Genomic DNA, 141,172 nt, shown 5'->3' with positions numbered 1-141,172 from the left:
TGAAAAAACAGAGCTATACTCACCCTTTCCAAAGAGGAGGTCTGCACAGGACTAACCCCACAGTGCAGTGGCTGTGGCCCTCTGTTAGCACCACTGCCTGCAGGTCCAGGTGAGCTCACTTGAAGGAGATGCTCAGGTAATTTTCAGCCATTTATCAGCCCCTTGGTTTAGGCAGCAATTAGGGCTGGGCAGCACAGGAGAGTGAAAGTTACTCCAATGTGCATAGGCTGTGATTATTCCTGAGGCTCTGCCATCTGCAGAGAAATCCTCCTCTCCCCTTCTGGGCTCCTCTCCTTTCTCTGCTGCTCGAGGGGAGCAGCCAAGGATTGAGGAGCTGACCTTGAGTCCTGCCCCCGTGAATTTCCCAGTGTTTACCACGGGAAATGAACACACAAACATTTAGCAACAACAACGCTAACTCCTTGTCTTCTTTGGAAGGGGAACACTTTGGTGCATTCCAGAAAATTCTGCCTATTCCTACAGCCCCACCATCCATTTTCCTGTCACAGACCTGCGTGGCAAGGCTTTGGCTGGGCAGGGGCTGTGGGTGTCAGCAGCTGTCACGCACCAAGAGCTGCCTTGGACTCTGCTCTGGTCCTGTGCCTGCCTGGAGATGGGTGAGGGATGGTTCAGGATCCCTGCTCTGCTCCTCTCCAGCACTCAGAGAAATATCTCTTATTATTCTGCACCACCAAGTGGCCACATGGAGCAGAGATTGCAGAGCACCTTTGCATCCGGGCTTGCCACATCTACCTCCTTGGGTCTGGTGAGGGTGTGGAAGCTCACATTGCCCTGAACTGGCAAATAGTGAAAAAACCACAGAATATCAAGCCTCATATCTTGAAAGAAGAAAGTTCCCCTTTATTTTCTGACATCTCCTAAGGTGTTCCTAAAGTTGTGTTGTCAAAACTGCTTCAGTTCTTATTCAGTCACATTTTACGGATTTCAAATTTAGTGGTGCATGGTTCTGTAAATACGAGGCAAATATTTCTGAATATCAATGAAGTGCTTGTGTCAGAAGTAGGAAGAAAGCTCATACCTTCGTTCTTTAGAGATTAATCCCTCTATCTTTAAAAGCTGGGGAAAAAAAGAAAAGAAATACGGCATTTAATGCAGAAAGATGCATTACATGGTCTAAATAGGAGCTATTTTCCCATTCTTTTGTACCTTATGCTCCTTGTGCTCCATTGAGCTCTCATTTAGTCATTTTCGAGGTACAAAGAGTGAGGTCTGTTGCTGATCAACATTACTTGTCCAAAATCCCCACATGACAGAGCAGCTGATCCCACTGTATGACATAACACATCACATTTAATATATGATATTGATTTTTGACAAGGCAGGGTGTGGTCCCTCATTCTGGTCTGGGAATATCATTCCATGTATTGGGAGATTTCTTTTTTCAAAATGTTCATGAGTTGGGTCACTGTTTGAGGATCTTAAATAATAATTTCATAAATAGTATTTCCTTAAGTAAAATCTGATTTCAGAGTGTCTCACAGGCTCATCAGTCTCTCAGTGGAAATCTTTGCTGCCTGGATTTCCATGGGCCATATGGAGAGGTGTTCAATTCACCAGGAATCAGGACCCCAGCTTGGGGCTTTAAGCCTTTATGTATTTCAGTGGGAGACAGGCTTTTAACTTTCCTAAACATCTCAACTGGTCCTTTGGGTTTTGAGTGTTTAGGCCCCTAAGTATTTTTCAGTGCCCAGCCCTGTAATCATATTCAGACAGTGTAATTCCACCTGTGTCCCTGCCTCTGGAAATTCACAGTTCCCTGCCTCACAGTTCACTTTGGTTCTGTGCACTGAGCCTTGGAGACCTTCAACAAAAAGTCTCTTACTTGGATGCATTTGGGGATGGACACAGGCCATACACACAGAGCCTTAATCATTATGTTTCTTTTTTCAAAAGAAATTGAAATTTCTTTTTCTAAGAATTTAGAGTGGAATTTTTCTACATAGTGGAGTTTTCCTTTATAAGCCCTGAAGTCATAGTAAGAAGCATTGGTCCTGACCTGTGTGTTGTGCTCCCTGTGACCAAGGAACTGAGAAGCAAGAGTGGGATGGGAGCACCAGGAGGCTCAGAGGGGTTTTGTGTGTGTGCCTCACCTCTCCTGATGCCAGGCAGGGCAGTACAGGGGGAACCTGCCAGGGACAACAGCAGATGTTGAAAAACTAAACACGAACGCCAGGAATGTGAGCATGCTTCTGGTTGTTTAAATAAGGACAAATTAAGAAGGAAGAATAAAGAGAAAAGGCATTTGTCTGGAGTGCAGCAATGCCTGGAGACTTCTGCCATGATGAGAGTGACTTTGTGCTGTGCGGGCTGAGAAGGATTAGCAAACAATGGAGCCAAGGGGACTCACACACCAAACCAGTAAATCAGTCAAATATGAGCGTCTGCATTTCACAGCTGATGCTGAGAAACAGCAAAAGATGAAGCAACTTGTCCATGACTTGATGTCAGGTTTGTCCAGAGCTCTGTGCACCTCTGGAAGCAGTACCAGGCTCAGGGTAAAGGACCTGACAGTTTTAACCTTTGGAATGACAGCAGTCAAGGGGGCAACACAACTGTGGGATCCCAGATTGTGAATAACCACTTGCAAATGGCCTCTGACTGCAAAAAACCACAAGGTTTCAGTGCTGCAGACTGGCTTATATTCTGATTGGAACCCCCTTATTGCTGAGATTTATAAAGTTAGAGGGTTTTGAGAAAATGGCTAAAAAGGACAGGCTCCATCTCCGTTTGTTTGTAAATATCAGCCAACAGCACCTTATTTCTGTCAAGGTGGCTGCAGGAGCATCCAACACTCATGTACAGAGCTGTGGATCAGCCACTGGCACTGCCATGGGAGCTGGAAGCTTTGCAGTGGATCAAAGGCATGGAATTACAGCACACATCCATTCAGTCTTCCCTCATACTGTGCTGCTGGGTTATTTCTTGTTTGCAGCTCAGGACACACTGAAGGTCTTTCCTCAAAACCATCACCAGCTCAAGCAGGCAACGCCGGGTGCTTTGCTCACCTCCTCTGCTTCATCCACAGGGTCCATATGTCATTCCTGAGATTAAACCCCTTGGAGCCCATGAGCAGTTTGCCAATTATTTCCAAGGCAATGAGGATTTTCTCCTTTGTTCACCCTGTGCCGGCTGGGCTGACGATGTTCAATTAGAAGCTGCTCTTTGTTCTAGCACAGTCAGGAGGATTCCTGCCAATGATTTGAATGAGCATTGGATAAAGCTTATGGCTAAATCCAGTCCTTATGCAAAAATCCATGGATTTCTACTGAATTGCTTTTCTCCCAGTGAAATTAGTGGGAGCTGTATGAGAACATCTAAGGGAAGATTTAGTTCCTGTTTGTAACAATATGTTACCCCCTGATACTGGGCCTGTTTTGAAATGTTTATTGTTAAATCCGTGTATTTTTGGTTATATCTCATTAAGAACATAATACAGCCTTGGAAAGTACATTCTGAAAGGGTATTACAACCGGATTGGGATTACTGTTTGTGAGAGACTTTTAACTAGGGGGAAATTTCAAATTCAATTTACAGTAATGTCAAACCACAATTAATATATAGGCAATGATAAGGGGAACATGCAGAAGTACACATTGATAGCACTACATCAACAAATAAACTTTTGGAGCTAGTAATTAGGTACACAAGATTATTATATGTTTAATTGACTAAAGCGACAATTTGGAATTACATCTAGTCACATTTAATTGGATTTGGAATCTCTAGAGGAAAGGAAAGAGAGGAGAAGAGAAGAGAAAAGAGAGAGCAGTGTAGAGAGGCAGCCATAAAAGCAAACTGATTTTCTAAAGTCTGTTAAGACTCTGCATTAATATCCTTTGCACAATACTTTTTTAATATCCTTCAGCCTAGAAAGAGAAATGCAATGATTGTCACAGGCAGTGGGAGTACTAAAGCACACTCAATTAGGTTATTACTTTTAGTTTGGGGTGGGTTTTAAGCTATAGTTTAATCAAAGATGAGCTATGTCTGAGTTTGCCATAGACGAGTGGTATTCCAATGCTGCCAAGATACAGAGTACTGCACACATTAATGCTGTCCTAGAAAGAATGTACTTAAATGTACATGATTTTTCATCCCAAAATACTTTAAAGAAAAAAAAAAGAAAAGCCAGACTAAGATATTGTATAGTACTCATTAAATATTTCCTCAGAGCAAAATACTGAAAAGTTATTAAAATAAACTGTCGCTTTTTGGCAGACGGTTTAAAAAATTTACCAGCGTTTGTCTTAAGGCTGGACAAAGACTGAGAGTTATGTGTAATCTTTTGGTAAAAAAACTCATGTTGCACTCTTCTAACATCACCTGCATTAAATATTGCTATAAGCATCCTTCCCTCCCTGCACACTCATTTATTCTGCTTTTGTCACGAGGAGGGCCCTGATTGCTGACTATACATTCATCACAACGGGAGGCACCGTGTGTGCAACAAGCCACCCCATCCATCTGTATTGGCAGCTAAAAATTGATAGCCCAATGAGGAAGGAGGTGCTTATCTCACTATTAAGATCAAAATGAAGGATTGCTGCTTAAAAGACTGCCGACAAAGGTAGCTCTTGGGCATATCAATCAACAGGACACGATACAGCACCACCGTGTCTATAACAAAGTAGATTTTCTTGGACTAATTTTAAGGGCAAAACTCAAGGTTGTTAACCCTTGACTCATACTTCAATTTTATGGAGTGCCATAAAATTTAATTCCAGATACTGTATAGCCCCCTAAGCTCTTTTTTTGTGAAGTCTTCCTACCTTAGTGACACTTTCCTCTCGCAATTTGCATGGTACTAATCCTCTGACACCTTTCCAAACTCCTCAACTGGAAGGGGAGCAAAAAAATGGCTGTAACAAATGGTCTCAGAGGAACCTGCAGTGCTCTGTGAAGGATGAGTAGGCAAGACCCCACTCCACCAAGATTACTGATGTGAGGAGTAGACCATTGACTTTAATGCGACTCGTGTCTTAAAATGGCTGTTCAGCCCCATCAGCACAAATTCAAGTTGAAGGGTACTTCCTTCTACTTGAGTTTCCACTCCTCCTGAGGAGCAAATTTTGTGGTAATATTTTTTATTTTGAAAGACTCATTTCTACAGGTGTTTGGCACCACTAGTGAAGACCCAGCCTCCATCCACAGAGGGAATGCAGCATTTGGGCCTCAGGTGGTGGAAAACCCTCCTGCCTCCCAAAATGGACCTGGTCCTTATGCTCTCCTTTTCCATACAAAGAATTTAAGGATTCTAGGAACAAAATTGCAGGGTTTGATTCTGATCCCATTTATTTTGGCTTATTCTGTGAGAACACCTGTTACATATCTACTTCATGTGAAGTGGTGCAAAATATGTCTGACATAAGCCAGAGTAATAAAGATCAGAATGTGATTTTTTAAAATCTTCCCTCACATGGCAAATTCTTCCTTTTTTAACCTATTATTAGTTACATTCTTATTGGTAAAAATGGAATAAATCTGAGTCTCAGGAGCTGCTGAATTTCAGTACTGCTGTGAGTGCAAAGTGCATCTCATTCCGAGAATTACCCACTGGGCTAGTGTTTGCAGTGCCTGTGAACTTTTGTATATACTTTCCAGCAGAGAATTTCTTCTGTACAGAACAGTTTGATTTTTTTTTCCCACTGGTTCAGACTCATTTAAAATCCTGAGTTCACAAACACATTTCGTGAAGGGGTCATTTCTTCAAATGGAATGTCTTTTTTTGTCTCTTTACAGCGGTATCCATTGACTTCCCTTCTTGATGTCATGGATATGAAGCTTCAAAGAATAACCCTTTAAAGGAGAAGCTGTCATAGCTGTTCTCTCCCCCAGGGGTTCAGGCCATCCTGCTATGCAGCAGGGCTGGAAAAGTGGTGTGAAGGACAAGATACACCCCAGTGCCTCCGTGCAGAGTCTAAACCAGAAGCTGTGGTTGGGCTAAGGTGGGATTTAACCAGAAGTAAAGGAGGAGCTGAACTGCTTCCAGCCATTACCACCATCTGCTAAACAGAAAGGGCCTAAAGGGCAGTGGTAGGACTCTGGCTCATGAACACTTTCCTCCAGAGGTCACTGCTCATTTCTCCTCCTGGCAGAAAGCTCCTGTGTGGGCCTGGCCAGGCCCCTGAGGCACCAGAGGCACCACCTTGGTGTTCGTGCCCCACTCCCGCTCCTTGCCTTCCTCCCAAGCCACTGCCATCGCCGACTGCAGAAGCTTTGAAATGTCAGCAGAGATCAAACCATTTGTTTGATCCCCTGCTGCACTGGGTTTTTTGCTCTGAGATTTTTGTGCCTTTTGTGCGCGTGGGCTCCATGAGGGATTCACCGGGATGCTGACACACGCAGGAGAGGCAGCTGGGGGCCCAGTGCTGCTCCCACTCAGCAAACAGCTCCTGCAGACACATCCCCAGCACCAGCAGCAGCATTTCCCCTCCCAGCAGCAACCTTTCCCCTCTCAGTGCACTGAGCTCTGTGCTCTCAGCACTGGGGCTGACTCCAATGTCATCAGAGCACACAGCAGCAATTATCAGGATGATGCAGCATGTGACACCACACTGGGACTTTCCACCACAGAGAGACTGAGCAGAGGTAGCATAATCTTTTTTTTTTTTTATTAATATTCTCTCTATTTCATGGTGTAAAAGCTGAAAATAACTTGTCACAACTATACATGCTCATGTGCCTTTGTAACCAAAGCAACAGCTATTGATGCACACGCTTCGTGCTAACTACTCCTCTGCCCCAGCACTGGCTCACAACCATGAGCAACATTTTCCAAGGAAAAGGGAATAGATGGGGGACAGAATGGTTTATTTTTTCCTTCTGTGAAGAAAGATTTGTAGATTAAATACGTCACTCTTTGCTTTGATCAGTGGGTCAGGTATAAAACCTTCTGGCATGGCATTGACTACTTTTGTTTCTTCATATCATGATTCTTTTAACTGCTGGAAAAGTCTTCTACTTCTGTCATGGCTTCAAAATATTGTACAGACCATTTGAATCCTTCAGTTGACAACTTTACTGCAAAAAATTCAAGACCTTAATTCCCAACTGCAAAGCTCTTTAATATTTATCCCACTTCTAAATCACTGTGTTTTCTCTCCTGATCTATTCCTTGTGCTCAGAGCAGTCTTTATCTTGTATCTTCTCTGGTTTTCCTCTCCTGATACGGGGTTTATCCTTTCCTTTGAACTTCTCCTATCCCTGTCATCAACTGCCAGGAGTCCTCTTTCTTTAAACCATTCCTAAAACATTCAAATTTCTCCTTTCGTTATCAACTTTTATATATTTCTTCTTCTTTGGCACTAACCTGTTCCATGTGACTGCATAGCTCCTCTTAGGCACATTGCAAGGTTTGTTCTGCTAAATTTTTAAGGCCACATGGACTCATACTAATGAATTATCTGACTTTTTGCATAAAAACCCCACAGAATTGCACCCCTGCTTTCCTGCATTGGTGCCACAAAAGGAAAGCAGAGCCTGGTTTTGAGAGGGTTACCCAATGCCCATTTTAACAATTTAGGAACAGAATATTTACCATTGACCACCTAATAGATTATTTGTTTCAGATTTTTTACCCTGTGTTGCCCCAATTTATGAACTGGGACCTTACTCATTCGATTCAAATTTCCATCAACTTATATTATGCATTAATTTCTGAAAGCTTAAAGATCCTTTAGCACATCCTACCTTCTCCCTGTATATGTACCTATGGATCATGATCAAGGCAACTTTAAATATTCTTTCTGATTAGCTTTTTTATTAGCTTTCTTTGATTGTCCCCTTAAAAGTAAATCATCTATTTCTGGATCTTCTGTACAGTGATATGTAATACCCAATGCCCTGTGTTGGGTTTGAATATTAATACCCAACTTCCATTCTACTCTAAGACAAAGGTATAATGCCAATGAGTGGTGGAAAAGTAATTTGAAACGGATAATATTATTCAGTAAGTTGGGCCTTTTTCTCTGTTCAAATATTTTATTCTGTGGATTGAAAAATATACTTTCCAAGTTGACATATCATCAAATGAATGGGTTTCTTTTCATAACCCACTAGAGATATGCACTGGATGATTTGTCTATTGGCTGTTAGATTAAAAATAGATTAATTAAATAGAGTTCACCGCAATAAATAATAATGGAAAAACTAAATGTATTATAGCAAATATCCTCAGAGAGGTAGCAGCAAGACAAAGTTTAAACTTATTTATTACTATAGTCATGTAAGCTCCCCAGCAATTCCTGTCTGCAATGCAATTTCTCAGCTGGTAACAACAAAACAAACAGTAGGCTTGTGATGTTTCATCCCACAGAAAGAATCCCTCTCCAGACTGTCCAGTTTTACTCACACCTTGGCAAACAATCCCACTGGCTAAAAACTGTGCAATATAAGCTGGATGCTTCATTCTGTGGATGAAAATATACCACACCCATACGTTCTGACAATGTCAAAAAAGCCCAGTGTTGTCAAACAGGGTTGAAACCTTGAAAGTCACAGCCTGACCAACATCTGGCACTCCCATTTTAGTGTAAATTATTACCTCATTTATAAATATCTCAGTCTTAACTCATTAGCACATAAAAATCTAATTGTTTTCATTATTCCATTGTGAGAACCATGTGGCCTATTTTATGCTAAAAGCTGAGCTCTAGCATCCACTGTGCACTTAGATCCAAAGTCAATCCCACCTAGCCAAAGCCTTACACTAAATGCCATTGCATCAGCCAGGCATATGCTGCAGAAACTAACAGAACCCCAGGAAAGCATTTCAAAGCTTGTGTGCTGATATCTGCATGCTTCCATAGCCATCTGCACTCAAAAAACTTCATTCCAGGATGTAGCCAGCAAGTATTTGCTGTAGCTCAAGTGGAGGCCTTTAATTTGCATTGGAGTAAACTGGGCTTTTAGTTTTAATTCCCGTTCAACCCCAGTGTTCTGGGCAAGACTGCAACCACCACAGAGCTGCTCTTAGCACGCAGAAAATGCAAGTTGAATATTTCTGTCAGCTAAAATCAGCCCACAGAGAAAGCTTCCAGCAGCACGTGGAGGTCTGGGTACCTTCAGAGCTTTGCTTTGCACTCTGGTCACTGTTGTGAACACCAGGTGCTTCCACCCCAAAATCCTGGGCTGCTGCAAGCAGCCAAAAAAGCACCCAAAAAAGCAAAAAAGGCAAATAAAAAAGCAAAAAAGCGCCCAAAAAAAAGCAAATAAAGCCCAGCCCTGAAGGCAGCCAAGCACCTGTCAGCTCCTGTAGAGCTCAGCCTCATTCACACCTTCAGGGTGAACATCCCAGGCAAGGAAGTGTAGAGGGAAAAGCTCCTGGTAGCCAGAGCCTCCTATGCAGCCCCAGCTGGTGCCCAGGCCTGCCAGCAGCGCTGGGTGCTCACACCTGACCCTGCCCTGCCATGCAGCAGGAGCTTTCCGAGCTGGCAGCAGCAGCAGCAGGGATGTTTTGGATGTTTTTGCAGTCCTCCTGATGGAATGACTGATAGGAGCTGACAGGCAGCTTCTCTGGGCAGCCTGGCCATCATATCACTGAGAAAACCTATTTCTCATTAGTTCTTGAAGCTATTTTAGCAGCTCATGCTGTGCCACTCTTCACTGCAGCAAAGTCCCTTCTTTAATCAAATCAGGGGGAAAAACCTGTGTAAGGTCAGTGGCTCTTGGGGGCACTGGCAGAATTTGGTGTCTCTCTGGTGTGCCTGGGTCTGTATTGTCCCAGAGGTCTGTGGAGCTTGTTGCTGCTTTAAGAATTCATTTTGAATCTTCTCATGCCAGAAAAGAGAGAACATTTCCCTTATAGCTCCTCACAAACACCAACAGGTAAACCTCCCCCTTCAGTATCCAGGGTCATATTGAAGGCCAACTCTTGCCTTGAAGCACTGAGCTTTCAATTTCCTGGTGGAAAATTTGGACATAATTATATTCCTTTTCCTGGTCATTGGAACAAAAAGATTTGTTTTCCCTTAAGCAGGAAGATCAGTTTGTTCTTAAGAACATCTCACTGGCATCCAGATGATCTCAGTGCAGCTTCTGACCAGTTTGTGGATTCCCATTGCATCATGACTGAAGCAACTTGTTAAAATTAAAATTAATAACATTTTGAAAGGACAGAATGGGCCCCTTCCCATGTGTGGGAATTGCCATTTCAGGGATTCAGACCAGGCTGCCTTTGGAATTTACAGATTGTAAGACATAACTCTCAGCTGCAGGAAATCAGCATCATTCTGCTCTCAGGTACGGTAGTAAAAATATGGAGCAATTGAAAACTGGATTGAGAAGGCAAATAAAATAACATAACAGAGTTTCTATCATATTGATACTGATTTGGGAGCTTTTCACTGCTGTTACTGCTGATATTTCCATTTCAGAAACAATTCTACATGCACAAAACCAAGGAATTTAACAGTTTCCTTGCATCCTTTCTTCTTTAATAATATCTACTTCCACATATTTTTCTCCCTACTTCCACTTTTCTGGTACTAAATCATTAATGATAGAATAAATACTGCTTGAATCATAATGCTAAGAGAAGGTATGAGTTTAAATGTCATAACTATTAGAGCAGATGGATTAATTGTCTCTGATTTGAGGATAGATGGATTTATTTAACACTAGCTAAATGAAATAGGCAACACATACCTTGCTGTAGTTGCTAGATGTTGAAATCCCAATATTAAACAAATTATCAACCCAATTAGGATTGTAATTGTTAACAGGGACCTATAAATCATGTCTTAAGGATGCTCAACAGGAACAACCTGGTCAGCAAAACTCTAGACCATTTTAAAAACCCACAGGGCAGCTCAAAAGTAATGCACATATTTCAAAAGCAGAATTTTCCATTAATTCTAGTTTTTACTGGCTGCAAAGCAGAGCTGTAAGATTTACAAAGGAAAGCTGAAAACCAGTGCAAAACCCCGCCCATTTTGTGCTGTTCTCAGGCCCTCGTTGTTCCCTTGAATTGCAAAGGTCCTTCAGAAGTTGCACATCCATTATCCCCTTCCCTTTCTTTGTGTACCTGCCCCTTTCTCTGGGAAATGAAGCTGCGGGCAGGAATGTGTGCTGCTCCTGGGATCATTACTGGTGATGTGGCTCTGCCTGCACACCTGCTCTGAAGAACTGCAGAGCACACCGTGCAAAAACAGACAGAGCCACTTTTCAGAAACATCTCTATACAACTCGGCTTCTACTAAATTACCAGCCATTCAGGCACACCAAGTAGTTTGCTATTGCAATGACTCAGGCATGATTTCCCACTGACCCTCTGAGCAGTGCTGTCCATTTGACAGGCTAACCACATCAGTCACCATCTCGGGCTGTCTGATTCATCTCCTCACATTTAAGTTCCCAAAAGACATTGAGCTCTGTGCTGGGAAGCACTGACATCTCCTTCAGTTACTTTCTGTATTCTAGCTTCCTTTTCTTCTTTTCTCTCTTTTTTTTCTCCTCCTCAGGCGAAAAGCCCTGAAAACCCCTTACAGAAAATATCCCATCTTTCTCCCAGGAATATTCCCTTGCCAGGCTCACTCCTGTCTCTCCCTGAACCTGCAGATGGATGCAGCATCCAGATGTTGGCCAGGGGATGCTGACTGCATCTCCCTAAATCACTCAGTGGTGCTCAACCTCTGGCTCTGCCTGTCTGAGTTCAGATATCTGAGCCCAGGCTGCCAAAGCTGTTCAGCTGAGCACAGTTTATAATTTATTTCTTTTTCACAAAAACAGTATGCTGTTTGAGCTGTGACCTCCCTAGCAGGAGCCCTGCAGAGCTGTCCCAACACCTGCTGAGGACTTGGGATGGCAAAAGGCTTCTTCCAGAGCAGCCACAGGGAATTGCCTCACTGGAACTGGGGTATTCCTCACTACAAAAATATCTTTTAAAAGGGGACATTGTTAACAAAACTCTGGTTTTGGACACTGGCTTCATGTAGAGGATAATTGGCCTGCTCACAGACACCACAGGCAAGGAGTTTCCAGAGCAGCCTCCAGCCTTCCCATACGCTGCACATTCCAGGATTATTCTTTAATGGCTCTTTGAAAGGATATAAAACATGGATTTCCTTTCTTCCCAAACATAAAGAGATCCTTTATTAGAGCATCAAGCAGGCCTTGAAGCCTTAGGTAACCCATCTGCAGCACCTCTGCCTTTGGGAAGACACGGATCTGCTCCTCAAATCCCCTTTCAAAACACGCTGCATCCAAACCAACTCGCAGAGACTTAAATACCTTAATAACTTAAAACCCCAAATAAGCTGATATTTGATGTGACCTACATTAATGGGGACGCATTACAAGGCAGATAAGCAGAAAGTTCTCTTCTATTGTGCAATACATGATTTATTAATACCATAAACATATTGAGAAAGGGATGTGCTCTGGCATTCTGTCTGCTTATTTTTTCCACACAGAAAAAAATAAAAAATAAAAATTATGTAAGAGGATCATGCTGTTGAGAAGATATTCGTATCACAACAGCCCCAGACTTAGTGGCAGGACTGCCAGAGACTTTTTTATGGTTGGAAAGATATAAAGAAAAGCACATAGGTTGCACTGCAGTGCACCCATAATTCTAACCACCAGCCTAGGAGTGGAAGCAGTTCATAGAAGAGGCTAATGGCTTTACCCTGTCTGATACCATTGCATTAATAAAAATCATCAATAAAAGCATCAGTTCCTGCTGTACTGTAAATGAGACAGGGACTGAGTGTGCACTGCAGCTGCAAGATAAGGCACTAGAAAGATATCTAAATTTTTGGCTAATTCTAGATGTCAAGATAATTGGATTTTCCAAATTAAACCTTTCTGTAGTTAAAGAGGATTAAGGTTAGGAACTGTGGCAGGGAAAGCTACTCTCACTGTTATGAAGACTTTTTCACTACAGTGCCATTTTTCTTCTATGTCTGCTCTAATGCAAAATGGCAAGAGCTTCATAAAAATATTGAAGCAGTTACATCATTTGCCATCAGAAGCTGGCACAGGGAAGGTTCCTTTCTCGTGCATCCACCTATTCATTTTATGAGTTCTTAACAGAATTTTAGTGAGTGTTGAGTCACAGAATTATAGACTGGTTTGGGTTGGAAAGGAACTTAAATCCAATTTCATTCCACCCCCTTCCACTATCCCAGGCTGCTCCAAGCCCTGTCCAACCTGGCCTGGAACAATTGCAGGGATGGGGCAGCCACAGCTCCTCTGGGCAACCTGTGCCAGGACCTCACAACCCTCACAGGGAAAAAAACCTTGGATATTGTACAGCCAAGAGGCTCAGAGAAGAATATGAGAGAGTTCTGGGCCAAATATGGGTTTAAAACCTCGATGAAAACGAAGTTTGCTGTTTAAGAATATCTTATGGCTTTTTATTTTTCACTATAGCAAAGTACATGCCTCAAACCTGTAACTGAGGCATCCCTCAAGCTTGTGCTTCGTGAAGGAATTAATTGGTATTTTAATAGAAGTGCTGACAATATAAATACCCCTTGAGACACTTTGTCTCCATATGGCTTCTCTGCAGAACTTCTCTGATTCCCCACACTTCCAAAACAGGGATATAAACCTCCTGACACAGCAGAGCATGAGTCAGTCCCATAACTACAAAAAGAAATCTTCCACATCACCAGGTTACTCTGCAGTTACTCTTTTAAAGCAACTTTTTGCATCTTTGCTGGAGAAATAGATTCTGTCCACTGCTGAAGTAAAGCACATTCAGTGACCTCGTGGCAGTCACAGCCCTTACATTCATTATTGTACCTTGCTAGAGGAGCTCTTCCTTATATTTTAAGATCACCTCAAGGATTTCATATTTTCTATTTCTTCTGGAATTAAGGGCTGGAGTGTAGCTCCATGTGATGAAACTTGCTGCAAGATATGCAAAAAAAAAAAAAAACAATCATCTTTCTTTATCATTTTGTCAGCTTAGCAGCTGCCCCCACACTCACAAGAGCCTCACACTCCTTCACTCTGAGGCCAGAAAAGCAACATCCTCCTTCTTGCACCTGACAGGACATTGTAGAAAGGCCTGTTCTGATGCAAGGACACCAAAACATGTGAAAACAGGGAAAAAACAGCTGCCCAACCCTCTCTGTAAGGAATTCCTGGAAGTCCACTGAGCCCTTCCAATCCTCTCCTTGGCGTGTCTGTATCTTGAGTGACATGTGCACAGCACAGCAAATGTTCTGGAGGCATCTCTGCTTCCTGGACATGCTGCCAGATACTCATCCACAGTGACAGATTTCAGTACATAAAGGCGTGAGCAGAAAAATCCTCTGGGATTTCCTCATATAAAGTTTTCTCCTCCAAAGTTTTTAATGGGCTGAAGTTTTTTATATCTTTAAAGGCTTTACCCCCATAAAAATCCAAGAAGATAGTAAAACAAATAGTGTCTATGTCCAGAGTCAGTAGCCTGGGGGGAAAATGCTCTTGGGTAATAATAATAAGAATGCCTTCAGTAACAGTATTGACCAGAAATGATCAATCCGTTCTTTTCCTCATTGGCTGACATTTCACCATTATTGCCCTCAGAGCTACTCACTATTTGCTGTGCAGAGCAGCCACAGGTACCAGGCAATGCAGAGATCACAAAGTGTGACCTTGAAGTGTTCTTGAGGATGGTAAACCCAAAAGTGAACTTTGCAGACTGCAGAGCTTGCCTGGTCCAGCCTCACTTCTCCACCTCACTCCCTCACTCCACCTATTTTAAACCTGAAATGTGTGCATACACCCAAACCCACACTCACATGCTCACATCAATCTGGATTAGGAGAGGGCTGCCAGCCTACAGAGAATAAGCAGAATACCCAGCATCTCGCACAAAATTAGGCTGACCTAATTCCATGTCTGTATTTACACGTGAAATTCAGAAAAACTTGGAAAAGTTCTTTTTAATATGTGTATTAGAAAGTTAGATTGGTAGCATTGTTTGCTACATGATCCTCTAAAGGCCCTGAACAACAAGATAAATAAAACCCACAGAAATAAGAAAACTAAAATCACTTTCCTGTCAATCAGTGCAGACTGGTAAGTTAACTACAGGCAGGAAAGGAACAGATCCCCTTGTGTGTCCCCCAGGCTCTTGGCAAGAGGACACACTTGTTATTTTCTGGTCTGATACCTCCAGATCTGTGGCATTAACCATGGATAACACGGTTCTGCCCATGGAAAGCTGGATGTTCTCCTCACCTGGGTGGAATGTTATTATTGCCCCAGGTGGCCATGATACTATTACACACATTTGAGGCTTGTTAATTCTCCAGGGCTAAACTGGCCACTCTAGACTGCTGCCATTCCAATAAACGCAGGATAATGTGCTGGCTAAATATAGAAATCCAAAATATAAACAAATCCCCAGTGGTGCCCTCGAGATCCAGGCAGAGTAATCAGTGTAAGAGCACTCAGGGTGCACGTGTGGCAGCCTATCCTAAAATCTACTCAAACCAACTGTAACAGCACTTCTGCATGCCCCATACCAATCAACAGGATGGGAATAAACTGGCATAAATCCTTATCAGAGCCCTGTTGTCTAAAGCCATTAGAGAGAAGGACATGGAAACTTAACTAATTGGCACTCCCAGCCTCCCATCCTGGGGTGGTGGGAGCAGTCATCAGCTGAAGGGATGACTCATGGAGCCACACTGTGCCTTGGAAAATTTTACACAGGTTGGGGATAGACTGGAGAGCAAAAACGAGGGCTTGTCAATAACACACAGAGCTGGTCCCACAGTGACACCCTCTGTGAATCACCCCAGGGGACATGGGAGAGCCATACCTCCCGTTGAAATGCAGATATTCATTCCTCCCATGCCTGCCTGACCATCCCTCTTAACTCTGTGATGGTGCTGAGATATGGGAGCAGGAATAACGGTTCCTTACAAGGAAAATTAAAACCACAAATGCAATAGTACAGACAAGAAAAGAAACCACTGTCAGAACAGTCCCTGATCCCTGTGGGTCAGGGTGGTGGCACAGTCCCATTCCCACTCCTGCAGTGCCAGCTGTGGTTCTGCTGCAGCAGGGATCCTGCACAAGGGGGGAGTTTTCCTCTGCAGCTCCAGGGCTGCTGCAGATGGGCCTGGGCTCCTCTGGCAGTGCAGGGCAGCACAAAGCTGCTCCTCTGGGAGTGCAGGGAGCACAAAGCTGCTCCTCTGGGAGTGCAGGGCAGCACAAAGCTGCTCCTCTGGCAATGCAGGGCAGCACAAAGCTGCTCCTCTGGGAATGCAGGGCAGCACAAAGCTGCTCCTGTGGGAATGCAGGGAGCACAAAGCTGCTCCTCTGGGAATGCAGGGAGCACAAAGCTGCTCCTCTGGCAATGCAGGGAGCACAAAGCTGCTCCTCTGGGAGTGCAGGGCAGCACAAAGCTGCTCCTCTGGGAGTGCAGGGCAGCACAAAGCTGCTCCTCTGGCAATGCAGGGCAGCACAAAGCTGCTCCTCTGGGAGTGCAGGGCAGCACAAAGCTGCTCCTCTGGGAATGCAGGGCAGCACAAAGCTGCTCCTCTGGGAGCGCAGGGCAGCACAAAGCTGCTCCTCTGGGAGCGCAGGGCAGCACAAAGCTGCTCCTCTGGGAGTGCAGGGCAGCACAAAGCTGCTCCTCTGGGAATGCAGGGCAGCACAAAGCTGCTCCTCTGGCAATGCAGCGGCCAATGGCTGCTGTGCTGTCCCAAAGCTCAGATTGTACCCAGGTAGGAATGCTTGGCTCCTCCCCTGGGTGGAGCATCTCCCCATGGGATGGTGGAATTTGGTCAGCCATGCAGGGACTCACTGGCCATGGACAGAAGGTAATTAATAATTAATGGCCCATGAACAGAAGAGATCTCCTGGAGGGAGGATTGGCTGTGGAAGAGGTAAAGAAGAAACTGCCCAATGAACAGCAGAGAACTGTCCCACCTCTGACAGATGGGAATTGAATACACACAATTTCCAACCTAAGACAGCAGGAGATGCAGCCAAGGCAGGGCTGGACGTGCTCTGACCCAAACCCCAGCCCAGGAGGAGTTGCAGCTCAGCCTCCCTTGCTCTGGTGGATAAAAATGCCAAGCAAGGCTGTTCCCAGGCTGGCAGCTCCTCCTGGCAGCTCCGGCACCACTGGGGCCCACCGAGTGTGAAATCCACCTCTCTGCACCAGCCCAGCACAATGCATCATCTGAGTCATTTCTCAGGGATGAGAAGGTTCATAAGCTCCGTGTTGCCCTCTGCACAGGAGTGAATTTTACTCTTAATGCAAACGGTGCTTAAATGCAATATTTTAAGACTAATATTCCGTATAGGCACAGTGTCTGATTCGTGCCAACACAAGGGGTAATATGAATGCTTAGTGTTTTTTAACCAGCTCCCAAGGACTGAATAAAGCCCTCAGATGAAAGCTGTGACCTTCAAAGAGCATGGAATCACTCTTTCTTTTCATCTAGGAGATAATTTAGCTAATACTTTTCTCCTCATTGAAGACAGAGGCTCGCTGCACTGAAAACTGTTTACAAATGTTCTTTCCCCATTAAATTGATTTTCTGAGTATAGATAGACAGTGTTTTCTGGAACTAATTTAAATTCCTCTCTAATTAATATTCAGGACCAAAATATGTTATCTTTGCATGACTGTGCAATTATTAAAGGGAAAATATCATCAGAGAATGTAGGGTTTTTTTTGGTGGTTTTTTTTTAACTAGCCATTACCCAATGAGAAATATATCATTTCTTTGCCTTTTTTAGGCTGCAGCTCAAGAAGCCTTCAAGAGAGAAGCATCTTTTTTGGTTCTGTACACACCATTTGAGAAAGGAGACAAGGCTGACAAAATAAAGGAGGCAAATAAAAACTTTGCTAAAGAGCACCCTGATTACATGCAGCACCTATTCACAGGTAACAGCAGATGTCTTGAGCACTGTGTGCTCTTTGTTTGTGATTGTGTCTTAAAAGGAGACTGAGAGAGTCTGAAGCTTGAGCTTCAGACATTTCTACACTTCTGGGGGGAAAACTGTCATCTGAGATTTGCTCTGTGATTGTCCATGATTTTAGGTAATCAAATGAATTCTGAGGCAGAGCACAGACTTCACACTGCAAGTCCCCATAAATACATTTCTTACCCATGAAGCGCCACATTTGTGTTACTGAATCTCATTATTGCAACCAATCTTTTGTTCAAAGGCAGGTTTGCAGTGTGCTGTGGTGGCAGGGAGAGCCAAGCTCACTCCCCATGGATTACTGTGACCACTGATGGTCACCCTGCAGCAGAGCCTTCACCTTTCCCTTCTGAGAGCTCTGCTGGGTTGACCAGCACCTCTGAGACACCTCAGCTGCAGGGATGGGAGCAGAGAGCCAGGCTTCCTTCAGCCTGGAGAAGACAAGCAGGACCCAGATTGAGCTTTCTCTTGTTGTCACCTCCCATCCCAGTGAACTCCAGCAGCCTCTCCTGGGCTAAAGAGATGCCCAGGTTCTGGTGACCGTGGCCTTGTTTCAAGAGGAATGGGCATGACATTTTGGCAGGGGGATAAAAGAGATTTCTCCTTGTCATTAACCTGCTGACCTGGAACAGAGCTGTCCCTGATAACGCTTGGCTCTGAGTTGGGGATTGAGAAACATGAAGGGAAAAGTACATTTTCCAGGTCAGATTGCGGAAAGCCTCTACAAAGTTTGCCAGACAAACTGAGTGTAGCTGACCCCTCACTGCCACCTCCAACATAATCATCCAAAAGGCTGAGGGGCTGCCCAATTCCTGCAAACCCCAGGTCAGATAGCCCTAACCCTGCCCAGCTTCCAAACGGAGACAAGCTGCACCTTTGGAAAAAAGAAGAAAATAAAATCTCCTTCTAAAACACAAATAGGAATTAGGAAACCTAGTGTTCACCATTAAACTGTGCAAGTAGGTAACACAAGCATACCTGTTTTGGTCATTCTTGCTTAGCTTTAGAAAACCAGTCCAACTCTAAATCATGTTTTGCAAGTTGCAGGCCACCCATGTATTTCTGGCAGGAGCTTTGGGCTCGTTCAAAGAGAGAAAATGAGGACTTACCTATCATGAAAGTTGTAAAATCCCTGTCCTCCATTTACTTGCTGATGGGACTGTGGAGAATTTCCTGGGACAAAAGTACTGGCATTAAAAGGAGCATAAAATAAAACTCCCTCAATTTACAGCAAGGGTGAGACTTTCAGGAGAACATAAGCAGCAAAAGTGTGCAAGTGTTGCACTGAAACTCAGTTTGTGTTCATAAATCACTGAATGATTCTGAAAGTGTCACCAGCTCCTTTCTTACTCCTCCTTTTCTAATAACAAAAAGGAAGAAGGTAAAAAAGAGGGGGGATAAAAGATCTGAGTCCTATAGATGTTTAGTCAATTCTAAAGCAGACAGACTAGAGCCAGTTCTGCTTTCAGAAAAAATCTATCAGTTAAAAGAATTGCTTCAATTTTTTTTCAGAGTGCAGGTTCTGGGATCACTGAAATTTCTGGGATTCAAATGCTACCAAAGGCAAATAAAAAAAAATGTATATCAGGGCTGTCCTGAGAGCCCTCTCAGGCAGAGCAGATACAGCTCCTTGTCCTTCACTTGATGCTGAGGTAACTCAGAACAGCTTTAGGTGAAGTCAGCCAAGTCTGTAGTGTTTACTCAACTTATCTATTCAGATCTAATAAAAATCTAAAATCTAAAATCATTGTGCCCACCAAAAAAAAAAAAAACACAAGCCACACATTTAGTTCTTTGTCTGTGTGGTACTGAGAACATTCAAACTGCAGGTCTGAATCTCTCATAGGTGAAATTAAAAATAGGAGTTAAATCCTATTCTATCAGTGGGTGTGAAATACCAGGCATCTCACGAACATGTTCTTTTAAATACCCTTCCTATTCTGCAACAAATATCTGTCCAATTTTAGTCCAAGTTCTGCTGGAGTGTAAGGTCTGAATTGGCTTCAAAGTTTTCCTATTGCCAAGGAGAAGGAGCAGATACACATCGAAATCCAAGTGTGCAATGCAGTTTGTCACGAAATTGGGAATCCATCAGCAGCAGAATATGCTGCAAGGGAAATATCAGGTCCACTTGCTTTGATTTATGTCAGGGTAAGTCTGGAGAGCGCTGAGTGGGGTTCTCCATTTGTCACTGTGACCACACAGCCTGGCATCTTAAAAGCAGAGCTCCCTGCAAACAGAGCACTCCTCTGTGAGAAGTGACACTGACATTCAATCTAGGTTTATTTTCTGCAGGGGAAGGGAAGGGAGGGCAGAGCTGGTCCAGCTCCCTACACAAAGGTGCTCTGTGCAAGTGCTCTGAGCATCTGTCCTTGCTGGGGTGGGGGCAGACCCAGCCAGGGACACACAGGGGTGACAGCAGCACTCACAGCTGGACACAGCTGGACACAGCTGGCACGTGCAGATCAGGCAGGACGTGCAGGAAACCTGGGGTTGTGCTGGTGCTGCTGATGGCAGAAGCACAAATCTGTAGGAAATTAAACCTCGGGAACCCAGGGAACAACACACCAGCTCCTTTTGCAGCTAAAAGATCGGGATGATGTGTTCTGAAGGGTGGAGTTCCTAATGCTTTGGATGATCAGCACTGAAAAGTGCATGGATGGGAAGAACATGCTTTATCCTATGCATCAGCAGAACTTAAGCTGTTGATGCAAAAGGTTGCAAAGTCTGGATTTTTCAAAACTCTGTTAGAGCTGGGTGGGTTGGTTTGTTCTCTTTAGTTCTGGAACCCATTTCAGTCCCTTTTTTATTTCCCCCAAAACCAAGTAACTTCTCTTCCAGCCGAAACGTGACACTGGAAATTATCTTCATTTTGCTATTCCAGATCCTCATGGAATCTACCCATGGCCAGAGATGGTTGAATCTCTGCCTGCTGGCCCAGCAGTGCTCACTGACTGTGGGCTTCAGAAACAAAAAAACTGGAAAGGTCTGTAACTAGAAAATTGCCAATATTTTCAGGTGCACCAACTTGCTTAGAGGCTGGGATGGCTCAAGGGTGATCTCCAGAATCCCTTCTGGCTGAGGAGGGTTGGGGAGTTTCTCAGGGCCCTTCTCTCTTTGGCCAGAGATGTCTCCCCATCCTCCTCACTCCTCCAGTTTATCCTCACCTGACCTTCCTCTACAGAAAATGAATATGAAAAAAAACACAGTCTATGGTATTTTCATTTCATTTCCTAGACCAGAAGGCACATTTCAGTCCTACCAAGGAAGAAGAAACAAAACAATGTGGGGGAAGAACTGGGGAATATTGTAATGGATTTTATAAGAAGCACCATTATAAAAACCTCTTTTTGGTGTGTGATATGTGGTGGCAGAATCCTCTGTGTGGGAATGATGCTGTGCTTTTAGGTACTTCATACTGCTCCTCCCATGTCCAGAAACACCCCATGAACTGCACCAGGAGCTGAGATCAAATGGGGCTTAGATATCTTTTAAAAGTAGTCCTAATTATTTAACAGTACCCAGTTTATTTTAAATCATTTAACATGCAATTTTCTCAAATATTTATGGCCTAATGTATCATATCCCTTGTCCACATAACCACCAAAACTATCCACTATATTTAATACCCATAGTATACTACACATTTCACCAGGATCTCCATCAAGAGCTAATAATTCCTGCTTGAAGCATTTCTGATGATTCAGATCTTGATCCCTGTGTAGGGAAGTATGTGAAATAACCTTCAATTCTGCTACAGCCACATGCAATGTATATTAGTTAATTCCACTCCATACTTTCTGCAATAATGTACACAGCTTTTTAGCAGCATGGCTGTTGATTAGCACAAAAGGTCAAAAATCAAATTTGCATGTAGACTAGACTGTTTTAATGCAATTCCTAAATTATTCTCCTGAAAATATGAGGAAGAAGCCTCTCCTCCTGCCCAGATTGTGCATGCTAATGTTAATGCTTTCTCCCCAGCAATAACCGGGTTGGAGTTCTCCGTGCTCAGGGGATCGGAGCCATTTCCTCGTCAGGAGTGTCTTAGCAAATCACAGGATTTATATTCTTAGATTGGAGGTTGACAAAAACTGCTACTTAGCAACCCCTAGCAAGGAGGAAACATTAGCTGGGTATTTGAGGAAGCTCTGTCTCCTTCAGCTCCAGAGAGCAGCTGCTGGAACGGCGCTGAGCGCCTGAACCCACAGGGCTGTGGGAGGGGAAGGTGCTCAGTGCTTCCCCAAAATGGGAGCTCACCGAGTGTCTGCATGGCTGGGAGGCAGGAGAAGGGTCAGACATCCCCAGGGAAGCACAGCTGCTTCTCTGCAGCTCTCTCCTGAAGCCCTGCGCTGTTGGCTTTGGATGACCAAGAGCCTGGGTTATTGATGTGTGGGCCGATAGAAGTGGCGTCTTTGGGAGGGTGAAATATCTGTTACTGCTGTGGGCACTGCACTTCAGGGCACTTCAGGGAGCTACAAGTGCAAACAGACAGTGGGTTGGGTGCTGGCTGCAGAATAAACCCCTGGCCTTTCTAAAAGCCCCAGTGAAACTGCAATTTGAAACGAATAATTGAGTCCACAATTCTCTCTTTGGGTATGACACAGAGCTTTTAGAGGTAAGGTTCTTCTGTCACAGCTGTACATCTCTGAAGAGTATCAGGAAGAGAAGAAACTTTGAAATAGGGTATCTTTTGTATTTTCCAAAATTGTCCTACTCTGTAAGTGAATTTGGAGGAGCAGGACCACATGGTTCAAACAGGACCAAAGAGCAAAAGACAAATGGAATTACACAGAGCCAGAGCTGCTCTGCTGCTGAGGATAGCATCTCTATGGTGCTGACAGACTTGGCCAATTCTGCTTCTTTAAAAGTATTCCAAAATTTTCTTTAAGCTAGAAATATGACTCCATCTTACTTCTGTCACATGCAAACTAAATTAAAAACTTCATCAAGAGAAACTTCAGCTGCAGACTTAAGCTTTACAACTTTAAAAAGATAAAAGACTATCTTTGGTTTTTTTAATAGAACAACCTTCCTTTCTGTCTTCTTTTTCATTTGAAGATGCAAATGTTCAATCCAAATTCTTGTCCTGATCAGATTTTATTTGACAAAAACATTTCAGGGCTAAAAAAGATCTTACTAAGCCATGCAGCACTTATTATTCAAGGCAATTCTGCCACCTCAGTAGTGCAGCCACACAACCTGGAGTTAATTATGTGCTTTATACACACACACACACACACCAGTGTTGGTATGATGTGAAGTCAGAGGTTTAAAAAGCAGAGAATTTTCTCTTGCCCCCCCCTTTCTCAAAAAGAACAGCCAGTTCCATTTAAATCAAGTGGACATTTGGGTATTTTAAAGCAATTTGAGAAAGAATGTCGCAGTCTGCCCCTCATCTGGGAAATGCCATAAACGTCATCCACCCTGGCACAAGCCTTATCTCATTTGCCATAAAAGATGTTTGCTGGTCAGACCTGCAGCTACTCATGCCCCAGCCAAGGCTGCCAGCACTGACAAGCAGTTATTCTATTAAGTGATTTCACTGGGGTAATTTCTGCTGCTTTACACACACCAAGTTTGCCTTTCTCTTGCTGTAGCCCCATGCTGATGGCACATGATGCTACTTAAGAGGAGAAAGTGTGGCCAGAGGGGTTTATTAGACTCCTCATACTATAAAGGTGAGCAAAACTCACCACATGATTCACAGCATGATGCTTGCATTTACAGATCTCACTCTTTTGTTGTCTACTTTTTAAGTGGAGGGAAAGCATTTACTACAGACAGGTTTCAGCACAAACACTTCCTGAAGGATACCAGGGGCATTAAAGAAACATTTTGATGGGTTTTTCCTGCTTGTTACTGCAATGCACTACAGAGCTGCTTGCAAGCCATAACTTCATTGAGATTTTTGAGCTGAAAAACAGTTGAGGGGACTTTATAATAGACAAGAACTCCTGGGGGGCATTCCAGAGTTTTGCAAAGTGGTGCTCTTTAAGCTGATACTCAAATAATGCCCTGAGTGTTGGGTATGACACATCCTGCTTAAAATCCAGGCTGACCAAACTTTGCTTTCCTTTTAATTTTTTTATGTTTTTTTTAGCACTCAGCAATTTAACTTTATTTATAAATAGAAGTGGCAGAAGGGATGACTCCTTTCCTGCATGCAGAGAAAAGGAAAAGGTGGGGGTATCACTCCGAAGTTCTCAATAGATAAAAGGACACATGATTCACTCTCTCACATGCTCTGCAGCTCCTTTCTGCAGGGAAGGCTTTGTTCTGGCTGTTAGTGCTGGGTGTTCAGCAGGAGCCAAGGCAAGCTCCATCCAGCAGAGCCTGATCTGCTTTGTGTGGGGCCTTTTCCATTCCCAAGGTCAGAGCAAGGAGGATGTCACAGGGCTGATCCTCGGGCAGCAGGACCTTATTCTCTCCTTTCTTCCCAGAGAGGAAGGTCTTCAAAGATGCCTCCAGGAATAAACACCTCTTTTAGGTTTTAGTTTAAAGGGAATTTGTGCAGCAAAAAGTTTTCCAGGGAATGCTCCCTCTTGTGAGGCTGCCCATTATGAGTTAAGTCCTCAACAGAAAATCCATCAATTGCTTATTTTTACTTTCTCTTTTCAATTCTCCTTGAAATACTAGTCAATAGGGATGAGATACATCCATAAAGTAACAGCATCATTATTTACCTGTTTGTTATCTGAATATGTTCCTGAATTCTGTTACTGAAGTCTGTGTTCTAGCCAGAATAAAACTCTTACTCTATGTACTGCATGTTGGGCTCCTTGGCTATATTCTAAACAGAATATAGCTACATTCTAAGCAGAATACAGCTCTTACTCTAGGTACTGAATTTTGGGCTCCTTTGCTACCTAATTCCTCTGAGTTACTGCCTCTGAATTTTCCCCTGAGTCTCCATTTAAGTTTGCTGCTTGCTTGACCTTCACTGTGGCTACCTGGGCTGGTTTCATTTTCATCTGATTGCCAGGTCACTTTATTATGTTTTTTACTGCAGCTTAGTAGCCCCTTGAATTCTGCTACAGTTCATGTAATTCTCATCATGCGGATCAGCTCCCTGTGGAAATTTTCTTCCTGCCAGCAGCAGTTATTTACTTTCTCTTTCTGCATTTCTCATTGTCACTGAAACACCACCTCTGACAATGTTCAACCTCCTCTAATCCCTTTAAAAAAACGAAAAAAAGCTCCACTTGTCAGACATTTATTTATTTATTTCCAACCTACTCTAAATTTAAACAGCATTGCTGTGTCCACAGAGTGAGCGCTGGCTCAGATGCCAAATTTGTTTCCTGGAGCTACGTGACCTGCCCTTATATTTTTCTGAAGAGTCAAGCAGAGAAAAAATTGTTTTCTTTTAGCCTTTACTTTCTTAATCACCGGAGAAGCCCCCAACAGACTCAGCATGATGGGAGAAGATTGTTACCTGCTTTCTGAGCTGATGACTCAACACTCTCATTTCTTAGTGCTCGCACAAAAAAGGGTTTGGGCGGATTTCAAGAATAGCAAGGAAAAACCATTTGCTGCATCTCAAATGTCGTGAGACTCTTTGGTGTTGATAAGAGCTCTCTTTCTCCCTCATTAACTGATTGCTTCTCCTTTCTTTAATGCACACAGCTCTGCCTGGGGCTTTCAGAGACCCAGGATTGGCTGGAGAGCGAACTCCATTCTCTTCCTTGCTTCAGCACCATGTTAACTAGATAGGCTCAGAGTTATAATTTCACATATCAGAGAGCACAGAAAACTTTTTCCTTGCTGGGTATCTCTTAGTAATGCTAGGTCAGGTCCCCAGAAAAGGACTCTTCGAGTGATAAATGTAGTTTGTAAGGAGGTTGTGCCAGTCTCCCCTCCTAGAGTTGGGTTAACAGTTCAGGAGAAGATGAGTTTGGAAGGATTCCCCAGCATCCTCAAGTCATGTGCTGTTGTACACCTTTGTTTCACCAAATACCTCACTCACACATCCAGTAAAATCCATCTTAGAACTAGTCAGGCTTTCTGTCCTTTCTGCTCTGAGTGAAACACATTGCAGACCTTCCACCTGAATTATCACAAGCTTAACTATCTTGTTTGTACCTATTTTTACATAATGGTCCTTCTGCTATCATTGTCTTTTATCTCTCCTTTCCTTTTCAGTTGTTTGCTCACTCTGGAATTCAGCCCCGCATTATGTTTATTGAGAAGAATAATAAGCTCTTGGCATTTTCATTAATAGACTAATCAAAGCACACTTCTCTCAAAAGAGGTATCTCCTACCGTGCTGGCTTCTCTGCTCTGTGATGCTTGGGTTTCAATTAACCTCTCCAAACACAGCTGATGGAGCTATCAGCAATCCTCCAGAGAACTGCTGACCAGAGCTCCTTTTCCCTGTGCACTGCCTGATTCTCTCCTTCAGCTAATGGAAATACCAGTCCACTGCCTCAGCTCTTTCTTTTCCAGTTGATCTCACATCTGGAGCTCCCAGATTACAGCTCCATTACTCTGCTGGTCTCCAGCACATGGTCTTTTACTTCACACTGTTTCACAATTATCTTAGGTGTTAGATTAAAAGGTGTAAAATTAACTGTACCAGGATTATTTGTGGGTTTTTTTAAGTTAAAGAAAATGGAGGGTTTTTTCCCATTACTGTTCCTGTAAGAGGTATAGAAAGCAAGATCAGAGTTGTTATTAAATTCTTAGCCTTGATAAAAGAACCACACTTGATAGTTGTTCACACTTGATAGTTGCCCAGTGCAAATTTCTGCAAAACCAAGATCAAGACTAAATGATGAAGATTCTTTGTGAAGAGAGGTTCAATTTAAAAACAGGACAGGAGTTTGTTGAAAAAATAAATGTCATTCCAAACTTTCCTTTCAGTGTGTTCAATTCATGATTGGACCTAGAATCACCTACCTGAAGTGCATGGAAATGGCAGCATCAGGGTGCCACCATATGGAGCTGCCAGAACAAAGTCTGCTAAAAATACTGGAAGTGGTTGTGAAAATGAATGCCAATTCTTGGAATTTCAGGCACTTAAGTGCATTCAAAACCCTGATTAGATGAATGGAAATTTCACTCTGAAGGGCTGAGCATTCAGATATGCAATGGCTCCATCTCGTCAGGAATCTAGGCCAAATTGCTTTTGAAAATCTCAGTAGGGTGCTTATTTGCATTTTTGGCACCAGAACACTTCTGAAAATATGGCGGCAAGGCTGTCATCCATCAAACACTTCAGCAGGTGCTGAGATTTTATGCAAGCACTTGGCTGAGTTTCTGTATTCACACACTTAAAATTTACCATGTGCCTGGCTGCCTGGAGGATCAGAGACCACCTCTGCAGGTTTTGGGCCCTCAAGGTTATATATTTGAAAACTCTGGATTTGCCTAGTCTGCAAACAAACCATAAGCTGACACACTGCACGCTTTCCTCCACCTCTTCACTGAAACTTTCAAAGCAATCCATAGAAGTTAGGTAATATTTAATAGAGGGGATTATGGAAAAGCCATTTCCAAATGAGAAAATTGCACTCAAGTTTGTTATCTGCTGTCCCCCCTTCACATATGTTATGACTGCATATTTATTTTTCTACTACTGCTACTAGAGAGAGAGTGGCAAGAAAATCCATCTTTTTTTGTCCCCCCCCTTCAGTGATTGTCAGCAGCACTATCTTTAAGGTGCTGGATATAATATTGCTTATAAAACAGCACAAATATTGGGGTTGATAAGCCTCCAGGTGCAGGACTTAAAGGACAAAATTTTTTTCCTGTGACTGTCCTCTAACCTTTCCCAGCTTTTGCTGGGATAACAGGACCAGTACAGCTCGTGTCCAGTGTGATGGAGAGGTTCCATTTCACCAACCTCCTTGGCCTCTGGCAGAGGGAGGAGGAGCAGCCCCAGGTGATGAATCAAGCGATGGCTGAGCTTCCCTGCCTGCAGGAAGCCTCTTGGGAGGGTGCAGAACTGCTCAGGTTTTATTTCTAACACCTATTTTGGCCTTTAGAAGAAGGGCTGGGCCAGAGCTCTGCACTGCAATGTGCTCTGTAACTCATTTTCCCAATGTGCAGCCCTGAAGTAGTTTTTAAATCGTCCTCCAGTGCTTTATCAGAGGAGGTGCTGATCACCTGCAAGGATGACTTTTATAGAACCAGCATGACTCATCTGTGGGCATATTTTTAAAACCTCTTCTTTTCCCCCAAACCTCCCCAAATCAGTCTGGGAAAATGATTGCAATTATTCAGATTGTGCTACTTTTAAGTTATCTAACCTCAGAAGCCACCTGCTGCAAAACAGGCCCAATCCAGCTACAGCTGGGCAGAGGAGGGAAGGAAAGGTTTCCTCTCCTGCTTCCATCCATGGCTTGCTCCTTGTCTCTGAATAACCCTGTGTGCCTGCCATGCTTTGCTTTCCCTTTGTGAGAGGAGGGCAGTGATGCCAGCAGGGCTGGGACTGCAGTCATTAAAGGCCTGATAGCACATCAATAAGCTGCAATCAGAAAGCACCATATGATTATTCTTCCTCGAGGCTCTCAGGTTTTGTGAAGGGGGGAAAGAGGGAGCTCAGGTACATGTAAATTTTAAGCATTTCATTCTAGGGGAAAAAAAAAAAAAATCCCTCCACAGCTCTTGCATTTAAATACAGTCCGATTTTGATGATCCAACTAAAAACTCTTGGTTTTCCCAAAGCCAGTCCCTTGCCATTTGTTTGCAGTCCTGCAAAGCTCCTAAGCTGTGCAGAATTAAAGCTTCACAGCAGCTTGCTTTAGGGAAGAGGAGCAGCAGCCTGCAACTGCAGGAGGTGGCTGCCAGGCTTTGAAGTCTGGGCTGGAGATAAGAGGAAACGACACTGCAAAGAAACTGTGTTATTAAAAGACATTCTCCTTTTGATTCAAGTTCTCTGGTATTAAACTTCAGCTGGCCCACATTTCAAGGCTGACTAAAGGGTCTTGAGTTATTGGTACATATTTCAGTGATGGGTTTTTCTCCAGGGCACAATATTTTCAGTACATCGCACGTCGGGCTCAGGCTCTCACTCTCTTGTCTGTATCTTGTCGTGTAGTAATCATAAACCTGACCTCCCTGGAAAGCTTTTTGGAGAGGCTTCAGGCCACCCAAGACAGGTTTTCAGTCTCTTAAGGGTAGAGCTGGGCAGGACAAAGGTCCGTGCTGGGGCATTTAAGTGACAAGCTTTAAATCTTTCAATGAAATACGGATTTTTTGTTTACTGAGCGCAAGGTAAAAATGCTTTTTTACAAGCATAAAGACAGAAGATCTCTACCAGCTACACTGCATTAATTCAGAATTCATCTATTTTTCTTTGTTCTGCCACCCAACTGTAAATATATCTTTATTCCCTGTGTGCAAATGGAGGCTCGTTTGCCTTAAAACTGGAATATTTCAGTAAAGTTAAGGCACCACAGTGTGAAGGCACAAGACTGCAGGCAAGAACTTGCAGAATAACTTCACCAGGGAGTGATTAATGGGCTTTATCTTCCCTGGTGACACCAGCCCACATGGCACAGGCTTCTCCTATGCCAGTAGGGGCTGGTTCCTCTCACATCCCAGCTGCAGCGAGCACAGAGCATCGCTGCCCATGGCTGGGGCTGCACTCCTGAGTCATCCAGGGAAAGGGGCAGAGAGAGATCCTCCCCTCCTCATCCTCCTGTTCCCATCCTCACCTCACTGGGGTCCACAGAGGATGAACCCTCTGCAGGACTGGGCTGCCCTGGTGTGATCCAGCATCTCTCAGGGGCCGCTCCAGAGGCAGCCCTGCCACAGGTATCTTTTATGGAAAATCCTTTCCTTAGGATTTTTCCTCTTGAGAAGCTGAGAGGCCTCAGGAACAAAACATAAGCATTGATTATCTGCTGCTGTAGAATGCAAAAAGTAAATCTTTGATAGGCCCATGTTGGATGTTTCTAATTAATGGCCAATCACAGACAGCTGGCTCAGACAGACAGCTGAGCCACAAACCTTTGTTATCATTCTTTCCTATTCCATCCTTAGCTAACCATCTGAAGAAATCCTTTCTTCTATTCTTTTAGTATAGTTTTAATGTAATATATATCATAAAATAATAAATCAGCCTTCTGAAACATGGAGTGGGATCCTCATCTCTTCCCTCATCCTGGGACCCCTGTGAACACCCTCACACAGCCCCGTGTCCCTGGGGTCAGAGCACAGCACCCACGCTGGCCCCATGGGATTCTCACCCCTCACCAACATTTCTGAGAGAGATCTCGTTTCTTTTCCTTGAAGGAAACTGAGCTGGCCAAGCTCTAATCGAGCATTGGACTAATAAAAATTTAAAATAATTCCTCTGAGGTCATTCCGACTTTACACTGGAAAAACTGAGATAAGACTTTATGGGCAAGGAAGGCAGTTAAGTTGTGTGAGCTAGAAAGGGCTAAAGATGCCAAATGTTTATTATCACATACTGAATAAGTTGTATAAAGTTTAAAAGACACTGAATTTATAATAGTACAACTCACAAGGATCCCAAAGGCATTTCAGTTATAAACTCTTCTGTGTAAATGTCTTCCTGTAACTAAATAAATAAAGTCCTAAGATATGGCACAGAGAACCTCAACTGAGGTCTTTTTAAGTCAGTATTTTTTCACAGACCCTGGGAAAGCAAAGATGCTGTGATTTCAGTTAGCCTGAACAATTAATATAAGCGGAGAAAAAACCCTGAAGAAAATCTTTCCAAGGTTTATGATTTCAGTGTCACCATATTTGTACATCATAAATCAAGATGAAAGGCTGTAAAAAAGAAAAAAAATCTATTTTCATTTAAAATCAAATTAGAACCCTTTTTTTAAAGCCACATTTCTCTTTGGGGGGGAATTTCCATGAAAGATCAGTTTTGGGAGAATTACTATGGTTTGCCAACTGCCCTCTTTTGTAGCCGCACATTTTATCTGCCAGTAGAGCTGGGGAAACACTTTGGGTGATAAAAATTAAACCCACAGCACAGACTGGGCACTTTTCACTGGCATGTACCAATATCAGTGAAACTAATTGGAAAGACTTCTTGTTTTAACTTGTAGAAACAGTGAAATTGGCAGGCTGGTTGGGCTGTCAGAGCAGCCCCTTGGGGTGACAGCCCAATGTCCTGGTCTCTGTCCCAGTGGGTGCTGCCCAGCCAGTTCTCCATGGAATTACTCCATGGAAGCACTGGGAACATCCTCCCCTTCCTGACCAGCCCCTCTGCTGCCTGGTGTGATGCAGGATCTCTGCTCTGCCCATTCTGCCCTTAATGCCCTTTATCTCTGGGCTCTGTCTATTTTGGATTCATAGAAGGATATTATATGTCATAAAATTATGGTGATTGAAAATTTCTGACAGGTTAACTCTTGAAGTCAGAGGCAGAAATTTATAGGATTCTTTTTTCATCAGTGCTGATGCACAACTTAAAAATACGCAAAAGATTTCATAAAAAGTTTGGACCAACAATATTCAACTTAATGGCTGCACAAGGACAGGGGAAACAGGCTGGGATTGAGCAGAACAAATTTCTTTAGAGATTCAAAAGAAGATTCCTGTATCCTTTATCTAGTTCTGGGATACAGATAAATAATTTTAACTTCAATTACCTGAATGTGTAGGGTTACTTGAGGAAATGCAGATCTGCTTCTTGAATCTCAAAGCAGCATTTAAGATGAGCTTAAATGCTGATGTTTTAAATTTTACCACCTATGTTCTCATATTAGACTGCTGCCTGTCTAGGTACAGATGGAAGAGACAATTTCTTGAGGTAAAAGACAACTGCTCCATAAATTCTAATGCTTATATTGTCCAATTCCTTGTAATAAGCAACGGATTTGGGAAAATATTCCAAAAACTGCGGTTTGCATTCTCTTTAAGCAACTAAACATTTTGGAATAGACACACTAGAGCACCACAGTAATGTGACAGGAATTAAACACCAGTTTCTCCCAGTTTGTCCCTAAATAGTGATGCTCATGGCTGCTCACAGGAGTCTGCTCAAGGATCTGAGCCTTGTGTGTTTCTTTTACAGAACTAAGAGTGCTGAAACATTTCCAGGTGTTTGGGGAAGGTGCAGGGTGAGGCAATGCTGTGACTAAGCTGGAAGGGTATTGGAGTGAAGCAGGGCTGCAGCTACCTGGAATTTTAGCCTCCCTTCCAACACTAAGGAGAGATTACCAAGTATTTCCCCTCAGCTTCTTTTTATAGTTTACACTAGAAATTGTCAGCCTTGGTTTTATGCTCTGTTATGCTGAATGATGGGGAGAAGGAAGGGTTTGCCAAAGGAAAAGGATAGTAAAAGCAGGGAAAATGAGCTAGATACTTCCAGCTACAGTAAAAGCATCTCAGCTTTATTGTTGTCCTCTTGTAAGGTTTTACATCCTGCTTTAAATGATGATACATTAGCCTTGGGAGAAAATACTAAAAAGCATTCATGTATGACACAGAATATCTCAGACAGCTAAAGAATAAAATATGGAGCCTTTATTCTTTACAACCCAAGCCTTCCTTTACTAAATATAAACATTTACTGCATTAAAATGTATAGGCTTAAGAACAAATTTTCCAGAGAATTTTTTCCCATTGTGAAGTATTTTATATCCACAGTAATACAGTGTAATGGCTGAAGCAAAGATGAGGTGGCAGTGCTCATTGTGTGAAAGATGAGTAATAAAATCATCAGCGTACAAATGATTTTTTAATTAGGTTTTAATCTGTGTATTTAGAGAAGTTATTTCTGTGTGAATTCCACACTGATAATTTTTATCTCGGTACCACAGCTGCAGTCACTAATGGCTGATGCCATGGACATTCTTGAAGGAAGAAGTGAAGAACATGTGTGGACTAAAATTGAGAGGGTAAAAAGCAGCAGCAAAGGGCAGGAGAGTATACTGCTCCTTGGGGAGTAAAATTCCACCTGAGTCAGATCTATTTGAAAGGTTAAAAAAAATCTGAGTGCTATTTGAAACCTGACTGCACCCCTGAACCCTGCTGGTGCTCAGGCACTGGCCACAAATACATGTTTATTGCTTGATTTAGCCCCTATGGTTGAACTTTGCCCATGCTAATAGTCTCATGGGATTGTCTAACTCATGAAAACAAAAAAGACAAAAAACCCAACCTGAATAGCTTCTTTTTGGCTGATAATTAGAATTCCCTTCTATCTTTGTCACAAGTGGTACTGTGCTAATTGGATGTGGAGGGGAAGTTGTTAGGGAATGAAATTCAGCCCAACAAATTAGGTCTCTTAGTGGAGCTCAGATGAGGCTTTGGTGATGTGAGAGGTAAAAGACATGTGAATGCTTTTCTGGAGTCCCTGCACAGCCACTGGTCATTTAATTCTGAAAGGATTTGTGAAATGCAGGGAGCCTTGTGCTGCCTCTCAGCACAGATGAGTCTGACCCAGCAGAATGAACAATAGGTCGGGTTGGGGTGTGAGAGGAGTGTTTTACATTTTCACAAAGTCTCTCAAGGCAGAGCAAATCACAGCTCTGGGCATTCAGCACCACAGACATCCAGCCCCTTGTGAGGAAAAGGACAGCAACGTGTCACCAGAGAGGGAAAATGTTATTAATGGTTCTTGCAGCTCCCCCAGGTCCCAAAGGGGTGCACTCTCAACGTGCATAGTGGATGCAGAGAATGGAGGGTTTGGATTTCTGGACTTGGAATTGTCCTTCCTTGGGGCTTGGGGTTTGCAGGCAGAGCTCAGGTAAGGCACTGAAACCCCAAACCCTGCCTGCACAGACACTGAAACCCCAAACCCTGCCTGCACAGACACTGAAACCCCAAACCCTGCCAGGACAGACACTGAAAACCCCAAACCCTGCCTGCACAGTCTGTACCCAGGACAGACACTGAAACCCCAAACCCTGCCAGGACAGTCTGTACCCAGGACAGAGATAGAGAACCCCAAACCCTGCCTGCACAGAGTCTGTACCCAGGACAGAGACAGAGAACCCCAAACCCTGCCTGCACAGTCTGTACCCAGGATACTGAAACCCCAAACCCTGCCAGGACAGACACAGAAAACCCCAAACCCTGCCTGCACGGTCTTTACCCAGGACAAACAAGACAGAGATGTCTGAAAGACACCACAGGATGGAGGGTCAAGGTGTTTTCAATGTGATTATATTCCTTCTATTCCTAATTCATCTGAATTGCAATTTCAGAAGGCATCTATCTCTCCTTAGAGAAAGCCTGAGTAGGTGTGTATTGCCTCAGTCAGCTGTCAGATCAGTGGCTTTTAATAAAGTTTTACAGGAACAGAATGTTTTCAGAAACTAGTCAAATCTTAAATGCCCCAAATTATAGACAGACTGGGTTCCATCTCTTTCAAAAGCTTGTGAGGCAAAACAAAGGACAAACATTCCTATTTTTTATTTGACATTGCACCAGGATAGTCTCTAAATTTCTCCCACCTGCCCACAGATCATGAGAACATTTTGCAACACGAATGCTGCTTGACATAAATTATGGATACTTATACAATTACATATATTTTCCTGCCTTACATAATAAACATTGTTAGCTAGATAAGTGTAAATTACATAGCTACAAATAGCCTATTCCCTGTACTTCTCCAATACCTAACCTTCCCATTTTACACAGTAGACTTAAATATCAAAGACAGATTTCCAAAGTTTTCCCCAAAGTCAGCATTTTAACCCACAGCCAGGTGTTTAAATAACCAGCCTGATTTTCACAACTCTGAATGACCACAGGTTGTTGGGAATGGATTGAACAGAAATAGCTAAATATTTATTAAAGGTTCCTCAAAATTTTGTTTATTCCTATATTTTTTTAACAGAGTGACTAATATCTCATTGCTAATTCAGTAAAACAAAGTATTTTCTTTGGTGTATTTGTCTGTAGGTACATACATCCTTTATATATCTCTGGATACTTTTGCTTTCTGTACAATTTTAACAAAAATCAAGCTAACATCTACAAATGGACTGCTATCCCATATTATGCCACATAAATCTGTGCATAACTCAATATTTGGGACTAAAATTTACTGAATGCATTAAAACTTGCTCCCTGCCATTACAAAATTTGGTGCTTCAAAATTCGTTTGCATTCTGAGCATATGTTTGCATTTAATTTCTGACAACTCACATAACTATTTGATTTGAGGCATCTTGTTCCAGGCAGAACTCACTGTTTGTTTCATGATACTAAAATATTTTTCTGCATTATGTCAGAACAAAGAAATGAAAAGCATCATCAACTTTACTTTTTTCAAAAAAAAAATATGCATTTCAGCACATTCAGCATGTTCTTAGGAAAAAATTCTGTTTAAATAGAAGAGACAGGAGAACACAGAGAGCTCAGGGGAGAGGGGTTTGTTGGATTTTTTGGTGGTTTGTGGTTGTTGTTTTTTAAATCAGCTCTAATTAAGAATTTTACATGAGGTTAAAGTTCTCCAACACATTACCAAGGAAGAGGATTAAATCTGATTAAAATTTTCTTTGGTGTGGATTGCCACATCACTTGAGCTAGAACCGTTTCCAAAAGTTCAGAATTTCTCAGCTCCCTCATCCCATGGCACTGATTGTAGGAGCCTACAAAGAGCCTTCACACACATCTAGTTTCAAGGTAGTTATTTGTATTTTTTGCTATTGAATTAATTTACATATATTGGAAAGCAAAAAACAGAACATAAAGGAGTTTGTACAATCAGCTATAAATGCAAAGCTCTGGAAAGCTGACAGCTCTGCTGCCACCAGTGAAGTTTGGCTTTTGCAATAGAAACAGCTGTTGCACCTAATGAAAGCACTCAACACTTTTCTCTAATGCAGCAGGGTTATAGCAGTGCCTATTTTCCAAATGGTTAAAGGGTCTGTCAGAATTGCCATCACAAACCATTGTTTTCAGGGTTTTATATTCCAGAGTCAGCCATAAAAAAATTCATTCAGGCTGAAATCTGACATCAAAGGGCACAAAGCCTGACACCCAAACACTTCCCCTTGTCATAGTGGAGGGTTTATGAAATTAGTTTGGAATTAATCTGAACAATCTTGAATTTACAGGACTGACAAAGCAGCAATAGATCTGTAGCTTCAAGTGGTTTGGGTGCTGCACTGCTCATCCAGTTCACTGACAGATTTACGTTTTTAAGCCAACTAATTTATCAAATGGGCTAATTATTTTGTGAGCTTAAACACCAAGAAATGAAAAATTACTTCATAATTAGCTGGAAAAACACAGAACATCAGAGCATGGAAGGTGCTGGTCTCAGTCCCAGCAGGCTGTGCCTGCAGCCACGAGGGGAGCTGGCCCGGGAAAGCCCAGATTGCCCTGGCAGAGTGAGAAACATCCTGCACAGAGCCTTTATCCACGTCCTGGGTGTCCCTGAGGGGCGCCTCAGAGGCAGGGAAGATGGGTCTGGTCATTCTCCCAACATCCCTATTCTGCAGGATTTTACTGACACTTTTGCTCACAGTCCCCTGGATAAAATTTCACCAGCAGCTGGGGGGAAACACCCTCAAAACCTTTCCAGCAATTAATAGAGGGTCTAAGGCACTGTCTACTTCAGGAATATGGGCATTCCTAAGAAAAATGTACCCACTTCCTTCTTTTTACAGTTGTCAGAAATTCCCAAACTCAACTTGCTTATGGCCAGACCACTGGGCTCACAGAGGATTTGAGGCAATACGCTAAAACTTAGAGCTATTCTTTTGGCTACTGGTTCTGTCCAAAATGTGTTATAAATTGAGCCTTGAAGGTATTTAAATATCACAACTTCAGCACTGCATGAGAATGAACCTCTCTGAAGCCCTCCTTATGGATGAGAATCCCACCTAAAGTTGTCAATAGGAAACATTAAGGAAAAGAGAATCAAACCCCCTTCCTAAAAAGGGCTTAAGTCTTCACCAGTAGACAGGTAGAAATGTATTTTTGCTTGCTGGATTTTAAAGTGTAAATTGTCTTTTTAATTCAAATGATATTTAAATGTATTATTTTAGCAATACTTACTTAGCCCTGTGGTTTAAGCAATGATCTCTGATGCACAAGGCTCAGCAGTAATGAACAGGAAACTCCAAGAGATTTTGAGGGAAATTAGGATGTTTACTGAGCTCTGTCCCACAAAACTCCAGAGAGAATTAAGCAGAGGGGGACACTCTGAAATAGCCAAATCTGGCTGTTCTTGGTGAATTTTTTGGTGACATCTGATGTGCACATCAGTGCTGCGACTGGCAGTAAAGCTTGGCCCTGAATAACTCAAGGAATCAGGACTCTGCATGGTCAATAAAGGACTTTACAGCAGCCACAGGCAGGCAGAGGGGGTTAGAGTATCTCAGATAAATAAAACAGCTCCCCTTTCCTCTACAGAGCCTTTGCCCCTCTGTAAGAGAAAAAAAAAAAAAAAGAAAGAAAGAAAAAAGACATTACTTTCCTATCTCATAACCATAAATTCATTAATAAACCCTCACAATATTGTTACAGTGAGAGGCATTTCATTAAATAAATAGATACTTCAGAGCCTGCCAAGCAGAAAGTTTTGACATCCAAAGAGGGAAGAGCTGTGTGAGTGGAAGTGCCAGGAAGGCTCTGCTTCCTCTACCAGGATAATAATGCAGCTCTACTTCTCCCCTCCATTTAGCCCCTAGGCTTTTGTAGCAGTTTCACAGGATCCTCTTAACATCATTTGAGCAGCCAAAGGAGAGACAGGAGTTGGCAAATAAACACTTTCCTCCACTTCCACATGTGAGACACTTCATAAAACCTTCACAACTGAGTTTACCTCAAGGGCATCACGTACTTTGCAATTTAGATAAGTTATTATGCCCATCATTTGCTGAGCTCAGTGGAATGCCTGTTTCATAAATCTGAAAGCAGAGCAAACATGGGTGAGTGAATAAAAGAACAGATGTAACTTACATAAGGATAAGAATATAACAAAAGCTGCACTAATATATGTGAATATAAAATGAAGTAAAATTAGCCTAACATATCATACAATATTTTAGCCAGACTTTGAGCAGTTGACCTCTGCTCACCACATCTCTGCCTTCTGCCACAACAATGCCTGATGAACTGTGCTCTTCCACTGACATTAATCTCTTAATTGAAAAGCAAGCCACGGGAAAGGGCCCCAGCCTTGCTGGGCTCTCAGTCAGCCCAAGGAGCAAGGAGGGAGATTCAGGGGATGCTGATGGCAGGTGGACATGCTGCTGAATAGGATTTGCTGGCTCCTCCAGCAGCTCTTGATGGATACGGCATTGCAACACCTGATAAAGTCACCCAAGCCCACGCCACGGCCACTGGGAGCTGCACACGGGCTGCAAATTCACTGAGTTCTGGTGAAATTCCTTGGCTCAAGCTTGGCTGCTGTATTGCACTAAATAGTTTATTTAGTTGTTGTTTTGCACTCAAACTCGGCTATTCCCAAATTCAGAGCAGGAAACCAGTTCCTGGTTTATTCCCTTTTTTGGGGCTGTGTGTTTTATGAATGTCTGGATTCACAGTGAAAAGGGAAAGCAAAGGGTGGGAAAGGGTAGGAAAAGGATATATTTTGAAACAGGAGTCTAATGTGCAATGAAGTCAGAAAAGTGCAAATGCAAAAGAAAAACAATGTTAGGGGCACCAGTTCAAGTAGACTAGGAGTGAAGGAAACCTGAAGAGCAGAGAAAAACAGGTAAAAAGTGCAAGAATTTTCCTTGGAGTTGACTGAAGAGTGGCTTCATATCAAGATTACAGGAAACATTGAGGCATTCTGGAAAGGATTAACTCTGAATCAGCAACAGCCTCAAGAAAGAAAAAAAAATAACAGTGGCAGAGGTTCCAACCTCATGCTGAGTGAAGCTTTTAGATCAAGCAGAGGGAGTGGGGATTCTGTTCTCATGAGCAGAAAATGAGATTTGCCCCACACAATCTCAGGTGATATAAAAGAATTGTAGGCAACCAAAGAGTCCCATTAATAAATTCAGCCCCAGCACAGCACAGGACAATTAAAACACAAGAGCATTCACAGAACTTTTTGAGTGAGAGAGAGGTGACAGTGGGATTTCAGCTGTCACCTGAGTTATTATGTATTACTATGTATTATCAATACTCCTGTTCCCAAAATCAATTTCTGCCCCAGTGAGTCTCTGGTTCTTTGTGCCTTGCATGCAAGAGAAGAAAAGAGGCCCCAGCAAGATGCCCACATGGCCTTTGGCTACTCTGGAAATAGCATCCTGCCCATTTCCCACCTCCTGACACCAGTGTCCAATAAAGCTGTGCAGTGGTCAGACACCAAACATCTCTGCCTCATGACAGACCAGCACTGCCATGTAAGAACATCAGCTACTAACTTTGGAGCATACAAAGTTTTATCCAGATCTGAAGGAGACATGGGAAGTTTTACGTTTTCTGCACCACACCAGAAAGAAATGAAATTTCTGTAGATAAAAGCATAGTTTTTTCCAGCTAAATCAATCAGTCTAATTACACATATCATCTGTATCCATAATAGGGCCATGACAGCTCCTCCAGAACACTGCTAATGCTGTCAGGAAGGAGTTTTGTGCTGAGAAGGCCTTTGGTCCATTCCACCAAGCCATCAGGTGTGATAAGTCACCGGAATAATTTTAAATAGCAGCAAATCTGGCAACAAAGCAGTGAGTGTCCTAAAATTGGAATAATGTAGGTGCTTGTGTCTGCCTGGCAGTTAAATCACAGGCAGTTCTGGGCATTGCCAGCCCCAACACGAGGATTTAGGTAAACATTTCCCCAGCTCTTGCTCATGGTGCTGTCAGATATAAACAGCAGCGTGCTCACCTGCTGCCCTCGACCACAGAAGGTCTCAGCCCTATAAACCCTTGTTAGCAGGAATTGCTACTGCTCTGAAAAATGGTGTGAGTCAACAAGGCTGCTGATAGCAAACACTGTGCTGGACAGGGCGTTCACGAGAGCTTGAGAAGTACTAAAGGATTGTCATTAGTTATTAAACATAATTCATTAGCAGCATCAATGTTACTTTTTTCCCTTTCCTCATCAACAAAGACTTTTCCACCATCTGCTTTCAGCACTGGGGCTTTGTGCTGTGCTGAGGAGCTCCAGGCAAACTCTGGTTTCCATGTTTCACTGCGCTCATCCCTGCTCAGAGGGAAGGGACACAGGAGCTGTCTGTCAGAATTCCCCCTTTACAGCAAGGCTGTGCACGCAAACGAGCAGTGGGGAAGGACAGGAAAGGAGCACCAGCAATGGTGGGATGTCGCTTTGATTTTTTTAAGATTTTTCTAAGCTTTCTGATGTTTACATTCTTGTAGCAAACTTTCTCATACACTTTCTGTAAATAACGCATTGCTTTGCATTCTTTTATAGAGGAGGAGAATTTTGATAGACTGTTGGTTTGTCCAGTGTCATTGGAGAGGTGGCACTGTCACCCTCCAATCCACTGCCACTTTTGAAAAACTATAAATGTTAGAGTCAGAAAATAAACTTTCCTTTTTTCTCCACCTTGAGAGCAGCAGTGTGTGCTTGTGTTGTTTTGTGTCTTGTAGTGTCAGAGGGACAGCAGATGGATCCTTGGGATCTGCATCTGAGTGTCACAGACATCTTTCTATGAAAAATCCTTTCCTTAGGATTTTTTCCTCCTGAGAAGCTGAGAGGCCTCAGGAACAAAATGTAAACAATGGTTATCTGCTGCTGTGGAATGCAACAGGTGCATCTGGGATTGGCCCGTGTTGGTTTGTTTCTAATTAATGGCCAATCACAGTCAGCTGGCTCGGACTCTCTGTTCGAGACAGAAGCTTTTGTTATCATTCCTTTCTATTCTATTCTTAGCTAGCCTCTTAATGAAACCTTTTCTTCTATTCTTTTAGTATAGTTTTAATGTAATATATATCATAAAATAATAAATCAAGCCTTCTGAAATATGGAGTCAGATCTCCATCTCTTCCCTGTGAACATGGTCACACATCTGAGCTATGAACACTTCCAGCAGCAGCCCAAGGTGAAAGCTGGGTGCTCAAACAAAGGCAGGGAAGAGGCTTTGCCCTGCCCAGACCTCCTCCCTTGCAAAACAGAACAAATGTGCTTCACTTAGCACACAAACAGTAAAATCAGGAGTTTATTTCCCCCCCAACACCTAGCAACCTCTGTTCTAATTGACTTTAATGGAAGGTATAGAGTGGGATTTAATCTTTATTAAAAGATCAGTAGCTTTTCTCAAGCAGTCCCTCCACACCCTGTGCAGCCATCCCTGCTTACTCACAGACCCTTCAAGCACTGCTCCTTTGGTTAGAGCCACCCCAAGGAGTGCTTTGGCAAGTTCCTATGGGAGACAAAGGAAAACACTGAGGGGTGTTCCACGTTTGAAGGCAGCTCATTTGCCTTCTATTACCTAAAGCTCCCAAGCAATAAAACCAGAGTCTGTATGCCAGCAGATCCTTTTTGCCATTACCTGTTATTTATAGCTCCTGCAGACATCTCCAAAAACACCTGTCTCTTCCTTGAGCACAACTCCTCAGAGCTGCTCTGGGATTTGGGAAGTTTGGATGTGCAGGCCCCACACCACAGAGGAAGCATTCACACGCAGCCATGCGAGACACGCTTTAATGATATAACAATTTACAGGGTCTGCTTGCTGCTTATCCAAGTAAATTTTGTTCTAAACGAAGTTATTTCCCTAGAGGAGGTTTTCCTTATTGGATTCTGCCTCTTTCTCATTTTATTCCAAACTCTTTAGCAGACTCTATAACTGATATTATGCATTTGTACTCAAATAAACTCACGTTGCTCTGTTAAAAGTTGTATGTGCTTTCAAGCCAGCTTGTGAAGAGAGCAGCTTCCCCTTTTTCGGGATGAAAGCTTCCTTTGGACAGTCAGTAACACAGACATCTGTTCCTTGGAAGGGCCCCTCACAGCAAAGGTGGACAAGTTCTGAGACATCTGTGGCCCATCAGGACTTGGACAAAGGCAGTGGGATGATGGATGGTCTCACAGCATTGCCCTGCTCAAGTCAGTGCCTGCCACGGGGTTAGGAACCATCTGTGGGATGATGTCTTATCCCAAGGAGTGCCCAGGAAGAGAGAAGGATGTTCTGGCACTGGGGTGTTTCAGGGCACAACCACGTGCACCCCGGAAATGTCAGATGGAGGCATCACCAGAAATGCAGTGAGTTTTTCAGAAATGGAGAATGAAGCCCTGCTTCGAAGAGGAGGCCGCTCCAGGTGACCTCCAGAGTCCCTTACAGGGAAACCTTGCCACGATTGTAATTCAGCTGCAGCCAGCAAGTGCAGCTCCCACCTCCCTGCACGGCACAAGCAAATCAATCAGGATGGCATCCAGAGAGCAGGGCTCAGCACTCACAGCAGCCAGGCACTCCCCTTTATCCATCACTGGCCAGCAGCTGCAAAAGGGCAGCATCAGAAAGATTTTTATGTGCTCCAAACAAGGCCTGTGTGATCCCTGTCTGGGTGTGAATCTATAGGATGTAATTTTCAAGAACTCCTGCGGGTTTGAATCAAACCCCAAGCCAAAGGACACCACATTTTGTCTCACCTGATAAGACCCTCTGCAGTTCATCCCTCCAGCTAATCCTGTTGCAGTGCCTGCTACCCAAAGAGCCCTGGCATTTCCACTGCAGACAGAAACTGCATTAGACATCTACCAAAACCAGAAGTATTTACAGATTGTGCCCAGCCTTAAAAACCAATGGAAAACCATCTCAGTGAAGAATGAGCTGATCAGCTCAGTATTCATACAGATAATTTTCTCCTCTCAGCAAACTCAGAACTGAGATTCAGAGCAGACTAATTGACTTCTAGTCCATCCAGCTACTCCTGGTGCACTAATTATGCTTTTCACCTTCTCACTCCGTGTCAGAACAGAAACGCCTTGATGCGTGGCACTGAGGAGAGGCAGACACAACCTTGCTCATTCAGCTGATTTTCCCCAAGAATAAAAGAGCAGAAACACCTTTGAGACACGAATTGTCAGTGCTGCAGCTCTGTGCTGATGGCTATGCCAATGCTGGCATGTGTATGCCAAGGGCACACACTTGTCTTGTCCTTCCCATGCTTTCCCCGGCATAAAAATGTTGTGTAATTTCCTTCAGGTGGGCCAGACAGGTTGGCTTTTCTTGTCCTGTTTCACATTTTCACTCAGCCACCAGCCTGGAGATCTGTCTCTCCTAACTCCCCTAAGCCTTGGTGCCCTGGATTACTCATAGTTGTAAACCGAAGGCAGAGAGTTGAAAACACCAACACCACCTATCTGTGCTCTTGCAGAGGCCCAGGTGCTTTAATTTTTAATTCCCTTCCTTTTTGTTCTGCCTCTCCCCAAATCAACAATTTCCAATGTGGACATCTTCCATGCCACATGATTGGTGCAAGAATTTGAAACACAAATAATTTGGGGGTAAAGTAAAATAAATACAATGTTAACATAAAGAGCATAAAATAAATTCTGAGGACCTGGTTCATTTTCAGATTTCTGTCCCCAAAACCCTACATTTCTCTGCTTGCCTTGATCCCAAAGCACCTACAGGATGTGCTGTGGACCAAGCATATAATTAGCTTAAAAGACATCTTTTCTTTTTATTTCTTTATTCCCTTTTTCCATTTGATCATTCTGTTCATTTCCTTTTCCTGCTCCCTCCAGCTGATCACAGAGGCCAGACTAAAGACAGAGAGAAAAATCCAGTGAGACAAACAGGGTCAGGAGCAGCCTGAAATCAGGAGCTAGTGAGGAAGAAATGTGAGGAACTTGAGTGGATGGAGCAGTTGTGTACTAAGGAGCCTCCAGGTGGACCCCAGCTGCAGACATTGATCCAGAGCAGAAATACTCAGAGGGAATACTCAGAATGTCTTGAAATAAAGATGTTAATCCTCTGTAGCAGCAGAGGATTAAAAATGGTTGAAGCCCGGTTTGTTTTCAGAAGCTCTCAGGTCACTAGGCACTCAAGGGAAAGACCATAAAGCCATGGAAGAGCAGATTGGAAAAGTGTGGTTTTGTACATTCAGGAGAGGATTGAAGGGACTTCACTCTGAGGAAGTCAGGCAGCAAGTTCAGCTGCAGGGATCTGAGCACAGCTCTGCAATGGGCTCTGAAACCTCTGCCCACTGCCCAGCACTGCCTTGGCACACCTGGGCACTCCTGGGGACCGAGGCATGACAGGTGAGCACCATAACCCAAACCCTGCAAAGGACTGACCTGGGGAGCACCATAACCCAAACCCTGCAAAGGACTGACCTGGCGAGCACCAGAACCCAAACCCTGCAAAGGACTGACATGGTGAGCACCAGAACCCAAACCCTGCAAAGGACAGACCTGGGGAGCACCAGAACCCAAACCTGCAAAGGACTGACCTGGTGAGCATCAGAACCCAAATTCAAACCCTGCAAAGGACTGACATGGTGAGCACCAGAACCCAAACCTGCAAAGGACTGACCTGGTGAGCATCAGAACCCAAATTCAAACCCTGCAAAGGACTGACATGGTGAGCACCAGAACCCAAACCCTGCAAAGGACTGACCTGGGGAGCACCAGAACCCAAATTCAAACCCTGCAAAGGACTGACCTGGGGAGCACCAGAACCCAAACCCTGCAAAGGACTGACCTGGTGCTATTGATCTCCATGTGGGCTGTGTAGCAGTGATTCCCATGAGCCCACAATGAGCCTCATGTGCATCCCTGCTCACACCAGCAGTGAGTGCTGTGCTGTGAGCCAGGCCCAGCAGAGCTCCTCACCCGGAGTTCAGTGCTGCTTTGGCCCAAAGGCAGCTGCAGGATTCATCCAGAGATCCCTGGGATTCTGTCTCAGCACCAGCCTGTAGCCAGTCTATACCCAGCTCTGCTTGGGAATAAATCTTCTCCAAAATCCATTTTCCTTCCACTGTTGTTCTAACGCTCATCATGTTTGGGCTGGCTACAAACCCGTGTCCTACCTACTCCCACCCACCCACGTGTATTCTTATTTAAACTTCTACTGGGAGGGGGGAAGAAAAAGGAAAGGAAAGGGAAAAGGAAAGGGAAAAGGAAAGGGAAAAGGAAAGGGAAAAGGAAAGGGAAAAGGAAAGGGAAAAGGAAAGGGAAAAGGAAAGGGAAAAGGAAAGGGAAAAGGAAAGGGAAAAGGAAAGGGAAAAGGAAAGGGAAAAGGAAAGGGAAAAGGAAAGGGAAAAGGAAAGGGAAAAGGAAAGGGAAAAGGAAAGGGAAAAGGAAAGGGAAAAGGAAAGGGAAAAGGAAAGGGAAAAGGAAAGGAAAAAGGAAAGGAAAAAGGAAAGGAAAAAGGAAAGGAAAAAGGAAAGGAAAAAGGAAAGGAAAAAGGAAAGGGAAAAGGAAAGGGAAAAGGAAAGGAAAAAGGAAAGGAAAAAGGAAAGGAAAAAGGAAAGGAAAAAGGAAAGGAAAAAGGAAAGGAAAAAGGAAAGGAAAAAGGAAAGGAAGTGAAGCTATTGATTGAAGAAATTTGCATTTCCCAGGGAGAGCCCCAAAGGTGCCTCACCACAGCCAGGCAGCAGAGGAGCAGGCACGGGCAGGTTTTAAATCAAGGCAAAAAGGCAGAACATAATGCTTCCAATTTACTTTCTTAAAATGAAATGTGCAAGGTAAAAAGCCATGAATTAGCACTAGCGAACGCCACAGCCACCAAAAAGATTTTTAAGCCATTCTCCACCGCTGCCCCTCCCTTTATCTTGTCAAGAGACTGTATTTTCATTGTGTTCCCCTGGTAATTTAAATCCTGCTCGGGCTCAGCACACACCGGGTAATTGGGTGTCGGCAAGGGTTTGAATGTCATCACTGCTGTGCAAATAACATCATCAGCTCATCAGCTGTGCCAGTAACATTGCAATTATGTAAGCCACTATTATTTCCACCCCTGATATGCCATAGTAGAACTTATTTTGGGGGCTGGAGCTGACAGGTATTCTATCACTATGAAAAGCACACAGCAGCAGCCGAGCTACAGCTCCAGGTAGGAGCATCATTCCCCTGGGACCTTCTGGTGACAGCACCAGCAGTGCCCGAGCTCATGGATGGTCCTAAAGCTGTAAAGCCTGTTGCTGTTCTGGTGCACCATTGCCCTCACCCCACGCCCTGCCCATCACTAAGGCCCTGTTTTGTTTCCTCTCACTCTTCGTGTTCACCCAAACACAGAAACTACCCCAAAACAGAAGCAGTGACTTTTAGCTGGAGAAGAAAGTTAGGTAGATATTTTCATTTGGTCTGTTGGAGAGGAGTCTTGGGGGCTTAGTGCTTGTTTATAACATGGCTGAGCCCCTGGACTGCAGCCTAGCACTAAGTGGTCAGTCTGTCTGAGCATTCCCATGTGCTTTTGGCCAGAGCAGTGATTTCCTAAGCTCTTATTTCCAGCTTCTTAAAAATGAGGCTGGCATAATGATGCCTTCCTGTAATCCTCCACATGATAATACAGTGAGCACACCCCATCAGAGCCAGACCTGAGGCTCCTCAGAGAGCCCCAACCTCCCTGTGCTCCAATGAATCTTGGATTGGCAACAAGGGAGCAGAAGCCCGGGCAGAAATGCCCAGCAAGGCTCACCAGCACAACAGAAGCTCTTTTCTTTGGCATCATGCTTGGTGCTGAGCACAGCTGGTGCCCTGCTCCATGGAGCAGGCAGAGCTCCTCTCCCAGAGCATTCCTTGTGCCCTCAGCAGCCCAGGGGGCAGGAGCAATGGTCCATGAACATTCCTGCTGGCCTTGACCTCTCTGTCACACAGCCACAGCCCTCAGCAGCACCAAGCACGGCCAGAGCACTGGCACAGCCCCAAGGCCAGGCTGAGGAGCCCTTTGGTCACTGCTCAATGTGAACAACCACCATGGGAATAACTCAACACATGAACAACCAGAATGGGAATAACTCAACATATGAAAAACCAGAATGGGAATAACTCAACACATGAACAACCACAATGGGAATAACTCAACACATGAACAACCACCATGGGAACAACTCAACATATGAAAAACCAGAATGGGAATAACTCAACACATGAACAACCACCATGGGAACAACTCAACACATGAACAACCACCATGGGAACAACTCAACATATGAAAAACCAGAATGGGAATGACTCAACACATGAACACAATGGGAACAACTCAACACATGAACAACCACAATGGGGAACCACACTTGGATTCATTCCCAGTCAGCTGCTCTGGGTTGTGCCTACAGAAACAATGCTCCACTGGTCCTCTGTCAGGATGATGGATTCAGACTTTTTTTTTTTTGTTTTTTAAAATTATTTCAGCTTAAAATGCAATTGGAAGATTGATTCTTTAGATCCTCATGTTATATAGGGTCTGGGTCTAGAAGATAACTCAGTGTGAAGGGAGATGATTCTCATCTTTGCCTTCCAGAAATACTGCATGTTGCCAAAGCTGGAAAAGGGAATGGATAAAGGTAGGGGAGGGGGAGAGACAGACAGAAAACTATGAATGCTTGCTATTTACAGAATATCTGTACACAGTACTATTATTCTTCTTTTTTCTGTTTGGAAGTCACCCCTTCAAGGAAGATGAATACCTGAATATGCTCTTTATTAGGTTAATTACTGTTTTATTTGGGGGGGATACTGAGGTCATTATTCTTTTACTGTATTCTCCAGTGAATTACATTCATGGGAAAACATATTTATTCAGAACTTCATTTTGATTTAATAGAAAAATGGTTCTTGCCACAGCAATGTGGAATACTCATTTTTCTCCATGTGTTGATTTTTGGCATATAAATGCCAGAAGCTTCTGTTCTCTTTCCTTATCAAGAAAAACTTGCCTGAGATTAATTCCCTCATCATCCTTTCCTTTTAAAGTGGCTGTTTTTCAATGCCATTTAAAGGCGGAGTTGTGATAAATTTCTGGTTTCAATGAACAGATTTCAATGAAAGAGTCTATTCCACAGCAGTAAAGTCATTGAATCCAAATAGAAAGAGAGAAAAAAAATAAAATTTTGAAGTTGGGTACTGCTACAGCAGCCAAGTGTATGAGAGGTGCCCTAATGTGTTTTGCTTTCTAATAACAATTAGTTTTGAAATAAACTCATCACAAAAGTTTTTAAGATTTTTTTATAGAGGGAAAGGGACATTCTTCTTTGTAATTATATATTGGACTAATGGAAAACTACTTAAACACAGCAGAAGATAATTTCTTCAGGAACAAAAGCAAGAGAACAGCTGAGATGGAAAACATGAATTTGACTCCAAACCTGTCCATTTCTGACCCTAACATTTAGCCACAGATCCAAAGAGAAGATTTATAGATTTGATAAGCATTGAGTAGATAGGCCAGCAAAAGTCATCTTTCTACTTAATGATCCTTCCCCTTCCTATAGATTATCTTTAGCAAGATTTTATCCTGTACTTCATTAGTCTGAGCTGTCTGTGAAAGGCTTATTTTAAATTGAATTAACTTTAAGTTGTATTAATTAAAATTTAAATTGCATTAATTTTTATTAAATTTCAATTGTATTGCATTTTAAACTGTAAGTAACACCCAGGCACAAAAATTTCCTGCTGTCAGAATATTCTGCATCCAAACAATAAACCCCTGCTGGCTTCTCACCCAAGCAGCATGGAAAACAGAGATCCTAAACCAGCAACAGACCAGAGGTCATCTGAGCAGGTGATGCTTGCCCAGGTGAAGCTGACAGGCTCTGCTAAGGCTGGCAGTGCACTGTGTTTACTCTGTAGGAAAATAACCTCACCTTCATAAAGCCAGCATTCAGTTCACTGCTTTTTCTTATTCAAGGGTGATTTGAAAACAAAAGCATAGAAAGAAGGGGAAAATCCAGCCCCCAGCCCTAAGATTTAATTAAAAATCCAGGACGTCAAAAGGTATTTAGCCATTTAATTCCCATTATATTTATCACAGACAGCAGTCTAAGGTCTACATGTTTTTAGCTGCTAGAGACTGCCTTCCCAGGCTCTCAAAAAAGATTTCTGAAAAATAAGAAACACTGTCAAAAGCTTTGATGGTCCTTTGCTCATTGTTATCAGAATAAAGAAATCTTTTTGAGAAAAATCAGAGCTCCTTAAATATGTAGGACAGAGAAAGGAAGAGTTATTGCCCTTTGGAGATGGCATTATTTCGCCATGGAGTTGGTTTTGTCAGATGAAGTTTTATGACACACAGTGGCAATCATCCATCTTTGATGAGCAGACATGCACTAAATCAGAGAGACTGCTCTCCACGGATCACCGAGTCACAGCACACACTTTGCTAAATCATGACGCTCTTAAATAAATACTCTTAATGTGTTTCAAGCTGAATTCTGCAATATTTAATGAAAATCAGGTATTTTTACCTGGAATGTTGAAAAAAAAAAAACAAAGTGCACAGAAAGCAGGCGATCTTTGGGAAGAAAAAAGCAGCATTGGCAAGAAAAAACAGTTGTGTGATGGTGTTCACAGGGGTCTTAGGATGAGGGAAGAGACAAGCATCTGACTCTACATTTCAGAAGGCTTGACTTATTATTTTATGATATATATTACATTAAAACTATACTAAAATGAATAGAAGAAAAGGTTTCACTAGAAGGCTAGCTAAGCTAAGAATAGAAAGGAATGATAACAAAGGTTTGTGGCTCCGGCTGTGATTGGGATTAATTACAAACAACTCTATGAGACCAATCACAGATGCAACTGTTGCATTCCACAGCAGCAGATAATCAATGTTTACATTTTGTTCCAGAGGCCTCTCAGCTTTCTCTTCTCAGGAGGAAAAATCCTAAGAAAAGGATTTTTCATAAAAAGATGTCTGTGACACTGCTGTGTGTGCAACGTGACCAAGGGGACCCGAGCACAGCGAGAGAAACGCTCCAGTCTCGTGGCAGAGCTCTGTGAGAGACCCAGATCCCAGGCAAGATGTGACATTTCACTTTTCAGATATCAAGTAGGGCAGAAAAACCTGTCCTACACAGCAGATCAATACATCACTTAGAGAGGGAGGCCACAGCCCAAATCAATCTGCAAGGTGTCACAAACATCTCGCCGACACCTGGCTGCTGTGCCCTTTAGCCCCCAGAGAGCCTCGGACAAAAGCAGCTGTCAGGAGATGAGGTCAGCCAGGAAACAACACCAAGCAAACATGAAAGAAGCCTCTTGACATGGAGAAGGGCAATGCTGTTTTCCAAAAATACCCATCTGTAATGCACAGATCCCCAGGCCCCAGTGTGCATAGGATTTTATTCAGGACTATTCAAGTTGTGAAAAAAAAAAAAAAAGGCAATTATTTATTCCATGGACATACTACATTTTGGTTGGACAATGAGGAAGTTGAAGGAGGGGGAAGTAGATAAACTTCCTTTTTAATAAACTGCAGACTGGGTTGTAACACTGCTCTGACCACTTAGCTAGCAATTTCTATGGGGTGAAGACATAAACCACAGTTTCTCTCATTCAGGAAATATTATTACAAGCTGGATTTGATTCCTCATCCTCATTTTTTTGCTAAGGGCACATTAAAAAGCCTGGCCCATGGTTCCTGTGGCTATTTTAGTCCCATGCACAAGGACACATCTGAGACCACTCCCCACGAGCTCCACTTTCAGGTCACTTCTCTTTCAAAGACCTGTTCCCACATGAATGATGGGGGCTTGTTTCCCTCCATCACAGAATTTTTTTTTGTCACAGAAATGATTTATCTGTTGACAGGCAGGTTCACTGCCCCCAGGCAACTGATGGCAGTTGAAACCACTCAATGAAAAGCAAAGAACACTATTACTAGTTTTAAGAAAGGGTAGGAAAAGAAAAGGAATAAGGTATATATCCTTTCCTTTAAGACTGCTTTGAAAGTCTTCCCTGCAAGAGACACAAGGAAAGTCAACTCCTCCAGGTGCTAAGTATGGTATAATCTTGGGTTACACACTAATTACAACTTGGAGAAGGTAGAGCAGGCAGTGGCTGCTCTTAAAAAGATATTCCACTATTTGTGACATCTTTCCTGTCAAAGGGGTGTGGTAAAAGCGCTCAAAAAATACAAGGTTATGGTTCAAAATGGGTCTACACCTAAAGTATTGCATGAAACACATCACCAGAGGAACAAGATGAGGTGAACTCATCCAATTTTAGGGACTAAACAAGGACATGCAGTAAAGAGATCCACTGGCAGGGATTAAAGCAGTGCTCTGCTTGTGTCTGAGCTCTGTGGGGTCACTGAGAGGGACTGCACTCAATTTGAAGCGCCTCAGGCACTCAATTTGAAGCACCTCAGGCACATCTCCTTCTGTTTCACATCCAAGATGAAGGAAAATATAATGGTTACACAAAGTTATGCTTCAAATTTGACTCTAGAAATGGCAAATTCTTGAGAATAAGGACTGGCCCACTCCTGAGGGCCTCTTGGGAGTTAGCATATCAATACTTCAAAACAAAATACTACACAACAGAAAAAGAGTCTGATATTAAGATATCTATAAGCTAGTCATGAGTTTATAGACACAGAAGATATAGGAGGGATATTAGGTGCCACACAGTATTTCTACAACAAAGTCCATGGCTGAAATCAGAAGAATCAGGATAGATGGTATTAAACTTACAACCCATCTGAGAGGCCATACAAATGTAACCTGCTGCTCACTCAGTGGCTAGATGGGATCACATCCCCTCAATCTCAAAAACCAGAACAGCAGCAGGCCACAGGTTTACATTTCTCCATTTGAACTACAATTATTGTCACAAGAGCCAATTTCACGTTGGGCCGTTTCTTGTTCTCCTTGTAATTCATCATGAGAAGACGTGAGATCTGAGATACCTCAGCAAGGCAGAGTCCATGAATAATACAGCACATGGCTTTGACCTTTTCAGTTTGCTTAGTGGTGTGACTGGCCAGCTGCTCCTGTCCTCCCCTGTTAACCACCCCATTAACCTGGGACGGAAAGGTGCAGCGGGCAGACAATTAGCCAGCAGAATGCTAAAAAGGTTAATGCAGGAGCTCACAGCCTTGGCTCTCTTGAGCTTCAATGGGAATTAGGATTCTGCAACTCTTTCCTCTTTCAAAGTCTGCAGGGAAGAAACAGGAATTCGCACAGGATGGACTCCATTCTCGTTTCAGATCATAATCATGTAGCTCCTCTCAGATACCACACTCGGATGATTCCAGTGTATGTGTGGATAAACCCAGAAGAATGTTTATTTTTACTCCTCTCAATATGGAGAATATTCAGTTATAGTGGTGAACCTTTTCTCTGAAGCTGGCCATTCCTGAGTAAAGGAAAGCTGGGGAGTGTAGTGGCAGAGCAGCTCCATATGACAGCCTTCTTCCAAAGGTCACTCTTGCGACGCTAACTACTCGAGCTGAGTCATTCCAGTGATTTCCTACTCAAAGAGAGGAATTTTTATATCCTGTGGGCTGTCAGCTGCAGAAAACTTCAGCTCAGGACTCACCAAGACTACGAGGACAGGCAGAGCTCACATGTCCAGGCACATGGAGAACGTGAGGCACAGAAGGTCTCAGTGAAAATGCCTGGTGAAAGCAACTGCCCCATTTCTCTGGATATCTACACGTTTTAAAATCTCCCAATATCTTTTTTTCTTTTGAAAGATAAAACCATTATGAACAACACAGAGTTACAGGTAAGTATCAGAAATCATTTTCTGAAGCCTTGTAGTCAAAAGCCCTAATTTCACAATTTCACATGGGTTTCTTTTGCTCACAAAGGTTTTCTAACCAGCACTCCAGTGGTTTGTTTATGATGACCTGGGATAGTTTGTTTTTCAGACGCTGCCATATTCTTGTCTTTGTAGCAATGCGTTGCTCTGAGTTACTATTGCTAGCAATGCTATGAAATACTTTAGATAGAAACAAAGAGAAAAGGACCTTCTTTGACACCCTTTGGAACAAAAAATTTTACATTTATTACGGGTAGTGACCGCAATAACACTGAGTCCTTTTTATTACCTTCCACTAATAATATATTCTCTATTTTGCTTAAGGTGAACGATGATATTCAGACAGGAAGAATTACTAACAAGGAAAAGATAAAGCTTTAAATTATAAAAATGACTTGATAGTTTCTCTCTGTAATACATTTTAAGTCCAGAAGGGACCATTAAGATCACCTATATGCCAAGGATTTTTACACTGTGCTTTTTGATATATGGCATCTCAAGTATTATACCATTTCTTTTGACCCTTGCTCTTGAGCACTATCTCTGATGGATTTTTATAAACTGCATATTGAAATATTCACATGCTTAGGGGCCTGCTCACAAACTGAAAGATATTAGAGAAGCATAATATCTTTTCAGAAGAGCAGTCATTTTTTTTATTTTTAGGATGAAAGTTTTGCTGTGTTTCTGTAAAAGGTGAAAGCAGCATAAAGAAAAGTTTATCTGGCTGCCATGTCTTTGATTTGAAAAGATTGGTGGCAATTTTGAAAAGACTGGTGGCAATTTTGACGAGTTCTAATTCTCTGGGATAAAATTGAATATTTCTGCAGGTTCAATATTCTCTGCATTCAATGAGGGTTATAGCAATTATGCCATTTACAGGCTCTACATTACCCTACCCACTGCCATTCAGCAGCAGACAGACATCATCATGAGAAGAATTGCCAACCTCAACAGCTGATCTCTACAGATCACTATCACAAATTAATCACAAATTAGGAGAGTACTGATCTTGTCAGGAATCAGATTAAATTCTGGGTATGTTGGATAGAAAAGGCAAATAAAGAGAAAGGAAGTCAATCCATTTGTTCTGCTGTCTGGGTGACTGGGGGACTCCCTGTGGCAGGGAATGAATTGTCCCCTCCTGTAGCTAAAGGATTAAAACTCAGTTCTGTGGGCTCATTTGAGGAGGGCTGAGGTGATCCATAAGGGATGGGAGAGGCAGGAACCACGGAGTCCTGGTGCTGCTGTCGTGGTTGAACTCAGCCCCACGCAGCTGCTCGCTCTCCCAGGTGCGAGGGAGAGAGAATCAGGAGAGCAAAAGTGAGAAAACTTGTGGGCTGAGATGAAGACACTTTAATGAGGGAAGGAAAAGCCATGCACACAAGCAAAGCCAAACAAGGAATTCAATCCCCACTTCCCATGGGCGGGCAGGTGTTCAAAGCCATAACAGTGACTTCCCATCACACACAGCAGGGACTTGGGAAGACAAAAGCCATTGCTCTGAACATTCCCACTTCCTTCTTCTTCCCCAGTTTTATGCTGAGCACATCATCACACAGTCTGGAATATCCCTTGGGTCATTGGGGTCAGCTAGCCCAGCTCTGTCTCCTCCCAAATCCTTGTGCATCCCCCTCACTGGTGGGGTTGAGGTGAGGAGCAGAAAAGGTCTCAGCTCTGTGGGCTCTGTGTAAGCCCTGCTCAGCCATAACCAAAACCTCCCTGAGTTAATCCACAGTGCTCCCAGCACAAATCCACAGCCACACATCAGCTACAGTAAAAAGAATTATCTCTGCCCCAGCCAAAAACAGCACAGCCTTGAACACTTTTCCCCCAAAGCCTCACTCATAGCAGTGTAGCAGCAACTTTACTTTTGAAATGTATTTATCAACTGCTATGGTTAAATGTGCCCAAAGAACTTTGCTTTTCCAAAGGGACAAAAACATCAGCTTTTACACATCAACAAACAAGCAGAGGAAAAGCTTTTTTTGTTAGGATGTGGAATGTCACTTTTTGTGGGGGAAATAGCTGGAGGTGCATAAAACCAAATTCTGCCATTTAATTAGTAATCAGCAGTGATCTGTTAGTCAGAGTTACTGTAATTCATGAACTGTAAAGTCAAAGCAAAAGTGGCAAGTAATTAGACTGTATCCATTAGAGCTTCCCTAGCACACACTCATACAGCCAGGGTTTCAATTGGAGGCAGAAGTGGAAGTGTGAAATTCCTTTAATATATTCCACTTTTTAATTAGCAATCAGTGCTGATTTGTCAGCCATACCAACTCTAATGCATGAGCCATTGAAACACAGAAAAAAGGCACACTTTCAAAAGCATTTATGCTTATATTTACATTCCCTCCAGGCTGAAACATTGGAGAAACCACTGAAAAGTGTGTAGGAGTTCACAATCCAACACAACCACCGCATCACTGATGGTTTGGGTGAAGACACAAGTTGAGTATTTACAAGAGGCTGTTGGCACATCCAGACACTGACAAATAAACATTAAAAATCATTACCTTTGTCAACTGTGCACAACTCAAAATCTCCAAGGGCTCAGGCAGTACTGTCTATATTCCACTCAACTCCATTTTAAAAAATGCATTAAAAATTGACAGTGTACTTACCAGGTTGTTGCATTTTGGATGAAGAACGAGGTGAGAGAAGTGTAAAAATCCTATTTTACTTGATCTTCAGAGCTGCCAGAGAAACCTGAGCAGGAGCAGCAGAACACAACCTGCTCCTGGGCTTTGGTAGGTGCAAGATTTTACTTTCCCTAAGCCAGGATGGGCTCTACAGCACTGCTGAGACTGGGCAGCAAAACTGGGCACTCCAGCATTATGCCAAGAGCCTCTTCTTCTTCAGCCCTTAAAGAAATTGAGGAGCTGGGGGAAGAGGGGGAATGAGGCGTAGAGGTTCTCCTCTTTTTATCCATGTTCGTATAAATATCAGAACATTAATTCCTTAATTTCACTCATATAAAGTACGTGCACTAGGCCTCCCTACAGGGGATAAAAATAAAAGGCTACTTCATAAATCTGTGTAAGAACATTTTATCTAAATACACAAAAACACATATATATTTTTATATATAATAACTTACTAAACAGAGGGTAGCTCCCACAACAGTCAGGCTCTGTCTCGAAGCCAGTGTCAGTGTATGGATCAGCTGATAAAGGCATCAACACCAACACAGCTTAAACTAATTACAGTTTGCAGGTAGGGTGGTAATTGCCCTTCTAACTGCCTAAATTAACCAGACAAAGGCCTGGTTGCACTTGTATAGAGGCTGACAGGATACTCCGTGCCAGCTGAAAATTCTGCCCTCAGTAGCGGTAATGTTTTTAACAAAACATTGCTGTTGTTTGCCCAACATGTGACAGAGTGACATCTATTTCGCTACATGTTTAATTAGTTTGTTTTCATGGTGTTCCCGTTTCCATTTCGGCTCTCCTCGCTGCTGGGAGCGGGCGGGTTTCTGGCTCTGCGCTTAAAACCGGTCCCAAGGCAAAGAACGTGGCATCAGCTTGCCTTCACCCCCAGCCAGCGTTTTCAGCTTTCAAAAGCTTTTGTGTTTTAAAGCACATTCTAGCTGCCCCTCTTTGTCTCTGAGGGCTGGCTTTCAGAGCTGTAAACATCCATCTCGCAGAGGAGTTTGCAGCTCTGCGTTTGAAACCGCAACTACGCCTCTGCAAAGCACAGGTCAAGCTGTCCTGTTGAATCTACAACAAATCTGCAAACAGATGCTCTCGAGCAGCTGTGAGATCTCCACCTTTTCTCTCTGAACAAGAGCCTATAAAAAGATTAACCATTAATGCTTTAATAGTTTGTGAGTGTACATATATGAATTCTAGGCTCCAGACTTCCTCCAGTCTCTTCTTGGGGCTCTTCAAATTTTTTTAAGCAAGCAAACAAGCTCTTGCTTCCTTAAACACCCACCCAAAAATGACCTTTTGCTTTGGCAGCTGTCCTTCAATTCCCAGTTTAGAGCAATGGTTAAGAGGATTCTTGTAGCATTGAGAGCAGCTCGTTAAACTGTTTTTGTACAGCCCACAAAAAATGTGCTTTAAACAAAAGCCATCTTTTGACCTTCTCTTCAGAATTCCAGTTTTTCTGAATGACAAAATTCTGTATGTTGAACATGTGTTGGCTGACGCTGTAGCACAGAGATATTAGAAAGAAATGTCCTTTTTATCCCAGTTTTTTTTTTCCTTAAAAGAGTTGCAGAACAGATCTTATAGTCTTACAGTTCAGAAATCTCAACAAAAAGACTTAGGAAATTGTACTGAATTCTACAAAACTGTCTGAATATGAAGTTTAAAAAATTATTCAGGAGATGTGAAGTGTCTGTATCATGACTGAAGCTAGGTGTTTTACAAATCCAGATGCTTACTGCTACCCAATAAGTCACATCCCATGGGGTGAGATGGTAAAAATAATATTGTTTAAAATTCTGGTTTGGGAAAGCAGTCTCACTTCAGATTTCAAAGTACACCAGCCAAAATACCCTCCAAAATTATATACTTATTCCAATGCTACAAGTACCTCTAACATTGAAAATGGAAAAGGTGGAGCAAACTTCTCATTTGTAAAAGTTTCTTTTTTTGGCTTGTTTCTATTACTCTGGATCACCTTTTTAACTCAGCAAGGTTATTTCCACCTCCCAGCCTATTCTGTCATCTTACTCAAGATTTTGCTGCTGTTTCAGCTGCAAAACACTCTCCATCAAGAGAAATACTGAGCAGACCCCAACATTTGTTAACAGTGCACTTATTTTTTCATAAAAGTAGAAGCAGCTCTTGCTGAAACTTGACATAACAGGTTAAGATAATGCATCCAGAATGTAGGAGTGGATAAAGTCACACCAAAAGCTGGTATAGCCCTCCTCCTTCTCCAGGAGTTAGCAAGTCTGGTCCCTCCATTATAAACTGTAACAACTGAAGAGCAGGACTAAGCACTAAGTGAGAGGCTGATAGTGCTGTGAGTTTGTACAGAAGTTACCAGGCTGAAGATGGCCTTCCAAAAATAACAAAAGAAACAGAAACCAAGAACTGTTGTTGGATTTTTAGCATAGTATTTATTGAATAGTTTATTTTCTAGAGCCACTTTATGATAGAAGTGTCTGTGCACAGTCAGCTCAGGTGCTTATTCTGAATGGACAAGGACCAAAAAATAAAAACTAAACCATGGACTGGACACATAGATCCAGGGGAGATTCAAGAATATAGTAAGATAAAACAAAAAAATATTCAGGCCTATCACGTGGTATACTTTATTAGGAAAAACTACATAGATAATCAGAGCACAGTTGTAGGTTGGAGCCCAAAAATGCCTTTTTTTTCCCACATAAAAAAGTAAACTTTCATAAAAGCTTGTTTAGCAAAGCCAGAAGCAGTGTTATTTTAAACAGTTTATTTACATTGCTCAGATTGACAAAGAGATATAAAAAACAGTGCAGTCTGACACATTCAAAAGCATCAGTAGTTACATATAGATACAAGACAAAACACAGGTGGTTAAAAAGAAACCAGAAGTTGTGAACTCCTGCTAATACCAACAGTTGAACTGTTAATGAAATGCAGAAATTTACATATTCAGATAGTTTGTGAGAGTGCATTGCAGGGTACAAACTGTTCAGAGATGACAGCAGTGAACATAGTTTTAAAGGAAGACATAAATACATGAGGAAGCCTAAAAGCCTTAGGAGTTGTACACTGAAATTTGACATGCCAAAATTGGACCCTGAAGTTCCAATGTCACACCAAGAATCCTATGCATTAAATAATGATTTGTTAACCAAGTATGGGGAATGTGTGGGGGGTTGGTTTTTTAACAACCCTACTAAAGAGGAGTGTAATTCTTTTCCTCAGACTTCCACTTCAAAGCAAGACAAAGAATTCAATTGATCATTTCTGATGGTCAAAGCTCCTCATACCACTGTGTTTACAGTGAGGCTGCAGGAGATCATAATCAGAAAACTCAATTCTATTTAATTATAAACAACTACACTTATAAAATATCTGGAATAAGCAGCTGTACAACAGGTTAACTGTCATACTTGAAAGGTCAGGTACTTCATAATGTATCTCCATTTAAGAAATCCACAATTCAAACATTAGAGTGCTCTGCCAGTAGATGAAGTTAGGCAAGCATAAGAGTCATCCAAACTAGCAGTAAATTATGTGATCATCATCTTCATTTCAAGATCTGACAAACCAGTTTATTGCCTGGAGGGGACAATTTCCATAGAAGAAAATGTTTCAGTTATGCTGGTAAGGAAATAAATCTGTACAAGGGAATACTGTGTTTAAATGAAGGCCAAGTCACTTATTCCACTGATTGGCTGGTCTGCTTCAACACAACTAAACCCCCCTTGTGATTAACTTAGTGTCATCTAACATTTTGCTAATCATGGCTAAGTGCTAATGACTAAGGTACCAGAAATGTCAGTCACAGTCACTGCCACAGAGCAGAGCCTGCCCCACCTGCCTCACACCAGGTGGGTTGTGGATCGGCTTAATGTGTGACTCCTCTTTTCAAAGATCGAGGGAAGGCTGACCAAGGATGGAGAATGAACACCCTGTTGGACAAAAAAAAAAAAAGTTATTGATCATATATGAGCCAATATCAATAATGCAGCAATCATTTCTCAACCTTCACATCTCATACAAGGAATGTGTGAGTGCAGATCTCAAAGATTGGCAGCTTTTGAAATTACTGATTCAGCATTTCTAGAGTTTGAACTTAACACATTTTAAAAACTACAGAAGAGATTTTTTTTCCTTGTTACCAGCCTTGAGAGATTTGGAATGCAAGAACATGTTTTTGAAGAGTGGCTGTTAACAAGTATTAGTATACATCTTGCATCACTTTTTGCAGTAATCTCCCTCCAAAATGAAGGCAAGATACACTATGATAATCTCTTAGAGAAACAGAGCTCCCACTCCAATCCTGCAACTTTCTGTATAATCATCAGCTCTGAGCCCCAAATGAGATGCTGAACACATGTCTCCTTGGCTGCAGGAGACAACAGACATCCCAGTGATTTGTCAGAGCTTGCTTCAGCTGTGCCTGGATGGGCACACACTAGGCAAGAAGCTGACTTTTCTGATGCTTGGAGAATAAGCTGCTTCTGAGACTTAATTACTGTGAAACCAACACATCAATATGTAGCACTAAAAGTAAACCTCTTTGGATTAGCTGAGATTTTATATTCTTTTCACATTAGACCTCAAGATACTTGCACAAGCAATCCTCTGTTGCTCTTAAACAGCCAGCCAAGCTTCTCAGCACATCAACAGGTCACGGTAGTTGGGCAGCTTGTGCACCTGCATGCTCCAAGAATCTTTTAAACAGGGATATTTTGGGCAGGTAAGGGAATACACACTTCACTGTGAACAAGCCCTATACCTGTTTATGGCATGTCCTCCATTTGCAGTCATTGGCAATATCTGAAAATTTAACCCTAAATTCCTCTTTATAGAGCAGCTCTTATTAGGCTTCAGTATTTTATACCCGATTTTTTTTTATTTACAGATAGAGAATAAAAAACTAAAACCACAGGTAAAATGAGCTGCTCAAGACTTCCTTGCAACCAAGTTATTAAAGTTCTCAGAGCTCTGGCCAGTGAGTTACATGGCCTGAAACAGTGAGGAATTCAACTGTATATCAACTAAAAGAAAAACACATTTAAAAGTTTGTGAAAAAATGAGTTTGCACCCAGAACCACATGTGAGTGCTGTGCATTAGAGGATGTTAAAGAACAACCTTGTGCATTAGAGGATGTTAAGAAGAACCCAACACCACTTGAAGCCCTTTGTGCATTAGAGCTGTGCCATGCTCTCTTAGCTTACAGCACTCAGGATTCCTTGCTCACTTCAGTTAGGATCTGATGCACAGAATTTCCCAGCACCACACCGGTTATCACCTCCAGCATCAGCACAGGTGGCAGTAACCACAGGGAAAGCACATGGTCTGTCCAAGGCATGACCATTTAAACTTTCCAAGTTGGAAGAGGCTTTTGCTTCTAGAGCATTTGGAAGATGAGTATTTGGAGAGCCAGGACACAGCACAGGTCGAGGCTTGGAGCTTTGAGAGCTCCAGTCAACAGAACTGGAGCGATGGACATTAACAGCACACTTGGCAGATCCACTTAGGCTGCACGTGGAAGAGGAACAAGCAATCTACAATTAGGAGGGATTTAAGAGTTAGTTCAAACAAGAAAAAAAACCCTCAAGTATCCAAGCTTTATTGATATTTTTACTCTATGTTTTTTTTTCTGCACCAGAAAATTCCTACATAAGTGTAGGCTAAGATTTAATTTCAATAAAATCGTATGTCTGAATAACAGCTTTGACTCTGAATGGACTCAGACAGGTTTCCTGCAGTTTTAGTTTCCTATCAACAACTGCACTGGTATTCCAACTTGAAGGGCTGGAATCCAAACCTCTTTTCCCCTCAACCTTATAATTGAACCAAAAAGGCTTTATGCAAGTTCAGTGGTGTGTGGCATTGGTTAAAAAATCACAACACATCATCTGCTGCCAAGCTGGAACTTATTACCACAGGTGCAAGAGGTCTGGGAAGAATCTGAAACAGGAACATGGTTTTGCAAGTTTCTAAGATTTTGTGGAAAACAAGTATTTTTGTCTGGGGTAGATATGCACAAAATGAAAAGTACATAACTTGTAAGTTCATGAGAAATGAGATACAGTGCTGTATCAAAATTAAGACAATTAGAATGCAAAAACAATTGTTGCCATAATCATAAGAGAAGGAAGAAAGTCTCTCTGCAGGAAACTAGGCTATAGCCCCATTGGTAGATGATTTTTTTTATTTCCTCTAAATCAAGGGAGTCTGCTGTGATACTTCCTCCCTTACTGCTTCATATTTTCTCATGTGGGAGAGCAGGGCTATATCTTTATGTTGTACAATTTAATGGCCACTCAAACATACTGAATTTCCTCAATATTGAAGTACTGACACATCAGGCAGTAATAGAAAGATGAAAAGGATTCCCTTTTTTTGGCCTTCTGTCCCACAGACTAGACAGTAGGTGTTTACTCAAATTTACTCAAACACTATAATAAAAAGCAAAGATGATAAAAATATTCCTCCAAATCTAGTCTGCTTTACTAGACTGTATTAGGAAATTGAGTTTGGCCTAATGTAGCAGGAGAAAGTGGTAACAGGCAGCCAAGGCATAGCAGAGGAGTTGCAATATGTAGAACAATATTTTATTTTACCAAGTTTTCTTAAACATTTACGAGGAGATAATTCCCTTGCTGTTTACAAGCTTGCAGGCTGCAGCATCTATGTTTCTCTACCCTTCCTTCCCAGTTTGTTTCACAGGATGTCTGTCATCTCACTACTCTTACTGAAACATTCACCATACTATTCAGGGTTGTACACTACATTTCTACTTAGTGCTCAAAATCAAAAGCATGAACCAATATAAGACTTGTGTTGAAACTTTCTCACTCTCTCAGAAGAGGAAACATATTCCATTCTGAGCAAAAAAGACTGGTGAGGTTTTTCAACTTAAATGTGTAAGGCAACCCCCAGTTTGTAGTGCATCAAGATTTTTCTGCATTTTCAGGAAGCAAAGCTTCTCATTAAACAGCTCTTGAAAAGAATACCCCTATGAAAGCAGTTAAAAATATTTTCCCCCACTGTGGATGTTGGAATCGCTAAAGAGAGAGCAGCAGCAGCCACGAAAGGAGCGCGATGCTGAGAAGGTGCCTTCCCCCGGGGCACGGCTCACTCACCGCCAGGGAGGAGGCGCTGGTCAGGCGGCTGCCGATGAAACTCTCGCTGCAGCTGGGGCTCCGCCCTTCCGTGGCGCTGTGGGACATCAGAGCCCTGCGCAGCGCTCGCTTGGGCGTTTTGGAGAACGAAAAGGCTCTTGTGACCTGAGGAGGTTGGCAAGTGGTTAAACACTGACTGAAACCAGGCTGTAATCGCTGCTATTATACAGGCTGCCATCCTGAAAATCTCTGGGATGTGTATCAAGTGCTGGTGGTTGGATCACAACCAGCCAAACACCCACACCTAAAGTGATCTGACTTCTAAGGGCTTCCCATCATCCTTGCTCTTCTCATTCTGTCCAAAGAGGAGGACAACACAGGAGGGAGAGAGGAGGGCAGAGATTGACAGAGAAGTCAAAGCAAGGTTTGGTCACCAAGGCTTCCTTACATCCCTCAGCCCTGCAGAGTCAGGCCTCCCCTCCTTTTTCAAGTTGCTTCTCAAATTTGCATTATATTTAAAAGACTCAAAGTATTAAACAGCCTAAAGTTCCATAGCAGACTGAAAAATGACTACATAATACTTATGACTGTAATACTTAAGACTATATATACAGATATTTCAAAACCTTAAACACCCCTCACCTTCTTTCTTTAAGGAGATTATATTTAAGAGTTTTAGTTCAGATTAAGTTTTTCCTGTCACTACTGTAAATACTACAAACCACCTGAAAGAGAAATCCCAGCACAATTCTCTGGATAAAAAGCACCATCTTACCTTTTTTGATGTTTTCTTTATTGCTCTGGATGCTCTGCTTAAAGTACTGTCCATATCTTTAGTATTTACTTCAACTGAATCAGGATCAGCAACATAAATGAGATTTTCCTGTAGACAAAAGTAGTCTTAATAATGGTCAAATATCAGCATTTGCAAAAATATAGTTTTCTAGTGCATTAGGTCAGATTTGGAGGGTTTAATAGGCATAATCCATATTTAACTCTTTATACAGTCCAGCAGCTATTTGTTTTCAAGCCATTCTGTTAGATCAACAGCTGGTGCAACCAGTTTGTGAAACCACTTCATCAGTAGTTTCACATGCAGTTTGTCTGATTCAGTTTCAAGTCCAGGGCTGACCAAATTAAAGGCAGTAGTTCTGAGGCATCCCCTGAGAGTTTCCAAGATAAACATTGCTTTATTCCACTGACACATCTAGCACATTTCTGAAGTGAAATCTTGAGAGCTCCAGCTGTCAAACATTAAAACTAAAGCCTTTCAGCTTCAGTGCAGTACATGTTGCAGAATAGCCACGAGTTTTTGGGGTTTTTTCATGCCTCATTCTTAAACTTCAGCATTGCAAAGCAATCTCTGCCTACCTACTTACAAAACGTGGGGGGCAGAGGGGGCACACATGGGAGTGGGAAGCTGCTGGGATGATTCTTGCTGTTTGTTGTCTGCATTTTGAGAAAACACATTTTACACTTAAAAAAAAAAAAATAGAAGGACCCCAGTCAGCAGCTTTATTGCCATTCCTAGGGCCTAAGGAAGAGTAGCTAAAGCATTTGCTGCCACCAGGTGGCGAAGTCAATGTTATCTCCATTCACATGATGCTGTGGAAGTATAAAACCAGGCAAAAGTGCTTAAATTGAAGCTCAATTTGACATTCAAATAAGCAAGAAAGAAGTATTATATAGTAGGTACAGAAATTATAACTAATGGGATTCAGCAAAGTAGGTTACAATTTGTCAGTATGTGATTGAGTGTCTTGGGGCAAGAGGGAGCTATACATTTATTACACAAAGGTGTAATTCCTGTTAAAAATCCAAGTTACATGTTACACAAAATACTGAAGATAGGCAATACACAGACTAAAGAAAATTAACACTTCCACATCAGCACTTTTAATACTCAGTACCTGGAAGGGAAACCACAAAGCCCAAGTCTCTTATCCCTAAGTCCCTAGACCCCAAGACACACAAAATAAAACTAAGATGCTGTTTTTATGACTTAATTACCTCTCCTGTAACAAGAATGCCTTTAAAAATCACAACAAATATTGTACTGTAAGAATACACTGCAGAACATAAAGCATTTCCAGTTTACACCAAGGAGCTTCAGCTGTATGTATTGCACATATTTTCAGCAAATTGAGATGACTGATGTGCATAGACTTTTACATAATTAAAACATCAGCTGAAAGCCTCTTGCTGTAATTGGAGAGGATCTACTCCTCAGATTAGTGGTTTTCTGCCTATAGAAAGCCCACATGCTGAATTTCTACAAGTGTGACAAGGCCAGTGCCTCCTTTATTTCACTGGTTTTTTATTTCCTTGTTTTAAGGTTGTAGATTTCTGTCTCTGGGAGGAAGATGCTTCATGTCTCTTGCATTATAGTGGAGATAAGGTGTAGAGCAAAGAACTCTAACAGAGTTAATCCAACACAAATGATCAACAACACTGGGATTGTAAATTCAAAGATAGCTGTGAAAGAAGCAAGCTAAATACAATTCTTGTTAGAACTGCAGTGCAGAGTTGAATCATACCCTTTTCACTATCACAAATTAATTATAAATAATTTTTGATTTTTAAGCACTGCTTAGCTTCTGCACAAACTAACTTCCAGCCTGTTTCCTTTTCTACCTTTTAACACTCACTTGCAGGCATGTTAGCACAAATGTTTTCTGCTCTACTTTACCTCAGGCATGTCCACTACTAACTTCTTTCACTTCAGATGCTTAAAGCCATAAAGAGGGAGAAGTCTCAGTCAGCAGCCTGGTTCCAGAGTACTTACTGCATCTGCTTTGCAAATCGTGTTGGCCACGTGCCGACACAGCATCTTCAGCCAGTCCTCCTTGCAAGGGTCTTCAGTTGTCATCTGGAAACTGAGCAGCTTGTTGTTGAGTTCTGTAGGTGGCCTCACCACTAAGGCAAAAGCTTTCTGGCAATCTACATTTTGTTAAAAGAAAAAAAATAAAAGCAAGGAGTTAATAAAAAGAATAATAATTTTTTCATGTAATTCAGAGGGAACTAGAGACAACATGATTTGGTGTGATGGTTTTGTCTTTATTTACACACTAGCTCTTGTGTCACTTGCAAGAGCAGAGTTGTGTCCACAGCCATCATCAAGAGGCTGCAATCAGCTGTTCAGGCAATAGCTGAACAACCAAATAATCTGCAGAGCAGTCAGCCTCACCCACCCTCTTTGCCATTTCTCTTCTTAATTGGGTTTCTATGTTCAAGTGCTTCAGAGTACATAAAGAAGAACACATGATGTGCATATCATCACTTACAGTGAAACACCAGATCTTGCCAGGATAGAAATCTGGAAAATGGTGTGACTAGATTCTTTATAAGTCACTATCAATGCTGGAGCAGTATGGCAAAGCAGGCAGAAATTAAGTCATCTTTTAAGATGCCAAGCACAGCTTCTCCTGAGCATTATCACCATCACCAGTTAGAAAAAAATTTGTTTTCACACCAACAGCACTTTTCTCTGGCCAGCCTAATGCTCTGGGCTGAAGTTTGAGGTTTGGTTTTTATTTTGTAAATCCAGAGCTGTCAAGTGTTAAACTCTGTTTATTTCACACTGCCAATTGGTTGGCTTATGCTAATGCCATCAGTTCTGCCAAATTCAGCATCCTGCAGCAATTCTCAAAAAGCCAAAAGGGCATCAGTACAAGGAATTCTTAAGCTCCTACAGAGATTCAAACAGAAGCTTTTACTAAAATCACATATCTAACATACCATACAAGGAATACACCTTAGCATTCCATCCCACAAGAGCAGAGCTTCCTCCTTCACACCCTGAAACACAGTTTAATTAGCTACCAGAGCATTCAAAACACACACACCTTCTGTCTCCCTGATGTCCAAGACTTTCTTGATCTGGGAGAGAGGCATGAGAACAACATGCTTGAGAGATGCAGGAGGCCTTGTGTGGCCATGGGGACTCTTGAAAGCTCCAATAACTTTATGTCGTTTCCTCGCAATCTGTGGTTAAATAAAATAGAAAGGGTCAGTTGGAAGAGCTCTTGCCATTGTTTCCTTTCTTTTCTATATTTTTTTACCTTTTTTCCTTTTACACCAGGCACAGAAAATCTTGCTACTCTACCCCATAAATCTTAAAGAAATTCACTTATCTCTCTATTCACTGCCTACAGCCCAAATGGCCCAACAATATTTGTTACTTAGCATCAAAACACTCAGCTGAAAAATACAATAATTTTTTTTAAAATACCTAGTAAGGAAGTAATTTTGCATTATAGACCTCAATTCTACCCTGCATAACAAACAAGGGTCCTTTGAAAGCTACCACAAGGTAGTCTAGATTTAAACAGAAAAGACAACATCTATATGCATGAACCAACATAAGGTGTGGTGTGTTATGTCCTAGAAATATCACTTACTGTTGCTTATGCATGCAGCCATGGAGCAGACTCTGCATAAAAACATGTGAGGTACTTGTGTGCCAAAGTAATGCATCTTATTTGTCTCTTGTCCAAGAGACAAGCCAAGAAGCTTTATTAAAAGTGGTTTTATTTGCCTTTCCTTCCTTTATGAGAAGTGATGAAACTGAGTCAACTCAAATCTCTAGTCACAAGAACAGGATTTTGTCTCTACGTGCTGCTTAGGACAGCACTAATTTTGAATTATTTTAGAGTTGGTCTTCTATGAAGACAGTGTTCTTCACTGCTGGAGACAGCAACAATTACTTTATGAAAGTGTCCTTTATACATTCAGTTCTTCCATATTTGTCTCCCAGTCAGATTATTCTTCCCCTCTAGTTCTTCCTAACATATTTTTAGTTTAAGGCATATATTGCAACTTTGTTTTTTGGTAGCCTAAGAACAGACAGATCTACCAAGGCCCACTATTCCCTCCCATTATATACAACTAAACTTTAAGAGGACAAACAACCTGATGAGCCAAAGACTCCAGCACTTTTTCATCCATTGGTGCTACTCAAAGTGCTATTCAGATAAACATTTTTTAACATATTAATCTGCTTTTATGTTTTTACTCTGGCTGCAAGGCATAAAAGGCTACATTAACACCTCTCAGCCATAAGAGGCTTATACAGTAGTTAATGGTAAAGAAATATCAGCATGTGTTGACCTATCAGCAATCTGTGACTTAGAATTCTGACTCAAAAGGTCTTAAATTCCACTTATTTATATTCATGTGCAGTGTAAAAGTGTAAAGCCTTTTACAATCCAGTTCATGAGATGTGCTGGTATCACCTTACCTCTAGGCAATCATTGAACAGAAAGAGTGTGACCTGCTCTCCCCTGTCACAGATGTCATCCCCAAGTGCCACAGTTTCCAGACGCTGCACCAAGCTGCGGTGGGAGGACAGGAGATTGGCCTAAATGACAAAAGCAAAAAGCTCATTAAGCATTTAGTTCAAGTGCTGGATTACTGCTTGCTTTCAGCTTAACACTGGCAATCTGTTTAAACCAGCACTGTTGCATTGTAGCCTCACACATTTTTGCAAAGGGAACAAAGTACTGCAGGCATTTAAGAGATCTGCAGCTTTGGAGAAATTACTTACTGGACATCCATCCACTTCATAGACAACATCAAAGAACTGCCTTTGTGCCTCTGTTTTTCTTTTGTCTTCATTAATGTGTCTAAGGAAAGCATATTATATTAACCTTCAATAGCAAGCAACAGTAAACGGATGCACTGCATTTTAGACATACAAAAACAATAAAGCTAAACATTCAGGGATAGAATTTACACAGCAGCACTTGCCACATTGGCCTGAAGAAGTAACCAAATACCACAGAAAATCACATAGGAAACTTTAGCTCTAGAACACTATTCTTGTCATGTTACCAGCACTTGACACACCAATCAATTAAAAATAGAATTCCCCTCCTCTGCCTGCAACATTTTGAACCAGAGACTGACACAACTGAGTTCTTTACAGCCTGCATTTTGTCTCCCCCAAATCAGGACTGCAGCTCACCAAGGCATAGATCCAAGAATAATTACAATTTAAAAGTTGTTGTTAAAACTGGACAAACATTTACCCAATTAATGCAGGAGTTCTTGTTGCTGGAGACATACGCTACACTTCAAAAGAGGTGAGACTTACAATCTAAACAACTTCAGCTTTCAGCTAATTAACTCATGGAACAGTGCCAAGAAGAGCTAATACAGCACCAGAAGAAAAACTAGTCTCCCACCAAAAGTCTGTCCTTTCAGTAGATATAATGCATAGAAGTAAGATTTAAAGAAAAAAACCTATCTCTTTCATTCCAGAGGGAAAAGATAGAAATAAGAGTTGGAACAGAAGAGAGGACTGGGGACAGTCCCTGCTGAGATAGGGGGTCAGCAGAAGTTCAGGTACAAGCGCTGGGGAATGTCACAGACTCCTTCAGAGCTCTGGCACAGAACACCAAAGTGACAACAGCAGCCAAAAGGAGGCTGGAGAACACCTACAGTTATGTTTACTTACTGTTCCTTGTGGCAACATAACACTGACAATTTAGGAGGAACAGAGGGATGTAACTGCAGTATGTTTAACAGTATGTTCCACAGAATCAACATGACTTACGTCATCACCTCCTTTAATGATTCAATAGCTCTCTCTAGAGTTATTTTATCTGGGTTCTCTTCTGCTGTATGTTTCTTAATATCTGCAATTAAAAAAAATAAAGAAATAAAAACTCCATACATATTACAAGTGCCTGAAAAGAAACATGAAAAACTCAAACTAAGTTAAGATAAGCTGACTGAAGACATCAGATCTACTCTGGGGTCCAAGTAGCACTGATTAAGTGGGGAACTAGGCTGAACAGAAGCTGTTCAGACATGTCATTAAGAAATAAAAACCACATACAATACAGAAACCAAACCCTTAAACTATTAAAAAAAATTAAATTGAGGTGCAGAGACAAGCACAGAAGTCTTTTTCCACCTGGAGCAAAGGGTGATGTGGATTTTTTATTATCTTTATTAACAAAAGCATTATTACAGCAAGTGGTTGATACCAGGTGGAACATATGAAATTGTGAGCCTTGTCAATATGAATTGCTCTCTAGTTTATGTTCGTTTCATTTGAATGTCAATTATATTCTTGTTTGAAGAGACAATTATCAGTGCAAACTGTTCCTCTATCTGTATCCTGCATACAAATGTATGAACAAGGGGAATTTAGACAGAATTTATGCTTTCTTCAGTAGTGGGTCTCACTGACTGCAGGAGTCATGGTTAACTCACATAATCAGGCTTGTTTTAGCTGAGAAAAGCTGTTTCTAATGATGACAAAAGGTAGACATGATCTTGGGGTTTTAAGATTTTCACAGACAAACTTATAAAAATTATATCTCTGGGTTACCATTCAGTAGTAAGGCAACACTGGGCAGCCTTTGCACAGGACGGATAAGGAGCTCAGCGAGGCTTTGGCGGCCACATTCAGGTTTGGCTTGATTTATCTGGGGAAAAGAAAATAATGCTTACTTTTTTTTTTTTTTACACACATACACAAGATCAGAGAAAAATTCCCTTCCTTGAAATTATCATTGCTATACAAGTGTGAGAATTGTTTACCACAGTCATTAACAGAGCATGTTAAAAACCACACTATTCAAAAGAGCACAGTGATTTATATTCTCAGAATGTCTACTTTTAAAGGGTCCATATCAACCCTTCAGCTCTTGTTCCAGCTGCTAATGTGGAGTGGGACTGAGGATGACCTGTTCTCTTATTTGTTCCCCATCTTTTAGATATCAATACTTGGATGTAATTCCTAGTTCCTCAGAAAACACAAGAAACTGTCAGTGTTTGACACATGACTGTTTTGATATAGGAGTTAAAGCAACACTGCACTATTAACAGTACACACATATCTGAAGAGATCAAGAGTCTTAAGGCTCATCTTCAGATAACTTTCTTTGAAGTTCATCTTCCTGTTAGATCTCCACTGTTGGGCTCCTATTCATTAGTCACAAGAATGCTGAGAAATCCTACCTCCCTGGAGCTTCACAGCTGCCCAAGGAAAGTTAAAAGCTGTTTCAGAAATACAAGTCCCACAGGGAGGGGACCAGCCAAAGCAGCAGCTCCAGGTGTCTTTACAGAAAAGAGAAGAGATGTATTTGGGAGGAACTTTTTTCCAGCAACAAATGCATATAATCAAACCACCTTGAAAGCTGTTTAGCAGAGAAGGAACTCAGACTTTTTCTGAGAGGGCTTGAGGGATTGAAGTTCGAATCCTTCCTTTCTGTCTCACCAAGAGGTGTTTGCATTTCTTCAAGCTTTCAAAATTTCACATTCTTCCATCTACTGCATTCAGTAGAACATGGTAACAGTCCCCATGTTCTACTATAGAGTTAGTTCTGCAGACACTTACCTTTAGGAAGGCATGAAACCTTGGTTTCTGCTTTTCACATCTTGTAATCGTCTCCTTGCTCATTTCAAAGAAATTCACAAACGGAGGGTATGTTTTCAACAAGTCTTTTGACTGAAAGAAACAACTGTTAGGGCTCTGCTTTACATGTTATGTATCCTTGTACATATGTTCATATGCCCTGAGCCATACAAAGCTGCTCAAAGGCACATTGCAATAAAGAATAACAAAAAATGTGTTGTAAACCCATACGTGTTCTCAGAGCAAGTTAAGACATTTTTGCATGCCAGATGCCCCAGATTGATGCTGCTGATTAAACTCAGGCTGCTCTCACCAGCATCAAGCAGACAATCTTAAAAGCTGCTGAGCAGCTTGAGTGAGAGGCAGGTTGACACCTAGCAAGAAGCTTTTGGTGAGAATTTTGGAAATTTCAGACAAGTACTTTTGCCAGTGACTGCAATCACCCTTTAAACCACCAGAAGCAACACCTTAGACTGAAAACTTTTGAATGACAAGGACTATTTGTCTCAAAATCATCAGATCAGCAAAATAATCACAAGATACCTAGCACCTATTTATGTTAAAATTCTTTGCAGTCCCAGGCTTAGTCTTCCTGCTCTACACAGGACTCCTTATTCACTTACATGTTTCAAGTCTTGAAGAAAGAACATAAGTTTGTGAAAAGTTGTTTTCTTAGCTCTTTACTATTGATCAGAGGCAGCAGATGGCTAAGGGCCTAGGAAGTGGCTTTTAATGTCCGAGTAAAAAGTGTGTCTGTAGCATTGTAAATTAGTTCTCAAACTGTAGCTATTTGTAGTTTTAATCCTTCATACCTGTGAATAGACATACACACTAAAACTTGACATGGATTGTATCACTTAACTCAACTAAAAAGTTTAAATAAAAAAGACGACAATAAAAGTTGGAGCTCGCTCTCAGCAGTGCTTGGCTTGTGTTTGCTAGATCTTAGAAGTGGATTGTTCATAAGGCAAGATAATAGTTGTAAGCATAAAGAAAAAGGAACTTACATATTTGAGAATGATGTCGCCAATACTTTTGCTTTCAGTCCAGTTTATCATAAGATCTTCCAGGTCTTCCTAGAATACATGCAGGGATGGGGGGAGAAAACAAGCTGAGCATAAAGTGCATAAAGCCATTAAATGGGATCACTATTTTCCTAAACACACATCATTAGGTGTGGTTTTGTGCTGACAAAACAGGCAATCCTAAAAGCTGTACAATTTCACATTCAGCCTACTGGGGGCTGAAAATAAGAGATGTCTGGCTTCCTGAATATGTATATATAGCTGTAAATCAGTGCAAGTACAACTTGGCAGCATGTCAGGACTAGCCAGCTCTGCAGCAAGATGACACTGCTGCATCCAGCACAATACACAACACACCCCAAAGGAATACTGAGAAGGGATACACAGAAGACAGTTGAACCAATTCTAATTAAGACTGCACAACTTATCTAGGACTTAAGTCTATAAGACAGGATTGAAATAGAACTAGGATAGATTCCACTTACTTGCTACACCAGGGTGTCAAGGAAAGTGAGACCAAGCCTGTTAAGCCTTTATGAGCTTGATAAGGATCAAGCTCAATCACCCATCAGATAATAAGAGGGAAAGGAGGGCACAGCTGAAGGTTCAGGATTCACCTTCAGTGAAAGGATTTATCACTAATATTGGTTTGTTGCTGCCACTGCTCATATCTTTATAACACCAAAGATGAAGGAAAACACAACAAGTACATCAAAGCAACTCTCTGCTGCAAATGACTTCAATTTGCCACATGGACACACAGCTCTACTTTCATCTCTGTCTCAGTGGGCACACATCAATAACTGGTGTGATTAAACAGACTGGACCCCACTGGTTGGAAAAAAAAAACAACAAAACCTGTACAAACAAATCACCAAGTTGCAGGTAGCCTGCAAGTCTCTCTACTTTAAAAGCCTACAGAGAAATGCTGCAGGAATAGGCAGATGCCACTATTTGAAAGAGTGTATCAGCACCAGGAAGAGTTTATACCTATAAAACAGACAACTGAAAACACACAGAAAAGATTCAAAGTGTCTATGGAAGCTTCCCCTGCAGGGGAGAAGGTGCAGCTTGCCTTGATTTTAGTGTGCACATCAAGAATATCTGGAATGCTGCCAAATATGGTCTTGATCTCTTCCTGTGCAAGGATTGGTCCCCCAAGTTGTCCTTCCTTCTCCAAAGGAACTTGAAACAACTGATGAATTAATAAAAAAATGTTAATGTCCTCCCAACTGCCAACATTGTGTTAGAAATAGCTATGAAAGCAACAGTATTTTCCTTTTGGATCATAATTTCCTGCAGTCACAATCTTGAGATGTCTCCATTCAGCAAGAGTGGAGAATGGTTTGAAGATACAAACACTTAGTTTGATACATCTCTACAGCATAACTCCCTCTCATCTCTTTCTACTCACACACATCTTGGCTCATTCTTTAAGTAGATAATCAGCTGCAATAGAAATAAACTTACAGAAAGAGCTTAATTTCTTGAAAGTCATTTGCTATTCTGCTCCTCTTGGGATAACTTAAAAAAACAGACTTTTTTTCCCTCTGCCATCTCTCTTTATTCACTAATATCTAAAATATTACTCAAGATCTTATTTTCCTGACACTTCCAATTTCCATATATATTGCAATACCACTGCAGATCCCAGATTAGAAATTGTGTTTTCTAACCTGAACCTGAGTATTTTTATATGTCAGTAAAATTACATGAGACTGTTTATATTGTCATTTTCCTATGAAGCTTTGATGCACCCAAGCCCTCAAAAGCCTGCAGATCACAGATTGAAAATATTAATCAATATAAACATTGGCTATTTTATTACATTTGACCTTGACTGGCTTTAAAGCCATCTTACCTGAATAATTGTTGTCAGAATATCAACATAGTTACTTTCTGTCTGATACAATTCTTTTGCAACCTGCCATCTTGCAGACTGCTTGAGAGGAAGAGGAGTGGAGTTTTTGGAAGGTCTTGCACAGGACTTTGGTGTTTCTGATGAAGAGATATCCCCAAAAGAAAAGAGAGCTTTATTACAATAGAGTCCCTAAAAAAAGATCACCCTCAAAGACAAAAACTTCAGAATTTTTAAGTGAAGATAAGTTTGAGGTTTTTTTAAAGGCTATATTCTAGAGTTAGCAGGGCTCTTCCAAGAAAATGGCTCTCTTTATTATAGCCTACTTATGGAACAACAGTAATACATTTTTCCTCAAAAATTAGACTGAAACTAATAAGCCATTTATGGACAGGTCAATGACTTGACCCTATTATTAGTTCCTTATTTTAGCAGGATTAGGTACTGAACATTACTTATTTATACACTAGTACAAGAGTGCTTTTCTACTTCCACTTTGCCATGCAAACAATTATCTCTCAGCTGCCTGCCATCCTTGCATTAAGTGTGTAGCTCAAAACCATTTACTAAAATCAGCCCTTGCACATACCACTTACATTTCCTCCCATTGAGGGAACAAGAAAGGCTCAAGAAAGTAATTTCTCTTAAAGCTAAAGCCAAGGTGGATCTGGAACAATTCATGAGTTTTAAATATTTGCTCATGTCTTGGATGTCAGAGACCTATGTTTTTTTTTATATCAAAGCTCACTACTGCCATAGCTAACAATGAAATAAGTACCTTACCTATTGTTTCCAAGCAGCAAGTTTTGAGACTGACTGCTGCTGTTGGATTAGAAGAAAATTCCCTACCATAGGTAACAAGAGCACTAGCATTACCTAAGAAGGCTGATCTTCCCTGAATTCCTTCTGAATTATCACTTACAGACTGTGCCTCTTTGGGAGCTCTTATGTGATTTGAGTTTGCCTCTTGGAAGCAGTAGCAGCTCCAGATACCTCCTCTATGACCTGTTAAAAATCACTTGTGGTATCAGCTTTTAACTAACCCAAAATTTTGCAGTTCCTCTCTTCACAAGCACCACGTGCAGATATTTAAAACTCTGTCCATTCACTCAAAACCAATTGCTGATTTATATTCTTAGGACCGTCTTAATCACTTGTTTTGATTTTCCTCAGCCTATAAAGAAGTGAAGGAAAGCTTAGGCTGGCTTGGTTTTGGCTGGAAGCTTTATTCCTGATCCCCAGATTTGTGTCCAGGTGTGTGAGAGGTGCCCAGCTCAGAGCAAGGTTCATCTTGAGCTGAGGGGAAGTGGTGAGTATGAAACCTCTCAGTGTCCTGGTGCCAGACCTTCCCTGGCTCCAGCCAGCACCTGTCACAAACACATTTTCTAAAAAATCCTTTCCTTAGGGTTTTTTCTCCTAAGAATCCTTGTGAAGTTTTAGACATGACAGCTTGTTGGCACAAATAGTGTAGCCTCAACAGGACATTTCAAAGACCTTGGAGTGGGCCCTGCAGGAATTTTCCCTTTAACTCCTCTAGAAAAGAATCTTCATCCTCTTTCTTCCAAGTATCCTATGGAGAGTATTTTAGATGATTTACTGTTGACTATGCTGCTAATTTGCTACAGACTTCCAGCAGAATATTTCAAGCATTGTGGATTAACACTCAACTGTATCCCTATTTATCACCTCCACATCTATTCCTTCAGATATGAACACGCTTACTGTGATGACAAGAGGCAGCTTGGCCTGTGTCTGAACTCTTCACTCCAACTTTTTCCTCCCCACTTTGAAAAGGGAAAAGCCTGGAGTTACATTGCAAATCTGTAGCAGAACCTGTAAGATTTCCCTACTACCACCATTTCCACTTGCATGCAGGAGCTGCTAACCACTAATGGTGAATGGAAGGTTTCAGCTCTACCTCCATTGGCAGTGCTTGACTCTGGAGTGTTGGAAATATCCAGCAAGGAGCCAATGGAGAGGGAATGTTCAGCTGAGGGGCGTTTCCGAGGAGGGAAGGGGGACAGGTCTGTTTCCCTGGTCAGCTGGGCCAGAGTCTCTTTCAAGCGGCGCCGTTTGCGGTTGCTGTTGGGCGTGCTCAGGGACAGCAGCGACACCGACTTCTTGAAATCAGGACTCTCTGACTGCAGGGAAAGAAAACTTCATTTAGGGCTTTATCCTCTGTGTCCACTTCAACTCAGTGAATCACAGAAACAACACACAACACAGCAGGAAACTTCCTAGGGAAGCCGAGGCAAAACGGGTGAAGTTTTTTGTTTCCCTTTCTAAAATAAAACCACCAAGTTTTGTTTGACTAAAAGTAAAACTTTGGGAACCAGAAAAAAAGTTTCTATTCCAAATTAGTACTCTATGTATAAAATTTATAATGGAATACCTGGAACTTAATGCTGCTTTAAAACATCTGATCTCTAGCCCCACATACATTATGTTGCAGGCTGATTTTACCACCAAAACATGCTGTGCATTGTGTGAGTGTTCAACATACCTTCTCAAATAAATACATGGACTCCCCAGCTCTGGCATCCATTTGAATGCTTCCCCAAAACCACTAGGAAAAGAAAAAAAAAACCCACACATTATAAACACATTACAGAGATTCACCCCAAGTTAAAAATGTTCAAAATAACCTATAATAGTTACACAGTTGGCAAGTGTGGTGGTGTTTTCAGGGGTTTTGGGATGAGGGAAGAGACAAAAATGTTGATTTTATGTTTCAGAAGGGTTGATTTTATGTTTCAGAAGGCTTGATTTATTATTTTATGATATATATTATATTAAAACTTGATATATATTTTATGATATATATATTATATTAAAAGAAGAGAAGAAATGCTTTTATTAGAAGGTTAGCTAAGAATAGAAAAGGAATGATAACAAAGGTTTGTGACTGACAGACAGTCTGGACAGCTGGACTGTGATTGGCCATTAATGAGAAACAACTACATGAGACTAATCACAGATCTACTTGTTGCATTCTAGAGCAGCAGATAATCATTGTTTACATTTTCTTCTTGAGGCTTCTCAGTTTCTCAGGAGAAAAAATCTTAAGGAAAAGATTTTTCAGAAAATATCATGGCTACAGGCAAGGAAGATATTTTTTTCAGAATAAGAACACACAGTTCTACATGGCAGCATTCTCTAAAAAATTTCAGCACTAACCTCTTGCTTCACAACATAAAGTTTTTTTAAAGGTTCAAATGGAAGATCTTTTACTGTACTTTCTTCAACCACCAAGTGCGTACACCTTTCATCACCAACTGGTAAATAATGTCCTCCTAGATTGAAAAAAAAAAAAAGGCAAATAAGCAGGAAAGAAGATTCTTGTTAGAAATTAGTATCTCACTTAACAGTTCTGTGGCACCCATCATTATGAACTCTATCCCATTCTTCCCAGAGGTTTTTATAAACAATCACCTTGCATTTCTGTCATTTCTTCCATGTTAGCTTTCTCATCATCAGAGAATCCCAGGAAACTTAGCATGCAGTCCTGAAAGGGAGGAACCTTGAACTGGTTTCTAAAATCATCATCAGCTGCACAGAAATCACTGAAAGAAAATGCACAAAAAAGTCACTTAAGTGACTTGTGTCAATACTTAAGCAAAAGCTCATAATTTCAGGTGAACAGGATGCAAAGTGAAGGCTGAAGGAAAATATAAACACCTACATTTCATTCCTCTTCTCCCATGCCTTATAAATCCACTCAGCTTTCACAATAGGAATACCAAGGCTTACAGCAATCTACAAAACAGGAAAAAGCATAAGTTGCACCAAATAGTTCCATTGAAATCTTTCTCACATCAAGAAAAATTTGTAACCTTCCTTTTACTTTTCAAGACAGATACTGCAAAAGTGCATATATTCCTTCAAAAGCCAGATTCAACTGCAGCTCCCCAGAGTCAGAACATATGAATCCAGTGACTAGGAAATCAGATCAATAGCTATTTTGACATTTCCTCAAAAGTGCACCATTTTGTTAGTCTGATATCCTTCATCACTCACAAAAACACAAAATCAAATCTCTGTTCCAGCAGAATATGGGATCTTTTTTCTGCTTTTGATACTTTGTATGAAGAAAAATACCCCATCCTGCTTTTATCAAAGAGAAAGTGACTATTTGAAAGGTAACTGCCATGACTGCTTGAGAGATTGTACAGTTTTTCTACATTTTCTCCTTTGATTTGGCAGAAAGGAGTGTTTGAACAGAAAGTAGGACTTCTCTTCCAACTGCAAGATTATAAAGACAAACAAGGAAAAAAAAAAGCAACATCCTACCAACAATTCAAAGCAGGGAGAGTCAAGAGGCATAGACATTGCTACATCGTATTAAATAGTACAAAATTCTATAATCTGTTATATCTATAAACTGAAGATAAGTGTCCCAAGTGATTCCCTTTTAGAATCAGAAAAGAAAAAGCACACTCATGTCTATTTATGCATAAAGGTATATTCGAATCCTCACCCATAACAAGTTTTAAATAATTTTTAGAAGATAGGCTCCAACTAAGGAATGAAGTTTTCTACAAGTTACCTCAGAGTTTATTGTTTGGATAGACAGAAGCAGGCATTTTTTCATCATTGTCTTTACTACTGGTAGCATCACTATTTAACCATTTTGGATCTTGTTATTTACTCTAATTGTCTGTTTCAAATTTATGTTATTTAGATCTCCCACAGAGACACAAACATGCCAAAGCTGAACACCAGACTGAGATGAATTCACTATTACAAGTTATTGCTTTTAGTACAGGAAAAAGCAGCAGCTTCTGAGCTGAAGTATAAAGAACAAACAGTCTACAAAAGCCAAATTCCAAAGATTTCTATGAAACATCAACTCAAGCTTACATACTCTGAATTTGTCTCCATGTGTTGAATTTGCCACCAGATGAGTAACTTTTGAGCTGAAGTCCCTTCTAATAATTCCACCCATGTGATGAACCAAGGTCACAAGCTTAACCTGAAAAATGAAAATGAAAAGTTTTCAGTATCTTTTGAAGAGTGAGTTCAGCACAAAAGTGGTTTACAAAGCAAGTTACAGAAGGTTACATTAAAGGCCTAGAAATAGAAATACTCTGATCTGTTCTTAAAACAACTTGTTCACAACAACAGAAGATTCAGCTTATACATCAAAAGAGCTATTAAGATTTATTTTTATTTCAACATTTAATACAGCCTTGCTGTGTAGCCTGAAGACTATCCAAGCCACCAGTACTCTCATGATCATCACACATAATGCCTTCACCTTTTCCCACATGTTAGATTTGACATTTTCCTTGCTGATTTAGTCAATTTAGATCAAACCTAACTAACCCCAACACCAGGTAAAGGCTTTTGGTTTGCGTTTGGTTTTTTCCAGATGAAGATGTGGAGCCATATTGTTGATTCCCAGGTGTCCAGTAGGGAAATTAGATGGCAACTGCCTACTGAAATGGAAAAGCCATGTGCTAGAGTATCAAACACAGAGTAAGTCCTGATAGCACAATATCATGACAAGATCACATGCCGGCAAATGCTCTGAACAGAGCTACAAAGATTGTCTTGTTTATTCTACTACATGTACCAAAAAAAAAAGACACTACTGGGTAAACATCTTATCTGAAGCCTCAACCTACAGACCCTTAAGCTCTATTGAATTAGAGCAGCTTAATGTCACTCAACAAAAAAGTGACCAAAAATGACAGACAAAATGACTTGAACAAAGTTTTGTTCCCATCTTCAAATATCACTGCCTCTGGACTTGCAAAAAACCAAAAGAACAAACAATTTCCATACAAGCCTGAGTCATGGTTAAACCCTATCACCCTGGGTGATAGAACAGAAGAATATCTTGAAAATACACTTAACATGGTTTTACCAATCCAAAGAAGAATGTGTTACTTACTAATTCATCTTTCTTTCTGAATCCTGTAAAGCACAGTACCAAGTTCAACATACTTGCACAGTACAGTGGACGGCAGGAGAAAGGTAAAGGCTGAAAACAAGAGGAAAGCTCATGAGTCAACAGCATGCTGCAGCCTTAAAGTTTTCACATCACCTTTAATACACTGCTGTTATTTCTAGTATTAAAAATGTGTCAGACACTAGTCCAGGTCTGTGTACTCAGTTATACCTTAGCTCCAGGCCTAGAGTAACTAGAGCATCCTGAAGTTCTACAGGTAGCACTCCATCCTTTTTATTTCCTCCCCAGTCCATCTGCTCTACATTACAACTTTGGACATATAAAGTGATTACTGGAGAATCATTTGTATGCTGCCTTTCCCAATGGCACAATCCCAAGTGATGATCAACAACTCCCACAACTATAGCAGCAGTTGCAGCCTTACCCCTCTCTGCCTGCACTCTCTCACTACATGCGATATTCTAACACAGCACCAGAAACTTGCTTGTCTCAAAATTCTCTTGCTAGGAATGTTTATAACTGATTGGAATAGCAAGAAAGATTTTACTGTGAACTCTTAGAACTCAGTGCAGTGGGGAGCTAACTCATGTGATTTCAGCAGGAAGCACCCACCTCTCCTTTCTGTGCACAGTGCAGCAGCACCGGCGGCCCGATGACTCTGCAGTCTGCCTTGCAGAGGTTGCTGAAGATGGGAGCTTGGAAGTCTGACACAACGAAGATCGTCTCAAATTCAGGGGAATCAGAATCTCCAAGCTCTTCTATTGTGTCTGTCTTTATGTAGGGCATTTTAATTGCCTTGATGCACAGGGGTGAAAGGGAAAGCATTACTCAGGTAACATACTTGCACAAGTGTAAAATTCAACTGATGTTTATTTTGGAGCATTAGGAAAATGTGTGAGTCATATTTCAGAGTTAGGATTTGTGAAAGCTGAATGCAATGCACTGTTCTCCAGCATAAGAATAGCTATGAACTGCTGCATGCTTTAAGACTGAATGTCACATAATTCCTGCTTCTGAAGAATCAGAATTCTGGTTGCTTAAGCAGTTTATGTATCAGTTCACACTGATAATGTAGCACTGGAAGGAGCTAGATAGAAAAAGTACCCTAAGCTCAAAAGCTAAATGAAATTTCAGACTGTCAGAACAGCTTAGGGTACTGTGGGATGCTACTAAAAAGTAGCATCCAGTTTGCAACAGCAAGCTCCATGCTGCAAAATGCCTACAGAACAGAAATAGGTTTTGTTCATTGCTTGATATTTCTAAGCGGTTAAAAAAATTTGTCCATTCTATTTTCAAATACTAGTTCCAAACTTTATCTCTTATGCCTTTCACATCAAGATATGGAAAAGCATTTCTTGCATTTCAGTTTGAATGCAGCTTTCAATTGAAAGAGAAGTCCATTGACAATTACAAAGCCAGTTCATAGCACAAACTTATGTGTGACTGAACACAAGCATGCAGTTGGATTATCCCCATGGATATTTTGATGCCCCTGTTAGAAAACACCACTAGAAAAGAGCTACAAGTGTTACTCCATATTTTAAAAGAAGTGCTAATTTGATGAGCTGTGACACCATCAGAACCATTAGCATATATTATGACCATTATGCCAAATTAATCCAAATTAAAGTGTGTGCACATTTCAGTCCCAGTGAAGTGTAACATGCTGCATGCAATTACATGTGCTGAATTGCATGACATACCATATGAATAATACTTTTTATTAGTTTTTCTTCTGATTTATCAGGGCTACTTTCCTTTATCTTTATAACAGGTACTTCCATTATCTTAATGGTCTGTGGAAGAGGAGAACTTTAGTACAGAAGCAAATTGGTTACTACAAGTCTGAAGGCATAACCTTCAGTGATGTTTTATCTCAGGCCCACATACCTCCAAGGCTTTCTGAAGCTCCTCACGTTTCCCTGCTTCCTGAACCAAAACCACTCTTGTTTCTATTTGAGGCATTTCTTCTGCTCAGAGAGAAGCAAGGATAATATTTGTATTTTAGCAGAAAGATCTATGTTATGTCTAAATCAAGCAATAATATACACAAGAATACAGGCAGAGTAACCTTTCAAGATTCCTTATCAGGAGCAATCCTGAAAATAAATGTTACTTTAAGAAGAGTGTCTTTTAATTAAGGCATACCAAATTGACTTTGAGCCCAAACTTTCAAGTATGAAGTGAAACTAGAATCTGCAATTCATGACCAGTCAAAACAAAAACATAAATCAAGGAGGAGGAAAGACAACAAGCAAATGAAAACCCCCAAAAAGTACAGGCTTAATGCTTCTAGCAGAATTAGATACCAAGATCTGCTAGAAAATAGTCAGCTGGTATCTTTTCTAGTTTCTGTGTTCCTGCTAACAAGGTTCATTACTTTCTTGGTAACTGTGCAGTTACCAGGAATATCAGAACTGAAACTAGATGCCTTGTTTTTTTCCTTGCATTAATAAGCCTTCAAAATATTAGGAGGAAAACCAAGTGTTGCCTCCATGTCATTTACATAACAGACCACAAGCAGATTTTGGCTACTACCTTGGAGGAAAACATTGGTGGTTGTTTTTTAATTTCAAGATTTGTTATTGAATTAATTTTGGGCCTAAGACTATTAATCTCTCCATGTCTCTACCTTATTAATCTGTCCACCTGTACATAACAGAGCAGCTGCAGTTTCCAAACACTGATGTCAAAACGTCACCTGCAGTAATTTATTCCACAGAAGAGACATCAAATGGAACTGACAGCTTTCTGTACAACAGCCACAAAATTCATTCAATTTGGGCTGTAACTCCAAATGTTCTTAATGAAAGGATTCCAGATCAACACCCTTTTCCCTACTCTTTGTACATTCTGGAGCTCAAAGTACTTTTGGTTTTTCAAAACTACTAAATACCAACAAAGTAATCAGTCATTGCACAAACCAAGCAGTCTTAAAATAAACTTCCCCCCTTACCTTCAACATCCAGAACAGCTGCACGGAATACATTCTCTTTGGAGGTTTCTATCATTTTTGACTCAAGAACAGAAGAATCAGCCAAGAGGCTCCTCCCAGTTTCAGACACCAGAGTACTGCTGTCAGCCATGATTATGCTTTGATTCTTTCTTCAACAGCTGCAAGGTGCAGGGGGGAAATTCAGTTACAGGTGCAAAAAGCTCATTCATGAGTCCTATGACCAAGGCTGTCAGAAGTGACTTCAGAAAACAAAACATTTGGGCTCCTACTGAACTCCCACTCACACTGATAGAGCATCAAGAATAACACAACTGATAGAAAAGACTGACAACAAAGCTGTTACAGAAATGGTTCTGTAATTCATCTGCACAGAGGGAACTGCAGCTCTGAGCACAGGCAAACATGAACTCAAGTGCTCATTTAAAAAAGCTTAACCACAAAGCAGGAAACTAAAAGCATTTGTTTCTTTCAGTGACAAGCTATTTACAAGCTACAGCTGAGACTAAAATTAGCATTGTTGATTTGAAACATCAGCAGAAGAATTAGGGTAAGCATAGCATCTTGCTAAAATGTGATTTCTCAGGTGAACTGGCTAGAGATACTGTGGTTAGAAATGAGCACCCAGAGAGCAGAGCCAGGACTATTTACTCTTAGAAAAATTAAAAAACCTTGAGAGTCTCTGCAAAGCTGATGTGCACATACATGTCCAGCTGTATGGTCCTGAATTAACTATTGCAGAGTAGAAGCAGCCTTTCATCCTCAGATACAGAGGCCTTTTCTCCTCTCCTCTCAAACACCCTGACCTGTGCTCTCCCTGCCCATCAGCCTTGTCACCTACTGCAAAGGCAGAACCTCAACCCTCTCCTTTCCTGGGAGCCACCTCCCCAAATCCTGCAGCACAAAGATTGCTCTCAGGCACGTGCCCAACACACAGGAGGCAGGCAGGGCGAGTTCCTGTGACTCATCACACACCCAGGTTCCAGTGTTTGCACAGTGACATCAGGAGTTACCCACAGCAGCAGCTACAGCTGAGCTGCTGTTGGACAATAACCCTTGGTAGCACTTGAACTGGAATTGTTCTGTGACTGCATGTGCCCTTTGAAAACAGCAGCTACACAAATACTGCACTGGAGCATTGTCTGAAAGAGGACTCTTGAGGCAGTAAAACCCTAGAGAACAGCACATGCTATTTTCCAAGTTGGGTAATGACCATCCCATTACACAGCAAAGTCAGAAGACAAAAAGCAATGGGCACTTGGTCATACCAACAATACAGAAAGGACTGGGACTCGTGGAAGGGATTCAAATCCTCACAATACACAAGTTCCTAATGCAGTGATGAGCAATAATCAACACCACAAATCTATCGTTATTCTAGACATATTCAACTCCCAGATTTACCACCTGGGTTTCCAGGTCACACACAGCTGTGCAGGTCCATGGAGCTGAGTTTCCTACACCTATTCCCCAGTCACCCTCCTCATTTTTCTCAGAGAAAGAGGAGAGAGTGACCTCAATCATGAAGAGTCTTTGGGGAATCCCATGACCAGAAAGTTACAATGTCACCACCAGGAGCTGTAACACAGTTACCAATTCCTTTGGCAGCGGTGGAGGGAAGTATAATCTTGGCAGATTCAAACCAGATCGCTAATAATAATTACCACAAGAACAATTACAATGTAAATTCAGAGGAAAACAAGCCCTCCGGTTAGAGGCATAACTAAACTTAAATCCTAGAGATTATTTCCTAGAAGTCTGAGACATCAGTACAGTTATTATTACACCAAGTAAAATGTACATGAACTCACAAAGAACTTCCTTGCATATTTGAAGAAGCCTAGACTTTGGTCTGGGCATTGATTTTCTTTATGGATTTTTATAATTTATTTATTTCTGATGTTCCATCCTGGGTGTGTCTAAAAATATTCCTTGTTTCAATAACCATATAATAATAATAACAATATTTGTCACTAAACCTACAGACTGCAAGTGACAGGATGCAGAGGAGAACAAACAGCACACACAGACAGTTTTCCCTCACATAAAGAGCAAAAAATCAGAACACCATCACTACAGGCTTCAGGCAGAGCCAATACCCCACAGCATCACACTCAGAAATGACCTCCCAATGATTTGTGGGAAGTCTGAAGGACACAAACCAGCCACAAACCAAAATAAGTTTGGTAAAGCACGGAAAGGACAGCAAACACCTCCCACGCTTCCATGTCTCTCCCGAGGAGGCACCAGGAGGGTTCCCGAGCTCTGCAGGGAGGTGGCCCAGGCCAGGCCGAGGGGCCGCCGCCTCTCGAGCCAGCAGGTGCCGCCGGGCCCGGGGCTCCGCCCTGCCCAAGGAGCACGGCCGGCGGCCTGAGGAGCCCCGGGGCAGCGCCGGACCCGGAGCCCCCACAGGAGCCCGACACACCGGCCCCGCTCCGGGCGAGCCGCCCGCACCCCCAGCCCCGGTGCCCCCTCACCGCCGGTGCCGCCCGCCGCCATCCGCCATCAGCGGCCGCCGCCAATTCAAAAAGCGAGCCGCCGCACCCACACCGCCGCCCATTGGCTGCCGGCCCCACCGCCCCGCTGTAAGCCGCCCCCTCATTCGCCACGGCCGCGAGATGCCCCGCCCACTTGCCCTTCCTTTTCGGCAGCACTGCGCCCATATCTCTTTTGGATTGGTCGTTGCATCTGCCACTCAGGCGTAGCGCGCTGCCATTGGCTGTGAGATATTTCCTGGGCAAACGCACAGCGCTTGTTGCGGTAGAGCGCAGGTTGCTGAGTGGGCGGGGGGGACGAACTCTGCGCTGATTGGCTGCCGCGGGGTTTGAACGCTAGCAACGGCGGCGGCCAGAGACCCGGATGGAGCAGGCGGGGCGCTGCCCTCACGGCCCCCTCACGGCCCCCTCGCGGCCCCCTCACGGCCCTGGGTCCAGCCGCCCTCCATACCAACCCAGGGGACCTGGAGAAAGTCGCTGTGGTCACCGCAAAAATATTAATGCTGCTTATAAAAATAAAAATAAAAACGGTGTGCATCTCTTGTAGTGAGTTTCAGAATAATCAGTTCGTAGGAAACAGGAGCTGCTGGGTAAATACGACGGGTCAAGGTGAAAATCAGCCAGCTGACTCCACGGCAGCAGCCCCGAAATAAATTATGCCAAATGTTTAAATTGTCCTTTTATTTTTAATTTTCCCTGATACTAAAGCTTAGTGGTATGGAAAGGGATTCTTAGGGGCTCAGTATCCTGGAACCTGATTTAACACAATGTTTCACTGCAAATGTCAACAAACTCCCAATGTAAATACAATGAAAGATACATTTTGTATTTCTAGAATGTTCTGTTATCTGCCAAACTGGGTTCTTAGATCATCCAAATTTTTTTCAGTTCAGGCTTTTTCATTATTGATCCAGCAGCTGCAAAAGCCCATTGACTTTTTATGGTTTGGAAGAAAAACAAACTAGGAAAAGCATAGGAAAATGATAATGAGTGTTGTTTATATGGATATAGATTTGCTGATGAGGTACACAGAAATTAGGACTATTTTCCTGAGGAAAAGATTTCAGAATAACCGCCTGGAAAGCAAGGAGGTACTTCAGTGTTGACACTTGTGTCCAATTATTACACAATTGCACAAGCCCTACAATTACTTTATTTCACGTTGGCTAATTTCAATGATAACTTACAATCAAAATCCACCCTTACCTGAGGTCCTTTTGTCACCTTTGAGTACCCACTTGGGCCATCATTTTGCAGTTCCAGGCCAACTTTCATTGGATTTTCCACTGCACACTTTTAAATAAAAGTCCTTTGCAGCCAGGTTTCCCCCACCTGGAACCAGGGTTCTCCTAGGTTTGCAACAAGTTCTGCACTACAGGAGTCAATAGTACTTGTTTCTGGAAAAGATACTGGTGTTTGCACATTAATTTTCATTTAACATCAACATCTTAAAAAACATAAATAAAGTGTGTATAAAATGTTGTGCTTGCAAAGACAGGAGAACCATATTTACTTGAACAAGGGATTAAGAGGTAATAAGATGCATCACTTCTCAGATAAAGGTTTAAAAAATAATATAATCAATACTCAAATATTCAGTACATAAATAGAGGGTTCCCTGTGCATTTGGGAGTGACTTGTATTAGCCATTTTTACAATATACTTGAAAATCCAGAATTACAAACTGATAAAGCAGTTTGGTTATTCTGGTGAACCTGGATTCCCAGGAACAGAACGTAGACAATTTTAGGTATAAATCACTTAAAAAACATGGCTAAGTTGTGGGATTTTTTTTAAAGAAGTGCTCTTATCCTCTCTAAAGATTAATACAGGACTGATGACAAAATAATTACTATTCTTCAGCTGTCTGACATTTAAACATCAAAGTGCTTTTCTTATAAAAGGCTCTGAAATAGAAACACCCATTATTTTGTGTTCTGTAAAATGTAACATGCAGCTGAAACCTGCCCTTCCTTCCAGTTAAGTAGGCATCAGTAACCCAGGAACATAACATTTATTTTACAGTTAAATACCTTCTTCAAGCAGTGACACCCACGGGGAGAAGGTTTCAGGAGATTAAATCATTAAATAAATCCTGACACGCTGCCTGGGTGAGAGCAGGGATCTCACAGCTGTGGCAAAGGACAAGGAGGCCACACTGGAAAAGCCGATGGGACCCCAGGAGGCACAAGGAGACCTTGGTACCCCCTTGGTGCCCTGTGTTTTCCCAGGAATTTGGGGTCCAGCACCTCTTCCTTGGCTTCAGGGTGTAAGTTTACATAGGTAAACTGCTGGCCCTGAGACGTCCTGCGAGCATCCTGGGGTTTCATTTATCTCTTTTACATTTTTTAAACAAAGGGATCTTTCTCAAACCACAGTGGTTTGTTGTTGGTTTGTTGGTTTTTTGGTTTTTTTTTCCAATCAACTGAAATTTTTTTTCAATCAACTGAGCCATTGATTCAGTTTAGCCAGAGCAGCAGTTTTCAAAACATGAGGAAGGAGAGAGATCAAGCACCAGATGTATGTGGGGGGGCAGTGGGGGCATGAGAAGCCTCAGAAAAATCCCATCCAACCTTTTTTATCCCTACTTTGAGGAGATAAGTAGCTGAGAGAGGAGTGGGGCTCAGTTTTGATGGAGGTTTGTGAACAGTTAGTTTTGTTGTAGAGATGGGTACCAAGTATTACACTCAGGGTGCTGGGTGTGGGATTTAGGGGCAGGGGCAGGGAAAGCAAAGGAACCAGGGTATGCAGAGCAAGGGAGGCAGGGGAGCAGGGCACAAGGTGAAGGAGAAGGAGAAGGTGTGAGCACAAAACAATACAGAAAGGCACAACTTTGTATAAAAACCTGGAGACCTCGGGGACTTACCCTGGTCTGCTTTCTTGGCAAGGCTTGTTTCTCCCCTTCTGTAGTCTACCCAAATGGACTGTGAAAACCACAGAAAATCCATCTGCTGCTGTTATTAGAAAAGATTAAAGATGTTTGAGGGGCTCACTTTCTCGCTCATTCCAGAAACATTCTTCTGCAACCTTTAGAATCAGCAAGGTGGTACTTCAGTTCCAGGAAAGCTCCACTAAAAGCTGACCTTTTCGTTTGTAGAAACATATTTTTCTTATATTACGTTTTCATGCCAACTTTTAAAGGAAAGCTGTGCTTTCCAGGACTCTATTTATATTTCTATGTGACTTTTTAGTATTATGAATTCATTTTTAATTATAGTCAGTGTTAAGTTTGGTGCTCATTCTTTTTTTTTTTTTTCTGCACTGGATTCATAATGTACGTGAATTTGGCTATTTAAATAAATATTTTAATTTGCTGACGACAGGACTGTGACTAAGTAATCGCTTGTGTAAAGGCTGAACTCTTTAGAGTCTGATTAAAAAATATATTTAACTTTTTTTCCTGTCTTAGGTACAAGAAATATTTCTGTGTTGAACCAAAGTCTGTTACTGACCCATGGTAAAAAAGTGAAAACCCCAACAAACTCCCAGTCCAATACAAAATTACAAAACAAACATACCTTAAACAAATAATCTTTCTGGAATCATTTTGTTATGTGTTAAAAGGGAAACAGGTTTCTCCAGGTAAAATAAAGGTGTCCCTGAGTTTCTGGAAACAGCTTGAACCTGAGATCCTGTCAAACTGATTTGAATTGTTCCATGTTGCAGCCTACATCTCACCTCCTCAGCCTCTGGGCTCAGTAGAGAAGGGCCAACCCTACCTGAACATTGATATTCTTGTTCTCTGCTGGCAAAGAGCTGACACCGCACACATCCGCTGCTGCTGCAACCCTAAATAATGAAAATGTGAAAATCAAGCCCAGCTCTGACAGGGCTTGGAGCAGCTTGGTCTAGGGGAAGGTGTTCCTGTCCATGACAGGGATTTTGGAGTGAGATGGTCTTTAAGTCCTTGCAACCCAAACCATTCGGTGATTCTGTGAACTGGTGGGGTTTGCTTGTGGGTCGGGCTGGCTGCTGCCAGGTCAGCCCCACAGAACCACTCAGCCTGAGTGGGCAAAGCGTTTGGGTGTGGGTACAGGGGTCAGGTGTAGGCATGGGGTGCCAGCAGTGGATACGGGGTGCCAGCAGCGGGTACGGGGTGCCAGCAGTGGGTACAGGGTGTCAGCAGCAGGTACAGCGTGTCAGCAGTGGGTACGGGGTGTCAGCAGTAGGTACAGGGTGTCAGCAGTGGGTACGGGGTGTCAGCAGTAGGTACAGCGTGTCAGCAGTGGGTACGGGGTGTCAGCAGTGGGTACGGGGTGTCAGCAGCAGGTACAGGGTGTCAGCAGTAGGTACAGCGTGTCAGCAGTGGGTACGGGGTGTCAGCAGTGGGTACGGGGTGTCAGCAGCAGGTACAGGGTGTCAGCAGTAGGTACAGCGTGTCAGCAGTGGGTACGGGGTGTCAGCAGCAGGTACAGGGTGTCAGCAGTGTGCATGGGGTGCCAGGAGGCAGCACCTGGCACCTAGAAAGTCTGAAGGTGCTTTCCAAGATGTGGATGCCTTTGTTGGCCGAGAGCGCGATGGAGGAGCTCCGTCCTCCCATGCCTCGTGTGTCCGCACAGCCCCTTCCCCCGCGGCCCCGCGGGCAGCCCCGGGCGGGTGCGATGCTCCGGGCAGGCGGTCCCCGAGCACGCCCGGCCGTGGGGCGCGGCGGCTCCGCGGGGCGGGCGGGCGCGGGCGGGGCGGCGCCGGGCGGGCCCTGGGCTCGGCTCGGGCCGGGCACACGGCCGGCGGCCCGGGAGGAAGCGCCGGGACTTCCTCCGGGGGAGGCCGGCCCGGGGGCGGTGCGCGCCCCGCGGGGAGCGCGGCGAGGCGGCCGCACACGGCGCGGAGGAGGCGATGCGGGCCGCCTGGCTGCTGCTGCCGGCGCTGGCCGCCCTGTCCGCCTACTATGTGTACCTGCCGCTGCCCGGCGCCGTGTCCGACCCCTGGAAGCTGATGCTGCTGGATGCCACCTTCCGGGCGGTGCAGCAGACGGTAAGGCGGCCCCGGCCCCGCGGCGCTGGGGAGGCGGGCGGCAGCCCCCGCTCCGGTACCGGAGGCGGTCGGAAGCGCGGTAGCGGTGCGGGTCCGGGGCATCCGCGCAGCGGGAGCGGCCCCCGCACGGCCCTCCCGGCCCGGCCCCGGGGCTGCCTTGTGGCTGGGGAGCGCCCCGGTGGGTGACATCGCGTGTGGCGGGCCGGAGCTGGGCCGGTCCCCCATGCAGGAGGAGAACGGGCTCGTGTCCCTCTGTGACTGCGAGAGCGGCAGCGCCGCGCAGGACAGCCCCGGTGTCGCCCTTGTCCGTCCGTCCGTCCGGCGAGCGCCGCTCGGAACCGCCGGCTGCCAGCGCTGCCCGGGGCTCCAGGCACAGCCTCACCGCCTGCGGCTCGCTCTGGTGTGCGAATTGCCGGCGCTTGGTCAGGGAAAAATAATTAGTTGCTTTAATCTGATCCCTGTGCATTAGGGAAAGAGAACATACGAAGCTCTTTCAAATGTTAAACCGTCTTGATTTGGAATCCTGTTACTAAAGAAAACTCTCTGGATGCTTGCTTTTTGTCACAGAGCAGTTGTCACTTGATTTCTCCATTATTTTCTGCCAGCGTTTTTATGCTGACATGAAACAGAAAAGAGATGGCAAATTTTCTGATAATGACTTCATCTCTGAAGTTTGTTTTCTTCTAATATTACCCAGTCTTTTACAAGGACTGATCAGTCATGGACAGGACTGATGTAAGGCAGAGTGTATGTGAAAATTGAAAGTTGTTTTGATTTAAATTTCAGTTTACTGGATTGTTTTGAAATGTGCAGAAGCTTGTATTTTGAGCAGATGATGATCCCTTCAAAAAGGGATTAAATGAGTTAGTGGACAGGGAGCTCATAAATGGACTAGGTGGAAATGTACCTGCTACATTCTTAATACAGTAATGGTGAGTAGTGGGAACCATGAGGACAGTGACCCCCATGCAGTGTCCAAACTTGTATATTCTGCCTGAATAGCTTCTCTGGTTGTCACCTTTGGAGACAGAGGCTGGGACTAAATGGATCATTCATCTGATTCCCTGGGACATCTTATGGTCCAATTGTATAGCTGAATCAAAGTATGCCTCCTGATTGAACTGATAAAACCTGTTTGCTGTACAGATAAAAACCTGTTCACTTGTATGTCCTCCTGTATGAGAGGAAAATTATGCAATAGTTTAAATTCTGCAGGAAAATCTATGGCTTGACATTCACTTGCTCCATGTTTTAGCTCAAATGACTGAACTGCAGGTGGTCAGCTTGCCCAAATTCATTGCTAGGTAGGAACAGAAGGGCCATGGTGCCTGCACAGCATGCTGCCTGCCGAACACAGAGTCATGGTTTGTCCAGGAACACCTGAATCAAGGCCAGAACCTCTGGCTCAAGGAGACCTGACTTTAGAAAATGGTATGACTGTGGCTATGTATATGTATATTGCTGCTGCCTCAGCTATACATTCAGTTTGTTTATGTGGTGTGTTGTGTTGTAGATGCATTCTGGTGCCTCTAGCTTGGAGGCTGAGGAGTATCTTTTGAGATATTCTAGAGGTCATAATCCCAGGAGGAGCTGGCAGGACAAAGCCTGGCAGGTGCCAGCTGGAGCAGGCTGGTGGCAGGTTCCCACATCTGCCCACTCTCTTTGTTAGGCGAAGGTGGTAATTTCTTAGTTATTTACATCTCTTGCCTTAGAAATAAAAACTTCAATAGTGAGAAAAACTACTAAGCAAGTAACAGTTCTGTAACATCACTTGAAAAAGAAAGGGACAAGTGAGTTTAACCCAGAAGCATGAAGGAGGGGAGTTGTTAGAGGTGCCCCAGCCACACAACAGGGGAGCCTTGGGGCATTGGTTTCTGGAGAGAAAAAGAAGGTGCTTTCCAAGGGTTCAGAAGTCTTTCTAACACTGAGGCAGCACAGTCGGGAATAAATGACTGTCATTAGGAAGGAACCCTTGTGAACCAAAGGTAGGATTGTAAAAGTTAAGCTTGTGTATTTACTTTGTTAGGCAGCTTGTGTGTGTATTTATATATATATATATATAAAATAAAGTGTATGTCCTTTTCCAGAGGTCAGCTTCCTCTTTCTTTCTCTATCAGCTATTTCAAGGCCAAATGGTTTAACATTTCTTTCAGTGGGACTGCTGAACTTTCACCCACTTCTGAATGTATTTCAGCTTGCTGTTTATTACTTTGCTTTATAGGTCTGATAGCTGACAGAAATACCTTTCTAATTTTAAAATCTCTGAAGTGTGTTTTTTCCCCACAAACTTCAAGTGCTTCAAATAAATTAATTGTCTTTTGCTTATTTTGAAATGGATTTGTCAATACTCTGATGATTAAGTGTGACCATCTTTTATTAGGGACAATGTGTTTATTTGCTCAGTGCATTAATAATCACTGTGAATAAAACACAATAGGGCTGTCACTGGCTTTCAGTGTACTAATGATAAGGTTTTTACATTTGCATGTAGAGTTTTGTCCCAGGCTGCTATAAATTTCTTTACAAGCTTGGGACTGAGTCAGTGGCCTGGCTCAGTGTGAGAATCCAACAAACTTTCAAGTATAATCAGGTGGTTTAAAACGGTGTAGTGTTTATAGGGCAGTTTCTTTAAGCAGGTTTGAAAATGTACTACAGAAGGGAACTGATACCTGCTGAAGTATCAGTTTAAGTCTTAAATTGCGGGGAACAGAGGTAGAAAGAGCTGGAGTGTTTGTATGAAGTCACAAAAATTCCAGTGAAGGAGCTGAAAACTGAGATGACTTTCCAGAGCCTTGTTCCTGTGCCCTCTCTAATGCCCTGTGCTGCTCTGGAAAGAAAACAGAGAAACTGAAGCTTTAATGATAGTAATGAATTGATGTGAAAATGCTTACCTAAGAAAGGGTAATTTGCTCATCACCAGTCTCAAAATGGGGCATGGTACACGAAATGGGACATTTGTACACGAAACTGATATAACACAATTTGAGATTAGAAATTAAAAACTTGTATACATACATATATATACAGGTACATCAGACCTCAGCTTCACTGAAATTTGGGAAGCCACAGAAAGTTAATTACAGGATTGAGCCAGAGATTTAGCGTCATTTTTTCAGTGGGTGTCTGTTAACAAGTGTCTAGAGCAGCAATTAGAAATTCTGCTGTAACAGCAGTATTGATAACAGGCATTTTGACTTCTTCCTCTAACCACTCTCCCTTAGAAGAGGAAAGAGAGCAGCACATGTTTATTGCAGTCCTTTGAAATAAGTTATTTCTGAACACCACTGTCAAGACACTTGCTATTCTGGTGCATGCCAAGGAAAGAGGAATTTTTTTGGAATTGGGACAGCTGTTAGCAAAGGTTTGGAAGGATAAATAGGTTGGCATAGGGGCCATCAGATAGATGTATATGGAAGAAGGCAGGCAGCTGTACAGGGCAGAAAACTTCTCATCAGCCAAGTGTTTCCTTTGTTCTTCTTCTCCACTCTTGGAATAAAATCAGCCATGGGATATCAACATTCAGGAGTAAAGAAAACAGTTGTATTTCTTTCTAACATTTTAATTTCTCTCTACCCACATATTTCAGAGTGTGTAACTTCTGTACAGATGTAAGTCATAGTTGTAGGCAGTGCAGTAAAGTTGTTGATGGTTCTGGATGCAAGAACAGTCTTAGAATTGATTTACAGTAAAGCAGGTTTTTAGTTATGGAAGGTAGGTCTCCCAGCACTGGCACCTTGGCAGAAACTGAACCACACTGTAAGTCCTGCTTGCAGGAATAGGTAACTTAGGTTGCTATAAAAGCAGATCATCATGATTGAATAGGTACATGAGCAAAATCTTACATCAAAACATAATTAGATTTTGTTTCTAATTAATAAACTGAAAAAACAGTCTTCCTGGTTTCTTTTTATTTCTAATGGAAATTCATAAAACTAAGAGCACTTGTCTTTGAAAATTGTCTTATCTAATAGTATTCAAAAGACATGTTCTTTACTGGGCAACAAGACACTTGCATTGAGAAATCTTTTTGTAAAATCACCCTTAAACAGGGTAAATTGCCCAAGATGCACCCAAAATAATCTGTTCCACACACAGCTAAATGTGGAAATGATCATGTTTATTTTTCACTCATCTGTTACTGTCTACAGACATTGTCGTTGGCATTTTGGCCTATAATGTTTATAGAAGTGTCCTTTTCAAAGCAATGCCAGAACTGACTGTAGTGTCTGTGTCTTTTAAGGTAGGAAGTTGAGTTTTAGACAGTTCAGCCTTGCAGTTCCAGCATCATTGCTCAGTTGAGTCATGAGTGAGATTTGGCTGGCTCCCAGGTAGTGCTAGATGTGAAAAGAGCCTTAGCTGTTTGCCCAGGTCCTGATTGTCCCCAGAGTCTGAAAGGTCGGTGCAGGACCTTGGCTCTGCCCTCTGGGAGGGCGCTGGGGGCAGCAGCTGATGCCTCTGGAGGGTGGTGCCGTGGTGCCGTTGTGCCTTTGTGCCTCCTGACCTGTCGCAATCATTCCGTGCTAAAGGGCAGAGCCAGGGTTAGCCCAGGAAGTCGTCTGAGGACAGAGAGTCCCAGTGTGCTGAGTGGAGTTAGAGGGTACTGGACATTTGCAACAAAAACTTTTGGGTTACTTTTTTGCAATAGAGAACATATGATGAGAATGGAATTCAAGTCCTTGGGGGATGTGAGTTTCTTCATTAAATTATCAGCTGAGGAGCCAGTAGGAGAATCCATATAATTTAGAGACAGATATTGGTGGTTAAAGGTGAAGTAATGGTGCCTCACTGGTGCAGTACTTTGTTCATTCTGCCCTGACTCCTTTCTTCATTTGCTGAAAAACTTCTACATCAGTTAAATCTTTCAGTACCTGGCACCCCATATCAAAGAGTTTGCCAGAATGAAAGTGTCAGTCTTGAACAGTTCAGTCCCTTGGGAGTGCCTGCATAGTCCTTACCTTAAAATCTCAGTCATGGGAACGTCCTGGCAAAATAAAAGGAGATTTTGCTGTAGTGGAAAATGAAAAAACTTGCAGCTGTGACCCAGAGCGAGCAACGTGCTATGCCTGTAGCTGGCATGGCAGTTCTGGGCCAGTTGCCCACAGGCTTTTTATTTTTATACTACCTCCTCTTTCTTTCCTGTAGTCTCTTTACTTCCCCCTTTTCCTTATGCTTTCTCTTCCTTTCCACTAGCTTTTAGTATTGCAGCACTGTCTGCTCTCCCTTTTAACCAGAGAATATTTCTCTTCTCTTCTCTTCTCTTCTCTTCTCTTCTCTTCTCTTCTCTTCTCTTCTCTTCTCTTCTCTTCTCTTCTCTTCTCTTCTCTTCTCTTCTCTTCTCTTCTCTTCTCTTCTCTTCTCTTCTCTTCTCTTCTCTTCTCTTCTCTTCTCTCCACATCCACATCCACATCCACATAATCCCCAAATATTTTGAAGTGTTACATTTGGTAACCTGCAGCAGCCCTGCAGGTTGTTACTGGGAGTGTGGTAAAAACCACAGCTACCAGCAAAGATCAAACCCAGTATTGCTCACATGAGACAAGCAGTTCCAGGTTTATCCCAGATTCAAGGTGATCCAGCTGCTGTCAAAAAGGCTGGCATCCTTTCTCCTGCTCCTCTTTCCTGCCTTGGGCTATCAGTAAGGTGGTGACATGACTGAAGTTTGGTGTTCCTCTGGCTCTGCTGGGTTTGTATGTAACTGGTGCAGCAAGATCCTGCTCTGGAGGCTTCCAGGGGCACCACAAAAAAGGCGCCAGGGAAGAACAGGCATCAGGATGGGCAGGGCTGTCCTTTGAGTGGCAAGGTACTCCTAGAGGAGAGTTGGCCAACCAACCACATGTTCTGCCAGGAGTATTAGTACAGATTGCTAAGATATGATAGGTATTTATTTTTAATATTTAGACAGAAGATAAGAAGAAATTTATTTGTGAGAACTTTGGACAAGACTGGCTTTTTGCCAGCAAAAGTGCAATCCTGATGCCTTGTAAATTACAAGCCAATAGGCTGGTTAGGCAGATTGACTAACAAAGAATCTATCTGATAAATGCTTGGCAGAAAAACTGCCTATGCCTGATAAATAATTAGGACTGTTGCCTTTGTGTGCTGATGTGGAAAGCATCTCTTCCAGGTTTCTGGATTCTTGGAAAGTATGGTCTATTCTAGGAGCAATAGGCATGAAAGGGCATGGTAGGCTGCAGATGGCCAGGGTGCTCTGTGGTTTGAAGAACAGGGCAAAACACTTCTTGGTAAATATCCCTAACTAGCCTTGAAAACAAAACATTCCTGACTCCAGAGAACATGTGGTAATCTTGTCCACAGAGAATGCAAACTAAAGTGGGAGAAAACAAAACCGAGATGTCTATTGCAGCACAGTCAGGCTAAATAAAATCTACAAAAGCATTCTTTTCTTGAGCAGTATTTCTAAGACTGCTTCACTGTGGTTACCTCCCCTGGGAGCTTCCATAGGGCACAGAGAGGATCAGACCTTCATGTGGTTACATCAGTGGCAGCCAAACAAGTTGTGTGCCAGATTATTAATAGATGTATTGCTCTTCAGATTTCAAACTAGTCCTGGAGTTTCCTGTGGGAATTTTAAGTAATGGTGAGAGAAAAACATGGGCTGAAACTCGGAGATGCAAATAGCCTTGAGAATTCAGCATTCTTCCTGCCAGGTGGATATTTTGTGTTTCTTCTCCCAGAGAAAAGACTTGCAGTATGAAGAAATTATGTCCCATCCAAAAAGCAGCAGTTTAAAATTTGGATTCCTACCAAACAATCTCAGCAGGGTGATATTAGCACAAGTTATAGCAAGAAAAAAATGTAATTTTTTAAAAAATTCTTGTTTTGGGAATGGATTCCTCTCCCAAGTCACATAACAGCCTATTATTGTATTTGGTGTAAATTTTGGGGAGGTTTTTAAATATCAAACTTTTCTTTTTTTTCTACAGCAGTCTGCAGTGAGAGGTGTGCAGGGCCTTTCCTGTACAGAACCTAGATGAAAGCAAATACTTCAATTTTTTTTTAACATTCAAACTAATTAGGACAGAGAAAAAAATTACATGTAAGAGATCGTGGCTGTAAGATCTTCTTTGGAAGAGAGAATGCTGAGTGCTTCAAAGCTTGCTTTTATTCTGCAGGGGGGTGTGAGCAGATTTTCTACAGATTAAACTGGCAGCTATCTGTTCTTCAGCAGGTGAATGTGCTTAGACCAGTACCTGGGTGATCCTGCTCACTCTGTGTCAGCATCTTGAATCCTTTGTAGCAGGTTACACTGCACTGCTGGGACTGGCAGAATTCACACTGCAAAGTGGGCATGTGTAGAAAAGCTCTATACAACAGGACACCGCTTCTTGTTCCAAGTATTTGGTACCTGGACATAAAATAAAAGGTCCCAGCTGACAGTTTTCCTGGTGGTAGTGTTCCTACAGGCATATGTTAAATATATGTGTTAATTTTATCTCCCAACACCACTGCCTTGCCTGAGAAAGTTGTACAAAAGGCCTTGCTGGTTATCCGGTTTCTGAGCTCAAAGGGGAAAGACCTCCACTACTTTTCCTTTTAAATGGTCACTGTGGACACTGTAGTCCCTGTGGTCCTTTGGCTGCCCTTTTGCCACTCCTGTGCACCATCCAGGGCATGGTGACGGGTATGCACTACAAATAGTGAGCAGGTCATGTGTGGGGAGCAGGTCATGACCATTTCAAAGTGGAGGAGTGCCTTGAATCCCAGTAGTGTTTGCTGAGAGAAACAGGTTTCTAATCGAGTCAGAGCAAAATTTTAAAAATAAACATTAAAAAAAAAAAAAAGTCCTTGATAGCTGAAGAGGATAAAATCTGCCTCCTTCTACCATAAGGAGACAGAAAGATCAGATCATTCTTCAATTTCATAGTGTTTTTATCACATAAAAAATAACACACTTGAGTCTCTGGGGTTGGAAAAAGGTGTCATTAACCTACTGTTGTTCTTGACTGGTGTTTCAGATCCTTCCCAGTTCTGCAGGAAAACACAATACAAGCCAAAAATCACCACTATATTCCTTTAAGACTACTCCTGTTTGCAAATTTCTTTACAGTCCTTGGGAACTTTTCTTAATTTGGAAGTAGAAAGACTTATGCTTTGCAGTGGACCAAGAGAAATAATCTGCATTTTTGATACTTTTCCACCAAAAAACATCGCCTGTGTAGTATTGCCCTCTGGTGGCACCAGTCTGAGGAGCTTCATGGGTCCCCTGGTGGAACGTGAGGGTTGTTCCCTTCCAAGGTATCTTTCAGAGGATCTGAGTGCTTGTTCATGGTTGTGATCCAGTTTAATTTTATTTTTCCACAGAAAATCTTCTATGGGCAGCGTTTTGTTTTAATCCATCTTTAAAAACATTAGAGCTTCTTGATAAAATTTCATTTTCCCAGTGAATATTGTAAGAATCATGTAGGACCTGCCCTTTGAATGCAGTTGTATTACACATCATTGTGGGTAGAATATGATATGCTCTGAAGTAACAGAAATTTCCTTTCTTCTTTTCCCCCTACTAGTGTCACCTGATTCACTACCTGAGACTCAGCCATCACTTGATAGTTCTGAATTATTTGATTTGCACCTTTGACAAGCTGAAGTCTGTCTCCTCTGAAGACGTTAAAATCACGGATGCAGTTTTTGATGGCGTGGAAGTGAGAGTGTTTGAACCTCCTGCCAAGGGAGATGAAAGCCTCAAGCGCAGCGTTGTTTACATCCACGGAGGGGGCTGGGCCTTGGCAAGTGCAAGTAGGTGTCTGACAGTAATTAAATAGCATTTCAGTCTGCTTTTCTCCTAGCAGGAAAAGCCACAAGCTCGTTTTCCTGCCAGGAATGGCAGTTTTGCTAAGATGCACCTGAATTCAGTAGTGATCCACTCTGGTGGATGAAGTCTAAGGAGAGAGACAGAAAAATATCATGAACACACAGCAGAAGTGCATATCTTACCTGCATGTGAGCTGTAAAAGGACTAAAAGGTTAATTTTTTTACATCCTAAGAGGGAAAAATAGCTTATTGATTAAATCTCTGTGATGCCTGGGTGGACTGCTTAGGCCAGTCCCTCACTTTCTGAGGTAATGTGCAAAAATCAGTTCTTGGTGATCAGGTTCCAGTGGCTGCATATAACGAAATTACGTGGGTTTGCCCCATTTTCAGAGAATAATTAGCAGAAGACTGAGCTGATCTACACTGCATGCAACAGCCTTGCTAATGTTTGGTTCTTAAATAACCCCTACCTGGGAATACACACTGCTGAGCACAGGCAGGAGGAGTGTGAGGGAAGCAGGTAGAGGTTGGTTCCTCTTTGGGTGGTTCCATAGGGACTACAACCACCACTAGCATAATTACCTTGAAATGTAATGCTGTTTACTCCATTAGCTTGGAAACCACAAACATGATCAGGGGAAGTGAGGTACAGCTATAGGCAGTGATAAGGTAACCACTGATTGCTTCCACATTGTACAGGAGGAAAACAGCCTTGGGAGACAAAGGGCTTGTGGCTCCTGTGGCTGCTCTGGGATCCAGATCTGAGAAAGTCTTCTCCCTTTTCCTTCCCCATTGTTCCCATGACATCCTGTAGTCCATAAAGCCCTGATTCTGCAGCTTCCTCCACAGACAAAGAACATGAGTGGATTTTTACAAAATGATACAAAACACAGACTGTGCTGATTGCATTTGGACTCTGGATGTACAAGTCATTTAGACCAGGATTTGAGTGAGATTTAAGTTCCTAAATAACTTTAAAATGTGGCCTTCACATGCCTTTGGAAATTCCAGTCTCTTTGTCCTGTAGCAGTTAAACATTTTTCTCCTCTTCCTACAGAGGAATTCTGCTTTGAGATGGATTTTCTTAGACCTGCCCAAAGGATATTTGTTAACCTCCTGCCTGCATCATTTGTTCTATAATAGTTTACATATGATTCTTGTTGTGCAAAAGTTTATATTAAACTGCTGCACTTTGTCAGGATGATTATAGCTTGGCTTGGTCAGATGTATTCCTGAGTCCAAGGTGCAGAAGTAAATGACACAATTGCTACACCTAAATATTAATTTCTAAGATTGGATACTTAGAAAACATTTAATAGTCCTAGTATATTTTATAGTACTAGAAACCAACAATTAAGTAACTGGAAAGGAACAAAATTAAAGATAATCAGTCCTCTGATAAATAGGATAGCTGTGATTAATCCTCCCTTAAATGAGAAGCTCAGCTGACATTAATAGGGCATCTCATTTGAATTAAAGCCATGAATGCTATAATAAAATGAACCACAGGCAGTGACTCATACAGCAGTAACCCTCTCTGGATGTAAATGCCCCCAGACCACTGTGTGCCTTAGATTTTGGCCAACTGAGAAAACTGTGATAGGTGGGTGAAATGACATGTCTGAAGTCACCAACAAACATGAGGAAAGGCATTAGACTGCAGGATTCTGAAATTGTGATGAATTACCTTCCTTCTGCTGGAAGGAGGATGGATTTGGCACTTGAGCAGTTGGGGGCTGATCTCATTTATCATTTACTTTGGTGATAAAATGTGCTGGATTCTGTGTGTGTGATAGCTGTTTGTTTTCTGAGAAAGCTTAATGACACCTTTGTGACTGTTGACTCACTGTCCCTAACACCATGTCCTTCTCTTCCAGGAACAAGCCTTTACAACAATCTCTGCAGAATCATGGCTGAATCTCTGAATGCTGTTGTTGTCTCTGTTGAGTGAGTAATCTAAAACTGATCAAGTGGTTTTAAGGTATTAGAAATCTGTATCATAGTTCTTTTACCTTCTCCTTCCATACTGGCTTCTCTATAAGGCTGTAACTTGGACAGTAATTTTCTATACTAGCCTGATACCTTTATCCTTTTAAAATTAAAACAAATTGGAGTGGTATCAGAAATTCATTTGGTTTTCTAATTATTTTAGAATACACTGTGAGGTCTGGCAGTTTCCTGCTGCTCTTGCAATCTCCCACTGTTCCAGTCCTCTCTTTTAAGCCTTGTGCTTCCTTCAAGAGCAGAAGACAGCCAGACAACAGAGAAGCAGGGCTGCTTTTTTAACATGTTGAACAATTCCAAGGCAAACAAACCTCTTGATTAGGTAAATACATTACCTAGATGACTCCAGCTTGATTGGTTCTGTTCCCATCTTTATTGTCAACTTCAATATTTTCTTTTTTAAACCCAACCACTTGATAAAATTACTCAAGTTTCCCACCTGCAGTTCATTACATACCAAGCTTTGGGATCTAATTGCAACTTAATTATATGGAGTTGATGTTACTCATTTAATGCTTATTATAGTGTACTTTAAAGGATTGGGGGGGTGGATTTATTTTTTCTTACTGTTTTGGTTTTTTATTATTAGAAACAAGGAAAACTACAAAAGCAGCTGTTGGTTATTCCAGACAAGCAGCAATCACAATATTGAAAAGTTCCTTATTATTCCTTTTCTGATTTATGCTGGTGTCATTCTGTCTATTGCTCTGAGTCACTATTACCTCTTTTCCTTAATCATTACATCCTTCAATCAAGGGGTGTGTATTCAATTAGCCAAGTCTAATTGGATTCCTTGTTGATCTAATTGCATATCTCACTTTCACAATCTATGCACAGTTTACTGTTTTGCAAGGAGCTCCCAAAGGACACCCTCAGATTCCTGTATATACAAGATAGAGAATGCTTTCTGACAGCAGGTCACAATTGGAGTTTGAAAATTGGAATCTTAAGTTTAAAATTTATTCTGCATATGAAACTTCTTTAGCTTACAATCTAAAGATGTTTTGAGTCAGAGAACTGAATTTTGGTTGGCTAGGCTCTGCTGAGAAAGTGTAAAATCTGTAGTTTGAAAAGCTGAAAACTTTGCTGCGTACCATAAGGTCCAGTAACAGCTCTTGGATATCAGATTATTCAGTAAATACAAACAGATTTCTCCTGCACTGTAGTTTAGAAGCTGAGGAGGCATCATGTGTGGGATTCAGCTGCTGCCTCTTCCTGGCAGCTGTTTGCTCTCTGTGCCTCCATCCCCCACCTGCCCAATGGGTGTATTTCTGCTCCTCTCCTTGCTACAGGAAAGGAATTATTGCATCTATTGCACTGGAGAAAATTGGCATTGCTTAATTTCTTGGCTATTGTTCATTTCATGGCACAGAGGGATAGCAAGGTTTATTCTCTCCTGACATCAGTAAAAATTTGGGAAGCAGAAGTGCTTAGGCATTTGGCTCAGCCAAACCAGGAGCATGTTGGGTGTGTGTGATTTACTCACCCTCATCCTTCTTAAGGCGGGAATTTGGATCAAAACCAGGCAGGGTGGAATGGCTCCCTTGCCAAGGGTGTCTTAACTATTGATTTTTATAATGCATTATGAAATCCTCCATTGTAAATTCTAGGAAAGTGCTGCACAATTTTATACTATCTTGGTATTATTCATGTTTAGTAGGTTCATTTTAATTGTTCCAAATTAGAACATTAATTATAAGATTAAGTCTTACATACGTATTACACACCTCCTACTTCTTCTGTACTGTTCGTCCTAATGAAATACTTATTTCCAGCAAGGCTTATCTGATTTCACCTGTAAATCCTAAAGGAGAGGTACAACAACACCAGTACAATAGGACAGAAGTGAGAATTGTTTCTCATCCCTTTGCTTTTGCAGATACAGGCTGGTGCCCGAGGTGTGCTTCCCTGAGCAGTACCACGATGCTCTTCGTGCAACAAAGCATTTCCTGCAGCCTGATGTCCTGGCTGAGTACTCAGTGGACCCCAGTCGAATTGCAATCTCTGGGGACAGTGCAGGAGGGAATTTGGCAGCTGCTGTGTGCCAGCAGGTAACATCCACTGAGTGTTCTGTGTCGCAGTACTGCAGTCCAGCCCAGGGACGCTGGCAGGGTCTCTGTGCTGCTCCATCACAAGGTGATGTGCCACGCCTGAAAACAGAATGGTAGAAAGCCAGAATCTGTTAATTTTACTTCTGTAAAGTGACTCAGTCACTATATGAATCACATAGGTTGTGATGTGTTGTTACAGTCACAAGTTTTTGTGGACCTGAGTTTAAGAGCAAGTAGCTAAATTACTTTTTTAAACCTATTTTGCTGGTGAAATCCTTGTTTTTCCAAGTGGGCATAATTTCCTAATATGATTGCCTATTTTTAGATAATTATCTCTGGAAATATACTTTTATTTCTTTCAAATACAAATGAAGGACAAAATATACAGTATGCAGAGCTTAATTCTTCTGTTAAATTGTTTTCCTGTAGCATTTTGCACTTTTAAGGAAATTTCTTTTGTGTATCTGCAGTTTAAATGTAATCTGAATTTGATCTAGTAAAGAGTTTAAAGGAGACCCGAGGCAAGTAATATTTTTCATGGTTGAATGAAATATTATTATTAACTTATTTCCATAACCATTAGTGATAAGAAAGCAGATACCATGTCCAGACAACTAATTATCATGACAACCTTCCAATATTGAATTAGGGTGGAAAAATTAATAAGAGACAATTACAATAAAAACTTCAATATTGAGGACTGATAAACATGATAGTGCCACATTTTGGAAGGAGCATTCCTAATTCAATTTTCTGATGCAAAATTCTTTTTAAACCAGATGAGACATGATGGGGCACTGGGTATCTTGTGTAGGAGATGAAACAAAGAGTTTGCTGACTATTCCAGTGAGGCAATCAGAGGGCACAAAATTTGTAATTGGTAGACTTAAATGCAGGTCAAGTCAGACACAGGGAGGTGCTTCTGCTCCAGGTAAGTCTTTGCTAGAAGAAATTGTGGATGCCAGCAATCTACATTGGCTGAAAAAAACCCAATTAGATCAATTCCTGGAAGAAAAATCCATTAAAAGCTCTTAAAAGCAAAAGTAGCTCCTTTGAGTCAGGAAATCCTGCTGTTCAGCTGGGCACTGTGTTAGAGAAATGTCATTTTACACTTTTTTTTTTTTTGTTCTTACTCCCTTCAATAAACTGATGTTACTGGTTTCTGTTGGGAATGGGATGCTGGATCTGCTTGAATGGCCGCCTTATGAGAGGAGAAAAAGATCAGGCTGCTAATAATTCAGACAAAACAGCCACATTACCTGTATGAGAGCAGAATTTACTCTGAAACTGTCAAATGAATGTCTGCTTTCCTAAAGTTCCACATTGATACATGTTTATCTTCTTCATAACCTTCATTCCATCCTGTGTTTTTTGCACAGCTTAGCAAAGATGAGGATTTGCCTGTCAGACCGAAACTGCAGGCCTTGATTTACCCAGTCCTCCAGGCCTTTGACTTCAACACCCCCTCCTACCAGCAGAACATGAACATGCCCGTGCTGCCTCGCTACGTCATGATCAACTACTGGATCGATTACATCAACGGCAACTACGACCTGGCTCACGAGCTGCTCATCAACAACCACACCGCGCTCAACGTGGGCCGGGCCCTGTCCTTCCGCGCGCGCCTCAACTGGACCTCCCTGCTGCCCCCCTCCTTCAAGAAGAACTACAAGCCCGTGGTGCAGAGCACGGGCAGCGAGGCCATCGTGGAGCGGCTGCCGGCGCTGCTGGACGTGCGGGCGGTGCCGCTGCTGGCGGACGACGCCACGCTGGCGCGGCAGCCGCGCACCTACGTGCTGACCTGCGAGAACGACGTGCTGCGCGACGACGGCGCCATGTACGCCGCGCGCCTGGAGCGCGCCGGAGTGCCCGTCACCCTCGACCACTTCCACGACTGCTTCCACGGCTGCATGATCTTCACCGTGTGGCCCACGGATTTCTCGGCCGGCGTGAAGACCAGGAACAGCTACATCAAGTGGCTGGATGAGAACCTGTGAAGGGTGGGCTGCGGTGGCTGTTCTGGAGGAAGAGCAAACAATCAAAAAGTGCACTTTTTCTGAATTCTGACTTCACTGTTCGGCTGCAGACCACTAACTGCAGCATTTTCTAGCTCCATTGGCCTTGCCCAGTAAAGAATTTCGAGAAGTATTTTTTTTCCAAACCAATCTTTTTCCACTTTCTCCCAGATGACTACTGCCAAACGTAAACATGTGTTGAGCAGGGAGATCAGGATTCCTGCAGGATTCTTGCCTGGCTGCAACTTTCAAGCTTTGACTCATAATTAGGTACAAAGGCCCTGGCTTTGAAGTGCTGTGAGATAAATCCTAAGATCTACATCTACTTCTGAATATGTAAAAAACGTGAGCTAGTTTACAGCAGTGTTAAGCATCTGATGTCACAGTGAGAGCCCTGGGCAGCAGGGCCATGAATTTCAATGACAAGCAAGGATTTAGGTGTTGGCTTTTTGCCATTGACAAACAGCTCATTTAAATTTTTAAAAATATGTTTTGAAAAAGCTCTTCTAGGCAGTTAAAACGATGCTAGATGAGTCTCTTAGCCAAACCTGTAATGCAGCTTTGGAATTTGGTTTTTACTACCTTTTAATAAATATATTTTTAAAAGGTACAGGACGAAATATATTTTCAATAAAAAGTATGATAGAATACACACAAATAGATAAGATAAAATATGACATGTAGCAGTAGAATCCAGGTTTCCTGTGTGAGTGACCTTCAAAGCTGACTACTTATTTGGCTAAAGAATGTGACTTCACCTGTGTTTAATGCCTCAGTTGTATGATCTACTTACAGAAAATACTGACCTTACTACAAATAGTCTGCTGTGTGGTTTGCACTAATGTTTGTAATTAATAGTAGAAGTTTTTATTCATTGACTTTTCTTTTGTGTTTATAGTTTTTATTGTATTTCCTGCTTCGTGAAAGGAGGAAGGCAAGCAAATACAAGTGGGCTCCAGTCTATACAGAAGATTTAATTCTGAGCTTTGCAGCTGAGCTTTGTCTGTCTTGTAGACTGCTCTAGGTAAGATGATCTCACTACTGGGCAGCAAATCTGTGCAGTTTGAGCCAGTCTGTAAAGTTCAAACAGGCAGGACAGGGGAGAGAAACTACTTTGTGACTGTCTATTGTCCAGGCTGCTCACAGCTTGTGGAAATGAAGGTGGTGTCAAAAGCCCATAGGAACAGAGGAGACAGTGGGAGATTAAATTCATCCTCATCTTTACCACAGACTTCTGTGGGTCCCCAGGAGAACAAGGTCATCTCCTTACACCCCACTTCTGGAAGGGAGGCAGTAATTTCCTACCTCAACAGAGCTGTGAAGCTGAATTCTCAGGCGTGGGTGTAGCACACGGATGGGAATGTGACTGCAGGCACTCAGCAGCTCCCGTGGCTTTTGACTTTCCATCCTTCCCCAAGAGCTGGCCCACAGCAGCCTGTCCCACATCAGGGATGCTGCTGGGCTTGAGTCCTGCTGAGCAGTTTGCTCCCCTCTGTCCTGGTTCAGGAACCCTAAGGTGAGGCCTCTTAGCCCTTGGAGATCATGACAAAGGCTATTTCATTAAAGCATTCCTTCCAGCAGGATTCTGAAATGTTCTTCAAAAAACCCCATCAGGTTCTGGTAGATCAAACTGCCTTCTGACATTTAAAATACATACAGAACGGTCCCCTTTCTCTGGGATTTAAATTAAATAGGAGAATGGCTTTGCTGAATCACTGCTTCCTGGAAACACCAGGTTTTTAACGTGGTTGTGTGTATTAAGAAAAACCATTAACGAACCAAGGCCTGGATGTCAGCTCAGTCAGGCAGGCCAAAACTCATTCCCAGCATAGTTCACACAGAGATCACAAGGCAAAGCTTTTTCAGCAGTGGCCCAGATTCTTCTTCCATTTAGCATTTACAAAGACTTGGTGGAATTAGAGCAACCAAGTGACAATCTGAATCAGAATAAATTTTGATCAAGAAACCAAATTAACACTGCAGAGGAATTAAAACTTTTTATCTGGATTTAAACCCTTTCCTCCTTTTCCCCATAAATACAAATTCATACATTGTATTCTTTGAATTGACAGCAACCAAAATTATATCCATTCAAAAGACAACTTACTAATCTGCTCCAGAGTCCTTTCCCTTTGTATGGAGACAGCAACATTTACCTGACTTTAAACTATAACTAAAATAGTAAAAAAAAAAAAAAAAAAAAAAAAAAAAAAAAAAAATCACTGTACTGAGTTATAACAGGCTTCTTCCTGAATTTCCTGCTTCAAGAGTAAACCCATGTCAGAAGAGATAAAATTTATATCTACTCACTGTCATTAGTTTAATATGGACATATACTATGATTAAATATCATAGTATAACTGTGGTACTGGAATAAAATGGTTAATATTCCTAAAAAATCTTATAATATTTAGTTTTCCTGAGAGCTTTCTGCAAAGCTTTAGCTTAGCATTTGTTTATAGCTAAGTTATACATATCTGTTACGAATCTAAAATATAATTGCTGCTGGTTTGTTTTTTTTTCACTGAATTGAAAGGGAGAGCTGGAATATATATACACATATATATATATATATTCCTGGAGTGGGTTGTAAATTTCCTTCATGCACTGAAGCACATTGAAGTCTTGGCACAAGAAATAAGTAAGTTTATAACTGGAGTGAGTTTATAAACTGAGTGTTTACGAAGCCATCAGCAGCCTGGTGTGATGGCCGGGATCGCAGCACCACATGGATGTGATGCACACTGGTAACTGCTTCTGACAAAGCATCTGGACTACTTTGATCTTGCAGCCATGTGGTTTAATACCTGAGAGCTGCTGAGATACCTGAGGGATCCTACAGCATGCAAAAAAGAGATGTCTGAGTTTCAGGTCTAAAAAGACAGAGCTGTCTTTTTAAATTCAGTGTGACCCTTGAACTGAGTTGGTCCCAGCCCAGCTTTCCTCCTCCTGTGCTTTGGTCTCCTTTGCACGCAGTCCCCGTGTCCCACATTGGAAGTTTAGGGTTGTTCCCAGCTGTGTTGATACAAACTCCTTGGAACTGACTCAGGGTTACAGAAAGCAGATGCCTGGTAGCAAGGGATTAAGATTAATCCGTGTTACAACACCTGGATTTGTTCCTGTGTTTTCGTACATCCCCAGGTGTTTCCTTGGGTTCATCTTGCACCTTCATCCCTTGGTTATTTCACAAAGCAGTTTAGGACATGATGTAGGATCAGAGCAAGTGTTTGTAGCAATATTTCACCTGTGCATGGTAGAGTCTTTTCAGAGAAGATGTTCAATAAATTTGTTTTCTTATCATGATCTTGGTTTTTGTAGGTAGCTTTTCTTTCCCTTCTACAATTAGACTTTATCCCTCTATTGCAAAAATATCTTGTTCCTGATGGCTATCAAAGCATTCAGAAGACAGCTTTAAAAAAAAAAAAAGCAAAATCAACTTGCATAACAGAATCTATACTCATTCTTATCCTGCTTTCATAGACCTGAGAACTATATTAGTGAGTCCCCTGTATTTTGGCTAATATTTGCAGGAATAGATGGAGATTCTGTCTCCTTGGCTGAGGACCTCTTAAAGGATGGGTGTTCAACATTTCTGGAAGCCCAAACCTCTTTGAAGAGGTTTCATGATGCATAAAAATCACAAATAAGTTGAATTTCATAACTTCATCTAAATAATTTCAGAACTGCATTCCCAGTCAAAGCAGAAAGGCCATTGTGAGTTTTAACACTTACAAACTAAATAGAAATACTTCATCTTTAAAAGATTATTTTGTAGTATTTGGGCCTCTATATTTTTTAATCTCTTATTGAAATTGTAGTAGAAACTTTTAAAATAAAAATATTGGAAGCAGTTAAACTTGAGTTAAACCTTTTAAGCTGCTATGATCTGTAACAATGATATTGTTAAAAATTCCAATACCAGTTGGTTTAATGTTCTCATATTTATGATGCTCAAAAGCCCAACATACAACATACTTGATGTGAATGCATTCAATACCTTATGCATGAGTAGTTTTTGCTTTTTGTCCCAGAGCAGGGGAAAGATTTGTAAGATCTCATTACCAAGTGTAATTTGAGATGTGCTATCAAAATGAAGAACAAATAAATAAAGTGAAATATACCTGTGATTTATTTTTTTTCCCGGGACCACTGGTTTTGTATTTCTGAGCATTTCCAGTCTGATTTTTGATTGTTTTCAAGGCAGGAGACTTCTGTGGTCTGTGAGGGTCACCTCCTTGTACTTCATTTCTGCCAAATGATTAAGGGTGACCACATCTGCTGGTGCTGAAGAGTGGGCAAAGCTGCACTGATGCTGTTGTTCTTCAAGACAAACAGCAGAACTCACATTCTCCATTCTGATGTATAAACACATTTTTATGTGCCTACAGGTTGTGTGTACGTTTGAAATTTGGTTTAGCCAGCAAAATTCCAGGTTCCATTTCTATTCCCGTTTGCCTTCCTTTCACATTCTTTTTTTCCTGACCTGCAATCCATTTTCTGCTCCTGCTCTCTCATTTATTGATCATAGCAGCATTGCTTTTGAAATATCCTAATGTGAGGAGTTTTCCATTTTGTCTAGCAGGCTCCTGTGCCTTTCACAGAATACAAAGCCTTTCTCCTGATGAAAAAAAAAAAAAAAGTGGTGGGGGAAAAATGCTTCAAAGGACTTACAACCCTATTTTTTAAGCTAGCAAGAGTCATACTCCTGCTTGCATGAAATTGAATGCATTAAAAACAGTCTGGGCTGCATAAAACATTTTTTTTTTTACAGCAATGTTTTCTCAGATGTCATAAAACATCTGGCTGTGCAAGGCAGGGCAAGGCAGTTCCTGTCTCAGCTGAGTGAGGCTGTGACCACATCCCCTGCTTGTCCCTCTGCCCTGTTTCCCACCTCCCACCCTCAGCTGGAGCAGCAGCGAGTGCCCCATGGGGCTGTGCCTGATCCAGGTGTGCCTGACACAGCTGGATCCCAAAATCCTTCTCCTGCATCCTCCCTGCCTGGGTTCTGCTCCTTGCCTCACACTTAGAAAACTCTTTGGAGCTGGGCCATGTTTTATTTTGTTACTCCTCAGGGGAGACACAGGTTTTCTCCTCACTCTTACTTCCAGTTTTTCTGGCATTTACTTCTTTTATAAATGTCATCTGAATAGCTGGGAGCACATCATTAATATGAGACTAAATTCATGCCTAATGTAAATCTAATACTTTTTCCAAATTATTTTCTACATCATTCTAAAGTGTTTATCACCTATTCATCAGGAACACAGGCAAAATAAAACCAAGAAAAGGAACGCTGCAATGGCTACTTTGAAGCTGCTTTTACAGAAACAATATTTTAAATTACTTTTTCTGATTTTATAAAATGTAGAGAACAGTGAATACTTACAACAGCTGTTCATTTCTGAAGCAGAATCTCAAACCCCAACATTTCCCATCATAAGACAGTCTAGGGGTACAGGAGAGGCAAAATTTGTTAAAGGAGAGAATAAATTTTATATTAAGAGACCTAAATGAGCAATAATAATCAGTGTTAGAGAAAAATCCCTCTCCAACAGATGCTGGGCCAGTGTCAGGACACGTGTAGTACACTCAGTGCCATTGAGAGCTGGGATTTGGGGTGTGGTGAAGTAATAAAGGGAATTCTTCCTGTTAACGTAGTAATTTCACCACAATCTAATTCCACTCTGAGGTTTTTAGTTCAAAGACAATCATTTGCAGTACAGCCAGCAGAGGGAGCGTTTAAAGCAAAGTCTGGTGCAGAAATTTCTAAAACCACTTTGACAAAGGGGAAGTGTTATTGTGGGAACTGCACCTGAACGTTTGGGGCAGCCCAGCCGTGACTTGTGAATTCATGCACAGATAAGGCAGGAGAGTCATGCCAAGGGAGAATTACTCAGAGTTCTTGCCAAAAAGAAAAAAAAAAACAATCAAATCAAAACACAAAATAAAAACAAACAAAATAAAAACAAAACACAAACAAGCACCTCATAACCATTCCATCCCAGGGACACCCCATCCCTGGAAGCGTCCCAGGCCAGGTTGGACATGGCTTTGAGAAACCTGATGCAGTGGAGGGTGGGAATGGCAGGGGGTGGAACGAGATGAGCTTTAAGCCAAACACTCTGTGGTTCCTCAGCATGGCTCACTGAGCCCTTGGCAGGCTCTGAGGGTGTGTCTCAGGTGATCTGGCCGTTATTTCAGACCCTGGGACCCGCTGGGGTGTGTGCAGTGACCCGGGCTCGCTGCAGCTGCCTGAGCATGTCTGCAGGGCCACAAGGTGAGGGAGTGCACCCAGGGGAAAGCTCGCCTCTGTGCCCAGGGCCATGCCCATGGAGAGCTGGATTTTCAGGGCTATCTCCAGGCTATGCCTGCTCAGCCATCTGTCTGTGCCAGTGAGGGTTGCACGGAGGCATAGGCAGCATCTCCAAAAACCTACAGAGAGCTCTGAGTCCCCCTGGAAATGGTGCAGAGTAATACCTGAAGAAGTGGGGCTATTTCTGCCCTTGTGCTGTGGCATCTCTGCTCTTTTAACAGTGCAAAAGGCAACTCACTGTAAGAAAAAAGGCAATTGTTACAGCCCTGCTCCTGATGCTGGGAGGAGGTGACCTTTCCAAGAGCCCCACTGGCAGCACTCTGCTCTGGGGCCTGTGGGAGCCAGGGTTCCATGGCACAGCCAGCAGCTGGGTGTGGGTTATCGGAGTTATTTGGGATTATTGGGCTATCAGGTGAGTTCCCTTTGGTGTTTCTCACACCCAGCCCGTGCACGTGCCCCATGCTGCCTCAGCAGCCATGGCCACCTGTGCCACAAACGCGCTGTGGGTGAGGGAGCACTGCAGGGCCAGAACAGCTCAGCAAAGCAGCTGGGCACATTCAGTGTGGCTCTATCTATTTGTGAGGGTTTTTCCCTCCCCAAAAAACCCTATGCTGAGGAGCATGCAGAGGCAGGCGTCAGACGTGCCTCCTCATCTCCCTGTGCAGCTAGAGAGGCTCAGCCTGAGGGGTCAGGGCCTGCACCCAGCTCTAGGGCTCCAAAAACCCCTGAAATATAAAAACCTGCAAAAAACTCCTCCAAAACTCCCAATTTCCTTTTGCATTCCTATTTTTCATCACCAGTTCCCCTGCACAAGTGCAACAGAACTTCCCAGCCTTTCCAAATACCATACCATGGCAAATCCTGGTTCTGGTGGTCTGTGTGGGCAGTCAAGGGAGGGAAGATGCCCCTTGTTATTTCACAGTCTCAGCCTGGATTTGAGCACAAAGAACCATCTTAGTTTTAGTTGTTTAGTTCAGGACCTGTATGATCTGCTGAAATACCAGGTGATTAATCAGAGATCAGATGTTGTACATTTGTATTTCATGTTCAACCCCAGAGTGGTGGCCTACAGAAAGGACATCTGGAATGTAAGGAGCCTCTTTGGACACAGATTTAACTGGGTGTTGGCCAACTCTACAGTAGAATAATGAAAAATCAAAGAGAGGGGTACCAATGTGAGAAAGGCCTGTGGAATTACATGTCTCACCAGGAGTTAAGATGGTGAAACAGAGCTTTCAGCCTGAGCCAAGGTATATTTTTCAGCACATTCTCAGAAACTACTTGCTATAAATTATACTTGTGCATATATATACACACACACATATATGTTTAAATTGCCAGAGTACAAACCTAGAACCATTTCATTAAGGATTATAGGCTGGCTCTAGATTTACAATGGTCATTTTAGTCAGGGTAAAATGATGATATTGGCATTAATTTGGGCTCAGGCCTTTTATTTTTTAAAGTGTCATCATCTTGGCCTCTTGGGCTGGTGATTTTCTCGCTTGAGTTTCCAAGGGAGTATCCGAGTTTAAGCAAGATCTAAACAAGTTTGCTGAGCTGTCACCTTCAGATTCAAACATTTACTTCATCAGCCACTCATGCAATCTCTTTGGGCCTTCACTCCAAAATGCAAATCCCAATTCTAACTTACTCTTTAGAGTCACTTTGAAATGCAACTTTAGCTTGAACAGCCTATCATGTCAGCTCTCCTGCTCACACCAGTATCTCCTGAGCCAAAAGCCATTTGCTGTTTGCATGTTAATGCAACCCAGCTGGGTGCTCTGCCCCCTAAAACTTCCTCAACAGGCTTGTTTGCTAAGCTGCAGTGGGTTGAGGGCAGCAGGGTTAACTCAGCACCTCTTTGTCCCAGCTGACAGCAGTCACCACACTGTTCTTGTAAACATCCAACTCCCCTTGACCCAGACTCAGTTCCCAAAGCTGGAGCTGGGAGCAAAACCAAGTATCTTTCCCCTTCCAAATCAATCAGGGCACAGGAATCGTTAAAAGCTAATCTTTGCCAGGACCCATAATGAAATGCTGAAGTCATTTATTTTCCAGATGAATAACAAGTTAGAGCAGAAGGTAAATTTCCTGTTAATACTTCATCCTTGCCCAAAGGGCTCTCTCAAGAACCAGGGGATCTTCACTGGGTGGGAAGGAGGGCATCAAGCCTGAGGAGAGGAGAGTTTAAAAAGCAACCAAGCCAGCAAGGGCTGAAGATCAGCTGGGTTAAACTTCTGTGCCCCACCAGGCCTGGGAGCAGGAACTCCCATGGGCAGGGGTGGCTGTTGGATTCAGGTGGGGCAGGGAAATTCCACCCCTTGTGTCACTGTCACTTCCCCAATGCCTGTACCTGGGCCAGCTCTTCAGAAACCATCCAGGCCAAACAATGGAGGCGTTTCCTAGTTAAGGCTTGCAGGAAGAGATTGTGAGTTTAGCAGAAATGGTTTGGCAGCCCAGGGAGCCCCTTTGGTGCTGGGATTCACTAGCCCAGCAGTCAACCACAGGGGCTGCACACAATCCATAGGATCTCTGTCTCCTGTGCAAGGCACTGCAGAACGCAGCAGTTCACCTCGGTGTCAGCAGTGTTTATTCAGGCTGGGATTTTAGGACACAAACACAGCAGCAGCCAGGGGGCTGGCACTTGCTCTAACTGAGCAGGTTTGCTCCTTTCTTCTCTGACAAGGCTCCTACAGCACCAAGCTGCTGCAGGCCTGGGAGCATGGAGACTCCTCTGAAAATATTACATTCCTCACAGCTGAGGAGACTTAGCTATTCATTAAGGAAGAAATTAAATGACTGACATATTGCCATTTTAGGCCCTTAACAACAGTCTGCTGAACCCAACAGAGAGACTGACACTGTCCTGAGGAGCTCTGGGACCACAGCTGGCAGAGAGGGAACCCCAAGAGCCCAACAGCAGGAGCTGCTGCCCCAGCCAGAGGGGTCTGTGAGCATCTCTCAGGCTGTGTCTGTGAGGTTTGAATAGGGATACACCTAACTCAGATTAGAAACCTTTTGCCCACTTTATTTGCAGCTGCTTCATCTAACGTGCTGGTGAAGGAACCCCAGACACCAGAGCAAGGAGAGCAGTGACTGGCACAAACAAATGGGGTATAAGTGGGAATTTGCCTTATTTTCTGAACAGGCAAACTGCAACACGCGAGATAAGGTCAAAACTTTTAGAGCCGGTGCTTTCCACATTATCAGTAAAATACTTAGCTAAGGAGGGAAAAACACTGCTGCTTATCTGCTCCACCCCTCCACTCAGATTGTTTCCCTTTCCCTGAAATGTTTGAAAATAAATGAGCCAGTGTGGTTTCAGTAGAGTGCTTCAGATATTAAACAATCTGCTGCTCACAGCTAATAAGGAAGAAGCCTGGCCAAAAAACCCTGTTTACTGACTGAGCCCTGCCCTCCTGGAGCCAGGAGGGAGCAGCACTGAACAGAAATCTTGAGAAATGTTGGGAAATGTTGGGAATTGTGCAAACCAGGACAGTTCTGCCCTTTAGCAAAACCCTGTTGCCCTTACAATTGAGGAAAAGCGTGCGTTGAAGTATCCCATGAATCTGAAGTTTTGTTTGCCCTAGGTGTAGAGAGTTTCAGTTCTGTTTTCTCTCTGGTCTACCTTGAGCAGTAATCATTAAATGAAACAAGTCCAGCTGGGCAAGGTTGCCTGGTTTATGCAGTCTTTTACAGCCTTTATCAGGACTAACAAGAAATGATAAAACCTTGCAAACAGCACACAGCCAGAGGTATCTTGCTCCTGGCACTATTATTCTTTAAAAAGCTGTTCTTCCACTAAATACCTGTAATTTCAGCTTTTTTTGTAGCTGGGACTTAATGTCTCAGGTATTTAGCATGCTTGCATGCAGCACAGCATTCAGGGCTGGAAATGCAGACCCTGGGTAAAAGAAAATGTCTCCTTTCTCCAGCCTGGTCTGTTTTAACTCTGCAGAGGTGCCAGCCTGTCTGTGTTCCATCACCTCACTGGAGAGATGTCATGCAGACATGTCACCACTCAGTTGGACTTGTCCAGATTTGTCTTTCTTTCTTTCTTTCTTTCTCACCCTGTTATTTTTCCTGCCCTTGTTTCCTTAGACATTTGTTGTCTTTGGAAGTACTTTTTTCATGGCAGCTACGGGAAGAGAGAAGGTTCAAACTGAGGGTGACAGGGATTTCTGTGAGGTTTTTGCAATAGTCTTGCAATGGTGTGTTTCTCCTAGAGGTTAAAGAGGTATGTATTTAAAGTGTTTTGTGAATTATTCATATGACTAATAATATATTCTCACCATAAGTGAATTGAGAGGCACAAGTATTAGGCATTTGTGAATTCTCAATTTCACTGATAAAGCAAATAGCCTGGGTTTGCACTGTTAATACCATTTTGGGTTTTCTTATCTTATCAGAAACTTTTTTCCCCCAAAATATTTTCACAGGGACAGAACTACAGAAATTTCAGTGCTGTGCTCAGCAGCAGTGCTTTCCGACTTGCTCTAGCTACTTTCTGTGTAAGAATTTTGCTTTCCTTTGGTCATGTATTTTAATTTGGGAATGAAGAGTGAGGGACATTCATGCTCTCAGTACTTAGGTTTGCTCCTTGTAAGATGTCACCAGTGTGGCTCTCAAGCCCATGCTCCCTGCTGAGGTGTGTAGGGAGGAAGGATTCATATACCCAGATCCCATCTGAGCTGCCTCTCTGCTTTTCACCACAGACCAACCTTGTTTATGTGAAAGTTTATGTTTACATAACAATTTGAGTTTAAACACAAATATTTTCCACGGTGCAGCAAGCCAAATACATTACCTAACAATATTGTACAGCTATCTGCAAACATTTTGAAGCCTGAATAATATTTGCTCAGTTCAAGTTTAGACCATACTCACCAAGAAAAGTCAGGTCGAGGCTTTCCAGCATGGTGACATCTTCCTTCCCTTATAAAAACAGGAATGCTCATTCCAATTAATGTAGTCTTCAGAGAAAAATAAAATCTGTATATGAAATCTAATAGCACAGGTAGATCTGCAGGGATTAACAATATGAAGGAGAACACTGTCAAGCATGTAATGATATTTTTTTGTATGTCTGCTACAGCTAATGCTTTTAATTGTATTTTCCAGTTTAATTCTAGTAGCCAAAGGCACGATGCACAAGGCAAATAAATGACAGGATCATTGGCATGTCCAAGTGCCTCTTCTCCACATAAATAAGGCAGACAGCAAATATGAGTTGAGAAAGGACATTGCTGTGTTGCAGTTTAATTCACTCAAGATTTCATCAAAATTAATTTTACACTGCAGGATGGAAAAACAGGCCTAGGAAACACATTGAAAATGTCAGGAGGGACAGGAGCCAGGGAATCCCCCTCCCACATCACCATTTCACACAAGTGTGGGAAGGCTTTGTCAGCAGAGGGACTATGGAGAAACAGGGTCAGACAGAGCATCCTGCTGCATGCACTTCTCCATTCCCTGCGTGCCTGAGGTGCTTTACTGAGAGATTCTTCTGTGATTACAGGTGCAATTGGTGAAAGGCTTTTGAAACAGAAAGGCATTCCTACCAACCTGACAGCAGCAACAGATTTAATCATCCATGCCCAACTGGGTTTTTTAAGACATCAGCCCTGCAAATACAGTGAACTATCTCAGCACTTCCATCAGTGCTGCTCAGCTTGTTCTAATGTACCCAAGGAGCTGCAAAGAAATGATTTGGACTGTAAGCCCTTGAGGGCTGAGATTATCTTTATGGGCTTAGACAAATACACAAATACACTACCAGAGCTTTGTTTTTAAGTCCATCAGAGCTGAAAGGTGAAATACGTCAAAAGACAAGTACTTATCCTTGACTTTTAAGTCAAGGAAGGTTTTCTCCTGTTTCATCTACAAATCCAGCCAGAGTAAATAACTTCTAAACTGCAAGTAGTCATTAAACTTAAAACTCAAGGAACCCTTGGCAACTCTTCACCTATTTTTTTTAAAGCATTTTTTACTAACTACAAAGGAAAGCATGTCTGTATTTGGCTTCTTCACAGATTATTTGGCCATCTACCCTACCAAAACCCTGCAGTGATACCATTGATCACATCCAGTTTTGGAAAGCCACGCTGTGTTGAGAAGAGTATTTCCAAGCTGTGAGCCATCAAATGAGCCTGTTCCTGCTGCAGTTCATGAGGCTTTTGCTGTGAATTGGAACCAGGGCAGGCCCACATCCAATGTAAGGTCCCAAAGACACTCACACACATTTCAAACCAAAAACCATCAGCTGTGAAAACAAAACATTTGGGGGAACTCCAGTCAGGGAGCAAGCTGCCAAAAGAATAATTCTCTGTTTACATGGAGCTGTTTGCATTTCTTGTTTTGCTCTGTGGCTGGCCAGGGCTGGCCAGGTGAATGCAGCTTCCTGGGAGGCAGTGGCAGCAAGCAGTGAGCAATAGAGCAGACCCCTGGCAGCATCCATGAGCCACGTCCTGGGCTTTGCTGCAGGGTAAGGCTGCACCCTAACATTGCACAGCTTGTTCCTATAGACCCCTCACTGTATTCCTGAAGGGCACTTTTCCCCCAATAATCCCATTAGCTGGGTGAGTCCCCAGAAAAAATTGTGCCTCTGGGATTCCTGCAGGGATCACTCCTCTCCCTGATATCTCAGTGCAGAGCTCTGTGTGTATCTCTGTCTGTCTTCATCACTTGCACACTTACAGTTTTCAGTTCAGGTCAGTGCCACATCAAGCACTTATTCACAGTCAAAAAGGAGGTGTTAGAAGGGAGGGAAGGCAAATGTGTTTATCCAGTACCAGTGATTTCATAACAAGAAAGTCACAGCAAGTCATGACTGGATTATCTCAGCTGCCAGCAGCACAGCCCAAGCTGAGTTCCCTCCACTCAGCACACTCACAGCATTGAAGTGAGCCACAGCATGGTTAAACTGTCATGACCAGGAATAAATGCTTCAGAAACATATATATATATATATGTGTGTGTGTGTGTGTGTGTGTGTATGTAGGGGGGTCTTTGTATTATTATATTTATATATATATATGTTGGGGGTCTTTTGCCTTTGGAAAACTGGATTTCAAAAGTAGATACCACACCACATACTTTATAAACCTTTGTGCTCCTTGGGGCACAAAGTTTCAGTCTGTGAAAGCATTCAGCTCCATGATATGACCACTGGCTGACCTTTCTGCTGGAGCTGCCTGTGTCAGGATAAAGCACAAATCCTCCTGTTGCTACACAGCTCCGTCAGCATTGATACTGCTGGGTGAAGAAATAGTGTCTTCATCTGAGCACAGCCTAAAGCCTTTCTATTTACTTCAGCTAAAGCTTCCTGCACATGAACATTTCTGCTCGAAAGATGAATGTCTTGTTAGATAAATATCTAGGATTCCCCAACTCTTACACACTGCTCACTTTCTCTTACCCTTACAAGTCTTTGGCACTCAGCTGTAACAGCTGAGACTCCACCAAAATGCAGAAATTAGATGAGAAACTTTGGAAGCCAGATTGGATATTACACCTTCTACTGACACAAAGCTGAGAAAAAGAAAGAGGTGAATACAAGATGTTTTACAAGAACTGCCAATTCCAGGTCAGTGTAAATACACATTAAACATACACCACACCTCTGCTCCAGGCTGTCAGAAACAGGAAAGTAACCTGACAAGAATTTTGGAGAGCTACATGAAAAGTATTTGCCTGAAAAATGAACATTCTCCACATTAAGAAAGTGTAATAGCAGGTGTCCTACAGGCAAAACACATATTTGTCTCAACTACAGCATGTGGGGATGAATGTCATCCAGAGTATTCAAAGCACAATAAATCAAAGTTTTGCTAAGTGCACCAAACCAGGATTACCATACACTGGGAGGAATTAGATCTGTAATATACACATATATTTAAATGTCTGTGTGCAGGTTTAGGTAGGAGTGTGCATTCATTCATGGAATAGTATAGACCTCTATGTCCATACAGACAGGGAGACTGCAGGTCTGGAGCAGCACCAAGTTCAAGGATTATCTGATTAGCAGTGTTTTTAAGCAGTCTGCTTCTCTTTACATTCCTTCCCTGTGAAAAGAAAGCAGAGGTTTGTCAATGCCTCAATAATTAAGTCTTAAAAGACAATTCCCACAAAATGCTCTTCAGGCATGAATTCTCCACAGTCCCTCTGTTGGGGACTGGGTTATGGGATTTCTTCCACCTGGTGGTCTCCTTGAAGACAGGGACACAGCATGGAAGAAACGCTGAATAATGTGGCTAAAGTCAGAGGAGAAACCTGACAAAGAGCCCAGCCTAGCTCCCAGGAGCTCTGAGCTGGCAGATCTCCCCTTGGTTCACATCTCCCCCTGATTGATGCAGTCTACAGAAGCACCTCCTCAGAAACAGGTGAAAAATCAAGCACAGATTCACAAGTGTTTGCTCCTTAAAAAAACAAAGGTAAGTTTTCAACCCTAACAACTCCAGTAAGAAGTTCAGAGCTCAGAAAAACCCAAAACCAAGGACAAGGAACACAAGATGTTTTCTCTTCAGACCTGTGGGGACCTGTCAGCCTATTGCTCTGGGGAGGGTGCAGCCATCAGCCAGATTTACCAAGAAATCATGAGGTCAGAGGGAATTTTCTTCAGAGCATCACTGAGCTGCTTTGTTCACATGAAAATCTGCGGTTAAAACCACTATGTGACCTCAAGGATCAAACACAGCCTAAGTCAGACCCACAGCAAGTCAGGATTGCAAGCAAGGAATGCAGCCTACCCTTCAGGCCCCTCCTTTGGTTTGCTAAGTGCAAATGAAGCAGAAGTTATTGGGTTTTTCCTACAAATCTTGCCTCTGGAACATTTTTTAAATTTGGGGAACTTCCTGTGTTGCATTTTAAGAACCATACTCTGGAGACCTTGGCAGTCAGCTGGCTGGCAATTCTGCCTCTCTCTGATTGAAAGGGAGACTTCAACAGGAGGAAAGAGTTTATTAAACCTATTTTGATGTGCATCAGCTTCTTTTCTGAGTAAGGCAATGATGGCTCTGTGAATCACTGTCTGTAACCTTCAAAAAGATACAGTGCTGAAGAAAACTGATTCACTTTTAACACAGGGAAACTTAAAATCTAAAGCAACTTGGTGAGTGGTTGCACCCAGCTTCTCCCAGCTGTTTTTCCTTGTGGCAGACTCAGCATTAAAATTCCCAAAGGCAACAGAATCAACCTGACTCCTGCAACTCTGGTGTTGCTCTTGTTCTTCCTGCAATGTTGTTTTTGATGCTGGGAATTAGAGACCAGCCCCAGGCACATATGAGCATATCCTATGTCATATCATGACATAGGATATCCTCATAACAACCTCAGGGACATATGGTATATCAGCAACACTCAGAGATGAGCATTGCTGATCCATACTCAGACTTGAATTTGGGTGGCATCAGCACTGGTCCTGTTTGGGTGGGAGCCTGTTCCTGCACAGCACTCAGTGGGGCAGGAAAGCTGGCATTGGTTTGTGGAGAGAAGGGGACTCCTCTGTCAGCTTAGGCAGATGCAGCATCAAAACCACCTCAGGAGCTTCAGTTCTGCAATACTGGGGCTTGGCTCAGCTCTTTCAAAACAAAAAAGTGCCTCCTCAGCAGGCTGGAAGCAGTGCTTGGAAAGGGAGTTTGGACAAACCTTGTGTTCACATCTGCTTTTCTTTGTGGACTATGAAAGAGAAAAACAGAACTGTGAAAGACACATTGTAGTAGGACCCACAAGAGGTAATTTTAGATGATTAGCTTTAAAGCATTTATAACATAGTGTAGATAAAGCTGATACATTAAAAACACTTTTAGTGTATTGTAATTAAGAAATAGCTTCTGATTGTGATAGTGTGAATTATAACATCTGTATTGTCTCACCCTTCTCATAAGACTAAAAATAGAATAAAAGTTTTTTAAATGCTTCTCAATTATCCATCTCTAAGTCAAAAAATATATATAAGCCAACATTTCTGCATACCAAAAAATCTCCTTTTGCCAGCTTCCATCTTCTGTTGCTGTAGCCCGCCCCCAGACCCTGCCCCCAGCCCTTCCCCTGCTTAACTCAGACATGCTGGATTCTTTGTGGGAATCTTCAAAGGGCCTTAGTGCTTTGTCCTGCTAATGATTTGCAAGCATATTATCACAGCAATCTCTGCTATCCCCGTGCAGCTATTGTGCTCCGCGGAGAATAAAAGCCTGTGTAGCCATGCAGGCAAGCACAAGAAAACAAACAGATTACTACTATAAATATTCAGGACATATCTGATTTGCCGTACCTGCACACAACCGTTTCCAGGACTGTGTGTAATTATTTCTGAAAGAATTTGATTCACTCTCAATGTGGCCACAGGTGGCAAATCTGAGCCTGCAGGAGGCATGGCAGCCTGGGGAGAGCTGCTGTGCATCCCCAGTTACAGCCTCGAGTGTCCCTGAGACAATTTCCGAGCAAGGAAATAGGAAGTGAACAAAATAAATAGGCTTTGTATAGGGTATTTCAAAAATATTTCTAACTTCCTCCCTGTTAATATCTTGCAAGGACATTGAAGTAGCTGTGTCATAACCTACTGCTAAAAAAGAGCTCTCTAAAGAACCATCCCTTGCTTGTGGACACTTTAGAAGTTTTAAGTGATAGAAACCAAAGAGCACCTTTTCCACTGGTGGTAAATGTTTCTTAAGAAGGCACATTGTAAAAAAGAAAATAAAGTAATGTACACAGCTGAGCACTCTTTGGGTATTCACTGCCAACAGCTCTTGGGCAATCCTAACAACCCTTCTGTCTGCACATCACCTCACTGTCTTCCCTACCCTGAATTTAAATAAAATCTGCATACCTATCAGCAATCAGCAGAACAGAAGCACTGGCAAACACCGATGAGCTCTACAGCAGCCTCACTGCTCAAATAAAGATGGCAATTTCACTCTCCATTCTCCTGTTTCAGCTGATGACAGTGAGTTCAAAGGTCTGATGTTAAAAATGCACATCTACCTCATGGTGCTCACAGCCAAGCCAGAGGTGCTTCCCCAGGTCCCCTCTGAACCTCTGTGAAAGGTTTCACATGGGACAAGGATCTGTGCTCCCTGCAGATGTCCTTTGCACAGCTGGCTGCTGGCAGGGGTAACAGCAGCACATTTTTACACCTGTTTTTGGTGTGGGAAGCTGAGGTGGAAGGAAGTGTGTGAGGGGCTGACCCACGGTCCCAGCCTGTTCACCAAAGGGCAGCTCAGGCCACAGCTTTGGATGGGATTTCTCACCCTGCCCTGCACCCCCTCAGCTCTGGAGGAGGCCAGCAAAACCCTCCATGTGACCACGCTACAAACCTGTCTGCAGAACTGAATTTTTATTTCAAACACAGTGAAAAGAAGTGGGAGCTGTAAATGGATATTGCCAGTGGGATGGTCAAACCACCAGTTCAGGGAAGCTGCTGGTGATTTCTCTCCCTGGCCCCAGGTGAGACCTCCCAGAGGCATAGGCTCTCCTGGTGCTTGGAAAACACTTCAAGACGTAGCAGAAACTGAAAACAGGTTCAACTGAGGTTCTGTGGGCAACTCCCTTCAGAGAGAACCTTGAATCTAAACATTGGGCTTCTAGTAACAAAGAAAACGAAAACAAAACCAGTGAGAATCTCACAATAAGCATTGTATTTTTCATCAAGAGAATTTTCCTCCCCAAAATGAGTGTTACACAACAGGTAGGATTTTCACCACTAATCTCTTTGACAGGAAAGTTTCAGCAGCCTGAAAAACACTCATTAAAAATTTATGGCAGGGGTCATGAGAAAGCCATTCATCGACTCTTTCCCTGCAAACTATCAACTTAAAAGAAGCCAGTGCCTGAAGATGAGCCAGATCCAACCTCTGCACTGACAAAAACACTATGGATGGGCAGCTGAGCCCTCCTCATGGAAGGGTCATCCTCACCCTGGCACTGGCTCCTACCCCTCCTTGGACTGCCCTGGGCTCTTCACTGAGCCAGTCCTTGCTGCCAGCCCAGAAGAGAACTTTCAGGTGTTTTGTGGGAATAATGAGCTGTACTGGCTCTGATGAGCACCAGAGCTGATCCAAGGTAAGCAGCAAGAGTTCCATGGAGTCAGGAACAAGATGGGAAGGAGGCAGAAGTGGAGCTTTTTTCCTTTGAGAAGGGGTGAGCACACCTAACACCTCACTGCATCTCCCAATCATTCTCCTCATCTGTGCTTTGCCTGGATAGATGGGCATCAGATCCTACCCAATTATCACATCCTGCTTCTGCCACTGACACCAACAACACCAACAGTGGGGGGAAAGTTATTTTTGTGAAGCCATATCATCATCTCCTGGTGTTTTCCTTTCACAAGACTGCATCTGCATCATTAAGGTCCATTTTTTAAAATGAAGCCCTTGAGTCACACACCAGAACAACCTCTGTGCTGGGAATGGCTCTCTGCTGCCAGTGTGATATTTCTTCTTTAGGTGATTAAGGACCTAATTGTCCCAAATATGTTACTGGACAGGTGCCTCAGAGAAGACAAGGAAATAAAGTTCACCTGCCTCCACAAGTCATAAAAAAGGGCATATTATTTTAAGCCAAGGCAAGTCCCATGGTAATTATTTTAATTAAGTCAGTTATGGAGGTATTTTTACAATCTAACTATGCTGAAGAACTATTTTAGTGGCTGATTGCAGTCATCAATTATTTTTCAAGTGCCCTTTGGTGATAATTCTTCCTAGTTATACAGAAATTACTTTTGCATTTATTCTTTTAATGTAAACATTCTGTTGCAATAGTTCCAATTTTTTATTATCCCAAACCCCACAAATCCTTAACCAGCTTAACCAGTATATATCCAAATTCCAGATTTATCCAGGATATTACAGAAGTGCAAAATCTTACCCAGTCAGGTAATATTGGGATGAAACATAGACCACAAGTTGTACTCCTGCATATCTATTTATGTCCATGCAGCTTTAATAAGGGCCCAAACATCTTCTCCAGCCTTTTCCAAGGCAATCTCATGCGCTGATTCTGCCAAAACAAGTTTCCATCACTCATCATTAAAAAGTTTTGAAATTATTTTACTATTGCAAAATACTTTACAGGCAAGTCTGGATTACTTTAATATCTGGGCTTATGTTTTGAACCCCCAGCACATATTTTTGATCTATTTCCAGTCTTTCCTCCTTCACCATAAAATCTGATAATTTTTTTTTTCTTTTTCTTATTACATCTACAAATCTTTATAAAATGAAAAAAGGTCACCTATATCAAGACGATGTCATCACATGGACATTTTCTTTGGCAGAAAAACTGGTCCAAGTATTTCCTTCCATTCTTCTCTGCCCTTATGCAGTTTGTTGTGATTTTAGCTGTGTACCTGTGTTAGGTTTGCTGTTGCTGCTGTGAAAAAACTCCCAGAAAAGCCAGAATGAATACAAACCTTTTAAAAAGTGGGAGTGGGGGTTTTACCCTTCCTCTGTGACCTGTCTGCACAATGGCCCCACGGATCACTGTCCTGATCCAGCACGGCACAGGAAGGGCAGGCCATGCTCTGCAAAGACACCTTGGGACACGTGGCTGCAGGAGGCTCTGGGGGGCTCAAGGCTTGCCTGAATTTGGGGATTTGCAAAGCCTCAGACCCACTGCAGGTCCCTTGAGCTCACCCTTGGTGCCTCCTCTCCCTCCCTGCAAGGACCTGGTGTCTCCTTTCCCCAGTTCAGAAACTGCAGCTCCAACAAGGAGAGTGCACAATTTGAGGGGCTTGTGTTTCCAGCTGTAGGAGGATCCACCTGGAATCCCCATCCAAAGTGAAAGGGATTCCTGAATCCTGTGCACTCTGCTCTGAGAGGACACCTGGAACAAAGAAGGATGATACTTTGATAAGTTTCAAAGCACCTCTGTGCAATCTCATTCCTTCCAAGTGTTGACATCTTTTATTTTCAGATGGCCTTTGTTTGCATTGCCTGATTCCCTTTTCTGGTTAATGGATTACTTAAAAACTCTGTGACCAGAGCACCACCACCATTGTGACAGACAAACAAGAGTAATGACAACAAAGCTGGAAACAAGTTGGGAATGTTTTGACTGCTAAGATATGAAAAAGTCTCCAGGGTTTGTTTGGTGGAGTACTCCTGGATTAAGTTACATCTCAGGGCTAGCTAAAAATTAATGGAAAAAGACAAGTGGTTACCCAGAATAAGCAAATTGATTGCTGTGTAGCAATCACTAACTCTTAAACCAGTGGTTTTTTTTAAAAATTGTTATGTTCTCTTCTTCAAGACTTTTTGCATTAGATATTTATTGTCAGGAGCTTTTTTCAACTTCCTTCCCAAGTAAATAAGGAAATCCTGCTTCAAAGAGCCCAGGGAAGTGTTTGTTATATGAGTTTTATTCCCAGACATTCAAGTTCTTGTTTTGCCAATCAATGTTAGCTTAAGTTGAAAACCAGTGAGAAAAGGCAAAAAAATCTTGGTCCAAGAGTAAATATACCACAGCTCGATGAAGTACACTGCAGTTTGCTTTTAGTTAAAGATTGTTATAGTTATAAATGTCTTTTTTCAGTTAAATATTACACAACTTTGGAGCAGGAATGATGAAACTGAAATGCTTACAGACCCAGGAGACTGCTTTGCTTTCAATTCTTCCTTGAGTTCTTTCTGTTTACTGAGTTTCAGTGCTGTAGAAGCACAAGAAAACATCTTGCATCTGGCAAAATTTGCCATCTGTTGTCAGCTCCAGATCAATTCAGTCTCTGTTCCTGTGGCAAATGGACCCAGAGCTGTTTCAATGCTCTCTCTGGCAGTAGCTATGGGGAATTTCTGCTCCCTGCCCTATAAGCACCCATTTTCAGGACAGAAGGCAAATGCCTTCACAGTTAGGTGTCACTGAAAATACCAATTGGTCACCAAAGATGCACATACACAAAATTCTAATATAATGGCTGCAATTGACATTTATACAGTACCTTTTTAACATAAAGCTCATGGATTGTTTATCACCACCCTGGTGTGATTGGTATATTCACCACAGCCAAGGCTTCCTTCCAGCTTTGCTCCAACTGACTGATAACCCAGCAATCCACCAGTAATTCAAGTTTCCCCTGTCTTGCAGGGGCTCCACTGACTTGTGTTTCCCACTCACAAGCCTCTGGAGAGTCCAGCCTTGTAGCCTAGATGAAGATGTGTGACAGTTGTGTGACTGATGTTTTGCTGAGAAGAAGCCTCAAAAGAAGGTAATTTCTCTTCATACACTGAGATCTGGCACCCTAAAGAGAAATATTTGTCTTCCATTTTCAGTGGAGTTTAAAAGCACCTACCTATGGTAAAGAAAATAAAATTTCATGCTTCAAGGTTTAAGTTGATTGCATAGCAAGGCTTTGCTGCGTGCCAGGGACAATTCTTCCTCTCTGAAATGATGTGGAGGCAGATGGATGTGTTATGGATCTCCTCCCAGCTCCCTCCAGAGCTCAGACTGCGTGCAATGAACCTATTTCAACATTATTACTTTGTTAGTGTAACACAGAAAAACACTTAAGAGCATCCATAAACATTCCCTTTGCTGCCCTGGCCAGGGAGCATCCTCTAGTGCTTCACACACGACTGGCTGTGTGAATAGGGAGCAGCCACAAGGCCAGGTCCAGCTTTGGAATCTGCAGTTGAAAGGAGTTGCTGCTACTTCAGGGATCTCTGGGGAATACAGGAAAGCAGAGCCATGTATCCCTTACAGTGAGCACATATATTACTGCAATTATAAAGTTGTTTCAATTATTCCAAAATGACGTATTTAGAAACTTTTCTTTAACTGAAATCTTTCACTCTAAGACAAACAGAAATGTTGAAATGTCAGACCTTTCTGTCAAACAGAAACTCTCTGTTGTGGCATTCCATATCATGGTTAAAGCAATGACACAGAAATGATTTGTGTTAAAAAATCCCCACTGTGAGAAGGAATCTTGAGTCAGGGCACCTTAGTGAAACCAACTGTGTTCATTCAGTGAGTAACACATGGGTGATTTCCTGGCATGTGCCCTGTGACAATCCTGGTGCTTGAGAGCTAAAATACTAGTTTTAGGACAAGGGGGAATGGCTTCAAACTCAAAGAGGACAGAATTAGATGGGATATTGGGAAGAAATTATTCCCTGTGAGGGTGGGGAGGCCCTGGCACAGGGTGCCCAGAGAAGCTGAGCCTGCCCCATCCCTGGAAGTGTCCAAGGCCAGGTTGGATGGGGCTTGGAGCAACCTGGGCTAGTGGAAGGTGTCCCTGTCCATGGCAGGGGTTGGAATTGGATGAGGTTTATGGTCCTTTCCAACCCAAATCATTCAGTGATTTTATGATACTAAATCTCTCAAAGAGCGATTTCATAATGAGCACACTGAAAGGACAATGTACTTTTGGAAGTGCCCCTATATAACTGACAAAAGTTAAGAACAAGCTTAAAATATATACAGTATATTAAGAGGCAAAAGGTATTTATTTCTAGTTAAGTATTTTCTTATCCAAATGGAGAGATCCAAAGCTAGATCTGGAGTACTGTTTCTACAGCACATTTGGACATGATTGTGGCATGTCCATGCAAGATATTGCCTGTTCTTTTAATCAAATCCACTGCTTGGGGCATTAAAAGAGAGATGTCAGGTCTGACTAATTTAATTCATAGGTGTGTTTTGGGCCAGCCAAACCACTGCAGTTGTTTGTGTAACACCACAGGCCAAAAGGGTATTGCAGTGATAAATAAAACCTGATCCCATGGGAGTACAAATCACAATGAACTCATGGATTTGAGATGGTTTACAACTGACAGTAAAAGATGAGGTTGGAATCTGGCACAGGGACCACAAAAGAATGAACAAACTACAGGAGCCAGATGTGATCTGTCCAGCACATGTGCAGGGCTCAGGAGCACACTGCAAGGTTAACCCTGTGCTGCCTGCTTGACTGGGGGCTCGGCAGGCTGAGGCTGTTCATGACCTGAAGCTGAGTTTTGCAGTGTCCCAGAGATGAACTGGGAGGCTGCAGAGGTGGGCAGGGACTTCCCCTTCCCTTCAGGAAGGAGAGGAGACAGGAATTTCCCACTGTGCTCTCAGAGCCAAACATTCAGGGGAACTGATAGCTGAAGTAACAAAGCCCAAAACAAGAGCAGCATTCAGGTGGCTGCTGGGGGGAAGGAGGAACAGCTTCATTCCCCCTCTGCAGCTACAGCACTGTAATTACATGCTGTGGTGAAAAACACAGCCCCTTTGCTGCTCAGCAGAGAAATCAAAGTCCAGAACTGCTACATACCAGAAAGTCAGCTCTGCTTTGTCTGCCTTGGAAAACATCCTCTCTGAAAACATCTTCATCACCCCCATCCCTGCAGTCACTGAGGAATGAGAACTGAAGGACTTTTCCAAGTCACTCTTCCTTCATTTTTGCACATTTCCAGAGCCATTTTACATTGCCACTGGTCACACTGCTGGGGACACGTGTGGCAGGTCCCCTGCCAGGCGTTTCCTTGGCATGCCAAGTGACACATCCTAAGTCCACAGAACAGATTAAGGTTTATCTCTAATTAAATGGCTCACCAAGTAAGCTTTAACAGGATGAAGGAGCCAGGAAGTACCAGAGGTTTTGTTGGGGAGATGCCCTGGTCTAGCACTACACAAACACACATGACTTGGTTCTGTTGAAAAGCATGGTAACATCCTTCCTTCCCACTGGAGTCAATGCCCCAGCTATACTGTGGCAAAATTTCATCAAAACACTCATTTTCAGCTCTTGGAACCTTTAAAACAAATTATTTTCAGTATAAATTTAAACTTATTAGAGACAAAAATGAATTTTGGAAGTGAGCATTGAAAGTAGCAAAGATTTTCCAGTGCGTTCAATGCTGGAAGTGGTTGGAGTTTCACTTTTGGAATGTCCTTTGTCAGTGTGTAAAAAAACCTGTTTGACATTGCATAATGAAATTTTCAGATCTTAAATCTTCAGAAAGATAGTGAACTCATAATTTTTTGAAGAGATGGCTTTGAATGTGCTCTTCCCATTGCTCTTTTCAAATCATACTTCATTTATTTTGCCTTGCAAGATTGGCACTAATTAAATAAGTATTAAATCAGAAATACCCATGGAGGATTTAAAATGATAGGTCAGAGGGACACACACTATGCCTGATAGAGGGCAACAAAAGGAATATATGGGTCTTGAAAAAAAATCTTTCCTCAGTTGGTATGTTAACCTATAAAATATTTCTGTTAAAAAGAGAAAGCCATGAAGAGGCTGGAAAAATACAGAATTCAAACCAGCTCCTGATTATGAACAGGAATGCTCTGTAGTGCCCTGGCTCTCTTTCACTTTTGTTTCTATTCTTTTTGAAAGGAAACTCCTTCAAATCAGATAGGACCTCCCTAAACAACTAGAATGAATAGGCACAAAAACTCCCTTCAGCAGGCAGGGGTCATCATCCAAGTTAGTTTGCCGCTTTTAAACTGATTCTACTTACCTTGCCACTTTTGAACTGATTCTACTTACCTTGCCACTTTTGAACTGGTTCTAGTTAGCTTGACACTTTTGAACTGGTTCTTCACTCACGACTCTCTCAGGTGAAATGTCATTCTTAGGAATTTATGAACCCTGATAAAGCAGAAGGAGTCCAAAGTGTCACAATGACTTTCCTGAGAAGTCATAGGAGGGGACCATGAGCTCACTTCTGAAGGATGTTAATCTTCTCCATCTGACATGTGTGTTGGAATTACCCAGATCTGAACTGTTTTGGCACACAGTTTGAATGTCTCAAAGAGCCAGACAAATAAACTGTCTGCTGCCACATTGAACAGGGATTGGAGGGTTTTTTTGCTACATTATGATGGAAGAAAAAACAATTTTCCTCTAAATGCTTGAATACAATGCAGTTACACTCTCTAAAGATGATCTCAATAGTCAGGGGAGATTAGGAGATCTTTTAATTTTCCCCTGTAATTATACTGAGATCTCCCACCTGCATCCTGGCATTCAGGTGTTGAACAGGAGCCAAAATTTCATCACATCCTGCAGCCAACAGCCCAGAAATGACTGACTCAAATATCTGACTTTGAAATCCCAGCTTTCCATGGCTGCACAGCCAGCAGATTTATTTTTTAAATCTGCTGATTTTAAAGTGTCAGCAGATAATGATGGATTTGCTTACAACCCAGTCTGTGTGAGGTGAAGGTGTCAGAACCGCAGGGGAAGTTAATGGACACACTCTAAAGCAAGGACATGCCTTTGGAAAACATCTATCTGGGCACAACAGTTTGGAGAAAAGCCTGCTAGAAGGAGCCTCAGAGGTTTGAAAACCAACCATCCAAACCCCAAAGTACCATTAGGTAAAGAAAGCTCAGAATGTACCTGATGTCCATGTACTATGGCAATAATCATGCCATGACCAGGGTGTAGAAGCACTGGCAGCACTGGGAAGGAGCTCCTGGCACCAGTTATTGGTCACAAGCACCTTTCTGTGAGGTTCCAGCTCCACAGAAGCTGCACAGGATAGGACACAAGGCAGCTCAGGAAGGACATGGAGCTATTGGAGTGAATCCAGATGATGCTCAGAGGGCTGGATCACCTCTCCTGTAAAGAAAGGCTGAGAAAATTTGATTTGTTCAGCTACAGAAGACTCCAGGGTGTCCTCAACGCAGCCTTTCAGTACTTGAAGGGGGCCTTATAAAAAAATATGAGGACAGACTTTTTATCAGGACTTTCTTCAATAGAACAAGGGGTAATGGTTTAAAACTGAATGAGCATTAATCCAGATTAGGTGTAAGAAAGAAGTTATTTTCAATGAAAAGAGTTTTACACTTAGGGTGGAGAAAAACTGGCACAGGTTGCCCAGAGAAGCTGTGGATGCTCCATCCCTGGAAGTGCCCAAGGCCAGGCTGGACAGGGTTTGGAGCAGCCTGGGACAGTGGAAGGTGTCCCTGCCCATGGTGAGGGGTTGGACGAGCTGAACTTTGAGGTCCCTTCTAATCCAAACCAATCTAAGACTCTATAACACAACGTGGACTCAGAAAACTCCGTGCCTCTCTGCGCACATAACCAGAGCCTTAATTTTAGAAAAACCAGCTTCCACAGTTCTCAGGTGGCAAACTCTCAGAGAGTTTGCTCGGAGATGCTCCAGCAGCGCTGAGAGCGGTGACCGCCCATCCTCGCAGCGATCCCTTCGCACTGCGGGGAGGCGGCACCTGGGAGCACAGCCCGGGAATTCAGGGCGGGAAAGCAGGGAGAGCACGGAGCCAAGGAGGGCAGGGCTGGAATAGAGAGGAGGGAGGGCACGGAGGGAGCCAAGGAGGCGGAACAGAGCGGAGGAGGGCACGGCCGGGGAGGATCCCTCACGGTCCTTCCCGCCGCCCCGCCCGCTCCATGCCCCGGCGGGCGGGTTGAGCGCGGGGCTGCATTCGCTGCGGGACAGCGGCCCTGAGCCCCCGCAGCCCCGGAGCCCCCAGCCCGGCCCAGCCCGGCCCTGCCAGCCCCAGGATGCTGCCGGCGGGCGGCCCCAGCCCCGCGCAGACCTGCGGGGCCGTGCTGGTGGCCGCCGTGCTGCTGCAGTCCGTGTGCGTGGCCGTCACCTTCCTGTACTTCTCCAGCGAGCTGCGACAGGTCTGTGGGGGCTCGGCGGCGGGGGGAGCCCCGGGACAGGCCGGCTCGCTGGGCGGGGGGATCCCGCAGCACCCCCGGGCCGGGCCGGGCTGAGGCCCCGCGGACGAAGAGCTCCGCTCGCTGCTCCCCTTTGTCTGCAGCGCGGTGTGCGCGGGGAGAGAGCTCAGAGCCGGGGCTGATACGGAGTGTCAGAGTCGAGAAAACAAAGCTCGGCTTTGGTAGGAAATGTGTTTCCCATTAGAGCGCGAATTCGCCGCCTCATCACTTTTGCGGTGCGGGCGGGCTGGGTGGGACAGGCGCTGTCTGTCAGCTGCACCGCCGAGGAGGACTCGAGTGCCCCGTGGATGCTTCCCGTAGGATAATACAGGGTTTCAAGGTTGTGACTAATCCTAAAGGAACTGCACCAGACGGCGAACACCGCTGCATTCGCCAGAATAACTTCAAAGAATCCATTGTGTAGTCTAGATGCTTTGGTCTCCTTACAGCCCCCCTTGAGGCCTGGCAGCTGCTGCTTAACTCTTCCCACTTCTTGGGAAAGATAATTTACACTCCAAGAATGTTGAATTTAGATGATAGTCCAGTGTGTGTGGTCCTGCTTTCAAGGACCCTTTGTACTCAGGGTTTCCTTGAGTGTCTTACCCCAAATTGACTGTCCTGCTGTGCCTGGATGTTGTTACTCCTGGCACACAGGTAAATCTACCTGCAGGTAAGTGTTCTGTACATCTACAGCTTCAGAAAATATTGCATAAATGTAAGTTACTGTTGTTATAAGCACTCAGGAGTGCATAATTAATTACATTATTAATAATAATGTAGATATGTATATTATGCAATATATGTGTTTATTCCACATTAGCTTAAATAGGTGGAGTCTTCTGAGATGTCAGAATTCTCTGTGAGGCAAAGGGAGTGTTCTGCAATAGGAGCCAATGCTCATACTTTCAAAATGTATAAAACAGATTTTCCTGCTGAATTTGTAGCTGTGGCTGTCCAATGGGGGAGTCACAGAAATGTGCTCATTTTGTGAAATCAGGTTACATGATTGCTAATGAAGAAAAATATATAAAGGCATCCTTCTTTCCTTATGCACACAGTACAGAGTCCCTTGCTAATACACGTGCCGATGTAAGTAATTAGTAACCACACTTATCTTTTCCTTCCTTCTATTCAAACACGTACACCTGGGACACAACCACATCCCAGAGACTTGCCCAAAATACAACTCACAGTTCCTGAAGAATGACAAGCCTGCATTTGTTGTGAAGGAATAAACCAGAGATATGCTGGACTGCAAAAAAGGTTATTGGCTCTGGAGGGGGTACCTTAACAACATATTTCTGCATCTGCCTTCTGATGCACAATAAACAGGAAAAAACTCGTCTAGGCACAGACTGCTACTCCACATCCACGTGGTACATGTGGAATAAATCTCTGTAGATAAACTGTGATTTTTATCTGCACATTTTTCTTCCCTTTTTTTTTTTGTTCACAATACCTGCATTTCTACACCTTCACCAAATCACTGTGGCTGCACAGACTGCAGGTATTTCTATCTTTACAAAAAGCATGCTGGTAACTAGCAGGGTTTGTCCACTACAGCTGTAGTAACCTGATTAGGACTAGGAGTATGACATTTGTGTAACTGCTTTGCTTTAAGAGGAAGTACTAGGACAATAAAGTTCTTATGCTTCAGGATGCAGGGCTGCAAGGAAAACAACCTCAGGCTTCCTCCTATTTCAAGTCCAGTAACCACTCCTAACATAGGAGAGAGGCTCTACAACATAAGATTCCTGCAGGAGTTGTGTCCTCAAAGGGTTCAGTGCTGCAGGTAAACCTCATTTGAGTAAATCTTACAAGAGAAATATCAGTCCCTCGGTTCCATCATGTGTTGCTGCAAGGTTGCATTCCCTGAGGTTTCAAACTGCACACAAAGAAAGGTTCCAGTGCCAGGAGAGTGAAGCTGTTTTGAGGAAAAGTGAGCAGGTGAGGTGGAGGCAGAGGCACAGGGCTGTTTGCTCCCAGATGGGAGGGCAGAGCTGGGAGCTGAGCTGTGACAAGCCTGCAAGAGAATAAACAGTAACCTCACAACTTGCCTGTGTCTGGCTTTTTATCTTAAACTCGTCAAACTACTTTATTATAGAAGCTCATTGTGTAGTTAAATGGGTCAGAGCCAGTAGTTTTACCTTAATGAGCACGTATTATTAATCACTTGGAGTTCTTGAAACCTGATTTAGAAATACCACTGCACTCCTTGGCAAGGACACAGAAACCCTCACAAACACTTTTCCTTCTGCTGCCTCCAAAATACATCATTTCAAGTACTAGCTGAAGCTCAGTGGAATCTGCTGCTGCAAACTGAAGGTGGGACTTGAAGGGGGTGAAATCTCCTGGCCCTGTAGGAGGAAATCTTTCCTAAACACCTTTGTTTTTTAACAGCCAGGAAAGGCATGGAGAGTGAAGGAGAAAATTCACCTGTTGCTTTCAATGCCCCAGTCTCAAGGACAGCTAAAAACTGGTGCTTGTAGGAAAAAATGCATCTGTTTAGCAAAGCAAACCAAGCTTCTTTAGCACAACAAAAGAGTGAAATTTAAATGCTGCTGCCAGGATTCCATCTGAATGCTTTGCATGTTTCTTGCTGTTCCCTCCGGAGTGCTTTGCTGGCTGCACAAAGCTGCCCAGTGTGTGGCTGCTGCAGCAGGAGCCCAGGTCAGAGCAAACAAGGGCTGCTCTCAGGTCCTGTGCTCCCACACTAACCAACAGCGCCAGCTGGAGTCGCATCCGCAGGGAGCTCTGAGAGATTTCCTCCAGGAAAACCCTCCCAGTCACATTCCCTTGGAGCCAAAAGGAGTTTTGCCAGTCTCTTCAGTCTTTGCAGAAAACAAAAATGTTTTCTCCATGACTAGAGGATACAGAAATTTGATATTTTCATGTCAAAAACATCTAGCAGTATAATTTTATTTGGACTCAAATGTCATCTCAATTGTCTGGATTATCAGGATAAATGGTGTTAGGAGAGAGCCTAATCTGGATATGGGGAGGATAAGGTACAGATAAATATAACAGCAAAGGTCTGGATTATAAATGCAATTGGCAGAAAATACTGTTTTAAGTTCTAGTATTTGATTTGATCATCAATAATCTGTCTAATATTGAATTTCATCCTCAATAATCTGTCTAAAGAAATGTTTCTAATGCAGAACTAGAGAATCTAAAGACTTTCCAACATCAAGGATTTGGGTGTTGAATTTTCACAAAACCTATTAAGTTGAATATTGGATACTGCATTTATGTCTATGCAGATAATGCAAGCATATTTTTGCATGTGAGGTATGCTCTCATATTTAAATATGTCAGATCAGGATGAATTAAATCCTCTTGTTCATATACTACTTGTACCATACTTCAGAGAAAAGATAAGTGTGTTTCTTAGCAGTTAGTGAACGTAGTGACATATCACAGCTGCAAACAGCTGGATGAACAATGCTGGCTTTTCCCTGTGCTGCAGCTGCAGGACTCGTACTCCAGGAGCGACATCGCCTGTCTCACCGGGGAGGAGATCGGCAACTCCCTCCAAAACCTGGAGCTCATCGAGGGTGAGGACAGAGAAGCTGATCCCTGCTGGAAAGTCAAGTGGCACCTGGGAAAGTTAATTAAAAAGGTATTTGGGAGCAGTGTGCTTGGTGTTGTTACAGCTGAAGGAATCCTAATAGCAGAATAAAGGAGGCTCAGATTGTTTTATTGCAAAGCAATGGTCAGGCCACAGCTCCAGCTGCAGTGCTTGCACTGAAGCAAAGGGAAAAACAACCCATAAAAGTGGTTTCACTGCATTCAGGAAATACTAAAGCAAAGACTATCAGCTTTTACTAAGCAAATTCCAGTGATGGGTTGGCTTATCTGAAATACCTCAGGGTAAAGGGTTTCTGCCTGACGATACAGTCATGGTGCTATTAGAGCTGTCACTGCCTCTTTGAAAAAACAAGGAGGCTGGGGAGAGCAAATGAGGTTAAATGTAACACAGGGAGAGGTACAAAGGTGCCTAAGGAGTGGTCCAGTCACAAGCTGTGTGAGGCAGTGATGGAGGAAAGAGCAAGTGGGCACACAGCATCAGACACAGCACCTTCCCAAAGAGCACCTCCTGAGTGACTTACACACCATACACATCATTTTGGCTACAGAGGACAAAGTCAGTCTGGCTGAAAAATCACAGGGGCTAAAATCCTCTGGAATGGCTTTCAAAATCCCATCTCCAGCACATAAACAAGGTCATCCACAGAAATTATCTCCTGGCTGAAATTTCCTGGCAAAAACAGATCTTGCAGTCCAAACCAGATTGTCTATTTGTATTCAGAGATCTCAGCTCCTTTGGTGGAAGCTCTGCCAGTGAAGTCCCTAAACTCCCGCACAGAGAAAGCATTGTTTTAGTTGGTGGATGTTTACATATCTAGTATACCTGCTAGCTCCCTGATTGCTTAGAAAAAAGTAGGCTGGGTGCCAGAAATAAGTTACAATTATGCTAATACTACTATTACTATCAGGATAGATGGATAAGTAAAAATGTGGCAGGACAAAAGCCACCAACATTTGGCAATACAGGCTTTATTAGCCACCCAGGTAAGGCATCACCACACTTGCTGCTGCTCCATCACTGTCCATGGTTTGTTTCAGCAGTCAGCAAACAGTTATGAAGAAGGGGAATGCACAAAGTAAAATATGCTGGATTAAGATCTTAGATAGGTAGAGGTATAAAAATAAATTAAATTTAATTGCTGAGATCTAAGACCATATAGTTCACAGTGCCAAGTATTCTGCAAATGGAAACTGGTGCTTGGACACTTCTCTTATTTGAGAGAAGCATGAAATTCAGATTTTTCAATAGACTTATGCCTGAGCTCTTGAAAATGTTTTCCTATGCCTTTCATCACCTATTACAGCATATTAATAGGTGTTTTTTCCCCCCGTTTTCTTGTTGATCAAATTCAGAATCCTCTTTATTCATGAGTAAAAAATGGTGTGTCTTTTTCCTGCCCCTGTCAGCCCCAGCTGACAAGCTAATTCATTTTTACTGTGTTTGTTGGCAGATGATGTCAAGAAGCTACGAGGAAAACATATCTGCAATCAACGGTATTGTAATAATTTTATTATCTGTGGTAAAAAGGAGCTGCTGGGGGCACTTGATGTGTAATGACTTGATTTTTTTTAAAGTGCAGAAAACTGGCATCAAATCTTTGTATGATCTAAGATCTTGCACTGGCATCAAGTCATCAAAAAATGATTACTTATTACTAGAAGGTAAATTTTTTCAGGAGCCAGAATTACTGTCAAGTGGTTAGAGCAAGGTAACCAAGGTGAATGCAGAGGACTCAGCCTCTGGATCTCAGTCCCATGTGTATGGGGGATGTTTAAAAAGCCCTCCCCAGGAACATGCAGCACAGAGCTGCAGAGATCAGTTAAGGAATGGCTCTGCTGAAGCTCACACTAAAGATGCTGAGTGAAAGCATTACAGCGTCCAAGTGGAAATTCACAGGGAGATTGGGAATATTTAACCATAAAATTGAGTACTGTGGGTTATTTTGTCAGTAACTTGAAGGCAGAGGGAGGAGAAAAAGAATAAAGAGGCACGTGAAGACATTTTTATGAGCAAGTGTAAAAGTGTGACCCTTATTAGCCAACAATCAGATACGATTCAGTCAATTAAAAAGTGACATAGCTATTCCTAAAAATCAAGTCAGGTGGAACAGATGTGCCTTCTAAAGTCATTGCTTCTGATGTGGGGTTTCTTTTTCCCTTCAGTTGAGAAGACTCTGACCCTGCCACACTCGGAGGGGCAGCAGCCACGCGGTCCCGTCCGCCGCATCGCAGCGCACCTGACGGCCAGCAGCAGCAGGAGGAGCTCCCTGTCCTCACGCAGTAAGGAGAAGCCTTTAACCACAGTTAAAGACCACAAAATTAATTAAATTACTCTCCCATTGCTAGCCTCAAAACACCTTTTAATACTTGTGTTGGGTTAGTAGTAGGAAAAAAATTGTCCTGTCCCAAACATTGTGTTTTTCCTGCTAATTCCCACCAAAGAGAGAGAAAGCCCATTTCCTCTGGGTACCTCCCTAGCTCTTCTTTGGAACCCTCATTAGGAGGAAAAAGAACTTTAGATGTCCTTCCTAGTGTTATTTAGATGTCCTTCCTAGTGTTAAGTTTCCCTGTTTTCTTTCATTTCCTTCTGTTGGTTGTGCGAGTCCCAGCTGCTATGGTGACAGACCTATTAGAAATGTGAGACAGACAGGAGAGACTTGACATTCAGGCCATGCTAATGAAGGGCTTGCTCAGCTTTCTGCAGCTTCAGAGGGTATCAGACACTAATGGATATTTTAACTTTGTTACTAAGTAAAAACATATTTTTCCCCCCTTATTTGGGAGCATAAATATTAAAAATAAAGGCAGTTCTTGTTAATTCCCACATTAAGCTTACTTATGGACCATCAGATTATTGTGAGAATGGACCTATGAACTGCTGGGAAGAGCAGGTTTCTTATTTTGTTATTAAAAACCAGGCTCCTCAGCTAGCAGACACTTGGCTTCACTACCCATTTTTAAAGTTAACATTTCTTTCTCTCTTTTTTTTTCCCAAGTAAATCCCTTGCCCAGAAGAGGAATTGGACACAAAATAAACAACTGGGAACCATCAAGAAAAGGCCACTCCTTCCTTTACAACGTGGAGCTGAGAAATGGGGAGTTAGTGATACCCCAGACAGGCTTTTACTACATCTACTCACAAATTTACTTTCGCTTCCGTGAAGACGAGAACGAGGACTCAGAATTGTTGGGACAAATCAGAAACCCCAAACAGCTTGTCCAGTATGTTTACAAACTGACTAATTACCCTGAGCCCATTTTGCTCATGAAGAGTGCAAGGACAAGCTGCTGGTCTAAAAAGGCAGAATATGGACTTTATTCCATCTATCAAGGTGGTGTGTTCCAGCTGAAGAGAGAGGACAGGATTTTTGTCTCTGTCAGCAACAGTGACATAGTTGACATGGACAAAGAAGCAAGTTTTTTTGGAGCCTTTATGATCAGTTAGAACATGAAGGTCATGATCCCAAATGGCCCAGTGTTTTCTAGTCAGGACAGCTTAAATTCCTATAAAATAAGGGATCACAAGCAAAAGCTGCATCAATACCAAAAAGAGCAGACTGCCCTTTCTCAGCTCACTCACCGCGTGCCGAGTTCTGTCCCAGCAGCCAGGAAGAGCAGCAGCAGCTGGCTGTGAGTGGCAATGCTCTGTGCAGGCACAGGCAGCCAGGCTGGGAATGTGGCAGGGATTCACAGCCCTCAGGTGATTCCTTGGCCAGAGCCCTGGGCAGGTAAGGGCTCACCAGCAGCAGGGATGCTCCAGGCTGGCTCAGCTGTGGCACCAGGGATGGTGGATGCTCCACGTCTGGTTCCTCAAGGCTGAGACTGCATATCAAATTCTATTTGTGTTCTCCTTTGGACCCTGTCTTGAATATATCAGGAACCTTTGTACATACTGTACCCAAGTGCCTGTGGAATTTCTCCTGATTTTTTTTGAACAGGAGTTTTGCAGAAGCTGCACATCTTCATCTCTTCTAACAAAGCACTTAAGCACCTAATTAATTTTAAGCACACAAGCAGTCTGACTACACCAGGGTATCCACATGCTTGAAATTAAGTATGTGCTTAAGCATTCTCCAGGATCATGTCTTGAGTAAACACATTTGTCTTGTGCAGGATATTGTACATAAGAACAGCTGCTGGAATGGCACTGAAGAGCTTTTGAAATCAATCTGTGTTTTGATCAACATTTTGTAACAGTGCCTATTTACTTAATTACTCGGCTGCAGACATCTCACCAGGCTCCCAATAAGTTCAGTAATGCAGTTGCTGTTACAGTTGTTGACAGCAAGAACTGGATCCAGAAAAAAAAACAAAAAGGTGGGTTTCTGTAAATACTGAATTCTGTGAGAAATTTGCAGCAATTTAGGCATGACAAGATTCTTCCATGTTTATTTGTACTGGTCTGTGTTTGGTAGGATGTAATGTAGAATAACACGCCCCAATGACTAACATTTGGAGGAAAACAGGCACAACTATCTGTACTTACAAATATGCTGCTTCTTTAGATAATGCTGTAATTATTTGATTTTTTTTTTTTTAGGAATGGGAGGAAAATTCTCACAATGTTTTTTTATAAAATACTTTTTTTATAAAAAATGAACAGTATATTTTTTAACTCAATGAAAATGACTATTTTGTATTAAAAGGATTTGAAAGTTTAGACTGTATGGGCTCAATGCACAGCAAAAGTCAGGTAGTGTAAATCAGCACATCTGTAGCATTGTCAGTGGAGGAATAGCAAATTGCACCATGAATGCATTTTGCCCAGATTTGCAGGAAACAGTGGGAAAGGTGGAAAAATAAAATTGGAGGGAAAGGAAGACAGTTCTGCAAATGTTACTTGTGATGCAGGATAAGGTCTGGCTATTTTTTTTTTTTTTAATACACTGGGGTTGCCGTGGGAACCCTCCCATTCACCTGCTGTAATTAAATCACAGCAGCCCCTGCACACGGGCCTCAGCAGTAAACAGGCACGGTTCATCCTCCTGCCCATCAGCAGCAGGGGATTAACAGACACAGCCCATCTTTATCTGGCCATTCAGACAAGCACCTTGGCTCACTCAAACACTGTGTTGAAGCAGCAAGAGAGGAATTTCAGGAATACCCTTCTTTTGGCAGGTTAGAGCCAAGAAACACACCAGAGTAAGCTGAAAATAATGAGGTTTAACTTCTGCCTGCTGTTTGACAGTGTCACACGTGCTGGGTTCAGTGGCAATCAAATATGTGAAACTCTTCACCATTTACTGGAACACTTTGGTTTTCTTCCTTCTCAAATCATCTGTTTTGACAGAGAACAGAAAACATTTCTACAGTTTTCTCTCTCATTTCAGTATTGAAATCAGAAATTCTTTCCCAGCCAGAAGGGCTGGAGAACAGAGCCATTCCCTGCATACCTGTATGTCTGTTACCTTGCAGAAATGACTTTTGTAGGTTCTCCTTGCAGATGGACTGGGCTTGGTGCTTTCAGCACAGGACTGACCCCTGCTATCAGATTTGATCACTGCATGCAGAGCACATTGCAACAGGAATCACACCAAATTGTAATTTTCTGAGTGATCTGAAGGCATGTTTGCCAGATATTATCTTGGGGGAAGATTATCAAGGGATATCAGACAGGACACCTTTAAAGAAGAATGGAAAAATATAGCAAGTTCTGTTTGTGCTGTGTCCTGGCTCACACTTTTCATCTCACTTTATGCTGAATGACATATGTAGCAAATTTTTATAGATTGCATTAATATGTGAATATTGTAAATTTTTCTACATGACTTTTATATAAAACGTTTTTATAAATATTTAGTCTCACAGTGATTATTGGTGTCATCCTATGGCTTCCATGACAGCCCTGTCTTAGATCATTTCCCTGACATTGATTGGTATCAGATATGATCCACTAAATGCCAGAGATGGTTGCAATGCAAAGAACAAAATGCAAACCATTGAGCAATGCCATGTTGTGCAATTCCATATGACTGGCTCCCAGGTCCCAGCTGGTGAGCAGCATCTGGAAGCAGTAAACTGAAAAAAATCCCTGAAAATGA

At 42.5% G+C, this 141,172-nt stretch overlaps 3 protein-coding genes across 9 annotated transcripts; 2 read left to right on the top strand and 1 right to left on the bottom strand.

The window, feature by feature from the left end:
- Positions 1-57,685: 57,685 nt before the first annotated feature.
- Positions 57,686-84,810, bottom strand: ECT2 (epithelial cell transforming 2). 7 transcript variants are annotated; one of them, XM_059479545.1, is made up of 26 exons: positions 84,779-84,810; positions 82,305-82,462; positions 81,239-81,318; positions 81,052-81,144; positions 79,961-80,143; positions 79,331-79,420; positions 78,299-78,406; positions 77,117-77,190; positions 76,867-76,997; positions 76,612-76,727; positions 75,938-76,000; positions 75,353-75,575; positions 73,438-73,574; positions 72,652-72,771; positions 71,559-71,627; positions 70,534-70,644; positions 69,523-69,619; positions 68,740-68,821; positions 67,729-67,807; positions 67,423-67,542; positions 66,029-66,167; positions 64,969-65,123; positions 62,959-63,066; positions 62,205-62,348; positions 60,291-60,620; positions 57,686-59,017 (listed from the first exon to the last, which is right to left on the bottom strand). In XM_059479545.1, the coding sequence occupies exons 2-25, from the start codon at positions 82,432-82,434 to the stop codon at positions 60,315-60,317; spliced, it is 2,958 nt and encodes a 985-aa protein (XP_059335528.1). In that variant the 5' UTR covers positions 82,435-82,462; positions 84,779-84,810; the 3' UTR covers positions 57,686-59,017; positions 60,291-60,314. The 7 variants fall into 7 exon arrangements, with proteins under 7 accessions (XP_059335528.1, XP_059335529.1, XP_059335530.1 ...); XM_059479546.1 differs by having other exon boundaries at positions 60,314-60,620; XM_059479547.1 differs by having other exon boundaries at positions 60,365-60,620.
- Positions 84,811-89,542: 4,732 nt separating this feature from the next.
- NCEH1 (neutral cholesterol ester hydrolase 1) lies at positions 89,543-108,730 on the top strand. Its single transcript, XM_059479287.1, has 5 exons — positions 89,543-89,770; positions 98,296-98,524; positions 100,418-100,487; positions 102,424-102,595; positions 103,975-108,730. Exons 1-5 carry the CDS (start codon positions 89,633-89,635, stop codon positions 104,590-104,592), a joined length of 1,227 nt encoding a protein of 408 aa, XP_059335270.1. The 5' UTR covers positions 89,543-89,632; the 3' UTR covers positions 104,593-108,730.
- A 22,558-nt stretch (positions 108,731-131,288) lies between these two features.
- On the top strand, positions 131,289-140,926 carry TNFSF10 (TNF superfamily member 10). Its single transcript, XM_059479274.1, has 5 exons — positions 131,289-131,504; positions 135,010-135,162; positions 136,583-136,625; positions 137,295-137,411; positions 138,128-140,926. Exons 1-5 carry the CDS (start codon positions 131,382-131,384, stop codon positions 138,574-138,576), a joined length of 885 nt encoding a protein of 294 aa, XP_059335257.1. The 5' UTR covers positions 131,289-131,381; the 3' UTR covers positions 138,577-140,926.
- The last annotated feature ends 246 nt before the right edge of the window (positions 140,927-141,172 follow it).

The sequence above is a fragment of the Ammospiza nelsoni genome, chromosome 10, assembly GCF_027579445.1.
Source record: "Ammospiza nelsoni isolate bAmmNel1 chromosome 10, bAmmNel1.pri, whole genome shotgun sequence".
Taxonomy (NCBI): domain Eukaryota; kingdom Metazoa; phylum Chordata; class Aves; order Passeriformes; family Passerellidae; genus Ammospiza; species Ammospiza nelsoni.
The sequence above is the reverse complement of the archived record's forward strand: the minus strand, read 5'-3'. Positions and strand labels throughout refer to the sequence as shown.

Excerpts from the sequence above, each read along its gene's own strand:
- ECT2 (XM_059479545.1), bottom strand. The coding sequence starts at position 82,434 with ATGGCTGACAGCAGTACTCTGGTGTCTGAAACTGGGAGGAGCCTCTTG. Across the intron at positions 76,998-77,116 it reads TGGGAGAAGAGGAATGAAAT|TGATTTCTGTGCAGCTGATG; the intron begins GTAGGTGTTTAT and ends ATTTTCTTTCAG. Across the intron at positions 66,168-67,422 it reads TGTTCAATGATTGCCTAGAG|ATTGCGAGGAAACGACATAA; the intron begins GTAAGGTGATAC and ends ATTTAACCACAG.
- TNFSF10 (XM_059479274.1), top strand. The coding sequence starts at position 131,382 with ATGCTGCCGGCGGGCGGCCCCAGCCCCGCGCAGACCTGCGGGGCCGTG. Across the intron at positions 136,626-137,294 it reads AAACATATCTGCAATCAACG|TTGAGAAGACTCTGACCCTG; the intron begins GTATTGTAATAA and ends TTTTCCCTTCAG. Across the intron at positions 137,412-138,127 it reads GAGCTCCCTGTCCTCACGCA|TAAATCCCTTGCCCAGAAGA; the intron begins GTAAGGAGAAGC and ends TTTTTTCCCAAG.
- NCEH1 (XM_059479287.1), top strand. The coding sequence starts at position 89,633 with ATGCGGGCCGCCTGGCTGCTGCTGCCGGCGCTGGCCGCCCTGTCCGCC. Across the intron at positions 89,771-98,295 it reads TCCGGGCGGTGCAGCAGACG|TGTCACCTGATTCACTACCT; the intron begins GTAAGGCGGCCC and ends TCCCCCTACTAG. Across the intron at positions 98,525-100,417 it reads CTGGGCCTTGGCAAGTGCAA|GAACAAGCCTTTACAACAAT; the intron begins GTAGGTGTCTGA and ends CTTCTCTTCCAG.